This window comes from Phacochoerus africanus, chromosome 9 (genome assembly GCF_016906955.1).
Source record: "Phacochoerus africanus isolate WHEZ1 chromosome 9, ROS_Pafr_v1, whole genome shotgun sequence".
Classification (NCBI taxonomy): Eukaryota; Metazoa; Chordata; class Mammalia; order Artiodactyla; family Suidae; genus Phacochoerus; species Phacochoerus africanus.
The window spans coordinates 59,412,601-59,521,815 of NC_062552.1; the positions used below are offsets into that span (position 1 = coordinate 59,412,601).

Consider the following 109,215-nt stretch of genomic DNA (forward strand, 5'->3'; position numbering starts at 1 on the left):
CTCCTCACTGCACATCTAAGGATTGGTGAGGTTATCACCTGTGAGGGCTCCATAAAAATGCAGTTTCCCGGGTGCCACTCAGAGGTGGTTGAGTGAGTGGCAGGAGGAGGTAGGTTTTGGAACCACTGTTTCAGTCCATGCCCCTGACTTTAAGAAAGGTTGGCAAATTGATGTCTCCTAAATCTGAGAGAGATCAATAGCTTTCCCCCAAGTGCTATAGTTTACTTGTAGTTTTTACCCTTGAGAAGATAATCAGTACTCAGTGTGAGCCTACCTGTGATAGGTGATAAAGGAGATTAAAAAAAGAAGAGAAGAAGCCATGAGTCTGTTTAGGAAGTCAATGATCTCACATAGGAGACTTGGTGAGCAAAGCAAGAGAACCCACAATCAAATGCTGGATTGCACAATTGAGAATATAAGATGAAGAGAATGTTTGGGTGTGTGGGGGGGAGAGCATTGTGGGTAATGCAGGCTTCTGTTCTGATTTGATTGCTATTTTTTTCCCTTAGTTTATTTCCTCTAGCCTTAATCCCTTCATCCTGCCTGCCCTTCTTAGCTAGGATGGGACTCCTAAGGTGACGGATGCCCCAGCACCCTCAGCCTGAGTTCGCTATTATCAATCTCCATGTCACCATGTGCAAGTAAATGACAGAATGGGACTGGTTCTTGAGAGATTGGACTATTTAGCATCATACCTTGAGGAAGATGGGGCTCCTGCCGTTAAGGTTGTCCCATCTCTAGAGACAACTAGATATACATATGGAAACTCACAAAGCAGACATCTGCAGGGAGATAGTTCAGGAGGTATGGCCAGGTAGAAAAGCCTTCCTAGAGTGACGAGCTCTTTGGTAGTTTTGAGTCTTACCATTCAACCCAAGACAGGTCTTAGATTTTGTAAAAGAGGGAGCTGTATGAGATAATCGTACTACAGCTCCTCCAGCTCCAAGAGTCTAGCTCTTTGCTGGACAAAGGCAGGTAGAGGAACCATCAGACCCTTTTCCAATTGGGTCATCTCCCCAGTTTTAGCTTGTTTTTAGTCTCCTCTTTCAAGGTGCTGCCACTCCCTATTTTCCCTCAGTTCCCTTTCCACTTGGCCCCCAACTTGGAAAGTAGGCCCAGTCTCCCCTGTAATCCCCAGGCCAACCTGTAGACCTTTAAGGCTTCTGTGCTGTTACATGTGGGGCAGGGGGGGTGACTCAGAGCCAAGAAATGAACTAATCAAGCTACTAGAGCCCCCAACCAAGGTCTTAGATATGTCTTGGGCCTTGGTTACTACCAAGACTGCCAGCAGCAGTCCGCCATTGGCATTCTACCATTAGCTTACCAAGGACAGGAGCTAATACCTCCTACCAGTTTGGGAACCAGATTTCCTCTTGGGAGAGAAACTCACATAACAGTTGTGAATATCAAATGTTTTGGACTGCACTGCTCTTAACTGACCACAGAGAAGATTGAGAAATCTGTTGCAGTATTTAATCTTCACTCACCCCTCACCATAGCTTTCATAAAACCCTTCCTTCTATTTAAACTAAATCTGGCATTCTGCAGTCTTAAATACCCTCATTTTTTTTTTTTTTTCTGGCTAAGGCCAACATGGACATAACTAACCATACCAAAATCCTAGAGTGTTGATTGGAGATTGGGAGCAGTGCTCCTTTTTCAACAACTTAGGGTACTATGTTCCTAATGTGGTAATACGTTCTTGACATGGTTCTTAGGAAAAAGATGAAGATGAAAGCAGGAAACCAAGATGGTGAGTTGAATAGAGAAAGTAGTCAAGGCATAGTGCCTCCTTCTGCACCCCAGGCTCACTTCCTTCTATCCCTCTCTCCCTGGCTACTTCTCTAAGCTAATGTAGTTGTCATAGCCTTAAGACTGGCCATGCTGCACAGCTGAGTCTAGTTTTGGCCATTTCATCCCATGAGATCTCTGTTTTACTTCCTTGACCTTTAACGAATACATATTCTGTGGCCAGTGGCCAGTAGGTGAATGAAGTATGATGCTCAGGGCAGATGCTAGGCTGGAGATAATCAGTTGGGGATTGTTTAGATAGAAGCTAGGAAACTTGAAAGTGGGTGAGAATAACAAAGAATCAGGAGAGCAAGAAGATAAGAGGGGCCCTTGAGAGCCACTAATATTTAGGGGAGAATGGAGGAAGAAAAGTTTGTGAAAGATTTTAGTTAATAGGCAGAGATAGCAAAGAACAGTCTGGGCTATTTTATCACAGACTGGTGAGAGGTGAGGAGTGGCTGCGTTGAACAGGATTCAGAAAAGTAGGTTCACTAGTGGTCTTTGGGCAGGAGCTGACAGGGAGGAGGCATGAGTGGGAGGTGAAGTGCTTCAGGCTTTACTTCAGCCAAAGGAAGGCCCACTTTATCTCTTACTTGGTAGGCCTCTAAATAAGATTTCATTTGAACAAAGGAACCTGCTGCTTTCAAAATAAATCATCAAGGAGTTCCCGTCGTGGCTCAGTGGTTAACAAATCCGACTAGGAACCATGAGATTTCGGGTTTGATCCCTGGCCTTGCTCAGTGGCTGCGTTCCTGTGGCTGTGGCGTAGGCCGGTGGCTACAGCTCCAATTCGACCCCTAGCCTGGGAATCTCCATATGCCCCGGGAGTGGCCCAAGAAATAGCAAAGAGACCCCCCCCCCCAAAAAAAAAAATCATCAAACAAATGATAAGTAAAAGGAAACACTTTGAAAACAAAGTGGAGTAAACTAGGAACAGATTGTAATGTCTATTTTCTAGATTTGGGCTGACGTGACCTAGAGGGGTAAATTAATGCTAAGTGAAGGCAAGACATTTCAAGGCAGTGAATAGTAGTCTCTTTTTTTTTTTTTAGTTTAAGATTTTTATTTTTTCTATTATAGATGATTTACAATGTTCTGTCAATTTTGAATAGCAGTCTTAAAACTTACTACAACATTCCAGGCCTCGAGAGTCACCCAGAAATCAGAAATATGGCATAGGTACAACATATAAGGCAGCTGTTTGCCAGAGAAATGGAGTTTCTTCACACAGTGGGATTTTGAGGTCCTTTAAGCCTGTCTGATCTCTTCTCCAACTGGAGCCCCAAGCGACTTTGCATTTGAATGGCCAGGAGAAGAGGGAGTATTGACAAGATAAAGAGAAAAAAAAAGGTCTAACAACTTTTGACTGAGTGCTATGCATACTTTATTATTTTGGCCAAGCCAGTGGCATGCATAAATTCCTGGGCCAGGGATCGAACCAGCGCCACAGCAGTACAATGCCAGATCCTTAACCTGCTGAGCCACCAGGTATATGTTATTTTTAAACCTAGGTATACTTTAACTCCTAGGTGTACTTTATTTTTAATCTCATAACAACCCACTGCAGTAGGTATTATTCTTAGCTTACAGATAAGGAAATTGAAAAAATAAATGACTTGCCAGAGACACTCAGCTGGGAAGTGGCTAGACTGGGATTTTGACCATTAGCTTGAGCTTTTCCCCTTGAACCTATAAGGTGCTTCAGGCTGAAGGTGGAAAGCAGGCCTCAGATGCCCATCATTTGGATATCCCCAAACTGGCAGTGGTTTTCTCTAGCTAGCAGAGGTTCTATCATCAGGGCACTGGCATTGATATCTTTTTGGCAGAGCCACTAAAGTACAGGCCCTAAATATCTCTCAATCACCATCTACCATAAGCACCCTAAAGAACTGTTGATTGAGGGTGTGTATGTGTGATGCCTGTAAGGCAGGGGTTAGAAGGTGTGATAATTTCAAGTATATGTGTTTTGAGTTGAGGACAAATATATATGATTGGGAGATAAATTGCTTCTTTGAGAATAATTTTTTGGGAAAGGACCAGAAATCATTTAGAACTATCTAGGGATAAACTGTTCTTAGTGTTAGGTAGAGAGGAAGAGTGGAGCAAGAGGGGAAGTTGTTTTTCTCCAGAAGCCCCACCTTGGATCATGGGTCCTAGTGTGTATAGAGGCAGGATGTGGTGGAATGGACAAAGCTCAGACAGATTCACCTTAGCAACTTGGCTTGAGCAAATCACTCTACTACCTCGAGCCTCAGTTTGCTCAACTACAGATGCAGTAATCCCTAGCTCACCCAAAGAGAGGACTCCTGGGAATCAGAATCTGGCTTCCCCATGTGACTTCTCCAAAGAAGCCCCTCACCCAGATCTGTTCACTCTTTGGTCCTCACTGATAAGGTAGGGTGGGGGTGGGCCAATGTCTCCAATCAAATACTTAATTTCCCAGAGTCTGGGAGAGGCTGTGCTATGCAGGCATCAATGTACTAAGTCAGAAACCATCACTGGACCCCTTCCAAGGTCCAGTGACTCTGATTCCTGGGGGCTCAGAGGTGAATTAGAGTTGCTGCCCTTGAGGTGCTCAGTCCAGGGGACATTCGGTAGGGGATTTCCATCAGGGTGGTGCACTTACCCTCCCAAGAGGGTAAGGAGTGTCAGCAAAGTCTGGTTCTCTGAGTCTAGTATCCTAGTTGTACATGCTCCATAGGCAACTTCATTCACAATATACTCCCTGCAGTCCAGGCTTACAGTCAAGTGCTTGAGCCTTTGGCCTTCACAGAAGTTCAGCCTTACTAGGTGTATTAAAGTGCCTATTTATCATCACATGTGATCTTCATAATAGGGTAAGGATTCCATGTTATCCTCTTATACAGGACATGAAGCTGATGCACAGATAAGAAGAAGACTAAATGGAAACCATGGGACTCAACTTCCAGACTAATGTTCTTTCTGCTTTCTACCACTCTGCCTTGCCTTATCTCACAATCACACAGTATCTGTTTAGCCTTCATTTAAGACATAGCCTCTTGGGAAATAGAGGACAAATATGAGACGGAGCTCCAGACATTGGATCTCTATTCTGATAAAGAAAAACTTGGTCTTTGGAGTTTCTGCTGTGGCACAACAGGATTGACGGCACCTCTGCCGCGCCAGAATGCAGATTCGCCCTCCAGCCTGGCACAGTGGGTTAAAGAATCTGGCCTTGCCACAGCTGCAGTGTAGGTCATAACTGAGGCTTGGATCTGATTTCTGGCCCAGGAATTCCATATGCTGCAGGCGGCCAGAAAAAAAGCACCCCCCCCCAACAAACAAAAGACTTGGCCTCTACTCTACAGAGCCCCAATCTGATAATGAACCTCAACCTCCATGGCCCTGCCAGGTGTTGGGCCTTCCACTGAATACATAATTTTCGCCTCCTGGTCTTTCTCCCTCTACACTCTCCCTTAGTGATTCCATCAACCAAGCTACCACCCAAATTCTAGTCCTCTGAGATGACCCACTTCCCTCCCCAAGTCAGTATTTCTACCCGCCTGCCCTTTCTCCTTAGTGGCAAGCCTCCCTCCCCATTAGACCCCCACCCTATGGACTCTGAGTGAGGTAAGTGTCCTTAGAGCCTGTCTTTCTACAGGCATCTGAGGCTCTATTTCACAGGAGAGAAAAGGCCCTCAGGGAGGAAGAGACTTGTCTAAAGGTATTCTACCAAGTCACTAGCCGTGATCAATCTAGAACCCAGATTACTGAACCATTAGCCTCAAGGTCTTCTACCTTTTCACGCACCAGGCCACTGCCACTGACTCTTCCTTTCCCTCCATTACCCACACTGAATCGGTCACCCAGTAGTCTTCAGTCTTTCTCAACCACATCTCTCTGGTTTTATTTTTACTAAAAACATTTTTTTTCGGCTACATCCATGCATGTGGAAGTTCCTGGGCCAGGGACTGACTCCTATACTGCGGCCGCAGCAATGCTGGATCCTTTAAACCACTGTACTTACAGGGGATTGAACCAGTGTCTCCACAGCACCCAAGCCACTGCAGTTCTCCATTTGTATTCTTGCTTACCCATAGCCACAGCCCTGGTCAAATCTTCGTTACATCTCACCTGAATTGTTGGGATAGCCTAACTGGCAGCAGACTCCCATTCTGCTCACAGGACTTTAAGGCCCTTCACTTTCTTCGCATTCTACATCATTCACATGAATTACCTGGATCCATCAATCAATGTCTTTCTTCCTCACCCACTGTGTACCCTGGCCCCAGGCTTGGTGACATGTGGGGTAGCCTCTGTCCCTGCTACCCCTGCCAAAACTCTTTTTGGTGTAAAGTTATGATGAAAACACTACAAATGATTCACAGAGGCATCTGAGGCAGAGTTTTGATGTGAGGACTGCTGATAGGGAAGGGTTTCTGGATTGGGGGCTTGGAGAGAGATGAAACCTCTTGGCTCTCTCCACCCACCCCTCCCACCAGAATATGTAACTCTGTAATCTCCAAACACATTATTACAACAGCGTTTCTGCTTCACTTTCCTGCCTGCAGGCACACTTCATTCAACCTACCCTCAGAATCCATCCAGCTGCTGGGATGTTGAGCATCTTAAACCATAGTTTTGGGCCTGTGATTTTGTGATCAGTCATGTTGCTTGCACATTCTGCTGTGCAAGCCTGAGAATTTTAACAAGGTAGTAAAGTGTTCTGTTCTCTGACTCCATCTTTCCAAACCTGATTTTCATGACTACAGCCACACTTGAAGTGTTTCTTAATATTTTGCATTTACCTCTGTGTGTCCTTTGCTGAAAATGACTTGCCCCTCCACTTCTGCCTGATGAAATCTTTAAGACCCAACTTGCGTGCCACCTCCTCCAGGAAGACTTTACCACTTTTCCTCAGAAAGAAGCTCCTTGCTCCGAGATTCTGTGGATGTCTATTTATATATACATTTCTGCATTGCCTTAGTTCTTTCTGTAGCATCTCCTCAGGTAGATAGATCTGGAGTCCTTGGATAGTGCAGAGTGAGCATCTCATTCAGTCTCTATAATCGCACCCAAGCAGCAGGTGCGGTATGACTCTATCTGCCTCACCCCAGAAAGTGCTCAGGCAAGTGCCTGTTGCCCGGAACATAGTACTTTCCAATTACACCGTTCATTTTTAGGCAGTCGCCTAACAGAAAATGGGCCGTCCACGGTTAGGTTACACAGCCAGGGGAGTCGGGACATTGCAGCCAGTCGCTAGGGTATCCCTACCCGCCTCCCTCTGCTCAGTTCCAAATGGGGTGTGTGTGTGAAGGAAGTAGGGGTTGGGTAGCCCGGCTAGCTCCTCCTCCGTGTCCACCCAGAGGATCTCCGAGTCACAGTAGGTCTCCTTCCAGTCCAAAGGCCTTAAGAAACTCGAAGCGGCGGTACCTTCGATATAGGGTCCTCTGCCACAGATGCGCCTCCCACTCACGGATACTTTAATCTATTTATTTAGATTTTTTTTTGGAGGGAGGGGGAGTTCAATGAAGGGGAAGAGGTGGAGCAAGGCAGGGAGGCGGGCCCAGGATGACTGACGAGAGCAGCGGGGAGCCAATGGCCCGTGGGGGGCGTTCCCCCCCATTCAGGACTCCTCGCCTGGCTCGGAAGGTATGTTAAACAGCTGCTTTTAATTTGGTCTCCCCAATCTTGGGCGTTTTGGGGGGCTAGTTCACCAGCCGGTCGCTTCGGCCAGTGCGCCCTGGTGCCGGCGCAACGGGTCCTGGGACGGAGCTAGGGAAGCTTGGAGTCCGGCGGCCGAGGGAGGCGAGGGGCAGGCCAGGAAGGAGAGCTCTTGGCGCCGCCCGCTCGCCAGTGTGTGTTTCCAAGCCCGGCCGGATCCGTGGGGAGGGGGTCGGCCCGGCCTGGGGTCGCCAGTGTGCCGGCCGTGCTGCCTAGTTTATTTCACCGAGCGGCCGGTTTCGGTAGGTTTCGGCCGCGAACTGGGTAAGGTGCCAGCAGGAGGAGGTCTCCCTCGCTCCTAGAATGCCTTAAAAAATTATTGTAAAGAAGAAAAAAGGGGAGATTCCGTACACCGACTGGAACCAGGCCTGGGCTGCGGCGCGCGGGCTCGGCAGGGGGCGGCGGCCTGAGCCCGGCTGGCCGGGCCCACTGAGTCCGCGGCGCCCGGAGTTGGTCGAGAGCTGGAGTTAGCAAGGGAGCCGGGGCCCGTGGCTTTCCCCGCTAACGATGCTGGGCGAAGGCGGCAGCCGCCCGAGGGTTTTGTTTCTGTCTGCAAACTTGTCCGAGGGGGCGGTGGGCGCGCTCAGGAGAGGCGCGGGTGCCTAGGGCCCGCGGTTGTTATGGACTCTGGGGGCGGGGGCAACGCCGGACTTGCGGGAGGGGCAGCCGGGGGAAGCCACCGGAAAGAGCCCCCGCACCTCGGCACTACCCCCATGCGCCGGTCTGGGTTCTCCGAACTCCCGGGCCGTGGCAGTAGAGCCAGCATTCGGCGCCGGAACACGGCCCGGGGGTGTGGAAAACCTCCAGGAACTCGGCGGCTTCGACTCACGGCCCCAGCTGATCCCCTTGCAAACATGGAGCTGCCTCCTTCCCCGCCCACCCCAAGGCGGCGGCAGCTCCCTTCCCATCCCCCGGTCGTGCTCCTCGCTTGCGGATGGGGTGGAGGCGGGGACGCAGGCGTGTGAGCGCGCCCACGAGGGGGTGGCCTGAAAGGGGCAGTGAAGGTCGGAAACTGGGAAAACAGTCTCCACGCTCAGAATCGGGAAAAGGAAATGCATCAGCGTGCGGGGAGGGGCGCGGGGGGCGCGCCTGTCAGCCGGGATGGCGGCCGCGGGTTGGGAGGCGGGGCGCCGGCGCGAAACGCCGAAGTCGGGCGGGGCGACGCCGCGAGATGGGGCGCAGGGGCCCGGGCCCACGGAACGCTAGGCTACCCCTGCCTCCACTCCTTGGCCTACCCTGTTTACTATCTACTCCCGCGACGGCTTGTGCAACCGGCTGGGAGCGGAGCTGAGGGGCGGGGCCTTTCTCTCTTCCACCCATCTCGGGCTCCTCAAGAGGGCCCGCCTTCTCTTGTCTTCCACTGGCTGGGAGAGACTCCCTTTTTTCCTTCTCGGTTGTTGATTGGATGACATTCTCCCGAGCTCCGCCTATCGGAGGCCGGGCTGGAGTTTAAGTTGCTAGGATTTTTTTCCTTGAAGGGCGGAGGGAGGATTCCTGCGGCTTACGTGAGGCGCAAGGTCCCGCCCCTACTCCTGATTGGTGCCATATATAGCCCCTCCTCCTCCGGCGGATTGAGCTAGGAGGGGGAAGTCCACCCTGTTCCCCGCCTCCTCCCTAGCGTGTGTGCGCGCTCAGCACATGTGTGAGGCCCGCCTTGCTCCTTCGAACTGTCCTCCCGCCCGGAAGTCCCGGGCTTGAAGCCCTAGGCAAGGGGGGCGGGGAGAGCCAAGAAGGCACACAATGATTCCTCCAAGCCTCGAGATCTGGTAGACTTTACGATGAAGTTAGTGTTTTACGGCGTAGAGTGAATTTGGGGGGCTTAGCTTCCGGGATTCTGCAGGATTTGGGAGGAGGGAGGGGGTCTGCCCTTCTCGGCCAAGTATTAAATTTCTGACACTGTGGCCTGGTTATTCCCGCGACTCTCTACTTCTAGGAGATCGTCCTAAGCTTAAGCTTCAGAATGCTGCGGACGCTGGCAGTGTTTTCTTCTCAGCGCAAAGCAGCTGCTGACCTTACTTGGCTTTATTAAAACTCTGAGCAACCTAGGATTGGTCTGGACACCTTAGGCAAGACCCCGCGCAGCTCACCCCCTCTTGACAGAGGAGTCGAGGGCGGCCCAATTCGGCTTGGGTTCCAAGTGGTTTTTGATGTCCATGTAGGAGCACCGTGTGCCACCCAGTCTAGGGAGCAGGGGACGGCGCAGAGTTAAACTAGCCCACGGCCAGTTCTGCATAAATGCTGCTTCCTCGTAATCTCCTAGAGGTTTGGCATGGGGGTCTCCTCTGTTTCGTCGGTGTGACTTATTTTTTGAGTTCTCTCCTGGAGCAAGGCTTGGCTCTCGGCGAGACTGCCCCCAACTGTCGGCTATTCATGGAGTTCACAGTTCGCTGCTTGTCCTTGCGGCTTGGAGTCAGGCCCACCTGTTGCCCGCACTCATTTCTTGACGTCTCCGCTTGATTGCCGAGGGAAGACAAGCTAGGACTTAGGAGTGAATTACCTGGGGCCTGGCCCTTGCTTACCCACTGGGCTCTCTAGGGGGAGTAGCCCTTTTGCGGAAGAGAGCGGGAAAACTAGTCCCGCCCCCTCCTCTCCTAGCGCTCCAAGAGCGCCCCCCAAGCAAGGCCAGTGTCAGTTCGTCCTATTTAGTGAATAAATAAAAGCAACCGAGATATCTCAGGCACTTTGTCTCTCTGTGTCAAGGCTGTATTACCTACACAGAGAGGGACTAGGGACTGTCATTAACACTCGTTCGCCAAGGAGGAGGAAATATAGCTGTTCTTATTACTTTTGTCCCCAACTTTGGAATTTTTTATCTTTTCTCTGAAGTGTGGAGCGAAGTTTCATTTATGCCATGGTCTGTTTAGTCTCCTTTCTCAGTTCCTCCAGTTAGAGGATGCCTCCAGATCTGCTTTGGAGATCGCGAGTGTCTTACACTTCAAGCTCCGCCTTCCGGAGGCTTGCCAGGGCGTTGGTTCTTAGGGCCCTGCCCTTATTTTGGTTATCTCCGCCCCTTTAGGACTGCATATTCAGGTTTAGGGAGTGTCGGCTTTAGAAGTATGCAGTCACCCCTAGCTGCGGGCTGAGCAACCCCTGGGGCTATTCCTTGGCATTGGTCTCTAACCTATAATTTTGTATTTTACTTACTGGAAGTAGCTGTCGGCTGCTTGGGATATTTGTGTTTGCAAGGAGGCAGCGTGCGGAAATGTAAACTAATGAGAAAGCTGGATAGGAAATATGAGGTTCTCTCTTTTTTTTCTTTTTTTGTAAGCGGGTCCTCCACGGTGGCGATGCTGCCGTCCCTCCCTTTCAAGTCCCAGGGCATCGGATTCCCGCTGCTGAGCTCCGCACCACCTCCTGTTTCGGGCCCTGGAACTCTCTGCTCTTCAGTCTCTAGTGTAAACATTCCACAAAAGGACTGCTAAGGTTCAGCCTCCTCGCGCAGGGCGGAGTCAGCTTCTTCCTAGACGGGCATCCTGGCCAATAAAGGATCCTACCGGCGCCAAGCTACCCAATCCGATGGTTGGGGGCGGGGCCTGGCCAGGCAGTGCAGTAGGAGGAGCCTAGTGTCACGGACATTTTATCCCACATAGGTTACTTACCTTCCTGGGGCAGTCAGAGAGCGAGGGGTAGCCTTCCATTGCGATGACCGGCGAGGGCGGGAGCGGAGTTTTTGGGCCTGTAGCTGAGACGGCACGGGGCGGGACGCGTGGAGTCCTCCAATGAGAGGTGAAGAGCTTCCCTGCTTCCTCCAATAGTGTTGCGGCTTGGGGGTGGGATTCGGCAATTCGTCTCCAATAGGCGGGGTTGAGTTAGGGAAGCTCCCCGCCAATAGGGGCGTGGAGAAGGTGAGCGGCTCCCCCTCCCCTCCCGGCCGAGGGGGAAGGGGCGGGCAATCGGCAGGCAGGGCGCAACGATTGGCTAAACTTTTAACTGACGGATAGTGCGACCAGTGGCGAAGCGAAGTTGATTCTTCCCTCTGCGGGGCGGGCCTGGGGAGTGGGCGGGATTTCCCGGGTAACAGAGAAGCGGCCGCGGCGGTAGAGGCGGCGGAGACGGTTTCTCCATCTTCCCCCCCTCCCCTTCCCCCCTCGGAGTTTCCCTCCCTCCCTCCCTCCCTCCTTCCCAGTCTGGGCACCGGGGCCTGTGACCGCTTCATTAGCGAAGAGGAGGCTGCCAGTTCTCTTTGGCGGGCCTGTGCCCCGCGCGGTTCTCGGGGCCTCCCTGCTGAGCCTGAGGCTCACGCCGAGAGGGACACGCAGTGAGGAGCGGCCCGAGTAGCTTTGCGGTAAGAGCATGCCGGACCGGGGTTGGGGCGGAGAGCCTGTTGGCGGGTAACGCTGGACTCGAGGGTGTGTATTTGTGGGGGGGCTGACCTCCTCGGCTTCCCGTAGAGCGGACGGGCGGGAGGTGTGTGGATGTGTGAGGGGGGTGGGGGGCGGAGCGGGGTAGCTCTTGGTGCGGGAGGGGGAGGAGAGCGTAGACCCGGTGCGCGCGGAGGGGGCGGGCTCTCGCGCCGCCGCTCAGGGGCGGGGCCGACGCGCGCGTGCGATTGTGGAGAAAGGGGCGGGGCGGGGCCCTGCGCTCTGTGCTATTTGCGACCGACCACCCCCCCTTGTCCTCCCGGGGTGGGCGGGGCCTTGGCTGGGCTGCCTCGTACTGGGCTGATAAGTCAAGGGTCTCCCGCGTGCGGCTTCGGGGCGCGGCAGGGAGGGGGCGTGAGGTCTGCCTTCCTCCGCCTTCCCGGGCTCGGGTTGGCCGGAGGGGCAGTACGGAGCGGCAATGCCACTCCCCCTGGCGATCCTCCCCCTTCCCCCTGGTTTCCGCCTCCTTGGCAAGTGAGGCGGGGCTCGGGAAAGCCCGCTGTCCGGTCTGGCTGGGAGTCGCGGCGCCTAGATTTGCCCCGCCCTATGTCTCGGTGGGTGGGAGGGGCCTCCCGACTGCGAACTATGGAGGTGTCAGGACTTTCTCTGGTGGCTCGCCCGTGCCTTTTGCCTTGGGCACGAGGGCCAGGTGCCAGAGCGGTTGTCTCTGATTTGCTCCATGCTATATGGATGACACCGTGCAGCCTGAAGAGTGGGAACGCAGTCACCGCCACTCCTCTCTCGGTTGTAATTATTGGGGTGGGTTGCTCAAGGAGCTTTCGTTGGAGTCTGTGGTCCAGCGCTGCTCGTGCTGTGACCGGGCTTCCGCAGCGCTGATGGTGGGGGATGGGCAGAGTGTCTTCAGAGACTAGAAATGTGGCCGGGGACAACCTTTCCTGGAGTTCCCTTGATGTGCAGTTGCCTTCGCTGTACGGGGCGGGGCTTCCTTTGAGCCAATGGGGCGGTGGGTAGTTAGTTAGACTTGGCCACTGTTTAGGTGCTTTGGAACTTCAAACTCAGCCAAAAAAAGGCTGTGGCAGCTCCTGTTCACAAGGCTGAGATTTAGAAAAGAAAGGGTTGGATTTACATTTTACTGTTAAAGATGATTATTTATAAAAGATGGTCATTTAAAAAAAACTCAGACTTTGAATTGAAAATTCCAATTTTTTCAGCTCCTGCATTTTCAAATGCTTTAATTGTACAGATGGTCCTGCTGTGTAAGCTTAATTTCACTAAGAAATAAGTTGCAAGTTAGATAACTTTATATGGTCTTGAAAAGTCTTCTGGTTTTATGTAATTCTGTTAGAACATCTAGACCACTTTCTACTTATATTCTGTAAAATTTAGTGTTCTTGCCTTATTTTATTAGAGTAGGGTGAATAGAGGACTAGTGTAGCCTTGTGTATGTGACTTATGTAGTGTTGCCCTACAGCCTGTATTGGGAATTGCCTTATGACGTTTCAAGTTTAATGAACCGTTTTAATTGAGGTTATTGCTCTGAGTTGAGACATTCTCTTTAAGATAAATTACTTATGTTCATTCAGTGTTTTTCTTGAGAAAATAAACAAACAAGTATGTTTACTTATGTACTAATATCTGAGCAAGCCCACTGGCTAATTAACTAAACCGAAGTTAAATTCTAGATTTGTGCTTTGCTCATTTGGGACTGAGAGCTTGGTGCCCTGTGCTGTACTCATGTGAAGAGATTGTCTCACCTTCTTAACTAAGGAAGTAGCAATGGTGACAGCAGCTTTTCAGTTTGGTTATGGTGACTGTAATAGAATTGTTGTAGAGACAGAAAACTTGGATGTTTTTCCTGTTGCTGTATACTGACAAAGATAGTGAAGGCAGTGGAGAATTTATCATTGAGGAAAGTTTGGTTAACACATAGTTGTTCCCAACTTGCAGTGTTGTGTGCTGGGAAACATAGAAGACCTAATTCATGCCCTTAAAGAATATGTTGTCTGTTGGTGAGTCAGGGTCAGAAGTCCCACATAAGCTTTACGAATTTGAGTAAAAGCCTGGATATGCTGCATTAGGAAAGTTTTCATAAATGCTTCTTACCTCTTCAAATATCAATATCATATACTATAGTTTCATCAAAGATGCTAGATAGATTGGCATTTTGTAATTATGAAGGTTTCACCTAAAGAGTAAAACTTGTTTTGTTTTTTTAGGGAAGGAGATGTGTAGTAATTTGATAAGATTACTGGCAGAGCATAGTCCTGTTTATATCTTCAGTGTAAACAGACAAGATACTGGAGAGCTATGCAAGGCAGATGTTAGTGACTGTGAATTTTAGTTGGAATTAAGATAATATCCATGACGTTCAGTAATCTATGAAGTGCATTAAAAGGCTTTCTTCCTATTCTTACTCTTTTTTTTTTTTTTTAATGTCTTCACCCATGACATATAGAAGATCCCTGGCTAGAGAACAAGTCTGAGCCACAGCTTCAATCTACGCCATAGCTGAGGCAACACTAGATACTTAACCCCACTGCGCTGGGCCGGGGATCCCACCCAAGTTGCCTCAGAGACAGTGCTTCATCCTTAACTTGCTGTACCACAACAGGAACTCTTAAAAGACTTTCCTACTCTTCTGGATAACTCCAGCAACCAAGAGTTTGTTAAGCTTTATTTTCTGTAGATTCTTATAAAGATGATAGTTCAATGCTTTTTCAAATTACACCCTCTGTCTCCTTGAATAATAAGAATAACGAGTTCCTGTAGTGGCTCAGTGGTAACAAACCTGACTGGTATCCATGAGGATGTGAACTGAATCCCTGGCCTTGCTCAGTGGGTTAAGGATCCTGCGTCGACATGAGCTGTGGTGCAAGTTGCATATGCAACTTGGATTTGACATTGCTGTAGCTGTGGCATAGGCCGGCAGCTACAGCTCTGATTCGACCCCTAGCCTGGGAACTTCATATGCTGCATTGTGGCACTAAAAAGACCAAAAAAAAAAAAAAAGAAGAAGAAGAAGAAGAATTTACATTTATTGAGCCCTTTACTATTCCCAGGCACTGAGTTAGGTACTATACATTTGTCAACCAATTTAATCTTCACTAAAACCTTCATAGTGGGTTCTTAGAAATCTGTTTTCTAAAGCTAAGGAGGAGTTCCCCTTGTGGCTCAGTGGTGAACGAATCCCACCAGGGACCATGAGGTTCGGGTTCGATCCCTGGCCTTGCTCAGTGGGTTAAGTATCCAGTGCTGCCATGAGCGGTGGTGTAGGTTGAAGACACAGCTCAGATCTCCCATTGCTGTGGCTGCGGCATAGGTCGGCAGCTGCAGCTCTGATTTGATCCCTAGCCTGGGAACCTCCATATGCTGCAGGAGCGGCCCAAGAAAATGGCAAAAAGCCAAAAAAAAAAGAAAAAAAAAAACCTAAGAAAACAGTGGGACAGTGAAGTTAGACACAAATGTCAGCCGGAATCTGAACCCAGACCTTCCGGTTCCAGAGTCCATGCTCCTTCACCTGGTTCTTGTCTAAGGATAATAAACAGAGAAGGAGCAGGGTGGGGGTTTTGCGTGCGTGCGTGTTGTGGTAAAATACATATAAACATAAAAAATTTATGATTTTACTTGTTTTAAATGTACAATTCAATGACAGTCAGTACATACACATTGTTGTGCAGCTGTCATCACCATCCATTTCCAGAATTTTTCATCATCCCAGACTGAAACTCTGTACCCATTAAACAGTAACAACTCCGTTAAACCTCCCCTCTAACCCCTCCCCCACAACCACCACTCTCCTGTGTCTATGAATTTGACTTCTGTAAGTATGTCATGTCAGTGGAATTATACAGTATTCGTCCTTATTTCACTTGGAATATTAATATTGTCTTCAAGATTCATCCATGTTGTAGCATGTGTCAGAATTACCTTTTTACAGTTAACAATATTCCGTTATATGTATATACCACTTTTTGTTTATTCATGTGTTGGTGGACATTTGGGTTGTTTTTAACCTCTTGGTTATTGTGAGTAATATTGCTAGGAAAGGTGTATAAATATCTTTTCAAGTACTTGCTTTGAATTCTTTTAAGTCTATCCCCAGAAGTGTAATTGCTAGGTCATATGGTAATTCTATGTTTAATTTTTAGAAGAATCAGTAATGTGTTTTTGAATTCAGGTTTGAGGGGGAAAGATTGGGGTTCAGATTCTAAAGGCGAATTGAGTCAACGTGCTTTTGTTTTTGCTTTTTTTTGGGGGGGGGGCTGTACCCACACCATATGGAAGTTCCCTGGCCAGGGATCAAACAGCCACAGCAGCAACCCCAGCTGCTGCAGTGACAATGCCAAATCCTTAACCAGCTGGGCCGCAGGGGAACTCCTCAACATACATTCTTGACCACTTTTTTTTTACTGAAGTATAGTTAATGTACAGTATTATATGTTTCAGATATACAAGATGGTGATTCATAGTTTTTTTTGTCTTTTTTTTTTTTTTTTTTATCTTTTTATTAGGGCTGCACCCGTGACATGTGGAGGTTCCCAGGCTAGGGGTCGAATTGCAGCTACAGCTGCCGGCCTATGCCACAGCCACAGCAACACAGGATCCGAGCCGTGTCTGCCACCTACACCACAGCTCAGGGCAACGCTGGATCCTTAATCCACTGAGCGAGGCCAGGGATCCAACCCACAACCTCATGGTTCCTAGTCGGGTTTGTTAATCACTGAGCCATGAGGGGAGCTCCTTGAGCATCTTCTTAAATAGCTCTGGAAGAGTCTTTGTCCCTGAGAAGTTTATATTCTTAGAAGAAAAGGTAAATATTCGCATAATATGAATTTACTACCCATCAATCCCTTAGTGTATAAGAGTCATGTACAAAGAGCTATAAGGAATTCAGAGGAGAGCCCACCTTAGGGATGGATGAAGGGGGGTTACTAAATGAGAAATGGAAGAGAGAAGTTTAAAATCATAGATCCTGTTGAGGGGAGTTGTTAGATCTCTCAAAATGCTCTCAGAGTGTTTTGGAATAATCAAAGAGATGGCATTGTATTAAAATGAATTGTCTGTCTTCCAGAGTTGGTGATCCTGTTCTCCTCAGTGTGCAGATGTGACTGCTTCCACTGCTTTGGAAGGTAGTTAAAGAGTCCCAGTGAAGAAATTATGGACTTGGCATAACTTGTTGCTGTTACTATGTCTAGCTCAAGATATATTAATATGGTTAATTATTGCTTCCTAATACTTCTTTTCATTCACATGCCTTAATGTTTCTGCTACTTTAATAAGTGAACAGTAGAAGTAATATCTTAGGATTTTTATTTTTTCTTATTACAGTTTAAGTAATTAATTTTGGGTATTTGTTTTTTGTAGAGGTTAAGGTCAAAGAAAGAAACCCATCCGGCAGCATACTTGTAGTCTGAATCAGGGTTCTGCCATTGTTATTATTATTATTATTATTACTGTTTGTCTTTTTAGGTCCATACCTGTGGCATATGGAAGTTCCCAAGCTAGGGGTCAAATCAGAGCTGTAGTTGCCAGCCGACAAGGCAAGATATGTGTAGTGTCTGCAACTTACACCACAGCTCATGGCAATGCCGGATCCTTAACCATCTGAGTGAGACCAGAGGTCGAACCCACATCCTTATGGATACTAGTCGGGTTCGTTACAGCTAAGCCGCAATGGAAACTCTGGGGTTCTGCCATTATTATGTTACATTTTTTTCCAAATATTTCAAGTTTTGTTTTTCTGACATTTTTCTTTTAAAATGTGAATTCTGATTGTCTTTAGACAATCATTTGATTGTCTTTTAACAACATATTAACAAAAAAAACTCCTTGGCTTCCTTTAATTATGTAACTTTCTTTTGGGGTCTGTTTCCTCTGAAGACCGCCCAGTGGGATCTGTTGTCAGTTATAACCACATGCAGATTTTTTTTTTTGCTTTTTAGGGCCGCAGTTGTGACATAAGGACTTTCTCGGACTAAGGGTCGAATTGAAGCTACAGCTGCCAGCCTGCCTACCCCACAGCAATACAGGATCTGAGCCAAGTCTGTGACCTACACCACAGGTCATGGCAACCCCAGATCCTTAGCCCACCAATCGAGGCTAAGGATTGAACCTGCAACTAGTAAGATTCATTTCTGCTGCGCCACAATAGGAACTTTATATGCACATTTTTTTTGTCTCTGTACATTTGTAGGGCAACAACCTTATACTGGCTTCCCTTAGGGAGAGCTGCACCAGTGGCTCACAGTTCATATAGATTTAGACTTTATTTTGATAGCCTTAGTGCCAAAGGCAGTGCTGGCACACAGTAGGTGATAGATAATTTACAAACAAAATGAACTCTAATGGCCTTCGTTTGCTAACTAGAGGATACCTCTGTTTTAGTTGGCATTTATTTTTATTTATTTATTTATTTTTGTCTTTTTGCCATTTCTTGGGCTGCTCCTGTGGCATATGGAGGTTCCCAGGCTAGGGGTCGAATCAGAGCTGTAGCCCCCAGCCTACGCCAGAAACACAGCAACGCGGGGTCCGAGCCCCGTCTGCAACCTACACCACAGCTCACGGCAACGCCGGATCCTTAACCCACTGAGCAAGGGCAGGGACCGAACCCGCAACCTCATGGTTCCTAGTTGGATTCGTTAACCACTGCGCCACAACGGGAACTCCTTAGTTGGCATTTAACTTCAAAATTAGTTAGGCATTTATTAGTACCAATTTCTAACTGATACATCTCTTTTTTGCCCCTCATTTCTTTTGATTTTGTCCTCACTCCCTTTTTTTATGTGTTATTTTTATTTACCACCATTATGTCAATGGATGCTTCCTCAGTCCTGCTGGTATCCTCTGGGGCTAGGTGTGTTGATTTGCAAGCTGTTGAAGGATATACAGAGCCACAGTTCATTATCCACAACTTTGAAATGCAAGAGTTTTGTTTGTTTGTTTTGTAAGTTTGGTTCTACGACTAATTTAGGGGCTCAGCCTGATCTACGTTGTCTCTCTTGGTACAGAAATGTGAATGTGCTTGATTATGGAGCGCTATATTTTGCTCTATATTACCTTTCGAAAATCCAAGCAGTGCTGGTGACTAACAAATTTCTGCCTCTCGGAGTTCCCATCGTGGCGCAGTGGTTAATGAATCCGACTAGGAACCATGAGGTTGCGGGTTCGGTCCCTGCCCTTGGTCAGTGGGTTAACGATCCGGCGTTGCCGTGAGCTGTGGTGTAGGTTGCAGACGGGGCTCGGATCCCGCGTTGCTGTGGCTCTGGCATAGGCCGGCGGCTACAGCTCCGATTGGACCCCTAGCCTGGGAACCTCCATATGCCGCAGAATCGGCCCAAAGAAATAGCAAAAAAAAAAAAAAATTCTGCCTCTCACTGGGGACCTCTCACCTGTACTGTAGATAAACAAATCCAGTGACCCACTTCATATTTCCTTTTGGATGTCTAATAGGTATATCTCTTTCTGTTTTTTTCTTAAGTGGTCTATCAGCAAATACTATTTGCTCTATATTCAAAATATCCAGAATTTGACCACTTAACCCCCAACTTCAGCAGTGAGTGCCACTAATATCTCTAGCTTGGATTATTTCAGTAGCACCTTTGTTATTGCCCCTCCTCAGTTTGTTCTTTTTTCTTTTCTTTTTTAATTGGCTGCACCCATGGTATGTGGAAGTTCCCAGGCCAGTGGTTGAACCCACACCACAGCAGCAACTTTAGCCACTGCAGTGACAGCACTGGATCCTTAACCTGCTGTGCCACAGGGAAATCCTCCTTCAGTCTGTTTTCTACACAGCAACCCAGGTGGTTCTCTGTGTAAAACCCTCCAGTGGCTTCCCATTTCATCCTGCGTATTAAATCTGAGACCCTATGAGAGCAAACATAATATGCTCCCTACCTACTACCCCCAACTCTATTACCTCTCTGACTTCATTTCCTATTAGTCTCTCCTCCATTTCACTCCAGTTACGTGGCCTTTTTGCTGTTCTTGGAAAATACAAAGCATGTATGTACATCATTCTTTGCATTTGCTGTGCACTCTGCCTATAATGTTTCTCCTGATTTCCACATGGCTAGCTCTTTACTTAGTTCCCTTACAAGTTACCTTATTAGTGAGGTATTGTTTGGTTACTTTGACCTAAAATTTCAAAAACTCTTCCATGCTCTTTCTTCTTGGGACTTGTCATTGTCTAATATTCTGAACATTTTGTTGATTACTGTCTATTTCTCTCACTAAAATGTAAACTTCCCAAGGGAGGAGAGTTTACCCTAGCTCCCAAAACAATGCCTGGTGCATAATATGCACTCAATAAGTACTAAATAGTAGAGGATGCGTGCAAGAATCAATGAATGATTTGGTTTCTACCACAGCAAAGCAGTAAGCTAAGCAATTGGAGGATACAAAGATGGTTAAAGATTTGTGTGTCCATGTCTGCATGGGGATAGAAATATAGGTAATAAGATAGAGGCAGTATGAGATGAGTGACAGATCTACATATCTATCCTCTTTAGAACTGCTTTGAGTTGTATTTCTTTCTCTTTTTTTCCCCCGCTTTTTAGGGCTGTGCCCGTGGCATATGGAGGTTCCCAGGCTAGGGGTCAAATCAGAGCTACAGCTGCCAGCCGCAGCCATAGCGATGTGGGATCTGAGCCATGTCTGCAACCTATAACACAGCTCATAGTAACACCAGATCCTTAACCCACTGAGCAAGGCCAGGGATTGAACCTGAGTCCTCATGGATACTAGTCAGAGTCGTTTCCGCTGTACCATGGTGGGAACTACGAGTTCTGTTCTTTATAATGCTTTCTTTATAGTTTTAGTGAGCGTATCTTCTGTTACACTTAGTCCATAGTTTTGTACCATTCCCAGTTAATTTATAGAAACCTTGTCACACAGACTAAATGTTAATGTCCTTGAGAATAGGGAGACACAATGATTTCCTTCTTTTATGTTCCCCTACTATTAATGTTTAATTTTTTAAAACTGTTCACCTTGAAATAATTTTTGTCTTAAAAAAAAGTTGCAAAAATAATGCAGAGAATTGCTTACAGAGGAATAAACTTGCCATAATGGAATAAACTCTTTAGTTATTACTACTTATACATCTGACCTGTATTGTGGGATCTTAATGATCTTAGTTATTCTATATCTTGAAAGACATTTTGGTCCTTCATCATGTTAGGAATTACTTTATCATTACTCATCAGTTATTCCCAACTATGCTAAAAAAGACTAAAATAATAAGAAAACTGAAGAGTGATGGAATTGCCTAGAAGGATGATGTAGTAGTAAAATTAAGTCATCACTGCTTCACTTTAGTTTTCTTACTGCTTTGTCCAAAGCATTTATGAAGCATCTATGAAGAAAGTGTAAGTTAGGAGTTCTCATCATGGCGTAGTGGAAATGAATCAACTAGTATCCATGAGGACGCAAGTTCGATCCCTGGCCTCGTTCAGCGGGTTAAGGATCTGGTGTTGCTGTGAGCTGTGGTGTAGGTTGCAGACACATCTCTGATACCCCGTTGCTGTGGCTGTGGTGTAGGCTGGCAGCCGTAGCTCTGATTGGACATTTGGCCTGGCAACTTCCATATGCCACAGGTGCAGGCCTAAAAAAAAAAGAAAATGTAAATTCCTACTATGGTGCGAGGGGATCACCGGCAGGATCAGCGGTGTCTCAAGCGCTGGGGCAGGTTTGACCCCTGGCACAGTGGGTTAAAAGGATCCAGTGTTGCTGCGATGTGGGTCATAACTGCGGCTCAGATCTCATCCCTGACCAAGAAGTCCATATGCCACAGGGAATCCACAAAAGAAAAGGAAACAAAACAAAACACGAATCAACATATCTGTGAAACAAAAACAGATTTACTATAATATATAGAGAACAGACTTGTGGTTGCCAAGGGGGTGGGGGAGTGGGAAGGGGAGTTAGGAATTAGCAGAGCAAACTATTATATATAGCATGGATAAATAAGGTCCTACTGTATAACACAGAGAACTATATTCAATATCCTATGATAAACCATAATTAGAAGAATACGCAAAAGAATACGTATGTGTAACTGAATCACTTTGCTATACAGCAGAGATTAACACACTATTGTAAATCAACTATACTTCAATAAAATAAAAAAGTTGGGGGGGTGCCATCTTAAACATGTAAGTTATTAACATTTGGGGTTTCTGGGTGAAGAGTATATGACAGTTCTTTATACTACTATTTTTATAATTTTTTAAAGCTTTTATTCAACATGTCATACCTGTAACCTTTCATTTTCGTCCTATAATGGCAAAGAGAAGAAAACTAACAAAGGAAGACATTGCGGATTTATTAGAGGAATTAGTAGGTGAATTGCAACGGATAGCAGCACTCTAGGCTGTAATGATGATGGTAGAATTGAGTGTGTAAGTCAAGCTGCAGGCTTGAGTCTTCAGGTGACAATACCCTAGATGAATTTTCTCAGACTGAAAAATTTGAGTGGATAATATATTTCTGAGGGGGGTGGGGGAAGAAATATGGTGTTCTCATCCAGGAATCATTCAGCAGGAAGAACTCTAGAATGCAATATTTTCTCTTTTTTAAGGGCTGCACCTGTGGCATATGGAAGTTCCCAGGCTAGGTAGGAGTCAAATCAGAGCTGTAGCTGCCTGCTTATGTCATAGCCACAGCAATGCCAGATCCCAGCTGTCTGTGAACTACGCCACAGTTCATGGCAATGCCAGATCCTTAACCCACTGATCCGAGACCAGGGATCAAACCTTCATCCTCATGGATATAGTCAGATTTGTTACCACTTAGCTACAGTGGGAACTCCAAGAATGCAGTATTTTCTACAAGAATCACAACCATTCCAATTTGCTAAAAGAATGTAAAAGATGGTATTCTTTCATCTTTTAGGGCTGTTTTTATACCAAAACTTAGTACGGTTTATAAGTGGATAGTTGGCAAAGACAGGTGTGTATACAAAGGTGATAAGAAGGAAACATGAAAAAATGAAAAAAATTATTGGATTGATAGTTCTAGGTAGTACTTATTAGTCTAAAATGGAGAATGCTTGCAATTATGGAGCAAAGAACATGATTGTCCTCTCCAACAAAATTAAGAACTAAGTTTTTCAAAGTTGTGTTTGATGATACGAGGGCAAAAAGGGCTCAAAAGTAACAATGTGCAGAGTTTCTGTCATGCCTCAGCGGTTAATGAATCTCACTAGCATCCATGAGGACGCAGGTTTGATCCCTGGCCTTGCTCAGTGGGTTAAGGATCTGGGGTTGCTGTGAGCTGTGGTGTAGGTTGCAGATGCGGCTCAGATCCTGCGTTGCCATGGCTGTGGCATAGGCCAGCAGCTACAGCTCCAATTAGACCCCTAGCCTGGGAACTTCCATATGCCACAAATGCAGCCCTAAAAAGCCAAAAAAAAAAAAGTGACAATAAGCTACAACTTTACTTGAGATTTATCTGAGATCTAAAATAAAAACTTAAAGGAATTCTCTTTTGGCTCAGCCAGTTAAGGATCTGGCATTGTCACTGCAGCAGCTTGGGTCACTGCCATGGTTCCTGTTCAATCCCTGGCCCAGGAACTTTCACAGGCTGTAGGTTCAGCCAAAAGAGAAAATTTTATAGAATGGCTATGTTCCAAGTTCAGGTTCATTCATGACAGTTGATTAGTCAGTTGCATTTTAACTGCATTTATTGCCTGTTTTGGGTATTTATATCTTTAAAACCAAGGAAATATGTAATAAAAATTTGGATTTGCTATTTAAATTCTTACTAAAAAGATTTTTTTTTCTGCACCTGTGGCATGTGGAAATTCTTAGACCAGGGATCAAGCCTGCGCCACAGTTGTAGCCTGTGCCACGGCTGTGGCAGTGTTGGATCCTTAACCCACTGTGCCATAAGGGAATTTCTTTTACTAAAATTTCTAGTAAAGATGCTTTAAACCCAAATGGTAAATGATAATGATGTTTTTCTGGTACACTGAGTGTGAAAGGTGAATCCATGTCATGAAGAAAAGAGTGATGTCTTCTTGCACATACAAGATGATTGTCCTGAGCCACCTTGGTAAAAATTGCTGACACCATAGTATGACATAACCCCACCAAAGCTCACAAATGGTATATGTCAGGGAGTTCCTGCTGTGGGTCAGTGAGTTAAGAATCTGACTATAGGGGCTAGGGTCTCTGCGGAGGCTTGAGGAGGCTCAGGCTCCATCCCTGACCCAGCAGGTGGGTTAAAGGGTCTGGCTTTGCCACAACTGCAGTGTAGGTTACAGCTGAGGCTTAAATTCATTGTCCTGCCTGGGAACTTCCATATGCCTGAGGGTAGGGACATTTAAAAGGAGGGGGTATGTCATGGGGAATTGTCATTATATTACACCGATGTTTCTCAACCTTGGCACCGTTAGCATTTTGGGCTGAATAATTCTTCGTTGTGAGGGGCTGTCCTGTACATTGTAGGATGTTTACAACATTCCTGGCCTCTATTCATGAGATGACAGTAGCATCCTTCTGGAATTGTGACAACCAAAAATGTCTTCCAGAATTGCCAAATGTGCCCTGGGGGTAGAATCTCCCCAGGTTGGGGACCATCTCATCGAAAGAATGTGAAACTGTGTTCAGGGGAGGCTTGGGTGTCAGATGTTATAGCGTTTTAAGAAGAATGGGTTATATGTTATAGCGTTTTAAGAAGAATGGGTTATTAATTTTCTTGAGTAATATGGGAAATATAAACAGATTGGCTTTTTCATTTATTCTGGAACACTTTTCATATTCTAGCAGATTTAAATCCAGAAGTGATAAAGTGGTCAGATTTTGAAGTAGACTATGTCAGGCAGTTTTACTGAGTTGAAGTAATTACATTCATTCACTTAATGCTTTGATAAAAATTTCTTTGCTTTTGAGGAGAAACTTTCCATTTTTCAGGAGTATTCATTGAGGAGTTCCCGTCGTGGTGCAGCGGAAACGAATCTGACTAGGAACTGTGAGGTTGTGGGTTCGATCCCTGGCCTTGCTCTTTGGGTTAAGATCCAGCGTTGCCATGAGCTGTGGTGTAGGTCACAGACTTGGCTTGGATGCTGTGTTGCTGTGGCTGTGGCATAGGCTGGCAGCTACAGCTCTGATTAAACCCCTAGCCAAGGAACCTCCCTAATGCTGCGAGTGTGGCCCTAAAGAAGGCAAAATAAATAAATAATTTTTTTCAGAAGATTTTATTATATAAATAAATAAAAGAGCTTTAAAGTGTTCCTAATTCAAGATAGTAACACAAAATCAAGAGGTATTAAAGGATCAACCATAAATTAAGTGCATTTCAAAAAGAAAGTAGTATTGTATACTTAAAAGCCTCCAGAATAGGGTGGTTTGTTCTATACACACTATTACTTTGAGCTTATCTTTTCTAGGGGGGCCACACCCCCATTAGTTGGAAATTCCTGGGCTAGAGATCCAGTTGCGCCATAGCAGCGACCTAAGTTACGGCGGTAATAACGCCAGATCCTTAACCTACTTACTGCACCATAGGAGAACTCTGTTTTGAGTTTATCTTTTTTTTTCCCCCGCCTTTTTTAAGGGCATCGCCTGTGGTATATGGAAGTTCCCAGGCTGGCGGTCAAATTGGAGCTGCAGCTGCTGGCCTACACACACAGCCACCTCAACACCAGATCCAAGCCACATCTGCGACCCTGCAGTGAAGCTTTTGGCAACACCAGATTCTTTAACCCACTAAGCAAGGCCAGGGAGCAGACCTGCATCCTCATGGATACTAGTAGGATTATTGACCCGCTGAGCCACAATGGGAAGTGCACTTTGAATTTATCTTTACTAAAATAATTTTATTGTTTCCACCTAAACTAATTTGTGAAACTTGACCTAAATGAAAAAGATACTCAAAGTTGAGGTTTCCATTTGGATTTTAATAATTATGGAGAAATGCCTGGATTTCTAGGTAGGCCAACTCTTTATTGTGATTAAAGATATTTAGATTGTAAAACTAGAAAGCGTGTTTTTATTTTTCTTGTTCTGAGAGAGTTAGCTTTTACCTCTGCCCTTCTAACCTTTGTCTGAAACCTATCCCATTCGCTAGCAAGTTGTTTTGCCCTACTCTGGAAAACTCCCCTGCAATATCAAAATTACCTTGCTCTGTTTGCTTTATTTGGGAATTATGATTCCTTTACAAGGTGATTTGAAGCTATTCCCACTCATTATTATAATACATGGCTAGATGACTTTTTAGTGTTCTGCTGCCATTGTTTGTTCACATTAGTCTTTAACTAGTATCTGTCCCTCAGACTGCTTTTTTTTTTTTTCCTTTTTAAATTTCTGTCTTCCTTACAGGGTAAGCTTCAAATCTGAAATAGTTGGAGACCATAGTGGCAGATAAAAATGTCACCCAAAGCAGGGCTTGAAAGTAGCTTTGTGCCTGACTCTTGTAGCTCCATCATTTGGCATTCAAATACTTTATAGTTTGGAATTACAGTGTACCTGTCTGCAAGGAGGATACTCTAGTCTGTCCAGTATTTCTGCTCCAGGTTGTTCATGTACTCCAAGGAGAAGGAGTGTGTCTAGCCTCTTGATCCTTTAACCAGCTATGTGACCTTGAACATGTCTCTTAATTTGAGTATAATTTCCCTCTCAGTTGGCTTCTCGGTGTGTTCATCTGACGGGACTGTTGTGAGGAGCACTTCAACTGATAGCAGAGTTGATATAATTTGATACCATGTATGGAAGACTTAGCCACGGCAACAGCAGCGTGGGATCTGAGCTGAGTTTGCGACCTATACCACAGCTCACGGCAACGTCAGATCCTTTAACCCACTGAGCGATGCCAGGGATTGAATTTGTGTCCTCATGGATACTAGTTGGGGTCCTTACCGTTGAGCCACAACAGGAAGTCCTCTCTTTTATATATAGTAATGTGTATATGTTAATCCCGAACTCCTGGTATAGCCCTCCTTTCCATGTTTCCCCTTTGGTAACCATAAGCTTGTTTCCAAAAATCTGTGTTTCTGTTTTGTAAATAAGTTCATTTATATTATTTTAAAATTAGATTCTACAAAAAATATGGAATGCTTCACAAATTTGTGTATTCAGGGGCCCTGCTAATCTCCTCCATATTGTTCCAATTTTAGTGTATGTGCTGCTGAAACAAGCAAGAATGAAGTTAAATGCTTTACAGAATCACAATCAGTTTGTAAAAGTGATGATATTTTAATAGCTAAAAGGTAGGACATGATCTCAGAATAAAGCATAGTTTTTATTTTTTGTTTTTTTGCTTTTTAGGGCCTCATCCATGGTGTATGGAAGTTCCCAGGCTTGGGGTCGAATCGCAGCCACAGCTGCCGGCCTACACCACAGCCACAGCAATTTCAGGATCTGAGCCGCATCTGTAGCCTACGCCATAGCTCATAGCAACGCCAGATCCCCAACCCACTGAGTGAGACCAGGGATCGAACCCACATCTTCATGGATGCTAGTTGGATTCATTTCCTCTGTGCCACAGCAGGAGCTCCCTAAAGCATAGTTTTTATTTTTATTTTTTTTTTTTGTCTTTTTTTGTTGTTGTTGTTGTTGCTATTTCTTGGGCCGCTCCTGCGGCATATGGAGGTTCCCAGGCTAGGGGTTGAATCGGAGCTGTAGCCACCGGCCTACGCCAGAGCCACAGCAACTCGGGATCCGAGCCGTGTCTGCAACCTACACCACAGCTCACGGCAACGCCGGATCGTTAACCCACTGAGCAAGGGCAGGGACCGAACCCGCAACCTCATGGTTCCTAGTCGGATTCGTTAACCACTGCGCCACGATGGGAACTCCTAAAGCATAGTTTTTAATACTTAATCTATTCTCACAGCAATTCCTTCTCCCCCCTTCTCTTTCCTTTTCCTATAGACTGGCCCATAGACCAGCATTTAAGAATCACTACTATATTCTAATTATATCCTTTTGCAAATAAGGAAATAGGACCAAAGTTATACAGCATCCAGTCAGAGTTAGGACTAGAATCCAGGTCTTTATAGGAACTCCAGTCTTTTTTCCATAGTTCTATGTTCTGATCCGTAGTTCTGATCTAAATTTGGTTTTCCATTTATGAGATAATGGCTGGCTTCTGGTTACAGAGATTAATTTCAGGTAAGTTTAAGCATTTAGGTTACAAACTTGTAGAACCCAAAAACCAAACCATGATCTAGATCATGGGTGTACGTAGACTTAGCAGACAGAAAGTTTCTTTGTTGTTTTGTTTGTTTTTGCTTTTTAGAGCCGAATCTTTTAGCATATGGAAGGTCCCAGACTAGGGGTGGAATTGGAGCTATAACTGCTGGCCTACGCCACAGTCACAGCAACGTGGGATCTGAGCCATGTCTGTGACCGACACTACAGCTCACGGCAATGCCAGATCCTTAACTCAATGAGCAAGGCCAGGAATCAAATCCACATCCTCATGGTTACCAGTCGGGTTCGTAACCTGCTGAGCCACAACAGGAACTCTCCCAAAAGTCTTTAAGACTTTACACTCTGTGCATTTATTAGACCTATTTCCTTATCCCCAAAAGGTGAAATTGAATGTTCATAGTCAATTGACTGATAGTTCTTAAGTATCAAATGGCATATATAAATCTATATTTCCAATCTCTTAATATGTCTGAAAAGGTTCAAAATACTGAGCTAAATATGCTACTTTATACTGGAAACGCCTAGGAAAATGTAACCAGTTTAGACATTTTAAATTATTTCCCCTCAGCAGCTGTCAGCAGTATGTTTTCAGTTCCAGTTAGCTGGGTTCAACATATTATTATACATAAATTTGGGAGACTTAGTCCTTTGATCTAAAGTTATAGTCAACAGAGAGGGTATTTATGGCTTGAGATTTACAAAAAGATAATAGTAAAAATGGCCAGCTTGCAAATGAAACAGAAATTGCTCTGCTGTGCCAGGGTCTAACTTAGGTTTGTGAGGTGTGAGAAAAATCAAAGACATTTTCAGAGCTCAGCATTGGAGTGACAGGTTGGTTGAGGTTGATGGTAAGGACCTGCAGAGTCCTTGTGAGGACTGCTTCCCCTCAGGGCATGCATCCTCCCAGGGAATGAAAAAAAGGGACTGGTGGATTTAGAAATTGGGTAAAAAGCCCTCCCCCCACCCCCGTTTACAAAAAGAGGCTTGCTTCAGATGGAGGGGGAGTGGCTTTTGAGATCTATGACTATTTTTAATCTTCCCCCCATGGGAGTGGTGTTTTTTGTTTGTTTGTTTTCCTGCTGTACAGCATGGGGACCAAGTTACACATATATGTACACATACTTTTTCCTCCCATTGTTGTGTTGTGATGTAAGTATCTAGACATAGTTCTTAATGCTACATAGAAGGATCTCATTGTAAATCCATTCCAAGAGCAATAGTTTGCATCTGTTAACCTCAAGCTCCTGATAGTGGTGTCTTTTTTAAAGGTATATATATATATATATATTTTTTTTTTTTCCCCCCCTGTCTTTTTGCTTTTTCCAGGGCTGCTCCCGAGGCATATGGAGGTTCCCAGGCTAGGGGTCTAATCGGAGCTGTAGCCACCAGCCTACACCAGAGCCACAGCAATGCGGGATCCGAGCCGAGTCTGCGACCTACACCACAGCTCACGGCAACGCCAGATCCTTAACCCACTGAGCAAGGCCAGGGATCGAACCTGAAATCTCATGGCTCTTAGTCAAATTTGTTAACCACTGTGCCACAATGGGAACTCCTAAAGATATTTTTTGTGACCAAAAAAGTAGTAGGGTTTAGCTCAATTTTTGTCTTTGGATGACTAGAACATTCTTTTTCATTGACATGCTGTGTTAATGATACTGATTTTGAAAAAGCTCTGAAAAGACTCATCCGGATTCCTGGCCAGAGTGTTATTAGACTTTTTGTGTCCTACAGGAAAGGAAATGTTCCCCTATAGGGGGATTATTAAACTAAAGGATTCTGGAATATCTTTAGGACTAAAGAATGTTAGGGGAGTTTCCCTCGTGGCACAGAGGGAACAAATCCAACTAGGCACCATGAGGTTGCGGGTTCAATCCCTGGCCTTGCTCAGTGGGTTAAGGATCTGGCGTTGCTACACCCTGTGGTGTAGGTCTCAGACACGGCTCAAATCTCGTGTTGCTGTGGCTGTGGTATAGGCAGGTGGCTACAGCTCCGATTAGACCCCTAGCCTGGGAACCTCCATATGCTGTGGGTGCAGCCCTGAAAAGAAAAAAAGAAAAGGAAAAAAAAGAATGTTAAAGTCCGGAGTAACCTTAGAAGTGGTCTGTTTTAACCTTCTTCTTTTGTATTTGGAGAAACACACAGGAGGAACTTGTTGATGTGTACATGGCTTCTTAAATTGGCAAGTCTAGAATCATTCTCCTCTTACTACTGGCCTAGAGTTCTTTCTGTGATACCATTTAATTGTTGAAGCAGTTCATTCACTGCTATTTTTATTTTTTTTAGGGCTGAACCCGCAGCATATGGAAGTTCCCAGGCTAGTGGTCAAATTGCAGCTGCAGCTGCCGGCCTACACCACACCTGCAGCAACACAGGATCTGAGGCATGTCTGTGACCTAAGCCACAGATCACAGCAATGCTAGATCCCTGACATGCTGAGCGAGGCCAGGGATTGAACCTGCATCCTCATGGATTCTAGTCGGATTCATTTCCGCTGTGCCATGAAGGAAACTCCATTCACTCCTATTTTTAGACCACAGTTAAAGTACTAGCTTTTGAGAGGCATTAGGAAGAAACACTTGAATCTTATTTATTTATTTATTTTTGGCTGCACCTGCGACATGTGGAAATTCCTAGCCAGGAATCAAGCCTGAGCCACAGCAGTGACAAATGTTAGATCCTTAACCTCTAGGGCACCAGGAAACTCCTTGAATGTTTTTATAACATGTAAATAATGTAATGACTATTAGGAATAATGGCATTTGAGAAAACTAAAGAATTAAAAAAGGTGTATTTGTGTGTTTTTAAATTAGAGGTTATTTTTCAATTCTGTAGGACCAAAGTAATACAAGCTATGTTGTTTTTAAATTTTTGTCTTTTAGTTTTGATAATCTGTCCACTGTTGAGGGTGTCTGTGCCAGCATGTACTCAGACTACACATTGATCATCTCTAGGATAAAGTAGATAATCATGAATTTGGGGAGTTGAGCTTATACTAAGTTTGGGTGACTGGTTGTACACATCATGTTGAGAATGCTGTTTGGTTTTCATGTCATTGCTTTGTGGTTTCTGCAGGTTTTGTAGTGCATCCCTGAGCATGAACGCAGAATGAAGCGACGTTTGGATGACCAGGAGTCACCGGTGTATGCGGCCCAGCAGCGTCGGATCCCTGGTAGCACAGAGGCTTTTCCTCATCAGCACCGGGTGCTTGCCCCTGCCCCTCCCGTGTATGAAGCGGTGTCTGAGACCATGCAGTCAGCCACAGGAATTCAGTACTCTGTGACACCCAGTTATCAGGTAAACTGGAGCCCACCCAAGGGACTAGAGGGTGAGGGAGGAACATTGATGATTTAACCTAATTAAAAATTGTATTAAACATTCTGATATAAGAAACCATGGGATATACATATGGCATAAAAAAATAATGTAAACGGTGTACACTTGTATATTCACCACACGCTTTTTATAAAAGATGTTGTTGTGACCTTTAAAGTTAACTGTATCTCTCCCTGAACCCCTTTCCTTTCACTCCTTTCAGAGGTAGCCACTAATCTGAACATAATCATTCTTTGATTTCTTTAGTTTTTTTGTTTGTTTTTGTCTTTTTGTCCTTTTAGAGCAACACCCATGGCATATGGAGGTTCCCAGGCTAGGGGTCGAATCGGAGCTGTAGCCACCGGCCTACACCACAGCCATGTCAATGCTAGATCCGAGTTGCGTCTGTGAACTACACCACAGCTCACAGCAATGCTGGATCCTCAACCCGTAATTGAGGCCAGGGATCGAACCCACAACCTCATGGTTCCTAGTCGGATTCGTTTCCCCTGTGCCACGACGGGAACTCCTGATTTCTTTAGTTTTTAAAAATAATTTTGTTTATGCCTCTTGGCAATAAAGTTGTGTAGTTGGATATTTTTGAACTTTTATATAACTGAAAACTTGTATATTTTCATCTTTGACTTTTTTTTTCAGTATTTCCAAGACTCAATTTTTTTTTTTTTTTTTGGCCATTTCTTGGGCCGCTCCTGCAGCATATGGAGGTTCCCAGGCTAGGGGTCTAATCGGAGCTGTAGCTGCCAGCCTACGCCAGAGCCACAGCAATGCGAGATCCGAGCAGCGTCTGTCACCCACACCACAGCTCATGGCAACGCCGGATCGTTAACCCACTGAGCAAGGGCAGGGATCGAACCCGCAACCTCATGGTTCCCAGTTGGATTCGTTAACCACTGCACCACGACGGGAACACCCAAGACTCAATTTTTAAAAAAATTTTTATTAGGGGTTAGTTCATTTACAGTGTTGTGCCAATTTCTGCCCCAAGAGTTATCCATATTTTTGTGTGTGACAAATTGAATCATTTTCACCATATGAATTATGAAATATATCCAGTTTATCCATTCTTCTGTCGCTGGGCTATCAGGCTGTTTCCAGACTTTCGCTGTTAGAGAGGAATCATGGTGAACGTGCTCAGGTTCTACCAGTGCAGTGGTACTCACATTGGCCATCCATGACTAGCTAAGCTTGCACCAGAATGCTAGTCAACACATAACCTTTTTTTTGCTATGGAGGGGAAAAGGCAGCAGAATTAAACAATGCGTCTATTAGTGAAGTAGTTTATATCCTGGTGTGAGCTTCTTATTTTTGCAGACCATTCAGTAGGTCTGAGGGCACAGTAGGAAGTTTCTTGAGTGTCTAGGAGAGGGATTGCTGGGTCATAGGGTATGCATATCTTCACTCTTAGCCGGTAATGGCAAGCAGTTTTTCAGAGCTATACCAATTTATGTATATTTACACTGATACTGTATATTCCTATCATTGCACATCCTGGTAATTACCGATCATTCATCTCTTGTCTATTCACTCTGTTTTGTAAAAATAGAAGAGATTTGTTTTTTGTCCTTTTCAATTATGAAAGTAAATGTTATCATTTGAAAAGAAATCATAGAAGATGACTTCTTCCTCTGACCCCTCAGACTTTATCCCCCTGGTGCATTTCGTGGTTATCCAAAAATTTACATGCTTACGCAAGTGTATTTACCTGCTTAGTTATCTAGATACACTTCTCTCTTTATACATTTGGACCATGTATTATATATTCTGTCTTTTGTTGTTTTCACTTTATGTAGTGGACAACTTTCCACTTGAATATATATGTATAAATCCAAGTAATTAAAAAAAAAAGTCATTGCATGGGTAGTATTCTCTTCCAGGTCAGTGTGAACATAATTTATTTCACTGGTCTGGAGAGGCCTTCTACCTAACTTATCAGTGACTTTTTAAAAGATGTGGCTGGTACTGGGAACATAAATTGGTATAATCTTCCTTGAGAGCAGTTTGACAATTTGTGTTAGATTCTTTAGTTATTTTTTTTACCTGGCATTTCTATTTCTGGGAATTTATTATAAGAAAATAGTCAAGGAAGAGGGAAACCCAGGCGAAGTAGGAAATGGTAATTCCTTAGGTATCAGTCCTCTCCTGGAGTCCCTCTTGAAACAGTGTAGTGCTTTTCTTTCTTTCTTTTTTTTTAGGGCCACACCTCGACATATGGACGTTCCCAGACTAGGGGCTGCGTTGGAGCTGCAGCTGCCGGCCTATGCCACAGTCTCAGCAACATGGGATTCAAGCCATGTCTGTGACCTACACCACAGTTCACGACAACATTGGGTCCTTAACCCACTGAGCGAGGCCAGAGATCGAACCCACATCTTCATGGATACTAGTTGGGTTTGTTACCAGTGAGCCACAATGGGAACTTCAGTATAGTGCTTTCATGTGGGGCTGGATGCTACAGTCAGAACTGCTACAGATCAAATTATTAGGCTAGGATTTGTAGAAAAGAAAGATTACTTTTTATTATTATTATTTGAACTGGTTCACCATGCTTTCCTACACTTGGGATAGTTTCATTTATTCCTATACTAGAAACTATAATGTGCTCTTATAAAACCAACCATCTCAAATATTTATATAAACTCCAGTTAAATTTTGTAAAAAACTTCAGCACATTCATGTTAGAATATAGAAGTTCAGACTAATAACTTTTGTAAGAGATATTTTAGTGCTTTTAGAATTATCTAGTTTCTTTTTACTCCTAATGTTTATTGTTTCTGTGAATTTGTAAATAGTTGCTTTGTTTTCCATCCTCTGCTCTGCCCAGGGTAATCTTTGTAAATTTGTGGGGACTGGGGGGAAAAAATATTGTCTTTTAAATTGTAGTACACAGTTTATATTGTTTTAAAATTTCATGCCATTTGGTCTCTTTATTTTGGAGATGTGTCAAACCAGGTTGTCCTTAGCTGTCTTCTACAGTAATTCTACAGTGATTAACAGTTCCAAAATAGGACATTTTTAAAAGCTTTGGAAATTTTATATAGCATTTCTTGTAATAGAAATAGAAGGGAACGGGCTTGGGCTTTTATTTTTCTCCTAAACTTATAAGAATATGAGAGAGAATAGAAAAGAAATATGTTTGAGGTGAAACCACCAATAATTTGGAACAATTTTTTCTTTATTTTAGAAGTAACAAATAAGACTAAGCAAAATAAAATAAAGATCTTGTCTACTCCCACCACCACAGGATAAGATTTTACTATATATTTTAACCGTATTATAGTTGTATAACTATAGCTGTATATAGTTAGCTATATAACTAGAGCTAACATTTTACTATGTATTTTGTTTAGGATATAAAATCTTATTGTATTATGTATACTGCTTTGTAATTTGCTTTTTAAAGAAATTAAAAAATTTAAATCCATATGCAACACATGAACACATTCAACTTACGGATTGCGAACATTTTTTAACATAAAATATATGCATCTATATCAGTGCTATTCAAACTGGTCCACAGATGGCTGATGTGAGTACTTTTTTACTAGTCTATAATGAGATAAGTACGGAAATAGAGTGTTTAGAAACTTTTATAGCAATTGGACATTGTAATTTTATATGTGTAAAATAAGTAATGAAAATTATGAGCTTATGTATTTTTTAATCTCACTTTTCTATTAATTTATTTTTATTGTATTTTATAAACTTGTGGCCCATGATGGATTGGAATTCAAGAAAAAAGAAAAACTGGTTCTTCACTACACATAGTTTGAGAAGTACTGAGCTATGTAATTTTTAATAGCTGCAGAGGATTGTAATATGGGTGGGCTATAATTTATTTCACTAATTCCTTTCCGTGGGAAATTTTTGTTTATAATTAAGTATCTTTGTGTATGCAAAGATATGGGTGTATGTTCTTTAGATGCATTTGAGGAGGAATGCAGAAGCCTTAAAGCTTCTTGTCTGTATGTTATCCGCTCCAGGTTTCAGCTGTGCCACAGAGCTCTGGCAGTCATGGGCCCACCATAGCAGCGGTTCATAGCAGCCATCATCACCCAACAGCTGTGCAGCCCCATGGAGGCCAGGTGGTCCAGAGTCATGCTCACCCAGCTCCACCAGTTGCACCAGTGCAGGGACAGCAGCAGTTTCAGAGGCTCAAGGTGGTATTCAGTTCCTTTTCTTGCATTTCTCCCTTAGCAGGCAGCATTGGCTTCAGCCTATTGGTGGTGTTACAGCTTTTAACAAGACTAGGAGGAGTTGAATCCCAACAAGTTTTAACTTTGTTTTTGTTTTGAAACCTACTTAGATTTCCTGTCTTAGCACCAGTGCTTTATTCAGATAACACATTCAAAATGTATGAATGCATGGTATTCAAACATTCCAGGGTGGAGAAGCTATTTTCACAAGAAAAAAAGTCCATTTTTTTAGAAGCCTCCGTTTGAACTCCTAGTTCTTAGCAGGAATGAGGTTTTATTAGTATACACATGGTTGGCTACAGTCCTGTACAGTAAATGGACCTAGTATTATCTTAAGGTTTAATCTTTTTTATTCCTGTTTATGAATAGCTGAACTGGCTGGCATCATCAAGTCTATCCTTATTAAAACACATACTCCTTTGGATGAACCTTTATGAAGTTTGGGGAAGGCTATAATTGTGAATGAAGTGTCAGTGTTTTCATCTGATCTTGTTGAATATATACTGTAGCTTTTCAGTGCTTTGAAATTCATGAGGCATCTGTGGAGAAGTGAAGTGTATATTTCCAGCTAACCTCTCTTTTTTGAGTGTTACTTTTCACAATGTATGATTATGGTAGCAAACGTTCTAGGTTTCACTTTTTCTAGTTTTACATTTATATAAAATATAAAATTAAATGTAAGAAATTCAGAATTAAAGACTATAAAGAGGTAAGACATTGGATCTTTATTTGATCATACCAGCCTAATTGTATCAAGTAGCTTACAAGTAGGAATGAATGACATATCCATGTGTAGCAAATATTTTGGCCCTCTATTTTTCTTGATACTTAACCTAGTTCTCCTTGAGTCCTGCCTTCATTAGTTTTGGTTCTCAGGAACTTTAATATTGGACTAAGGAAATTAAATATTACGTAAATAAAAAGTACACCAAAGCAAACCTATATGGAGGGTTTTTGTAAAATTTACTGTCTGTATTAGCTTAAATAATTAAGAGTTGACTATACATATGCATAGTCTTTTTTTTTTTTTTCTTTTGCCATGCCTGCGGCATGTGGAAGCTCCCAGGCTAGGGATTGAACCCTTGCTACAGCAGTGACAGTGCCAGATCCTTAACCCACTGTCCCACAAGAGAACTCCATAAGCATAGTCTTTAAAGGGAATACAGATTATTTGCGCCTAAAACTACTCTAGGTTCTATCTTTGGGAAAATATTTGTAAGTTATAGTGATGTTTTCCTCAAAACATTTTTACTCTCTGCTTGTAGAGTGATGGCTCGGTACCAAAATGTATTGTTGCTACGGACTTAACACTTCACAAAGTTCTGAAAATATTTTTTTAGGTTGGTTTGGTGCAACAATTCCGCATTAATATTATATTCTGCAGTTAATACCTTAATGCTGCAAAAGAGCTAATACATTTGCTATTAAATTAACAAAAGTAAATTTATTTCTACATCCCTTTTCCAGCCAGCCCTATCAAAGCATAGCACCTATTTTATTCTCCTTCCTCACTTGAGTATAAGTGTATAGATTTGTGCTTTGTATGTTTTGCAGAAGCTGTCAAGGAAGCGAGAAAGGGCTTTGAAGTTGGGGTTATAGAGTGAGTCACAGGTAGAGTTAGGACTTCTTGCTTTGTTCTTTTAGTTACAAGCTCTGATTTTAGTTACAAGCTGTGATTCCTGGACATAATAACTTGCTGAATTTCCTTTCTAATGAGGAGGGGGTGAAATGTTTTCTTGTGTCTCCATGTAATTTCATTCAGTATTCCCACATTGCTTGCCACTTTGGGATCAGTTTTAAAATGCTTTTCACATGTTTGAATCAACTTCAATAAATCATTTATATTCTATACTAAGAAAGTGTTCAGTGAAAGAACACTAGGTTATTCCAGTCATTGGCATTGTCTATACTTTCTTTTTGTCTTTGGCAGATTGATGACAAGGAAGATTTGAATAATTTGAGGCATGTTTGGTGTGATTTAGTTATTTGCTAAATGCCGGCAGCATAGATATTTGGCACATATTTAGCAAGTTCTCTTTACAGTTGTTTGTGTTTGTCTCCCCAACAAGATTATGAGCTTTGAGAGGTTGGGGATCTTAATAATAAATGCCTGTTGAGGTGAGCCAGGAAGACGCATCAGCAAAGCCTAAGGGTCTCCCCAAATGCTTCCTTAAACCTATAGCTTTTCAATGACTGGTTTTTAGTTGTTGTTTTCTTCTAAGTTGTGATTCCTAGAACTGTGTATGTGCCTTTATAAAGATTTGTACTATACTTTAGGTAACAAGAGAAATGTCCTCATTATTCTTACATACAAGGATTTCATTTATAATATAGGTGTCATGCTGGATTTTTTAAGCATAGTGTTATTTTATAGCTTATTTTTATTATTAATTTTTTTTTGTCTTTTGTCTTTTTAGGGCCGCTCCTATGGTATATGGAAATTCCCAGGCTAGGGGTCGAATCAGAGCTACAGCTGCCAGCCTACGCCAGAGCCACAGCAATGCCAGATCCAAGCCGTGTCTGTGACCTACAGCACAGGTCATGGCAATGCCGGATCCTTAACCCACTGAACAAGGCCAAGGATCATACCCCACAACCTCATGGATACTAGTCGGATTCGTTTCCACTGCTCCATGATATGGGAACTCCATAACTTATTTTTATTTTTAAAAATTTGTGTCTTTTTAGGGCTGCACCAGTGGCATATGGAGGGTCACAGGCTAGGGGTTGAATTGGAGCTGTAGCTGCTGGCCTATACCACAGCCACACAAGATGTGAGCCTCATCTTCGACCTACACTACAACTCACAGTAACTCTGGATCCTTAATTCACTGAGAGAGGCCAGGGATCGAACTCACATCTTCATGGATACTAGTTGGGTTTGTTAACTGCTGAGCCATGACGGGAACTCCATTTTTTAAAAAATTTTAAATTGAAATTTTTTTTTTTATGGCTGCACCACAGTACATGGAAGTTCTCTGGCCAGGGATTGAATCCAAGCCACAGCTGTGACCTGTATCACAGCCCAGCAATGCTAGATCCTTTAACCTGCAATGTGGGCTGGAGATCAAACCTGAACCACTGCAGTGACCAGAGTTGCTACAGTCGATTCTTAACCCACTGCACCAGAGTGGGAACCCCTTATAACTAATTTTTAAATAGTAGTTCTTTATGACTTGCACTTTTCATGCACACACACACATATCATATTTAATTTCCTTCACATTTCTCCTTTTCTCTGTGTGTGTACTTACTATAATACCAAGGAGTGCTTGTTTTTAATTTTTTGGTGTGTTTATTTATTTTCGATAACTCCTCTGTTAATGTGATTTTGAGTGCTATCCTTAAATACCTTCTGAAGTCTTTGTTCCTTTAGCTTGGTCATTATTGAAACATTTCAGTGTGGAAAATTTGGAATATGAATTAAGTAGTTCATTGAACTTGAACAAAATTGTCATGTTATTTATAAAGTACCAAAAGAACAACCATCAAATGATTGGGGTTTTCGTCTTTTGAGTTTTTTGGCCATGCCCACGGCATGTGGAAGCTCCCAGGCCAGGGGTATAACCGGTGTCACAGCAGGGACCTGAGCCACTGCAGTGACAATACTGAATCCTTAACTCGCTGTGCCATAGGAAAACACCTGAATGACCACAAGTAGGGCTTATCAAACCAAATGTTTATTTATAAAACTTTTCTAAACTTGATATTTTGTATAATTTAAAATGATCCCAGAGTTCCCGTCATGGCTCAGCGGAAATGAATCTGACTAGTATCCATGAGGACACAGGTTCGATCCCTACCTCGCTTAGTGGGTTAAAGATCTGACATTGCTGTGAGCTGTGGTATAGGTTGCAGACAAGGCTTGGATCTGGTGTTGTGATGGCTGTGGCATATGGTGGTAGCTATAGCTCTCATTTGATCCCTAGCCTGGGAACCTCCATGTGCCACAGGTGGGGCCCTAAAAAGGCAATAAATAAGTAAATAAATAAATAAATAAATAAATAAATATGATCCCATGGAGTTCCCACTGTGGCACAGTGGGTTAAGGATCCCGTGTTGTCTATGGTGAACAGGTTTGATTGCCAGCTGGCACAGTGGATCCAGTATTGCCACAGCTGTGGCGTAGATTGCAGCTGCAGCTTAGATTCAGTACTTGGTCTGGGAACTTCTATATTCTGTGGGTATAGTCCCAAAAATTAATAAAATTAATTTTGTTAATTAATTAATGTAAGAAACACCTAGTAAGGATTCCCTTGGATGTTCTCCTGAATAACTTAAAAATAAGTTGTTCTAAATCAGACTTTAAACTTTGTAGCCTTTCTAACTTGTTTCTCTTTGTGACTGCCCAAATAATAATTTAGTGAAGGCTCCTGCTCCCTTATCTCCCAGGTCTAGTCAGTCTCCAAACCTGTCACTTCTATCTGTTAAAAAGCTTTTGAATCTATCCACTTCTCCCTTTTCCTTTGGTCAGTACTATAATTCAAGCCTCTGTTGTTCACGCATGAGTTAGCCTTAAAGGATGAATAGTTTTCCTGCCTCCTTTTAATCTGTTCTGCCTTGTAGTAACTTGTTCTCAACACTGTAGCTAAGTAGAGTACACTAAAGTGCAGATGAGAAAAATCTTTTTTTTTTTTTTGCTTTTTTTAGGGACACACTTGCGGCATGTGGAAGTTCCTAGCTAGGGGTCAAATTGGAGCTGTAGCTGCCAGCTACACCACAGCAGCCGCAGCAACAGCAGTTCCTTAACCCACTGAGTGAAGTCAGGGATCAAACCCACATCCTCATGGATGCTAGTCAGATTCATTACTGCTGAGCCACGACTGGAACTCCTAAATAACAAAAATCTAAATTGCTTTTTTAACAAGATTTACAGGCCTTTTAGCATCTAGGTCCTGTATCTTCTCCTGTATTATATCTTGTCACTCTTCCTACCACCAGTCTTCCTTTTCACCACAAATCCTCAAGCTAAACTAAAATGTTTTCCGTTTTCCAAATGTACCAGATGGGATTGAATTTTGTCCGTGCTGCCGCCTCTGACTTCTTTAGGGATCTTCACTTTTGCTAACTTTTTGTACTCGTCCTGAGGACTCGGTTTAGACACCACTTGGGTGGGAAGCCTTCCCCAGGGTTTTTTTTGTTTGTTTGTTTGTTTGTTTGTTTAATGTGTGTGTGGGGGGAGGTGCCCTCCTATTTGCTCCCTGGGCATTTGGTGATTGCCCACTTGCCCCACCGTGTGATGATTACCAGCTAGATGTGAATGAACTTCTGTGGGACTGTGGCTTATTTGTGATTGACTCCTAAGCATCTCACATTAGGTCCGGCCTGCCGTGGCATATTGTAGCTTAGTAGGTATTTCTGAAATGAATAAATGAACAAATAAGTGAATGATGTATTAATGTGATTATTCACTAATCTGTGCAAAAATCTCCAAAGCAAGGCTATAGATTTTTACAAGTTGATTATTTTAAGCGTGAGTTTTATTACTGGCAATCATATTACTTTTCAATATTTAAATTTGCAAAATAGGAAGAACTAATTAATCTATGGTTTTAGAAATCAGTAAAATTATCCTTGTGGGCGAGGCAGCAACTGGGAAAGGGTGCCACAGTGCCTTCTAGGATGTTCCATTTTATGATCTGGGTTCTGGTTTCATGAGTATGTTTACTTTGTGAAAATTCATGGGGTTGTACACTAACGATGTGTTTACTTTCTTATATGCATGTTAAACTTCAATAGGAAACATTAAAATAACTAAATGAACTTCTTTTTCTTTTTTTGTAAATAATTTTTTAAAGTCCCTCTAAATTTTGTTATGTGTATTTACTCTATATTTCAATTTTACTTACTATGCTACTTTTTTTAGGCATAAATCATTTTTTAGAAACTAATTCCTGGCTGGCTTTCTTTTTATAACCTTGAGATTTATCCCTGCCTCAGGTGGAGGATGCACTGTCCTATCTTGACCAAGTGAAGCTACAGTTTGGTAGTCAGCCTCAGGTCTACAATGATTTCCTTGACATCATGAAGGAATTTAAATCTCAGAGGTAAAAAGATGGATATATGGTTGTACTCAAGCTTTGTGTTTGTTATGCTAATTTTGGAAGGAGGATATAGCTTATTCTCATCTGCTGAAAGATAAAGGATGCTGTTTTGCGGGGGGCTTCATTTCCAGGGTCATGCTTTTATTTTGTGTATTGCTTTATTTATGAAAATTGTATACTCTGAACCTTTGTTTTCTGCATAAAATTTTTCCTAGTACTTCATCTCAGGGAAGTAAACTAGTAATGACTTGGCTACTTGCTTTTTGGACTGATTTAACTTAAACTAATAGTCTGGCATGGTTCACTGTTATAAAAGAGTAATTCATCTGAACAGTGTGGATACATGATTTATTCTGGTGTGTGGGGGTTACAGTTTTAGATTTATTTTCTGAGTATCTGCTTGATAGGACTGTTACCATGCGTGAATGTATATTCTGTTTAGAATCGTGACCAAGCCTCTTTGAATATGAAGCTAAATGACTTTGGAATTTCAGAGTTTTTGTGTGTCATTAATTTTGTAATATTCATGTTGATTTTTTATTTTCCTGCATGGTAGAGAACCTAGTGGAATGTGAATTTTTTTCTTGGTAGAGTGTTTGTCAAGCTTGCCACTTTAATGTGTGTGTGTGTTTATATATATATATATATATATATATATATATATACACACACACATATATATATATTTATATTTATATATATGTTTTCTTTTTTTAATCAGCATTGACACTCCAGGAGTGATTAGTCGTGTGTCCCAGCTGTTCAAAGGCCACCCTGACCTGATCATGGGCTTCAATACCTTCTTGCCCCCTGGCTACAAGATTGAGGTGCAAACCAATGACATGGTGAATGTGACAACTCCTGGCCAGGTTCATCAGATCCCCACCCATGGCATCCAGCCCCAGCCTCAACCACCACCCCAGCATCCTTCCCAGCCTTCAGCCCAGTCTGCTCCAGCTCCTGCCCAGCCAGCTCCTCAGCCCCCACCTGCCAAAGTCAGCAAGGTGAGCACTTGGAAAACTTTGCACCATGTAACATACATCCCTAGAAAGCACCCTCCTTTGGCATTTTCCACTTGTATAAGACTTAGATATTCAAGTTAAAATTTTATCGGTGAAGATGCGGTAGTCACATCCCTATAATGTGGCACATGTTCACATAACACATAATTATTTATATATCTGTTTAAATCAACACCTCAACAACCTGCAAGGACTCTTTTTGCCCCCAACTTCGGCTTTTTGAATCCATGAGCATGCCAACAGATGGCAACTTTGTGTGGTAGTATTTGCACAGGCAGAAACGGTCATCTTATGATCAGTTGTCTCTGTGGTCATGATTTTACAAGATTTACGTCATTTACCAGGTTAGGTTATATCAAGCTAAACGGAAGATCTTGATAATAGTGGTGGTGATGGTGATGATGGAGTGTTTTACTGAAAAGAAATGCAGCTTTTCAATTTCACTAGCTAAATTTAAAGTGCTCAGTAGCCTCATTTGGCTGTCATGCAATATAGAGAACTCTGTTGGGCAGAGCTGGTTGAGAAGACTTTTTTTTAAAATATGAATTTATTGCAATAGTTGAATTGTCTTCTTGACATTAAAGATCTATGTAGAATGAGGCTTCTTTCCCTATTCTATGTGTACCTATTGAGCAAGTGAGCTAAAAATTGCGTATGAAAAATTCTTCCCTATAATTGGAGATATAGCCTACTTTTAAGGTTGTATTTAGAACATTTGAGACTGAATTTTTGTATTAGAATGTATGAATCCTCTACACTTCCAACCTTGCCCTTTGTGATTTGAATTGGGCTAAAATGGCCTGACCAGAGTGAATAAAGTATGTAAGTCGATCAGACACCTTATTTCTCTTTAGTTTGAACTTTCTTTCCTGTGGTAAACCATCCGTGTTCCTGAGGAGAATAAAGACTTTTTTCTTTTTAGCCTTCCCAACTACAAGCACATACTCCAGCCAGTCAGCAGACTCCCCCTCTCCCACCATACGCATCCCCACGTTCTCCACCTGTCCAGCCTCATACACCAGTGACAATCTCGTTGGGAACAGCCCCGCCCTTGCAGAACAATCAGCCTGTGGAGTTTAACCATGCCATCAACTATGTCAATAAGATCAAGAACAGGTTCCAGGGCCAACCAGACATCTACAAAGCGTTCCTGGAGATTTTGCACACATATCAGGTAAGACTGTTGCCTTTTCACCCTGTCTTAACCAGGTTGCCCTCTGTGGACATCTATTCAGAGAAGAATGTGAATAACCGTTATTGTGGCCACGAATTCTTACTGGAAATTAACCTGTTAGAAATTGCATTCATAAAGCTAGTTTGATTTGCCTGACTTCAATTTTAATTGAATTTTAGCAGCCAGTCACAGTTTCCAAAGTCACTGCTCTGTGAGGTGGATGCTTATTTATCTGGAAAGTTTAAGTGATGATTTGGGTAGTATAGTTAATCTACAGTAGAATAAAAAGAAATTTCTCTAGTATTTTGTGTTTTATCATTCGGGAGTGGTCTGTCTTGAACATTCACATATACTGCTCTGGTTTTATTTATTTATTTATTGCTTTTTATGGCTGTACCCACAGCATATGGAAGTTTCCAAGCTAGGGGTCGAATCGGAGCTGCAGCTGCCAGCCACAGCCATAGCAATGTAGGATCCAAGCTGTATCTTCAACCTGCACCATAGCTCACAGCAACCAGTGCGGGATCCTTAACCCACTGAATGAGACCAGGTATCAAAGCTTCATCCTCATGGATACTAGTTGGGTTTGCAACCTTCTGAGCCACAACAGGAACCCCCACTGCCCTAGTTTTAAAAGGAATTAATTCTCAGCCGCCATCTTCCACTTATTTCTCAACTTAAAAACTAGAGGCTAGAACAGGTGCTAAAACATAGTCTTTCTTTCCTCTTAAGTACAGCCCAAAAGTCGGTAAAATACAGAACTCCTGTCAGACATCTCAGAAAGTGTGCAAAAGTGAGTCATTCAAAACAGTGGCCCTTGGGGTTCCCGTCATGGCTCAGCCATTAACAAACCTGACTAGTATCCATGAGGATGAGGGTTCGATCCCTGGGTTAAGGATCCGGCATTACCGTGAGTTGTGGTATAGGTCGCAGACGAAGCTCTGATCTGGCATTGCTGTGGCTGTGGTGTAGGCCAGCAGCTGTAGCTCTAATTCAGTCCCTAGCCTGGGAACTTCCATATCCCTTGGGTGCAGCCCTAGAAAGACAAAAAAAAAAAACAAAAAAACAAAACAAAAACAAAAAACAAAGAAACAGTGGCTCTCTAATTTGATCTGTTCCCATTTACAATTTCCTATTAGAAAGAGCAGCGAAATGCCAAGGAAGCTGGAGGAAACTACACTCCAGCATTGACTGAGCAGGAGGTGTATGCCCAGGTGGCTCGTCTTTTTAAAAATCAGGAAGATCTGTTGTCAGAGTTTGGACAGTTCCTACCAGATGCCAACAGCTCCGTGGTAAGTTTTATTTAGAACTGCGCTATTGAGAATGGTTAGCTCAGATAAGTTAGGGAGCTGGAATCAGAAGGAGACTGACTTTTTCTGAAAGGTACTTTTTTGCTTTGATAAAAACATTAATCTTTTTCATGTGTCTTAATTAGCTTTTAAGCAAAACAACTGCTGAGAAGGTGGATTCCGTGAGAAATGACCATGGAGGCACTGTAAAGAAGCCTCAACTAAACAACAAGCCACAGAGGCCCAGCCAGAATGGCTGCCAGATCCGCAGACACTCTGGAACAGGAGCCACCCCTCCAGTGAAGGTGAGAGTGGGTGCAGCTGCTTATTTCAACTTCCTGGAACGATTCTAGTGGGCACGTGCTCAAGGTTTGACAGTTAGATCCTGATATTCAGAGTTGGTTTATGTCTCAGAACTCAATGCAAAACTTTTTACTTGGCCTTGCGAAAGAATGTTAGAATACCGCTTTGCTTTTGTTTTGTTTTTTTTAGGTCCATACCCACGGCATATGAAAGTTCCCAGTTCCCAGGCTAGGGGTCGAGAATCAGAGTTACAGCTGCTGGCCTACACTAGCAGTGCGGGATCCAAGCTGCAGTCTGCCACGTACACCACAGCTCACGGCAATGCTGGATCCCCATCCCACTGAGCAAGGCCAAGGATGGAACCCGCATCCTCATGGGGTGACTAGTCAGATTTGATATCATTGTACCACAATGGGAACTCCCAGAATACTGCTAATTGTTCAGATTACTGTGCTTTTTTGAGTTCTTAATGGTTTTCCGTATGTTTTCTCTCTTCTTTGTGGTTAACTCTCATCTATTTTTTGTTTGTTTCTGCCAAGGGTTTCTGAGACTTAATTTTTCCCTTCTTGATTTGATGCCTTAAGCCTGCCTTGTGCTAAGAAAGATTATTAAGTTCAATAATTGTTCCCAAAATAAGTCAGTGGTCTCTGAGGTTCTTTTGTGAGTAAAGTGCATATGCTTTGTGGGATCTCTTCTTCGGTTTAGAGACCTATCCTGCTCAAGGTTCTTTTGGGTTGCCACATCTTACCTGTATCATCTTAATCTCCAAGGAGGAACTTTGGGCTGTAACAGAGGGTGGTCTTAAACTCCTCTTAGTGACCTATCTCATGATGCTTCTTGTTAGAGCCAATACTGATGGTCTGCCTGCAAAAAGCTGAGCCCACTCCCTTTCTCTTTAATATGGGGCACCTGTGCTACGGAGCGGACTAGGTGTATGTATTGAATGTTGAATTCTAACATATAGCATTGAAGAGATAGCTGTGTCCGCAGAATTTAATTAAAGAATAAAAGCTAGTGTAACTTCTTACAGTAAGAAATGACCGAGGGAGTTCTTGCTGCAGTTCAGCAGGTTATGAACCTGACTGGTATCATTGAGGATGTGGGTTCAGTCCCTGGTCTTGCTCAGTGGGTTAAGGATCCGACATTGCTGTGAGCTGTGGTGTAGGTCACAGACGCAGCTCAGATTGTGAATTGCTGAGGCGCAAGCCAGCAGCTGTAGCTCTGATTCTACCCCTAGCCTGGGAATTTCCATGTACCTCAGGTGTGGCCCTAAGAAGCAAAAAAAAAAAAAGGACTGATAAACCAGCAAATGACTGCAAAGACTGACCTGTTATGGGTTGCTGACACTTTGAAGAACTATTTTTCAATGTTTTTAATAGTTTCTCCTTTTGGAAGCAAGTTGAACATAGCAATAGTTTATATTTCCTCACTTTAGTAAGGAGTGTTTTATGAGTAGTAAGAGCAGGTCAGGAGACATGCTTCAATCTTGGTCTCCTCCCACACTTGATGACCCACAGGTGGAAACACTATATTGGGAGGTTAGAATTCCCTATCTGCCTTCTCCTTAGGCAATATAAGTAGAGGCTGTGGCTCCTGCGAGAGAGTGTTCTCCAAGGTGGCGGAGGTTAATGTGCAGCTTCTCCCAAAGTTTGTGCATTTCTTGACATGTAGTTTAGAGGTGGCTTTTTTAAAGTAAATTTTTTGCTTGGTAGTTATATCATGGCCTATTCATTTGATTTGAAAGAGCAGTCTTAACTCTGGTTTGAGTGGCTTCTGCCAGCAAGGTAATTATTCCTTCTAATAGGAAAATATACTGCTTTTTTCATGAATTTTCAAACTGATTAAAAGGTGAAGGTTAAAGATTGATTTCTATGTACTCCAGCTCTTTTTAAAGCCTTTTCTGCCTCCACAGCTAAGAAGACAAGGCATTGGCACTAGGTTCTAAATAAAGTTACGTTTTGCCTATGGAAAAAGTAAGGATATTAATTCTAACATCATAGTAGTGCTGTGACCATTTATAGAGAGTATTTGGGGAGTAGAATGATCTGTGAACCTCTAGGAAAAAACTGATGGCAATCTGAAATAGAAAAGAGTGGAAATCTTTCAGGATGTAAGGCAAGTTAGTGACTTGGATTCTCTTGTTTGTTGCAAATTACTAATCAGTGGCGGATTAGTGATGGAACTATCAAACAGAGATGAAAACAAAACTCAGAAAACTTCTTTGAATCTTATGTGTCTGTCCTGTATTCTTCCTTTTTTTTGCAGAAGAAACCCAAACTGCTCAGTCTCAAGGATTCTTCTATGGCAGATGCCAGCAAGCATGGTGTAGGAACAGAATCGTTATTTTTTGATAAGGTGAGTGATGAATGAATTGGATTTAATATCAGCTCTTAATGCCCAAAGAAAATAACCTCGTCCCCCAAAAGATTTTGTTTTAGAGACATCAAGCTAATTAGGTAGGACTTTTTTTTTTTTTTTTAAGGATTTTCTACTTTTTAACAGTTTCCAAACTGTAGGTCCTTTCAGTCTATGAGAACTATTAGCACAGCTAGAGAAATGGTAGCATTGACTGCTTGGGTTTTGTGAAGTAGTTTGAAGCAAAATACAGCATTTGCCATCATGGAAGAAAGCTTTTAAAAAAGGCATATTGCTCTCAAAAGATGTTTGGAGCTCCTCATTGTAGATGCCCAGAACTATATAGTGAGGAGTGTCATTATACTAATTATTGAGGACTTAAGATGACTTGTAACCTTCTAATTGTTATACTTGTTCGAGGTATGGCATATAGGGTTAATGGGAATTCTGATTTCCTTGTATTCAAAGCTCCCCAGGTGATTCTAATGAGCAGACAGGGTTGCGATTACTGGTGTTGTCAGTGTTGTGTGGTGTGTGAGTCTGACTTCCTCCTTGGAGTCAGTTTAATTAGCAGGCTACTTTTGTCATAGTGGCTAGCAAACTTCAGACTTCTCTGGAGCCAGCCTGGATTGATCTGGTGGTGACTTACCCTGTCTTGCATCCCTGGGTTTTTGCCGAAGGGCAAATGATTATCTCCAGAATTGGTGCCTCTCGATTTGTCTCTAGCCCTCCTGTGCCTATGCGAGCTGTGCTGCAAAATAGTCCCTGGCTCTAGCTTTGACCTGAACCATTTCTGAGGGCTCTCTGGGCCTTTGGGGCTTTTGAGGCAGGTGTGAAGTCCAGGTCACAACTGACAAATGGCAAAGAAAGGGTGAGAGAGGGGGACTGAATAAGTTAATTTTTTAAAGAGTAGTATTTTTTATTGCTGTTTTTGAAGTACTTGTTTCTTAGAGATGACTGAAGTGTGTATAGCTGAAAAGTCTGGAGTTTGCTTTAGAATTCAGTGGTGGGGGAAATGGGTATAGATGAAACAAAATTTACTGTGTATTGATTGTTGAGGCTGGCTCAGTATATAGGGTTTATTAGACTATTCTGTCTACTTTTGTATAAGTTTAAAAACTAACAGGAATTTCCGCCGTGGCTCAACAGAAACTAATCTGACTAGTATCCATGAGGACGCAGGTTTGATCCCTGGCCTTGCTCGATGGGTTAAGGATCCAGTGTTGCCCTGAGCTATGGTGTAGGTTGCAGACATGGCTCAGATCTGGTGTTGTTGTGGCTGTGGTGTAGGCCAGCAGCTACAGCTCCCATTTGACCCCTAGCCTGGGAACCTCCATATGCCGTGGATGCGGCCCTAAAAAGACAAAAAATAAATAAAATAAATTTCGTTATGTTTTCTCCCAGTGATTTATCTGGACATTGGTTTGCAGAAATTGAAAATGGAAGAAATCAAAACAGCTAATTAAAAAATTTAAAAATATATATTAAAATAAGTAAAATTAGTAATAAAAGCTAGCAAATTAAAGTAAGGGTATATATTCATCTTTTGCCTTGAAAATCCATATTCCATATAGTGTCTACCGATTGATAGTTATGAAAAGTATATGAGAGCCTGGGGAAGGGGTTTTTTGATAAACTACCGGGTTTGGTGAGTGAGGGTCTGCAATCCCCACAGTGCTAGATATACACTTTTGACATTGAAACTCTAGATTGCTTATCTAGCCAGGCAAGTTTTACTGTGTCTATGCCACTGAACTTTTTTTTTTTTTTTGCCACACTTGGTGTGTGGAAGTCTTCAGGCTAGGGATCAAACCCATACTGCTGTTGCAACCTGTACCATAGCTGTGGCCAGTACTGGATCCTTAACCCACTGTGCCACATGGAAACTTCCTGAACACCTAGGTTTTTGGATATTAAAATGCTTAGTGTTCTGAATGGAGGAAGGGAAAAGATCAAGTCAGAGGACAAAAGTACCTTATTTTAAAAGGTCATTATTCAAGATTACCAGAGTTTGAAAAGAGTGTTTATAAAGATTCTTGTATAAAATCAGTTAGAGGCAACAGAATCTTGGGTGTGGAAAATCAAGCATGTGAAAATGTAAATGTCTTGTTTACTTCAAGGTCTCATTTTCCAAATTTTTATGGAAAATTTAAAACAAATGTGAAATTAAAGAGAATAGTAAAATGACTCTTCATATACCCATCATCCAGCCTCAGCAGTTCTCAGCTCTTAGTCGGTGTACTGTTTGATGTGCACACAGCTATCCCAGATTATTTGGAGACAAATCCCACATGATATATTATTTCAGCTGTAGGTATTTTACTAGGTTTCTTTTAAAATGACACCTTTTTCCCAAACATTATCGCATCTAAAAAACCTAGCATTGATTCCTTAATATCATCAAATAGCAGTTCAAATTTCCTCAATTTTAAACACAATCCAGGATCTCTTGATTCCCCACTTAACTATTTTTCCTTTCGATTGTCTCCATAAGGTCCGAAAGGCTCTGCGGAGTACAGAGGCCTATGAAAATTTCCTGCGCTGTCTTGTTATTTTTAACCAGGAGGTGATCTCTCGGGCTGAGCTTGTGCAGTTAGTCTCTCCTTTCCTGGGGTAAGTGGAGTCAAGGGCTTAGCCTTGATGCCTGATATGGAGGTGAAATAAAACCTAGTTTGTGGGAGTACATGGTAGGTGAAATTAATTTGATTTTGGCAAGTCAGTTGACTCCTAAAATGTCCATGACAAGAGTCCTCTGGGAAGTCTTCTAGTTCCTCTCTGGAGACAAAAAAGTAGGCAAAGAAGGCATTGGCCAAGACTATGGTCTCCTGATCTCCTGACCGGTATTGGCTGTTTATAAAGCCAGTCTTTTCCAGGGTTATAGAATCCTGGCTTTGCCAAATTAAGAATTATCTGAACATTGAAGCAATAATCTTGATTAGAAGAATGGCTCGTTATTGTCTAGTTTCAGTGCAGTTCTTCCATCACTACCTTAACTGATCTTTAGAGAAAGAGAAGAAAAGGAGAAACCACATATTCAGAAGAGTAGTGCTTCTTAGGCAGGAAATAATATTTATTATTGGAATTTGTCCAGTGGTAGCAGAGTTCTGACCCAACACCAAATAGTGGTAATCATACCTCAGTATAACTGCATCATGTTTATAGTTACCAATTTTTGATTTGATTCTTCAGGAAATTCCCAGAATTGTTTAACTGGTTTAAAAACTTTCTGGGCTATAAGGAATCTGTACATCTGGAAACCTTTCCAAAGGAACGAGCCACAGAGGGCATTGCCATGGAGATAGACTATGCCTCTTGTAAGCGGTTGGGCTCCAGCTATCGAGCCCTACCAAAGAGTTATCAGCAGCCCAAGTGCACAGGACGGACTCCTCTTTGTAAAGAGGTAAGGCCTTCCCAAGAAAAGATTAGTCCTGATTCCTTAGCTTCCTCCAGAAAGGATTGTGGTACCAGGGATGGAGAATTGATATGAATGAGGAAGTCAAAACTCCTTTCTCTCTCCTTTTTTTTTTTTTTTAAAGAAAATGTTTCACACTTACATTGAGAACCTTTTTCTGTTAATAGCTTTTGCAAACTTGCCATAGGTGAAACTTGTAATGTTAACTGTTTCTTCCTTCTAAAATTTTCTTTTTACTGAGAATGCTTAATCATCCACCAGAAAGCTTTGTTACACTTTTGTTTCAATTTCTCTTCTTTTACCCAAAGGTTTTAAATGATACCTGGGTCTCCTTCCCCTCCTGGTCTGAGGACTCCACCTTTGTTAGTTCCAAGAAAACTCAGTATGAAGAACATATCTATCGTTGTGAAGATGAACGCTTTGAGGTACAAGCTTCTTCATCATTTGAAGTTTGGGGAAATGGGAGATGTGAAATGAGAGGGTATCTTAAATACCTACCTGGGAGGGTTGGCTCTTAAGACCAAAGAACCAGAGAGGCTCACATTCTTCTGTTGTGATTGTATTTAACCATGTTTTATGACTTTGTCAATTATCTTAGTGATATCTTTATGACAAATGTGATTTATCTAGGCCACTTTAACCTTTCTAGCTGAATTTAACCATTGATGGCTGAATAATACTTCTTTGAATTTTTAATGGCGTGAAGGTTATTGTGTTTTACATGGTATATAAAATGAGTATTTTAAGACCTTGTGGGCTTTCTTTGCAGCTGTTTTAAATTATTTATCTTAGAGGAGTTCCCTTCGTGGTTCAGTGGTTCGTGAACCTGACTAGGATCCATGAGGACGTGGGTTCGACCCCTGGCTTGCTCAGTGGATTAAGGATCCCGCGTTGCCATGAGCTGTGGTATAGGTTGTAGATGTGGCTTGGATCCTGCATTGCTGTGGCTGTGATGTAGGCTGGTGGCTACAGCTCTGATTCGACCCCTAACCTGGGAACCTCCTCATGCCACAAGTGCGGCCCTAAAATAACAACAACAACAAAAAATGATTTATCTTAGAGTGTTATTCTTAGGAGGTATCATGACATGGTTAGCAAACCAACTCTCCAGTGAGAGCTAGAGCTCTTCTCTCATATTTCTGATACTGATGTGGCTCCTTCTGAAAGAAAGTTGAGTTAGGTACTGTATTTCAAAGTAGTTGGGAAGGAAAGAGCTGGAGTGAAGAAATGAGCTGGTAGAGAGCCCCCTATACCAGGAGTGGGGGTACTGAAAGTGGACTCACTCCCTAGTGTGTTTAAATGTCTAGTTCACTGACAACAACAAAAAGAGAATGATAAATGTGTTTAAAGAGGTGAAATTACAGGCATCCTATTTAATGTATGTATTATATAAAACTGACTGGCCCTGCTCATTCCTGTAGATGGGAGATGTTTTGCTACTTTTTTAATCCATACTGATTTAGCTCTCTGCCAGTTAATCTCGCTTCACGCTTGCTTCATCTGTTTCTGGCATGTTTTGAACGAAGAGCCACATGTTGCTTCACCACGGCAGGCACTTGGCCAATCTCTGCCCCAGCGTTTATGAGGAGCGTCACCCATTTGCAGAATACTCAATCGTGACAGATATTAGCTTCTATAGAAAGTTTTTATCAAGCTAAAGTATTTCTTTTTTACCTATGTTTTGCAAGGTCAGGTGATGAGTTAGGAAGCAGAGATTGGCATTGTTCTTGACAGAATATTCCTCTTCTCAGTTGGTATGCCTGCAAATGAGAGGCAACAGCCTCATTTCCCATTTGTGGTTATAGGAGTGAAGATGAAAGAAACATGTATGTATGCATGCATGTGCTTAGGATTGGATGGGATGGACTAGTAAGGGAGCATTCCTTTATACATCAGCATAGGTTAATATTCCTGCAGTGCAGACAACCTCCAAATCTCAGTGGCTTGAAAAAACAGATTTATTTCTTCATCATACTACATGTGCATTGATGTTTAGCAGGAGATTCTGCTCATCAGAATTACTTGGGGACCTAGGCTGACAGAATGCGACCATCTTGAACAACACCAGTGATTAGAGGGGAAAAAAGCTCAGATGGATCTTGCCCCCTTAAATCCTCAGGCCTAGAACAGATATTACTTCCACTAACCTGTTCACAACTCATTTTCCCGAAGTAGTTACATTGCCCTCTCTAATCACAAAGGAGCCAAGAAGTTCAATCCATCATTTATCCATAACTGGAAAAGGAGGACCAGAAATATTTGACGAAATGACTACTGTAGTCCTGAAACTAGAGAACTTAGCAACACTCAGACATTTGGTTATATGCTCTTTAGAATGCTCACTTACTTCATTTTCTGTGTCTCATCTAGAGAATTTTGTGTTAAAAAGTTGTGGCGATCCCATTGTGGGTTAGCAATAATGGACGTGACTGGTATCCATGCGGATGCAGTTTCAATCCCTGGCCTCACTTATTGGTTAAGGATCTGGTGTTGCTGTGAGCTGCATTGTAGATGGTAGGCGCAGCTCAGATCTGGCCTTGCCGTGGCTGTGGTGTAGGTCAGCAGCTGCAGCTCCAATTCAGTTTGTAGCCTGGGAACTTCCATATGCCACAAGTGCAGCCCTAAAAAGCAAAAAAAAAAAAAGTTTGCTAGTCGTGTATATCCTTAACCAGGCTGGGCTAGGTCCTTGCCAGAAAGTAAAGTGCGAGAAATTCAATAAGAGTTCAAATGGTTACCCGCAGCTCCAACACTTAAGGAATAATAGTCACAGTTCTTATTACTACTGGATGTGGAATGAGACTATTAAATATTTAATCATGTATTTCAAGTTACCCTGAAAAATCTGAAGCACTTAAGGAATGATAGTCACAGTTCTTATTACTACTGGATGTGGAATGAGACTATTAAATATTTAATCATGTATTTCAAGTTACCCTGAAAAATCTTACTCGTAAGACTGGTTTATCATCTTGAGTGATCTTTTTGGAATTTTGTTGTTGTGGTTGTTATTGTTGGTAACAGAACTTAGTAATTCATGAAAGTTCAGGGAAAGTGTCAGTCAGGTTGCCTCCTCCATTAGGTAGGTCTGGTGTGAGGGCCAGAAAAAAAGCATACTGGTGGTGGTAGAAATATTAACTATCACTTAGTGATCATTTATTGGATGTTTCTTGTGTGTCTAGCATTGTGCTAACCCCTCTATTCAGTAAACAACCTTGTGAGAGTAGGTGGTGTTACCCCGGTTGTACCGATAAGGAAACAGTGTTTTATATGGCTATAGCGTGGCTGAGCGAGGATTCAGATCCATAGAGTTTGACTTCCACCCATACTCCTGACAGCTCTTTTCTGGTTTGGGTCTTAAGTACACGCTGTATTTTTTCTTTAGCTTGATGTAGTATTAGAGACCAATCTGGCAACCATCCGGGTTCTGGAAGCAATACAGAAGAAGCTTTCCCGCTTGTCTGCTGAGGAACAAGCCAAATTTCGCTTGGACAACACCCTCGGGGGCACATCGGAAGTTATCCATCGAAAAGCACTCCAGAGGATATATGCTGATAAAGCAGCTGACATCATTGATGGTCTGAGAAAGAACCCCTCCATTGCCGTCCCAATTGTCCTTAAAAGGTACCTGAGCAAATACGCCCTTCATGCTTTAGTGTCCTTCTTGACGGATTTAGCATCCCATTAATTAAGATTCTCCTTTTCAACTTGGTTATCCCATGAGATCTCCATTTGTCCTCAAGGCTGTTGTTGGAAATCAGGTGGAGTGTGGAATAGTGGAGCTTCTTGTTGGGGTTCTGTGTAACCAACAGTAGAGAACAAACGTTTAAAATCCATAGTGGAATGCTGTCTGTTTGAGGGGATATTTTAAAATAGAGGAAAGAACAAGGGAGAAAACACCTACCCACGTTCCTGCCACTTAGTACTAACTGACTTTCACATCTTTGTTTTTTAATAAGAAAAATCACTCTTGTCTTGGTAAAATTGATACCTGTTATTTAATAAGACTTAACTTGCCATTTTCACCAAGAATGTCAAACCTTGGGTCTGAGTTATAGTGGGGCTGTTGTACCCACCTAAGGCCAGGCACCACAGGGGAGGCCTGGGCTGAGCCCCAGGCTCCTCCACGTCCATGGCACTCTGTACCATACTGTGAATCCCTGCTAAGAACTGGGTCCTCCCTTGGTATCACCTGGTGAAAACTTATCTGCTGCATAATTCACAAGTGCCCAGATGTTGTTATTCCTCCCTAGTCTTCCCTCAAGAGCTGGCAGGAGGTGTTCCTCTCCTTGCCAATAGCATTTAACTTTTGGCTTGGAGATAAAGGATATTCTTTAGTTCTTAGTGCTGGTTTTGGTTTTACTCTCCTCTCCTCTTCTGGAGTATCAGGATCAGTTGTTCTCATTAGAACTTCCAAACTGTGTCCCAAAGAACATTTCTGTGCAAGTTTTCTGCCCTTGGACTTTTGCATTTACATTAGCATAGTAAACGTCCTCAGAGATCCTGTAGCAAAGAAAGTTGTATCACTTTGAGCTGCCCCAGGGAGAGAACCCCTTTTTCTGAGGTATTCTATGAAATGATGTTTGAGTAATTTTCTCATGTGGTAGAGTTGAAGGCTGATTTGAATAAAATTTACCCCAAAGTTGCCAACAGTTTGGATCTTCTGTATCTTTTGACCTTTGAAATAGAGAAATAGAATAAACCTGACTTCTCACTTCTAAAACCTTATGAATTAGGTGCTGTTATCCCTATTTTACTTATAAGTCTTATGGTTACTATGGCAGATCCAGGATTCCTACCTTAAAATTCCCTCATCTGGACTCCCATGTTTTGTTGTTTCCAACCCCACCCACCTTAGGTTGAAGATGAAAGAGGAAGAATGGCGAGAAGCTCAGAGAGGCTTTAATAAGGTGTGGAGAGAACAAAATGAGAAATACTACTTGAAATCTCTGGACCACCAAGGCATCAACTTTAAACAAAACGACACCAAGGTCCTGAGATCTAAGAGCTTACTCAATGAGATTGAGAGTATCTATGATGAGGTAAGCCGGAGGTCTCTACATCCTTGAGAAGTCTCCAGTATATATTGCAGCATAGCTTTGACTCCGGCAGATTACCTTTGTTATATGAATGGGAGACCTGTTGATTCTTGCTTTGTAGTTGTCATAGACTCTATTCCTGAATCTACCATTTTATTTTATTTTATTTTTTTGTCTTTTTGCCTTTTCTAGGGCCTCTCCTGTGGCATATGGAGATTCCCAGGCTAGGGGTCTAATCGGAGGTGTAGCCACCGGCCTATGCCAGAGCCACAGCAACGCAGGATCCGAGCCGCGTCTGCAACCTACACCACAGCTCACGGCAACACCGGATCCTTAACCCACTGAGCAAGGCCAGGGATCGAACCCACAACCTCATGGTTCCTAGTCAGATTCATTAACCACTCTGCCACAACAGGAACTCCATATTATTTTTTTTACTTATGTATTTTTTCTGCTGTACAGCATGGGGACCAAGTTACACATACATGTATACATTTTTTTTCCTCCCTTTGTTCTGTTGCAATGTAAGTATCTAGGCAGGTTCTCAATGTGATTCTACCATTCTAAATCTAAGCCTCACTAAGCTGTTGTATTGGCTTCCCAGTTTATGATCCTGGTTTCAGTTCATGCCCACCACCTCCCTCTCCCACTTCTCTCCCCATCTATTTCACTAAAATTCCTTAGAGCTCACCTCAACTCCCCACAACTTAAAATACCTATCATTGATCCCCAGACTTTCTTCTTCTTTTTCTTTTTTTGGCCATGCCCATGGCATGTGAAAATTGGAAGTTCCCAGGCCAGTGATCAAACCCCTGTCACAGAAACTACTCAAGCCACTGCACTGACAACGCCGGATCTCTAATGTGCTGTGCCACAAGAGAACTCCCCCCCCCATACTCTTCCTAATCCTTGTTTGTCATCCTTACCAGGATTATATATAGTACTAGGAGCTAGGATACAGAGATGAATAAGAAATTAATCCTACTTTCTTCGAGCTTACAGTCTTAGGGGATAGATAGAAACAAACACAGTGTGATTGAGATTCCTAGAAATGGTGTGATCTGGGATTTTAAAAAACTTCTTATGATAATTTCAAACATACGCAAAAGGGGAGAGAATAGTAAAATGAGCTTACGTAAACTTGAATAATCATCTCTCTTTTGCCCGTTTCATTGTATCTGTTACCTTCCAAACTCCCACCACAGAAATATTTTAAAGTAAATCCTAGATCTCATATCGTATCCTCCATAAATACTAACTTAGAATTTTAAAAAATGGTCCCAGTTCTGTCCCATTTTCCGTATAAGTCTAAAATGTCTGAAAGGTACCAATCATTGTGGTATCAAACACATTATCTTTTTGTTTTTGAATGTTTGGGATTGGAAAATAACGGCTGCTATGGTGTAGTCTCATACGTCTATTTGTTGTCTCTGTAGGTATGTCACATAATGCTTTCTTTCTCTTTCCTGTTAGAGGCAAGAGCAGGCTACGGAAGAAAATGCTGGTGTGCCTGTTGGCCCACACCTCTCACTTGCCTATGAAGATAAGCAGATTCTGGAAGATGCTGCTGCTCTGATTATCCACCATGTGAAGAGGCAGACAGGCATTCAGAAGGAGGACAAATATAAAATCAAGCAAATCATGCATCACTTCATTCCAGATCTGCTCTTTGCTCAGAGAGGTGATCTCTCGGATGTGGAGGAAGAGGAAGAAGAAGAGATGGATGTAGATGAAGCCACAGGGGCAGCTAAGAAGCACAATGGTGTTGGGGGCAGTCCCCCTAAGTCCAAGCTACTGTTTAGTAACACAGCAGCTCAGAAGTTAAGAGGGATGGATGAAGTATACAACCTCTTCTATGTTAATAATAACTGGTATATCTTTATGCGACTGCACCAGATACTCTGCCTGAGGCTGCTGCGGATTTGTTCCCAAGCTGAACGGCAAATTGAGGAAGAAAACCGAGAGAGAGAGTGGGAACGGGAAGTGCTAGGCATAAAGAGAGACAAGAGTGACAGCCCTGCCATCCAGTTACGCCTCAAAGAACCTAGTAAGTGTTTAGTTGATTGGTCTACAAGAGAGTGTGTTGGCCTACAGAAGATGTGAAGGGTTGGGGACCTCAGAACCTAGTTAGACTCCGAACTGCTTTCTTGCTTTCTTTTCTTTCTTTTCACGGCTGCACCTATAGCATGTGGAAGTTCCCAGGCTAGGGGTTGAATTGGAGCTGCAGCTGCAGGCCTGTGCCACAGCAGCACCGGATCAAGCTGCATCTTTAACCTATGCTTGCAGCTTGTGGCAACACCGGATCCCTGACCCGCAGAGGGAGGCCAGGGATTGAACTCTCATCTTCACAGAAACATTGAGTCCTTAACCTGCTGAGCCACACTGGGGACCCAAGGGCTGCTTTCTGTTATACGTAGAATACAGGCAGGCCTTATAACACTGCAGTTTACTGGTTGTGTGGCCTTACTTAAACTCTCTGAATCTGTTTAGCTATAAAGTGGAGGTGCTACTTGTTGTCTTGTGGGGTTGTTAGGAGAATTGGAGAAAATATTCGAAGCACCCTGCATGTTGCTTGGATCATGGACACTAGCTGCTATAATGGACACCAGGGATGTGGGTGTTGGTTACCATCAATTTCCCAAATGGCAGATCTCTGGGTTCCTGCAAAGTGTTTAAAGGACAGAGTGACTAAATCAAATCCATTACATAAATTCCTAGTTATTCATGCCTGAGACAGATGCAGGTAAGGAGATGGGGACTCAAGAGATGGCTCGAGATAGCAGAATAGGCAGAACAGAAATGAAGATAGAAAACTCAGGAAAAGAAACTAAATGAAGGGCAAGGAAGCCACCTTGTGCTCTAAGTAATTCTGTGCCACTTGCTTCTAGATAAGTCTTCAGGTCATAAGTTAAATACTTGAGCTGTGAGCCAGAAGCCTTTTTGTAAAGCCTTCTATGCTCTTTAGGAAATAGCCAGTCTTTTTTTTTTTAACTGTTGCTGATGTAAGAAGCCCTTGTGAAGGACTGGCTTTCTATCTATTGAAAAGCTCCCCCTAGGAATTAATTCTAATAGCCTTTATCTGGATTAATCCTAGCTTGACAGAGACAATTTTAAGAACTCAGTGTGGTGATTCCATCTGCTTGGGTAAAAATGAGAGAGAAAATGGCCTAATCCTAGCTTGACCATTGACTTAACCTGGTTTGAGGCTTACAAAGTTTGTTCTTGAGTAATAATGCCAAGCCTTACACTGATTGTGGCCCATGTGTACGGGTCTGTGATTTGTACTCATGGCTTTATTCTGACATGAAAGTGGTTTTCACAGGAGTAGCACTGCCCATGCCTATGCTGCGGATCTGAACACAGTGATATTCGGTAATGAAATTGAAGCCAGTTGCTTCTTTTAAATAGTAATTGTCCTGTTTTGCCTATCTTTAATCCATCACACTTCAAGTAAGTGGAAATGGACTCAGCTTTTGCTTTCAGACTTCTTTCCCCTCTACAGACTTTAAAAAGAGGTAACTAAATGTCAGAGACACAGAATTCTTTTTGTAATTTTTTCTTTTTTCGTTTTAGTGAACTTTTTATTGAAGTGAAACACATATACAGAAAAGTATACAAATCTGAATTGTGTAGCTCAGTGAATTTTTTTTCCAACTGCTGTTTTATTTTTTTATTTAGCTCAATGAATTTTTACAAAGCAAACACACCCGTGTAACCGGCAGCCCAGATCAAGAAAGAGAACACAACCAGTACCCTCAGTAGTCCCTTCTTGCCACTGTCTTTCTGCCAGTGCTGGAGATCAAATTTGCCTGTATTTGAGCTTTACGTAAATGGGTCTTATTTTAGTAAGCTAAAGGCGGAGGCCTTTCACCTTTCCTTGTGCCCTCTGCTAGTTGCCAGACTGACAAGATGCCAGCTAGTGGTTGAAGTGATTCACATGCAGCGAGTACAGATCATTTAATGTAATTTGTGAAGTACAATGTTGGGAATCCATTTTTAAACAAAAGGACTTTGACAAATGCAGATTACTTCATTATTCATAGATGATTTAATTTGCGCTCCTATTTTTCTATTCCCGAGAGGTTTCCCAGTGATAGGTATGGCTCTGTCTTTTCTCTTCAGCACTTTATGCTTTGCCGAAATAGCTGTATGAGCAAGTGACCCATGTGAGGCATGCTCTTTGCAGGCTGTGAGAACAGGTTCCTCTCACAGCAGGGAGCCCACAACGTTATGAAGAAACGTCTTCCCTGGGATATTTTGCTCTCCTCTCACCCAGATCCCAGCCATACTTAAGTGTCTTTCTGGCTGGAGTTTTAAGAAGCCTCTGTTAAAGTTGCAGAGTCACTCTCCTTTGATAGACAACACTGGGGGTTGTAGCCACCTGTCAAGATTTCATCTTTCTGCAGCAGACTGAATGGGTATGTTTTGAATACATAGGGTTTGTTCTTTCAAATGCTCTTTAGGCCAGCTGTGGGGTTTGCCCTGCCCTCTCTGATCTTTTCTTAGTAGGGTGAGGCCTCACCTATCCTCTCTCTCCCACAGTGGATGTTGATGTAGAAGATTATTACCCAGCTTTCCTGGACATGGTGCGGAGCCTGCTGGATGGCAACATAGACTCGTCCCAGTACGAAGATTCTCTGAGAGAGATGTTCACCATTCATGCCTACATTGCCTTTACCATGGACAAACTCATCCAGAGCATTGTGAGACAGGTGAGGGCGTGGTGGAGGCTAGGTTGCTGAGGGAGAAAGTCTTTACCTAAAGATGGATCGGGAAAGAGAAAAGGCAAGATTTCTGTTGGGAAAGGAAAGGCAGTTTTCTTATAAAATGATGTTTGTGAATACATGGTTCTATAGAGAAGAGGGGGAGGTTAACGTGACATCACATTTCTCCTGTTAACAGTAGGAGTACTTTAGCTGTGTGGTTGACTCCTTTGCTTGGCTCAGGATGCCCTGTGAGCCTACCTCAGACCTGATCTTTTGCCTCAAGCATCAGTCCTGACCCCAGCTCCCTGCCCTGACTTCCCAGCTCATACCTCGTGTACCAGGTGTGAGCTCGGTTTTCTCTTCTGTAGGTGTTGGTAATTCTATGGATTTTCCTCATTTAACATTTGGAGTTTTTTCTCACAAGAGTTTCATATTACATCTTTTAAAATATTCTGTCCACCTTACTATCTGAGGTTCCCTCTGAATTAAATTTGTGGTTGATTTTGTGGTTTATTCCTATGGCACCTTGGGAGTTTGTAATAGTCAGGTTTCCACTCCTTTGTCTTGAGTTCTGAATGCTCGAAGGATCAGATTCTGGTCAGTGCACTGCTTTCTTTAAAGTGAAAACTTGTAAAAAGAAAATACTAATTCTAGAGTCCTTACCATCACTATGGGGGGTGGGGGGGAGCTTGTTGCTCAGTATTTTTTGGGGTAAAATAAGGAATCGTTGGCAAAGCACTCATGCTTTTGCCTTGAATTTAGAAGGATGCATGATGGAGTTCCCGTCGTGGCTCAGTAGTAACAAACCAGACTAGTATCCATGAGGAGTTGAGTTCAATCCCCGGCCTTGCTCAGTGGGTTAAGGATCTGGTGTTGCTGTGATCTGTGGTGCAGGTTGCAGACAGGGCTCAGATCCTGAGTGGCTGTGGCCGTGGTATAGGCCGGCAGCTGCAGCTTCTATTCAACCCCTAGCCAGGGAACCTCCATGTGCTGCAGGTGCGGCCCAAAAAAGACCAAAAAAAAAAAGGGGGGGGGGGGGTTGTGTGACTCTGCACCCCTCTCACAGGATCTACTCAGAGTCAAAGAGTGCTTCACATAATTGAATCTTGGCATCTTCATGAAAGTGGTCAGGCAGAGAGCTGAAAGTTGAAGAGGTTATTAGGCCTTCCCTTCTGTATGGTGATGCACAGAAATCATTATGTAGATACAATGCACTATTGTCAGAATTTTTGAAAGACTGATGCCTGTTAATTTCTCCTAAATTTATGTGAAATAGACTCCAGTTATTATGTGCTTGTGTTTCTGCTTACAAGTTTGCTGCTGCTACAGCTAGCAGTAAAGTCTTTCATACTTCTAGCATAATTTTAAAAATCCAGTACAACCAGCTTTTTGTAAGCCTAAGTTGTTTGGCTTTTTTAGACAATAGCTATAATTTGTCCATTTACTATGGGCACCTGGTTATGATTTTGAGTTAATATTATGTAAAAATATCCAGTCTTTTTTCAAAGTGGAGGTAGGTTTTATCCAGAAATCCAAATTCAGTGTTTTTAAAGCATATGTTTATGCTTTTCATCTTAACTCCTCAATTAAAGGTGACGTCTCTTATTCTCTCTTTTGCCATTCTCCTAGAGTTTGTTGCTGACTGGAGATGGAACATATATTTCCAAGTTCAAATCATATATTTATCTTAACTCTTCCAGACTAGTTGAAGAGGAATTTGTCGTAAGGATACACTAGGCAGTCTCACAAACATGTAGTATGGGACTCAGATATGACCAGACCATATAGAGATTAGACGGGGAAGGTTTTTTTCCCCTCTCCTGTGTACTTCCTTTCTGGACATCTGCTCCATCCTCATGCTTCTCTGCTTAGATGAACACTCAGCTTTTCCAGTCCCCTGAGACTTTAACTTGCTGTGGCAGTGCTCCTGGCCTGGCATTACCTGACCTTTCCATCCAGGTGCTTTTCTTTAAAGGGTCTACCAGATGGATACACTGTGTCACTTCAAATGAGCAGGAGAGAGAATCTGACCAGCCTGGTGTGGGAGTTGCCCAGTTGTCTCTGGATTTAAAATGCTGCCCTTTGCAAAGACTGGAAGGGGCCAGATATCCAAGAAGAGGGTGTGGATAGGGAGTTGGTGATGTGGTCTACTGTAACAGTAGGGTATAAAGAAGAAGTATCTACATGGCAGAGACCATGCTTTGGGCACACTTATTTTTTACTCTGCTTTTCTTCCCTCCTAGACACTGTATCTTAAGCTTTCTTCTGTATCGTCAGGTTATCATAAGCATTGTTTTTTAAAAATATGTATTCATTTTTTTACGGCCACCCCTGGAGCATATGGAAGTTCCCGGGCAAGGGGTCAAATTGGAGCTGCAGCTGTAGGCCTACATCACAGTCACAGCATCACCAGATCCTTAACACACTGAGTGAGGCCAGGGATTGAGCGAGCCCACATCCTCATGGATACTAGGTCAGGTTCCTTACCACTGAGCCACAAGGGGAACTCCTCAAAAGCATTATTTTAATGGTCACAGTAAAATTCGTTGTCTGGACTAAATGTAATTTAATCATCTCCAGTTGCTGGCCTTTCTACCACCATCAAATCACCCATCCTGACCTTGCACTTTGTCCATTTATCTATAAATATATATACTTGTCATTTAAAAAACATTTTTTTTTTTTTGGTCTTTTTGCTATTTCTTGGGCTGCTCCCGCGGCATATGGAGATTCCCAGGCTAGGGGTCCAATCGGAGCTGTAGCCACCGGCGGGATCTGAGCCGCGTCTGCAAACTACACCACAGCTCACGGCAACGCCGGATCGTCAACCCACTGAGCAAGGGCAGGGACCGAACCCGCAACCTCATGGTTCCTAGTCGGATTCGTTAACCACTGCGCCACGACGGGAACTCCTAAAAAACATTTAATTGTTAAAATAAGTAGTCATAGTTACTAGCACTTGAAAAAGAGTGTATCTTCCTAAAAATAGAATGGCTTAGTGGTTATGAGAATTTTGAAGTAAAACAGACACATCGATATTACAATTAACATTTTGCTTTCTTCTGGTATCTTTTTCACATTCTTTGGCATTATTTTACTGGGTAAAGTTTCATTGGAGGGAATTTTTATTTCATAATAGATATATCATCATAACCTAAGAGAACAGAAGCTCTGAAAGGTTCAACTTTCTAGCATCAGACATTTTAATAAGATAGTCACGAAAGTTACCAATAGTCGATCGTAATTGATCTGTGTTGAAAATGAGTTAATTAACATTATACAATTTCAGTACTATACTTTCATTATCAGATATGGAAAAATGGGTATGTTAGAAAGAATATTGGCCAAGAGGTCTAGGAACTTGAATATGAGTCCTGACTCAGTTCCTTCAGCTGAGCGCCCCTGACCAATTAATTCAGCAACAAATTCTTCAATATCTAATGAGTTTCAGACTTCATATTAGGTCTGGGGATATAGACCTGGATCTTGCTTTCATGGTTCTTCAAGGTCCCTTCTCTTCACCTTGGCACACAATGAATTTTCTTATCTAACAGGTAAATTTGTCTCATATGGAACAGGGCACCCCTCTCCAGCCTGCTTCCCAGGGTAGTTGTGTGGATCAAATGAGAATATGTATAAAAGCAAATGATAATGGTAAAGAAGTACCATTAAAAATAGAAAACTATGGAGATTTTCCTTGATGCAAAAAAAAAGATGTTTTAAGTTCCCTAGAACTTTATTTTGGCATCACATGCAGCATGTAGAAGTTACCAGGCCAGGGATCAAACCCGCACGATAGCGGCCGCCTGAGCCATAGCCCATGGCAGTGCCGGATCCTTAACCTGCTGAGCCGCCTGGGAATTCCAAGTCCCTTAGAACTTTAAATAAGCAGCACATTAACCTGAGTTGCTTATGGTTTTGCTTTTTTTTAAATGACTACACCTGTGACATATGGAAGTTCCTGGGCCAGAGAGTGAATCTGAGCCACAGCTGTGACCTATGCCACAGCTACAGCAGTGCTTGATCCTTTACCCACTATGCTGAGCCAGGGATCTAACTCATGCCTCTGCATTAACCCAAGCTGCTGCAATTGGATACTTAACCCACCGTGCCACAGCAGTAACTCCCCTTTAGTTTTGCTTTTTTTTTTTCTTTTTTTCTTTTTTTGTCTCTTTAGGGCTGCACCCGCAGCATACAGAGGTTCCCAGGCTAGGGGGCCAATCGGAGCTGTAGCCACTGGCCTACACCATAGCCACAGCAATGCGAGATCCAAGCCGTGTCTGCGACCTACACCACAACTCACAGCAATGCCAGATCCCTGACCCACTGAGTGAGGCCAGTGAATGAACCTGCGTCCTCATGGATACTAGTCAGATTCATTTCCCTTGAGCCATGATGGAAACTCCAGGTTTTTTTGGGGTTTTTTTAAGTACGAAAGTTTTAGCCATGGGCCAGTGATATGGTTGAAGATTTTGGCTTGGTTATTCTCTAAGAAAACAATATAGTGGTTTTGTATGATAAACTTTCTCACATTATCAACCAAAATAAAGCTCTTTTTGAGCTGAGTGAGTGGAACCACCAAAAGAAGGTTGAGTGTACAAGGAGAACTATTTTTTTTTTTTTGGTTTTCTGATGACTTGCCTTTGCTTGATTCCAGCTGCAGCACATCGTGAGTGATGAGATCTGTGTACAAGTGACTGACTTGTACCTGGCAGAAAATAATAACGGGGCCACTGGAGGCCAGCTGAACACACAGACTTCAAGGAGTCTCTTGGAGTCAACGTATCAGCGGAAGGCTGAACAACTCATGTCAGATGAGAATTGCTTTAAGGTGAGAACTCATATAGTCAAGGATCATGCCTGATGACTGTGTAAGTTGCTGGGACTCCACCAGAAGTCCAAGCCTTTCTGAGATATTTGACCCTGGAACTCTGTGAACTCACTGGAGGAAATACAAAAGACATGGAAAAGCGGAAGTAAAGTCTCCTGTGAGCAGTCTGTTAGTTTCTTGTCTTTTCAAAAAATTCTGGTATTCTCTTATGGTGCTGCGGGTTTAGGATCCAGTGTTGTCACTGCAGTAGCTAGGGTCTCTACTGTGGCATGGGTTCTGTCCCTGGCCTGGGAACTTCCACATGCTGAAGGCACAGCCCCCCCCCAAAAAAAAGTTATCGTTTTTATAATTTTGTATTTTTTGAATTTTTTTAAAATTAAATGCTTTGTAAATATTAAAATGTGATCCATGGAGTTCCCATTGTGGCTCAGCGGAAGTGAATCTGACTAGGAACCATGAGGTTGTGGGTTCGATGCCTGGCCTTGCTCAGTGGGCTAAGGATCTGATGTTGCCATGAGCTGCGGTGTAGGTCGCAGACTCGGCTCGGATCTGGCGTTGCTGTGGCCATGGCGTAGGCCAGCACTTGTAGCTCCAATTTGACCCCTAGCCTGGGAACTTCCATATGCCATGGGTGTGGCCCTAAAAAGCAAAAAAAAAAAAAGTGTAATCCATGATCTTTGTTTTAGGAAATGCAGAGAAGAGAAAAACTAGTCACCTGCAGTTCTTCCCAGAAATAGTTAATGATGGCATTTCTAAACTTTTCTATCCTTGCATATATTTTGAAAGAGATTATACTAGGCAAATAATTCTGTAACTTATTTCACTCAATTAGCAGCGCCTCTGGGTCTTCAGCATCTTTTTATGACTATTCAGTATTTCATTTTATAGACAACTATGCCTGTCTAGTTAGACATTTAGGTTGTTTCCAGTTTTCCACCATTGTAATAGCTAATTAGAAAAGCAAATAGCTGGAAACAACCTAGGTGTCCAGCCCTTTATGGGAAATGGTTAGTGGCAGCCTGTTGTGTGAATGCTAGATGGCATATATTGCAGCTCCTATAAGTTAATTATAAACTATAAAAATACTGAAGCAAATAAAAGGACACAAAGGTATGTGTGTAAAGATTGTAGCTATGTAATAAATGTGTATAGTTGAACAAAGCCTGTATGTATTAACCTAAGAAGGTCAGGTTTAGGTGGCCCAGAATAAGGTTTGTAGTTGGCCAGGCAGAGAGCACAAAGTGAAATAGAAGTTTGACCTGGGCGGGCATGTTCCACAGACTAATCATCTGACCCTCAAATTGATCACTTAGTTGTCCGTTTCTACTTGCAACTGTTTCTTTAGTTTCTAATCTATTGCCTATACTGCTGGCTTAATTTAGAATCAAAGACCTGGAAACGAGTTTTCTAGCTCAGTCTCAGGTCTGATTTCTGCTACCGGAGGACTTTGCGACTACAGAAGAGATTTCCTAAGCTTTTCAGGGTTTTATATCTATAAATGTCTATTATGAGTTTAATACGTGTTTCCTTTCATGGTGAACAGAATTACCACCCCCACCCGTACGAGTTCACAGCATATTGTGTGATGAGGGCCTATGAAGGAATGGGTAGACCTGTAGATGATGATAGTTGTCAGAGTGACAAAGGGAATAGCAGAAACAGAGGGCATGGTAACCAGGAAAATAGTGTCATCACAGTGCTCTTTTTCTTTAAATATATATATATAGAGAGAGAGAGAGAGAAAATAAAAGGCAATAGTATTAGCATTAAGCTAAGCATAAGTAACCCTTCAAATCCCCTGCCCCATCTCCAGCCCTCCTCTCCCTCCATTTTGTATATGCAGTATTCTACAGTGCTTTTTAAAAATCAGGTATGTTTAGCTCTCTGTATATCCATTTAGACCCTTTTCTGTGCATTTATGTACATATGTGTATCTAGAAATAAACGTTCAGGTTATATGGTGCCTATTTTACATCCTGCTTCCCCCCCACCAATATATCTTAGAATTTGCTCTATTTTAGTTTGGGGGGCTGTCTTTTGGCTACATCCATGCAAGTGGAAGTTCCCAGGCCAGGGATCAAACCTGTGCCACAGCAGCTCGCTTTGCTGCTGCAGTGACAACACCAGGTCCTTAACTCACTGTGCCACAAGGGAATTACAGAATTTGCCCTGTTTTGATTTATATAGATCCAACTCATTTTTTCAACTGCTGTGTTGTACTTAATAGTATGAATGTATCATAGGTTTTAAAAAATCATTCCTTTATGGGTGAACGTTTAAACTATTTCCATTTTTTACTATCTCAAATAGTGCTGTATTGAACAGCATTTTGTCATACTTCTGTCCGTGTGTGCATGTAGTAGTGTTTGTCCAGGGTAGAGACAACAACCTGAAATTACTAGGTTAAAGGATATGCATACTTTCAAATTAAAAATTTTTTTTTTTCTGTCTGTCTTTTCTAGGGCCAAGACCGCGGCATGTGGAGGTTTCCAGGCTAGGGGTCCACTCGGAGCTGTAGCCACAAGCCTGCACTTGAGCCACAGCAACGCCAGATCCAAGCCAAGTCTGATACCTACACCACAGCTCACTGCAAGACTGGATCCTTAACCCACTGAGTGAGGCCAGGGATCAAACCCTCAACCTCGTGGTTCCTAGTCAGATTCGTTAACCACTGAGCCTGACAGGAACTTCTCAAATTTAAATTTTAATGGCCCTTCCTATTTCACTCTCCAAAGTGACAGGCTGTAGCAGTGTGCACTTAGATGAGAGCATTTATTTCTTCATTCTCATTCAACACTTAATATTAACAAATTTTATTTTTGCCAATTAGATGATTAGTAGAATTTGTTTTTGCTTTTTTGGCTGCACCTGCGGCTTATGCACCTTCCTGGGCCAGGGATTGAATCCAGGCCAAAACTGACCTGTGCCTGATCTTTAATCACTATGCCAGCCCGAGAATGAAATTGGCACTGCCACAGTGACAAGCTGGATCATTAATCCACTGTTCCACAGTGGAGACTCCCTAGAAAAATATTTTAATTCCAATTTCCCTGTTTCCTGCTGTTACCCATTTTTTCCTTTTCTCTATTGCTTACCCATATCCTTCACCTTTTGGCTGGGAGAGAGGTTGTTCTTTTTAGGTACTTTTTTTCCATGGCATGTGGAAGTTCCCTGGCCAGGGATAAAACCTGTGTCACAGTAGTGACAACACTGGGTCCTTAACCAGCTGAGCCACCAGGGAACTCCTATGTACTTTTTTTGGTGGGGGCTGCTTTTTAGGGCCACACCTGCGGCATATGGAGGTTCCCAGGCTAGGGGTTGAATCAGAGCCAGAGCTGCCGGCCACAGCCACGGCAACGCCAGATCCAAGCCACATCTGCAACCTACGTCACAGCTCAGGGCAACGCTGGATCTTTAACCCACTGTGTGAGGCCAGGGATTGAACCGTGTCCTCATGGATGCTAGTCAGGTTTGTTTCCACTGAGCCATGACAAACTCTACTCCTTTGTACTTTTTCAAATATTTTCTTTGTCACGATTTCTCTGAAAGCAATTGGTCTTCCCCTCTGTCCTTCAGTGCCCAGCTGAGTGTCACTTCAGTAAAGTGAAATCTTTCTCACCTCAATGAGGGGGAATTACTTACTCCCACAGCATATTGCCCATGTCTTTGCCCTTTGTAGCTACTTCATGGTAAGGTAAACAGAGCTATTTATATTCCTGTTTCTCTTACTAAATTGAGCTCCTACAAGCAAGAAACGGTGTTCTCTTCTGAGTGCACCCCTGCCTGATAAATAGCAGCCATTCAGCGATGAACTCTGTGTAGGTTGAATGAACCATAGGATACTGGTGAATGAGGTATATAGAAAGGGAAGTCCAGATGGTGGAAGATATACATAGCCATACGAAATGAAAAGTGTGAATTTTGTTATGGTTGGTGAGCAGGGGGAAGCACTTTTTAGGACTAAATGCCCCACTGGATTTGAGCTTTCAGGAAGATTGGTTTGGTAGCACTGAGTAAGGAGGAAGGGAGGAACCAGAGGCATGTTTACTGTTGGAGGCAGTTATCAAATTTGGGTGATAGGTGCAAGTAGTCTAATAGTAAAGCTAGTCAAGACTTGAAGAGTGGCTGCAGTAGTCAGAGAGTTGGGGTGAACACATGGTAAAGGACCTATAAGATAGGTGTCAGAAAGGTTGAGGAGTCTGTTGGGATGAAATTGAGTTCAGTTGTAGAGAGGAAATGATCTTTTTGATATTACTCTGAAGTGTGGTTTCCTTATAGCAATAGGACAAATCCAGGGTTATTTAGCAAACTAAAAGCAGTTATTTATTTCGTATCTGTTTTGGAAGTAACTGTGTGTGTTAAAATTTTACTAGTAAATAGGAATTTTTAAAACTGCGAAAGAACTGTGAACCAGAACTGGCTTCTGGTCCTGTTTGCTTACTGACTAACTGTATAGCCTTAAATCAGAACTCTCTGAATTGCAGGTTTTTCTCTATATAAAATGAAGATTGTTGAAGTAAATGATTCTTAAGCTTTTGTTTAATCCCTGATCTTTACCATGTGATTCTGATAGTGATCTTGTCTGCAGATAAGGGCATTGAATCCTAGGATTCTGAAAGGGGAGAATATGTGCCATACCCATTTGATACTTCTTTTGTGCAAAACACGCCCCTTTTTTTTTTTTTGCTCCTGGCCCTGGCCACAGCATGCAGAATTTCTCAAGCCAGGGACTGAACCAGAGCCACGGTAGTGGCTATGCCAGATTCTTAACCTGCTGAGCCACCAGGGAACTCGAGTATATTGCTTTTAAATATGGGTGTCTTAAAATCACACAAATGATATCAGCAGAACCAGAATTTCAAGTATAATTGATACTATTGCAACAGACCACTTATGTTGGTATTTTATGTTCCTGACCTCATGGTATGTGTGATTTCTTGGATAGTCTTTCTTGTGGTGGAAATGCGACTGCTGCTCTTTGTTTGATGTTTTCCACTTCACATTGGTATGAGAAGCTTCCCTTTTTTAAAAAAACACTGTAGACTTGTTTACATCTTTGTAAACATAAATGGGGGAGTTCCCGTTGTGGCACAGTGGTTAATGAATCCAACTGGGAACCATGAGGTTTTGGATTTGATCCCTGCCCTTGCTCAGTGGGTTAGGGATCCGGCATTGCCATGAGCTGTGGTGTGGGTCGCAGACACGGCTCGGATCCTGCGTTGTTGTGGCTCTGGCGTAGGCTGGTGGCTACAGCTCCAATTTGACCCCTAGCCTGGGAACCTCCATATGCTGCGGGAGCGGCCCAAGAAAAGGCAAAAAGACAAAAAAAAATTCCATAAATGGGATCATCAAGTGAAATGGTGTTGACATTTTATGGTTCTGATTTTTAAGCACTCTTCTGATATGGTCTGTCTTTCTTTCTCTTTCTTTCTCTCTCTTTCTTTTTAGGGCTGCACCTGCAGCATATGGGGACGTTCCCAAGCTCAGGGTCGAATCAGCTATGTGTGCTGGTGTGCACCACAGCCACAGCAATGGGGGATCCGAGTTGCATCTGTGACCTTCATCAAAGCTAACGGCAATGCCAGATCCTTAACCCACTAATCGAGGCCAGGGATCCAACCCTCAATCTCGTGGATATTAGTCAGGTTCTTTACCCCTGAGCCACAAGGGGAACTCCTGATAAAGATTATTTTAGCTAATTAAAGAAGTATGAAACATGAAATGATGCTTCTTGCTCTAACATTTCATTTTGTTGGTAGCAGGATTGGACTTTTGCCTTTTTTATCACTGCCTGAGCTTTTTAGTATCTTCCTCATCTCATCAATTGGAGCAGAATTTTTTACAACTTTATTGCCTCTCAACCTTTCAGCCCTTCAGAAGCTAGTTACAGCTTTGGAGATGGTCTTTTGTTTACACTCAGGTTTCTTATTTGCAGCTTATGTTCATTCAGAGCCAAGGGCAGGTTCAGCTGACCATTGAGCTTCTGGATACGGAAGAGGAGAACTCAGATGACCCTGTAGAAGCAGAGGTACAGATGAGTATATTGCAGGAAGTGTGCTGAGAGTGTGTCATGTTTGAGTCTGCCGAGTGATTGTCTTCTAGAAGCCCAGCCAGTATTTGCCTGTTTGAGTCAGGACCTGATGCTTAAAATACAGCTCGTTCTAGCCATGTCTTCAGCTGAAGAGAAAGACTTGCTAGCTCTCAGTAAAGCCCTCTCCTCTGTGGGAATCTCATGGTTGGCAGCTTTTTTGTTTTTCTCCTTAAGCATAAGAAATAGTAAATGAGATACTATCTGCCCATTATCATCTTACCTCTTTGTGTCATGTTTACTTTTTATTGGGATAAATGGAGCCAGGAGTTCTCAGCCCCACAGAGTAGGCAGATTGTGAGTTGGTTAACGTAGCTGGCTCTACCAGGCCATATTAATGTGGGGCCTATGGAGGGGGAGGAGACTGTTGTTTAAGGGATTATTGGCTCACGGTTGTCAAATCCTTAATTTTTTTTTTAAAGAGATTCCAGAAATCCAGATTTTAATGTGAAAAATACTGATTTTCGGTTACCACTATACATTTTGTTCTTTAACAAAGCCCTCTGTGGGGAAATAAAACTGGTCAGTAATCCAGCTTCTAGCCATTTATGACTTCTGGTAGCCTTGAAGGATCTCAGAGAAACTTCAGGTTTTGCATAATTTCTCATGGAATTTTTAAGCTGTATTTCAAGACCAAGTAACAAGCATGTCATTATGGGAAAAGATTTTTTTTTTTTGCTCTTGAAATATAAGTATTTTAGGCATTTTAGTCAAGAATTTGCTAGACTACCTGATGAGGTTGAAGTTAAGTTTTTGTGCTCTCTCTCCACCTCCGTTTTGTGTTTACCATTCTAGCGCTGGTCAGACTATGTGGAGCGATACATGAATTCTGATACTACCTCTCCTGAGCTTCGTGAGCATCTAGCACGGAAACCAGTATTTCTCCCAAGGTGAGTGAACCAAGTCAGGTATCAGCAGCATGATGCTTGTGCATGGTCGAGGAATGGGGATTTGAATAACTGTTTTCTAGAAGCCCAGCCAGTGTTAGCCTCAGGACCTGATGCTTAAAAGTACCGGTTATTCTAGCCATGTCTTAGCTGAGGAGAAAGACTGCCCTGGTGGTGGGTATTTAGGATTAATGGTGGTCTTATCTAGCTCTCAATAAAGCCCTCTTCTCTGTGGAAATCTCATGGGTGGCAGCTTTTTTTGTATGTCTGTTAAACCATGAGCTTACCTGAAGCATGTCCCTAACACCAGGGAGATGTGAGTTTTAGAAATCAGTAGTAATTTTGTTGTGTCAGATAGGAATGTATGTTTGATGATTCACTTGGGGGACTCACAGGATTCAGCAAAGGGAGTGGGTACTTGTGATAAAATCAGAGGAAGCCAAGTGTAAACTTCTAAGAGTCTGGGACTTCCGGTGGAGTCCCAAGGACACTCTTAATTACTCCAGCAACAACTTCTTACAACATTGTGTTCGAAATGCTGCCTGCTGGAAAAGCTCTTTGGACACTTGGTGCTGTGGGTTTTTATTGGGTGCTAGTCCTATAGAAACCTTCTGCCTAGCCTGTACCAAAATTCCCAGACTCCCAGAAGGAAAGCAGATTTTCAGCATGAACCATTTATCCTAGAAATTCTCCCCAAATCCAAGACCCCAGAACCTAGCTAAGGGACAACCTTGTAAGCAGGGTTTTCAGAAGATAGCAGTCTTAGGCCTGCTATGTTAATTCTCTCTACAGAATTTAAAAAACTTCCTCCTATGTAAGGGTATGCTGGTCCTCTCTCTCTGACGATGAAAAACAGAGTTTTAGGAGTAGAAAATAGATTTTGCTGTAATAGAGCAGCTTTCTTCCTTCCCCAAAGTTTGGGAATTGAAATCTCAGGTCTTACATTCCTGGAATGGTATTATGCCAGTATTATTAGATTTAGTCCTAATTGAAACATGGAAAAGGGTGTGAACAGAAGGGCCCTGCCAGGTTCTTCCATTCATTGATTGATTTAGCAGACTTCAAGCAGCTGCTGAGCAGCTGCTCTGTGCCAGGCCCTTCTCTCAACAGACCTAATGTCCATGCTTATGAAATAGTACATTGTATATTTCTCACCAGGTTGGCAGAATTTGTAAAAGATTTGTAATCTATAAGGGCGCGGGAAAGGGGGAAGGCACTTGCATATGCTTGGCGAGGGGGCTGGAATAGTGATATACCCCTCGTTGAGGTATGGGACCTTTACTTTGGAACTTTGGTTTTTAATAATTTGCCTTACAGCTATTACAGCTGATGTTCTTAGTTGTTTTGGCCATGAGACCCCTTACCCACTTGGAGAGTGAGTACCCCGGAAAGCTTTTGTTTATGTGGATTATATCTAGTAGTATTTACTACATGAGAAATTAAAACTGAAAATGTTTAATATGTTTATGAATTCATTTTAAAAGTAACAAACTAAATGTATTCTATGCTATAAATAATACTTTAATGAAAAGCTAAAACAAGAAATTTGTGAGAAAAGTGGCATTACTTTACATTTTTGTAAATCTGTTTCATGTCTGGCTTAATAGAAGAACGGCTGGATTCTCATATCTGCCTCTATATTCAATCTGTTGCACTATTTTGTTTGGTTGAACTATGTGACGAAAATCTGTCCTTACTGAAAAATATAGTTGGAAAGAAATCTTTCTGTATTCTTTCAGATAATTGAAGGTATTCTTTGATATGACAAAACCCTCCAGGTGGAGTTAGTTGGAGTATCAGTGAAAATATCAGGGAGCTTTTTTTTTTTTTTTTTTTTAAGCTTTTTAGGGCCACACCCACAGCATATGGAGGTTCCCAGGCTAGGGGTCGAATCACAACTGTAGCCACCAGCCTACGTGCCAGAGTCACAGCAACGCCAGATCTGAGCCGCGTCTGTGACCTACACCACAGCTCACAGCAATGCCGGATCCTTAACCCACTGAGCGAAGCCAGGGATTGAACCCGCGATCTCATGGCTCCTGGTCATGTTTGTTTCTGCTGAGCCACAAATGAGAACTCCATTAGCGAGCTTTCCATGCAGCTATGTCAAAATCCTTGGTTTATCTTGCACTTTGAATTTTTTCCCGCATGGTTTTGTAACTCCATGTAGTTGGTTATTTGGAAAATATTAATTCACTAAGTTATGCAGACCTGCCAAATGTTGGCATGTTTTTGTGGGGACCAAAAAACCTCCCACACTTATTCATGTTGCCATTGACCTTATCAGTCACATCTTTTAGAAGTGGGAAGTTACCACAGCTCATGGTAGCGAAAACCAGTTTACTAAAATTCAGAGTTGAAAGCTTACATTTTATCATTGGCAACAAATACGCTGAGTTATTTTCCTTGAAGTACCAGGCTCCCTTTTTCATTTTTGAGAACGTAACTGCCTTATATCTCAGGCCGGCTAGTCTTTTCAGGTAAAAATGGTGATCGATTTTGCAGCTGTGTTCAAGCAGTGTTCAGGTGTTTTGTTTTTTTTTTCATGAATTCCATTGCGCTCTGGCACACAAATGTACTTTATGTGTGGTGACCATTTTATCACACAGCATATTAAAAAGATATGAACTGGAGTTCGCTGTGGCTCCATGGTAACGAACCCAAACAGTATCCATGAGGACTCGGGTTCAATCCCTGGCCTCACTCAGTGGGTTAAGGAGCTGGTGTTGCTGTGAGCTGTGCTGTAGGTTGCAGACTCGGCTCAGGTCCTGTGTTGCTGTGGCATAGGCCAGCAATTGCAGCTGCTGTTTGACCCCTAGCGTGGGAACTTCCATTGCCACAGGTGCAGCCCTAAAAAGACAAACAAACACAAATAAAAAGATGTGAACTAAGGGCCTAGGGTTTAATTTTTTTTTTTTTTAAGTTACTGCTTAATCAAAGACATTCTTAAGTCAGACCATCTTTCCTTTTTTGTCAGTGCATAGCCAGAGAAGAGTACCAAGACATCTTAAGAATGGGTTGGTGCCACCACCAGCTTTTTTTCCTTTTTCTTTTTATAATCATCGTTATTTTTGCACTGTCCTTACTAATGTTAACATGGTTAAAAAAAAAAAAACAATGTTTTTGTACTATTATGAAAATAGTTTTGATCTCACAAACCTCCTGGAAAAGGATCTTGGGGGCCTCTAAGAATCTTTGGACCAAAGAACTGCTGACCTATGGAAATGTGTGTATCCAAAAATATTCACTGAAGCAGTGTTTTTAATAGCAAGGTGTAGGAAACAATGTAATTGTCTAGATGATAACCTTTCTCTGCTTGTTGGAGGGAATTAAGCTCTAAATAACTGCCAAGGCATCCACTGATGTGAATTATCTTCTTTCCTACACATGTAGAACAGCGCTAGTTATGTGCCATCTTTGGGAGAATTGAAAAAAAATAGACATTTAAATAGTTTTCTGTGCCCTGTGGTTCGGATGAAGAACCCTGATTGATTCCTATTAAGGAATGGTAATTATATATGCTGCAGGTACGGCCCAAAAAAGACCAAAGTAAAAAAAAGGAATGATAATTGAGACACATTCCTCTGTAGCAGTTAAAGAGAATGACACCAGGAGTTCCCACTGTGTCGCAGTAGGTTATGACTCCAACTGCAGTGAGTTAGGTTGCTGCCGAGGCGCTGTGCAGGCACAGGTTTGATCTCTGGGCTAGCCTAGTCTAGCACAGTGGGTTAAAGGATCCTGTGTTGTCACAGCCATGGCTCAGACTCAGTCCCTGGCCTGAGAACTCCCATATACTGTGGTACACCCATTAAAAAAAAAAAAGAGGGATAGTGACACAAATCTATATGTAGTGAAATGAAAAAATCTTCATGACATTAAGTGAAAGATAGATTGCGACCTAGAAAATTTTAAATCAAAACTGCTAACAGTGGTTTCTTCTGCCAAGGCAAGTGGAATTTTGAGAACTGCATTTGGCAGGTCCCAGGCAGGGCATCCAGGCCAGGGATGAAACTTGCATCTTCATGGATACTAGTCGGGTTTGTTACCACTTAGCCATGACAGGAACTCTGGCAATTTCTACTTTTTATTCTTTGTAACCCTGCAGTTGAAATATATATATATATATATATATATATATATATTTTTTGGCAATGAAGCCATTGAATGTTTTAAAAATGTATGTAGGGAGTTCCTTTTGTGGTTCAGCAGGTTAAAAACCCGACTAGAATCCATGAGGATTTGGGTTCGATCCCTGGCCTCACTCGGTAGGTTAAGGATCCAGTGTTACCATGAGCTGTGGTGTAAGTCGCAGATGTGGCTGGGATCCGGTGTTGCTATGGCTCTGATTTGACCCCTCGCCTGGGAACTTCCATATGCTGAAGTTGTGGCCCTAAAAATTAAAAAAAAAAAATGTGATTAATATTATGATATGTACTGTGAAGGTATATGATAAGGAAAGCTCCCTTTGGGGGAGGGAGGGGCTGGCAGCCATGGGAATCTACATCTGGACAAGCTATCATCCTGCCAGTCTCTTCTGCATTATAGGAATCTGCGGCGGATCCGGAAGTGTCAGCGTGGTCGAGAGCAGCAGGAAAAGGAAGGGAAGGAAGGAAACAGCAAGAAAACCATGGAGAATGCGGATAGCTTGGATAAGCTGGAGTGTAGATTCAAGCTGAATTCGTATAAGATGGTGTATGTGATCAAGTCAGAGGACTACATGTATCGGAGGACCGCCTTGCTCCGGGCTCATCAGGTGAGAACCGTAACTGGAATTTTGACCACACTTCTCCCTCCCCAGCCAGGACCACACCCACCCCAGATAACATCTGGTGGCATCTTCCAGTGAAGCTACTCATTTGTTCAAGTAGTAATTACTTTTATGAATCCTGTCTGTTTTCACATGCTGCCTCAATTGTGAAGGTTATGTGCAATTATGTAGTAGGTACTGTGCCGGGTCTTTGGGCTACAGCCACAAGGTAGAGCATATAAGTGATGATGCACATTACCAAGGAAAGAAAGTAGGTGACATGATCACGGGTAACTGCCAGGCAGGGCCCTGCTTTTTTGGGGGGAAGATCTCTCTTAATTAAGGAGGTGATACTTGAAGCCTGAACAGTGACCAGGGTCCAGCCTGGTGCAGGGTTGGGGATTGGTACTTTTTGGGCAAAGGAAACAAGCAAGTGCTAGGTTGGGAGAGAGGAAAGGACTTGGCTTGTCTAAGAAACTAAAAGCATCAGTGTGCCTTGAGCTATAGGAAAGTGGGATGCATAAAGTTGGAAGGGTAGGCAGAGGCCACAGGACTTGGTCTCATAGGCCATGGTTTGGATTTTGTTGGAAGTACATGAAGTTGGAAGGGCAAAGACCACTTGAAAGACTACTCTCGTCCAGATGAGATGTGATGGTTACTTATGCTCTGGGGGTGGCAGTGAAATTATAAAAATTAGATTGGAGCTGTAATTGTCAGGATATAGTAACCATTGGATGTAGGCAAGTTAAGAGAAAGGAGAACATTAAGGATGATACCAGATGATTTGGGTTTTGTTTCTTTGCTTATTTTGCTTGAGCAAATGGGGAGTTTTGTTAATAGGAAGGGGTTTCCAGGTTTGGGAAGCAGATCAAGCATGCTGTTTTGAACTAGTTAAGTTAGAAAGGACTATAAAACATTCAGGGGAGATTGTCGAGTGGGAGATTTAATGTACTTCTCTCATTGTGCTGTGTGTTGTATGTCTGCATGTCTCTGATTCAAATGATTTGTAGAGTTGGGCAACACCTTATTTATCTTTGTATCCCCTACACTGATGGGGATGCATTCATGGGCACCGATAAATATTTACCAGATGAATGAATAGGAAGGAAAACCTCCCCTGAAGACCTGTTATGCCCAGCACGTTGCTGGGCAGGGTGGGGTAATAGTGGGAAGAGGGAGTGGGTTTGAAGCCCTTTGCCTTGCAGCTGTTTTACATAGAAGTGGATTGCCATGCTGACAGAAATAACCTCAACTCATTGTCTCACTCTCGGTACAGAGCTGGCTTGCTGGTTTAGAAATGTAAATTGATGGAAACAAGAAACTCTACCTATTTTTATCAAGTCTGTCTTGACCCCACCGTCCCTGTTCCACAGGTGATACTGATGGATGCTAAAATCGAGAAGCATTGAGCTAGTTCTGCCCAGACCCTGTGTTGGCATTTCTGAGGGCTTTATGAGTTCCAACTCGCTACATGTTTTAGGTTCTTAGTCTCTTTCAGTTATCTTCAAGTAGACTCCTGTTGCCCCCCACACACTCCTCTTTTTTTTAAAACCTAACAGTGATATCAGTGACCTGAGCCCACATCTTTCCCTTGCTGCTTTAGGAGAAAATAGGGCTTTGTACTTCAGAGATTTCTGATGCTACTTCATGATATTTTTTTCCCTTCTATTTTGCAGTCCCATGAGCGTGTAAGCAAGCGGCTACATCAGAGGTTCCAGGCCTGGGTAGATAAATGGACCAAGGAGCATGTGCCCCGTGAAATGGCAGCGGAGACCAGCAAGTGGCTTATGGGCGAGGGGCTGGAGGGCCTGGTGCCCTGCACTACCACCTGTGACACAGAGACCCTGCACTTTGTGAGCATTAACAAGTACCGTGTCAAGTATGGCACAGTGTTCAAAGCCCCATAACTGCAAAGCCAGAGCAGATAACTTGAGGGGAGGGTTGTGGGGGGGCATATGCCCTCCCACACACTGAAGAAACAAGGAAGATGCCTTTCAAGCCTCACTGGGCCTCTCTGGGACATGGCCACCTCATCTGTGTGTGGCTGGTGCAACCTGGCACCAAGTGGGCTACATATAAGGAACGTGGATACCTTACAAAGCCAGAGCTGGAACATTTCCCAGGGGTTTTGGGTATTAGCTTGCCCTGGAGAGGAAGGAAATCCACGCAAGCACAGAGACATGCAGTTTGCTTGCACACACCAGCAGAGCTAAGACTGGAGTCTCCTGGGGCCTGACCTTCGAAGAGGGAACCAGATGCTATTTACACCTTGACTGGATTGGCGAGCACTGACAGACTGGGGAAGGACTCATTGCTCAGATGGATTGTAACTCTGATGATCACTGCTCCTTTCCTCTCCCTGCAAAAGGAAAAAAACTGGATTGGATTTTTTTTTTTTCCTGGTCACTTGAGCACATCTAATCACCCATTAGATTTTTCTCTGGGACCTACAGTTTGGCTTTGAGATTGATCATTTTGTGAATTTGATTCCTGACGAATTCTTTGCTGCCTGCCCTTTACTCTCTCCTCTGGTTCTCAACCTCAAGTTCAAATCAGTCCTTTTTAGGTCCCGTGGAACTGTTTTGTACCTGCTTCTTTACTAGTCTACCCTAGTGCCATCCACCAGCTTTATTCTCTCTCTCTCTCTCTCACAAACACACAGACACACAATTTTAACTTTTTTTTTCTTTTTTGTAAATAATGTACATACTGTCAATTTTTTATTAAAAAGAAATATGCTTTGATGTGCTAGCATATCTGCTCTAGCTTCTTGTGTACCATAGTTCTATGTGGCTTCAGATTTAGTACCTATGAACAGATGTACAAGACATTTATTACACTTTTTACCAAAGGGAGTTACCGTTGTAGTACTTTTGTGTAAAACTTGTCTTCTTCCTTGCCCCCAATTTTTTTTTTTTTTTTTGTAAATAAATAAAGCTTGGTTCGTACTTAAGGAATAAACTCCCTTGTCCTCACCAGAAAACTATTGTGAAGCAGGGATCTGGGCTTCAGTTCCTTATCTACGATACAAATAGGATTTTGCTTTAAATAATTATCAGTCAGTTGGCATTTGTCCCAAATCAAAATATCTCGGATTTTTAAAATGAATTATTCAGGAGTTCCCTTTGATGGTGCAGCGGGTAAAGAACCTCACACTGTCCATGAGGATGCAGGTTCAATCCTGGGCCTGGCTTAGTGGGTTAAGGATCCCACATTGCCGTAGCTGTGGTATAGGTCAGCAACTGCAGCTCCAATTCGACCCCTGATCCAGGAACTTCCATGTGCCACAGCGTGACCATAAAAAGAAAATAGAATTATTCATTTATTTTAGTACAGAATTATTCTTTTAGTACATACTGTTCCCCCTATTTCAACTGTTTGGAAATATTTTATACCTAGGCAAGTCGTTCAGCTATGTAGTTTGCACTTCTATTTTTTTTATTCCTATTGGAAATGGGGGTGAACAACTTAAATACCAAACCAGTATTTGAAAGAAGTGTGTGATTATAAATGGAGTTGAGGGAGATTTGATACATTTCATTAGCAGCTGCAAATGGAATATACATACATTTTTTTAATTACATAAATTTTCACTGGCAGATATTTAAATATGAGTGATTAGGATTTTTATATGTGGTCAGCCTGGACTTTGTGAACAAAGACCAGCTGAGCCTCTCCCAGTACTCTGATGGATTTTTCTCCAGCAACCATTATCACCCTAGTCATGTCAGTAAAGTAACTGACAGTGTTTTATGTGGTTTTGTTTAATTGAAAATCCCCAACATCACCATCATAAAACCACATATTTTGGCTCTGGACTTTTATAACACAGAGTAGACTTCCGATTTTAGATTTTTTTGTTGTGGAGCGTGTGGGCAGTGGAGGGGCAGGACAATTACAGGAGTCTCTGAGCCCAAAAGTATAGGGTGGCAAGAGAGCTTTGGGGGAGGAGATTCTCTGGTGAAGCTGGGGCAGTGATTGTGGGGAAGGATCTTCAGGTTTCCTCAGCAATAACTTATCTGTCCCCCTTTGGTCGCTTAAGAAAGATCATGATGACTTAGAACTGGAATTGATGGGACCTGACCAGGGCAGCCCCAGCTGTTGCTGTCTCTGCATAGGGTTATGCCCAGAGCAGCTGCTTGCAGGTTAGGATAGGGTTTCAGGGCCAGTTGAGAAAACCCCAACTTATCAGTGCACAAAGAAAGCAGTACTTTTTTGTTCTTTTTTTTTGCTTTGCTTTTTAGGGCCTCATGTACGGCCTGTGGAAGTTACTGGGCTAGGGGTAAAATTGGAGTTAAAGCTGCCGGCCTACAACACAGCCACAGCAACACAGGATCCAAGCTGCACCTGCCACCTACACCACAGCTCACTGCAACGCCGGGTCCTTAACCCACTGAGCAAGGCTAGGGATCAAACCCGCATCCTCATGGATACTAGTTGGATTTGCTTCCACTGTGCTGCAGTGGGTACTCCCACAAGCAGTTTTTTAAAACCTACTGCCTTCTGACATCTGAGCCCCAAGCTCAACTCAGCCTACCTTACAGCAGCAAGTTGATATTTTTATTTATTTATTTTGCTTTTTAGGGACGTACCCACAGCACATGGAAGTTCCCAGTCTAGGGGTACAGTTGGAGCTACAGCTGCCTGCCTACACCACAACTACAGCAACACTGGATTGGAGCCATGTCTGCAACCTACACCACAGCCCACAGCAATGCCAGATCCTTAACCCACTGAGTGAGGCCAGGGATCGAACCTGCAACTCCATGGTTCCTAGTTGGGTTCGTTTCCCCTGTGAGCCACATCAGGAACTCCAGGTTATATCCATATTTTAAATCACGTTTGGTATTCTGTACTTACTTACCTTTCCCTACTATTTGCATTTGAAATACTGTAAACCTGACTTGGTCAGTATTTCCATTAAAACATTAGGGCTCATGTTGTGTATATTCTTTTCTTCCTAATGGTTTTACAGACAAGGACTCTTAGTCCTAGGAGGGAGAAAAACGCTGCCATTAGATAACCAGAGTTAACACGAGGATGAAATTGGTGTTTCTGGAATTATGGCTTCTCTAAACAAGTCAGTCCCATGAAGGGAAATGTATTACTCTCTTAGAATCATGATTGTTATGTCTGTGATCTGCCATCTCAAAATTTCAGTTTCTGGTGATGGGCAGCAGTTACCCTTACACATGAAATAAAACATGCAGTAGAGGAAGCTGAGGTTACTGGGGTGCAGAGCCCTCCCTCATTTAACACCTGCCCGCTGGTTGGCTTGAATGCACCAGGCTCTTTCCACGTTAAGCGGACGCAGGTTTTCCTGGGTAGCCAGAGGTCTGGACTGGGACCAGAGGGCAAGGGTGGTGCCCGCTTGTAGCTTCTGAGACTGGGTAACCTCCTGGCCATCGTGCCTGTCTCTGTCCCTGGCCTTTCGCAGAATCAGCGTCAAACTTCTCACTTTATTTAGGGAGGGATTTGCCCGGCAGCCACCAGCTAGGAGGAGAAGGGAGAGCCTTCGGTGTTCCAAGAAAAGCTGCCCGGGGCCTGGAAGGCGCCCTTCGGAAGTCGGAACCTTTGGTTCCGGGCCAGGGACGGCGCGGACAGCACCTGGGGCTTTCCGGGAAGAGGGGTAAGCGCGCGACCATGGCGGCGGCACCGGCCGTGAAGCACTGGCGCACTACGCTGGAACGGGTGGAGAAATTCGTGTCGCCGGTCTACTTTACCGACTGTAATCTCCGGGGCAGGTATGGCCCCCTTGCCCATGGCGCCAGCCTCCCGCATCCGCGCTCCACGGATCTTAGCCTTCGCGGGGCGTGGGGGGCGGGGGAGGCCCTCAAGTTTCAGCCGCCACCCGGGCGGAGGGGCAAAGTGGACAATTACCCGCTGGTGTCAGGGCTGGGTCAGGGGAGGACGGTGTGATGTGGGGCAGCCCTCTTGGCAGTAAATGGAAGCGCGTCCCTACCCGCTAGCTGGCCTGTGGGCGCGCGCTCACCGGCCCCTCCCGCCCAGGCTCTTCGGAGACAGCTGTCCAGTAGCTGAGCTCTCCAGCTTCTCGACGCCGGAAAGGCTTCCCTACCAGGAGGCAGTGCAGCAGGACTTCCGCCCCGCGCAGGTCGGAGACAGCTTCGGACCCACGTAGGTAACGCCCAGAGGGAGGGCTGTAAGGGCCACACCTCCATTGTCTGCCCGCTGCCCTAGAAAGCAACTTAGGGCAGAGCAGCGCCCTCTGCTGGGACACAGCCCTCTGGTCCCACAGCCTTTATGGGAAAGTTTCCTTCCCTTCCCTTCCCTTCCCTTCCCTTCCCTTCCCTCCCCTCCCCTCCCCTCCCCTCCCCTCCCCTCCCCTCCCCTCCCCTCCCCTCCCCTCCCCTCCCCTCCCCTCCCCTCCCCTCCCCTCCCCTTCTGCGACCTACACCACAGTTCACAGCAATGCCAGATACTTAAACCATGAAGCAAGGTCAGCTATTGAACCTACATCCTCATGGATACTAGTGGGATTCGTTACTGCTGAGCCGCAATGGGAACTCAGGGATGTTTTCATTTTACCCCTTCTCCCATTCCCTGGACACCCCTTAGGAAGGGCACCCTAGGACAGATCACAGACCCCTGATTCTCTCCCTCTTTCTTTCACCTTGCTGCACACCCCCTTACTTCTTTCTCATGGGTCAAAGTTGAATACCTTGTGATGCTGCAGATGCTTGGAAAAAGTCTCAAGCCTTTGCTGACCCTTAATCCAAGGAAGTATGTCAGAAGGACAGGGCTTCAACCCCCAGGCCCATCTCAGTTGTTCTCTTGCAGATGGTGGACCTGTTGGTTCCGGGTGGAGCTGACCATCCCAGAGGAATGGGTGGGTCAGGAAGTTCACCTTCGTTGGGAAAGTGATGGAGAAGGCTTGGTGTGGCGTGATGGGGAACCTGTCCAGGTAAGGAGCACTGCACCGGGTCAGGAATGGCCACATTTCAGCCCTGGTCTCTGGAGAAGCCACAGCTGAGTGGCTCTGCCTGCCGGATGCTATCAGGATTTCAGGATTGGGCAAGGTCCCCTGTCCTGCTTGGTCCCTGTGTAATTGGTCCTTCTCATACTTGAATGGGTGGCTTATGGATCTCAACATAGTGCTAAACCAATCCTGTCACTGACTGGTCACACTCCCATTCTGGGATGAAAGTAATTACTAATAAAATTCAGTAGTATGTATGGCAGATCCATTTATGAACCCTCTATTAAGTACCAGGTGCCAGACTAGTGGCTTCGCAGACTATATCACTTTATATTTTTGGTTTTTCTCTTTTTTTTTGGCCACCCCACAGCATATAGAGTTCCTGGGCCAGGGATCGGATCGGAGCCACAGTTGCAACCTAAGCTGCAGCTGTGGCAACGCTGGATCCTTAAACAACTGTGCTGTGCCAGGGATTGAACCTGTGTCCCAGTGCTCCCAAGATGTTGCCGATCCCATTGTACCACAGCTGGAACCCCATATTTTTGGTTTTTAATAAACTAATTTTTATCATATATAATATATGCTACAACAGTTGGGAATGGGGACTTTCAAACAGTTCTGGATAGGGATAGTATAAAGTTTAAAAAGTCCTCTTCACCTGAAAAAATAGTTCTCTCCCTACTCTACCATCCCATCCCAGTTCCCATATAGAGCATCTATTAAGTACTTTGTTTATGCATCCATCCGTATCAGGTTTAATCGTCACAATCCTATGAGGTAAGTCTTTAGGGCCATTGACAGACTAAGAAACCGAGATGTAGAGAGGTTAGCACACTTGCTCAGGTTCACACAGCTTCCATTCCAGTTGAACTAACCCTCAATCTCAGGTTTAGGATTGTTGTTCTTCTTGTACAGAAAGGTGGCAGACTCCTCCCTTCACTGGCTCAGTGGATGTCTCCTGAGTGCCCTCTCTGGGCTGGTCCCTGTACTAAATACTGAGGATATCGTGGGGAATGAGGCAAACCTGCCCCTGACTTCGTAGAGTTTCCTTTCCGATGTTTATTCAGGGGTACAGAAGCCACAGAGGACCTGACACCTACCCATGACCCCCCAAGACCCCTTTTCTGCTGGTAGATAGGTTGGGGCACCTGCTACCAGAGATCCTTGATTTGTCAGTCTTGGCTTTGTCTGGGAGAGAGGAGCCAGTGCTAGGGACTTGGTGGAGGGGCCTGGCCTCCCTCAGCTTTTACTTCACCTAAACTGTCTGAAAGCCTGTTTTTGTTTTTGTTTTTGTTTTTTTTCCACTCCACTACCCACCAGGGTTTGACCAAAGAGGGAGAGAAGACCAGCTATGTCCTGACTGACAGGCTGGGGGAAGAAGACCCCCGGAGGTGAGTGAGTCCCTGTGCTGTGGTTGACCAGCACTGTAGAGGAGGGGTTACCAGTTGGCAAGGAGGAGCTGAGGCCCAGAATGATCCCAGAAACACATCCACTTTAGGAGCTCCCCTGGTGGCTTAGCAGTAACAAACCCAACTAGTATCCATGAGGACTTGTTTGATCCCTGGACTCCCTCAGTGGGTTAAGGATCTGGCATTGCTGTGAGCTATGCTATAGGTTTCGGACAGGTCTTGGATCTCGTGTTGCTGTGGCTGTGGTGTAGGCCGGCAGCTGCAGCTCCAAGTCAACCCCTACCTAGCCTGGGAACCTCCAAATGCTGCAGGTGCAGCCCTAAAAATACAAAAAGAAAAAAAAGAAACACATCCACTTTCAAGACAACTATCTTCATATCTCAGTTTGTTTTTAAAAAGCAGGATTTTCCTCTTTGATTATAAAGATAATGTTTTGGTTCTTCTGTTAAATATCAAAAAGCACAAAGAAGTAAATAACTCCCATTATCCTACCACCTAGAGATGCTCATTATTAACATCTCAGCCTTCTTCTCAGGAATCCTTTCAGACATAGTTGTTGCTAATTGAGGTTGTATTTCTTCGATATTTTGCGTCCTGATTTCTTTCATTTCATGTTATAACGTGCATTTTATCACACCATCCAAAAACTCTTCTTAGATAATTATTATTATATTTTATAATATTTATTGAATATTGTGTGTCAGACACTGGAACTATGATGGTCATTGACAGCAGGGGGACTCGTATATACTTACGTAATTCCAAAACTGACGAGGGCTCTGAAAGAAAGTACTGGGAGCTTAACATGAGAAATCTGTTCCAGACTAAGGAGAGGGATAGGAGGAAGGTCATGGAAGGAAATCATGTTTGCTGTCTGAAGACTGAGTAGAACGGCACTGCAGCCCACCATGCTGCTCCAAACCACGGCCTGTCCATGTTGGGTGATGGATTTTTGCTCTGAAAGATTGGGCCTGAGAGATCCAAACACATTTTTAATAAGCAAAGAGGGTTCTAAGACCAAGGCAGTGCTTTATAAAGACAGCTTTGGAAATAAAAGACTAGCAGCATAAGTCCCACAGTTCCAAACCTGGCTACTTAGTCTCCCCGCCCAAGGCTCAGAACACTCAATAGCAGAACATGGGTTTAGTCTGTTGTTTCATCGGTGACCCTCTCACACAGGTGCTTAACATACTGTGGGATCCTCTGGGTGGTGGATCCTGGGGACAAATGAGGAGTCCGCTGGGTGCCTCCTTGGTCCTCCCACCCAAGGCCCCTGGGTCCCCAGGCCCTTGGCCTGAGGCTGCCTCCCCCATTTGTAGCCTGACCCTCTACGTGGAAGTAGCCTGCAATGGGCTCCTGGGGGCCGGCAAGGGATCCATGATTGCATCCCCTGACCCAGAGAAGATGTTCCGGGTGAGCCGGGCTGAGCTGGCTGTGTTCCACCAGGATGTCCACAAGCTCCTGGTGGATCTAGAGCTGCTGCTGGGCATAGCCAAGGTACTTGACAGCCCCACTCCACCTGCCACTCTCTAGGGCCCTATTCCAGGCAGCCTGTTTCTTGAGTTGGGTAGTTGGGACTCTGGGAATCCAGAGTAGGGAGAGTGGTTCTGCCTGCCTGGGTGTTGGGAAGATTTCCCTGGGTAAAGGGGAGGAGGGAAACGGTGCTGAGCAGGGGATCAAAGCGTTGGAGGTAGGGGGAACTCTACTGGGAACTCTCGGGAGATCAGCTGGGGCCTAGTTTTGGAGACTGCTTGCTTGAGATGGGGATTAAGGGGCGGAATCTGCTCCAGGGCCTTGGGGAGGACAACCAGCGCAGCTTCCAAGCCCTGTACACAGCCAACCAGATGGTGAACGTGTGTGACCCTGCCCAGCCTGAGACCTTCTCAGTGGCCCAGGCCCTGGCTTCCAAGTTCTTTGGCCAACGTGGGGGTGAAAGCCAGCATACCATCCATGCCATGGGGCACTGCCACATTGATACAGGTAGGACAGCAACCAGCCTGGTTGGATGGGGGATGCAGGAATGACCTTAAAGCTCTTATAGAACTGCATGATCCACATCAAGTTCTTGTCCCTCTTGGGCCTCAGTTTTTTCCATCTGTAAAATGGGGGAAGGGGAATGGACTGTGGGCTTTGCTAGGTGTGGCTTCATTTATTCTTTCAACAAAATCTGATGCCCCATGTGACTCCATGCTAGATATTGAGGGGTAGGACTATAGAGATTGATGACCACAAAATAGGCAGACACAGTTGCTACCATGATGGAGGGAAGTATGGGGTGGGGAGGGGGCCCAGAAGAGGCACTTAACCCAGCTGGGTATGGGGGATTCAAGAAAGGAGGAGGTGACCTTTGAACGGAGTGACGATGAGTAAGAGTTTGACAAGGGTGCCCCAGTCCTCAGATAGGAGTGGTGTGGAAGGAGTTGAGATGGGGACTTGAACGCTGGGGGAGGTTTCCTGGAGGGGATCAGGAGTTCAGTTTTGAACCTGTTAAGTTTGCAGTGTCTGTGGGGCTTATGGGAAATTGATGTTTTTAACAAACTCCTCAGGGTATTTATTCTGATGCAGCGAAAGTTTATGAACCACAGAATAAGGGCTTTATCTGCTGAACCAAAGCATGGGATATCGGGTGCTGAGCTGGTAAAGAAGGGACTGAGGCCTAGGGTTAGGAGAGGCTGTAGTGTCTCACGCTGGATGGCTGGCCCAGGCAGGTCCATCCCAGGAAGGCTTGCCCTCTGTTCCAGGATATCCTTCAGTGTATGTGCAGGGACAAACCCCTGCTGCCTCTTAAAGGATCCTCTCTAGAGGTGTCTAGACCTCAGAGTAAGGCTATTCCATCGACTGGGGCCCCCATTTCCTGATGTGTAAAATTGATCCAATAGTCCCAGCCAGCCTCCTTTCCCTAGCCCCTGCTCCCCCCTTGCAAGAGTGATATAAAGTGAGTGCTCAGGACAGTTGCCACAGGGCTTTGCAGGGAAAAGGCCTGGGGTGGGAGGAGGGCTAGGGTGACCCTCTGGAGGCCCAGACTGGGCCTGGTTGGGCTTGGGGCCAGGGGTGAGGCTGGAGATCTGTGAGGAGCTGGGAACCTTATTGTTCGCCCTCTATCCTCTGCCCCCTCCCTGTCTAGCCTGGCTTTGGCCCTTCAAGGAGACGGTGCGGAAATGTGCCCGGAGCTGGGTGACAGTTGTTCAGCTCATGGAGCGGAATCCCGAGTTCATATTTGCCTGCTCCCAGGTCAGAGAGACAGCCATGTGGGGGCACCTGGAGTCCAACAGGTCCTAGTGTGAGGTTCCAAGGGCTTCTTGGGCCTGAGGGTCAGGGCTCCTTTTCACCCCCAGCCGCCCTCTGGGCCCCAGGTACTCAGCCCCAGGTGGTGCTCTTGTTGCTTCTGCCTCAGCTCCTGCCCCATCTGCCCCCACAGGCGCAACAGCTTCAGTGGGTGAAGAGCCACTACCCTGGCCTGCATGCCCGGCTCCAGGAGTTTGCCTGCCGTGGGCAGTTTGTGCCTGTGGGGGGTACCTGGGTGGAGATGGTAAGTGCAGTCGCAGTCCCTCAGCCTGAGGCCATAGCATCATGGCCTTCCTCAGCTGAGCCAGCGACTTTCTGCAGGCCCTTCATGCCCCGTCTGTAGCAGCACTTATTAATCCTTGGAATCCCAAGGCCTGGGACTTCAAGTGGGAGGAGAATCTCAAGCCTGTGACCCGGGCCTGGACACCCTGCCCCCACCCACGGCAGGCAGACAGTTTGGCCTGAAGGGAGGAGATGGGCGCTACCTGGGCACTAGCTGTAACCCGGGCTCAGAGCCTGGCTTCTGATGGGGTGGGCTGCCCTGAGCTCCTGCCTATCCCACCTGGTGCTGACCCTGGCCGCCTCGCCTTCCCTCACTGCCAGGATGGGAACCTTCCCAGTGGAGAGGCCATGGTGAGGCAGTTCCTGCAGGGCCAGAACTTCTTCCTGCAGGAGTTTGGGAAGATGTGCTCTGAGGTAGGCTGGGAGCGGCTGTGCCTGTGGGCACGTGGGGCTCAGCTTGTCCGTGAGTGATAAGGATTTCAGGCTGTGGCTGCTCCACCAAGAGCCCTGGTTCCCAAGCCACAGAGGCCTGTTTCCCTGCAGTTCTGGCTGCCAGACACTTTCGGCTACTCGGCGCAGCTCCCCCAGATCATGCGCAGCTGTGGCATCAGGCGCTTCCTCACCCAGAAACTGAGCTGGAACTTGGTGAACTCCTTCCCGGTGAGCAGGCCGCAGGGGGCTGGGGTCAGAGCGGGCCTGGGTCCCAGCTGGCCCATTCATCTCTCCCCAGGCATATTGAAGGGTCCTGGACAGACCACCCAACCCTCACCCAGAGAAGGCTTGCCTCCCCGGGGGTCACACGGCAGGAGGGGCAGGTCTGGGAGGCCGGGCTCTGCCCCAGCCCTGGCTCTGGCCTCTCTCTCTTTCCCGTCTCCCTGCCTGCAGCACCATACCTTTTTCTGGGAGGGGCTGGATGGCTCCCGTGTGCTGGCCCACTTCCCGCCCGGTGACTCATATGGGATGCAGGGCAGTGTGGAGGAGGTGAGAGAGCACCTTGTGGCCAAGGCGGTGGGGGGCAGGCTGGAGAGGGCTGGGTATCCTGTCCTCAGTTGACCCCCTGCTGACCTGCCCCTGCCTATCCAGGTGCTGAAGACTGTGACCAAAAACCGGGACAAGGGGCGGACCAACCACAGTGCCTTCCTCTTTGGCTTTGGGGATGGGGGTGGCGGCCCCACCCAGACCATGGTGGACCGCTTGAAGCGGCTGCGCGATACAGATGGGCTGCCCAGGTCGGGCCAGGGCTCCCTCAGCCCCACCGTCCCCTTTGCCTTGAGCCTTTCCTTTTGCTCAAACATTGGGCCCTGCACCTCCCCAAGATCCAACCCCCTCCAATCCTAGACCAAGGGCTCCTCCCAACTTCTACCCTGGAGGCAGGGTGGGGGAAAAGCTGAGGATGGGAAGGGGCATAACCCTACCAGAGGGGTCTAGAACTGACTGTGTGGACAGAGCTTTCTGGAGGCAGCTCCTTACTCGGGGGCTGGACCTCTTGTTGCCTCTGCCTTTGAGAAGGGTGAGTCACATGGCCAAGGCCGGGGGTCCAGGCTTGCGGTCTCCCTCAGGGTGCAGTTTTCTTCTCCCGAGCGACTCTTCTCAGCGCTGGAGACCCACTCGGGGCAGCTGTGCACTTGGGTCGGGGAGCTCTTCTTGGAGCTACATAATGGCACCTACACCACCCATGCCCAGGTTAGGAGCTAGTTGCTAAGCCAAGCGGAGTAGGGGGTGTTGCCTGTGAGAGGCCCAAAGGGTCAGAGTGGGAATCAGAGGACAGAGCCCAGCTGAGACCTGGGAGAAGAGGCTTGGGTTCCATGAGCAGCAGAGAGGAAAGACGTGCAAGAGCGGGGGTGGGGGTGCAGGCTCAGGAGCCCAGAGGAGGCAGGACTGAGCCTCCCTGAAGGAGGAGGGGCTTTCCGCTGAGGGAAGAGGAGGGAGGTATTTGGGGCAGATCACTCATAAGAGGCCTTATCCAGGAGTCTCTGGGGAGCCATCAGGGGTTCTGAGCAAGGGAAGGCTTTGGAAGCTGTCCTGTGATGCTTGAACGGATTCTAGACTGATCCCCCCACCCTGGGCTCAGATCAAGAAGGGAAACCGGGAGTGTGAGCGGATCCTGCATGACGTGGAGCTGCTCAGCAGCCTGGCCCTGGCCCGCAGTGCCCAGTTCCTGTACCCAGCAGCCCAGCTGCAGGACCTCTGGAGGTCAGCCTGACGTCTGCCCCCTGCCACCCACTAACTTCACCCGACCGCTCTGTGGCTGCCTCCTCCTCCTCGCCTTCCCCAGCCCTCCCCAGCCCTTCCCTTGACCCCCACAGGCTCCTGCTCCTGAACCAGTTCCATGATGTGGTGACTGGAAGCTGCATCCAGCTGGTGGCAGAGGAAGCCATGTGCCACTACGAAGGTGAGGCTGACAGCATTTCTGCTGCTGGCTCCAACACCCAGGGCAGAGCCCCCAGTGTGTCCCCTGTGGGACACTCAGGGGTCACCCAGGCCCACTGCCCACCCATGACCAACCAGTCTCTCCCCAGACATCCGGTCCCATGGTAACACATTGCTCAGTGCCGCAGCTGCAGCCCTGTGTGCTGGGGAGCCAGGTCCCGAGGGCCTCCTCATTGTCAACACGCTGCCCTGGAAGCGCACTGAAGTGTTGGCCCTGCCCAGGCCTGGCGGGGCCCACAGCCTAGGTATGAGCTTGGGAGAAGGGTGGCTAATGTAGCAGGAAGGATCAAGGCCAGACCGAGTGGGGGACACTCCTCTGGGGATCTCTGCCCCAGGCTAGAGTAGTATTAGTACTCACCCCTCCACCCCCCACCCCAAGTAAGGTTCTTGAAATGTCAGGGAGGCTGCACTGATGCCCAGGCCTCATCCCCAGCCCTGGTGACAGTACCCAGCATGGGCTATGCTCCTGCTCCCACCCCAACCTCATTGCAGCCCCCGCTGCCCCAGCAGCCTGTGTGTGTAATGCAAGAGGTGAGTGCTGGCATGTCGCTGTGGGGCGGGGGCTGTGTTGGGCTGTTCCTAACAACATGGGCATTCCGAGCTCCCCAGCCTGGAGCAAGTGGTGAGGTGGGGCTAGGGCTGGGGTCGGGCAGGCTGTTGGTTGCGACAAGCCCCTTCAGACTTAGCCTCAAGGCCCCCTCTCATCAAGACGGATGGTTCTGTGACTCTGGACAACGGCATAATCCGGGTGAGGCTGGACCCAATCGGCCGTCTGACGTCCCTGGTCCTGGTGGCCTCTGGCAGGTGCTAACCCTTCACTGCCTTCTCCCAGTGCCTGGCAGGTGGATCTCTGAGCTCTTTCTCCCTCTGTCCCCTGGCCACAGCTGACCACAGTAACCCACCAGTGGCTCTGGCCTGGGACCCACATGGAGCCGGGCAGGCTGGGTTGGGGATCTCCTGTCCCCTGGGCCTGTTCACCCTGCCTGCACCCCACCCACCCGAACAGCTGGAGAGACTAGAGTCATACCGTTGTGAAGTACCAATCCTCATGTCCTTCCAGGGAGGCCATTGCTGAGGGCACCGTGGGGAACCAGTTTGTGCTGTTTGATGATGTCCCCCTGTACTGGGATGCATGGGACGTCATGGACTACCACCTAGAAACTCGGTGCGGGCTGGGCAGGACTTGGAGTAGTGGGGGTGGGAATACAAGTGTATGGGTGCCCTCCACCAAGCTGTCCTGGCTCAGTGCCTCCCTCCCCTATTCCACAGGAAGCCAGTGCTGGGCCAAGCAGGGACCTTGGCAGTGGGCACCGAGGGGGGTGTGCAAGGCAGTGCCTGGTTCCTGCTGCAGATCAGTCCCAGCAGTCGGCTCAGCCAGGAGGTTGTGCTGGATGTCGGCTGCCCTTATGTCCGCTTCCACACTGAGGTAGCAGGGGCAGGCATCTGGGTATCTTCCCCAGGTGTGGCTGGTGAGGAGGAGTCAGCCCAGGTCTGTCCCTCCCCTTGCACCCCCACCCCAGGTGCACTGGCATGAGGCGCACAAGTTCCTGAAGGTGGAGTTCCCTGCCCGTGTGCGGAGCCCCCAGGCCACCTATGAGGTCCAATTTGGACATCTCCAGCGGCCCACCCACTACAACACCTCTTGGGACTGGGCTCGATTTGAGGTCTGACTTTGGGGTGGGGCTGGGTGAGGGGTTTGGGATCCTCCCTGGCTGGGGCAAGACTAATTGTGTGCTATGGGAGAGGGGGGGAAGATGATGATAGTACTTTCTGGTTCCTAACATGTATGCCAGGCATTGTACTGAATGCTTTGTCTAGTGTGCTACTCATGCCCATTTGGTGGGATAAGTACTCTTATCCCCTTTCCCAGATGAGGAACTCAGGCTTTAGACAGGTTGGGTGCTGTGCCCAGGGCCACCTATAGTGAGCGCTGGAATTCAGTCCTGTAGCCCTAGGACTCCCCTCGGTCTGGTGACAGGAACTCTGGAGCACAAGGAGAAGGTGGGACCCCGGGGTGCTCTCCCTTCTACCCTCCAGGTGTGGGCCCACCGCTGGATTGATCTGTCAGAGCACGGCTTTGGGTTGGCTCTGCTCAATGATTGCAAGTATGGCGCGTCAGTTCGAGGCAACGTCCTCAGCCTCTCGCTGTGAGCGGGGTACCCCCGGGGGGATGGTGTGGGGGCGCGGACTTCCTGGGACAGAACTAAAACAGCTCCAGCACCGCCCTTACCTACCCTCCCCAACCCAGCTTGAGGGCACCCAAGTCCCCTGACGCCACAGCTGACATGGGGCGCCATGAGTTCACCTATGCACTGATGCCGCACAAAGGTGAGTGCTGGATCCCAGGTCCCTCTTTGCTCTTCTGAGCCTCTGTTGCCCGAGCAGTCAGAGGATAAAACGACAGCGGTCCCTTGCGCCTACCCTCATTTTGCACCCCATTTCCCTTTCTGGTCTGCGCCCAGGCTCCTTCCAGGACGCTGGCGTTATTCCCGCTGCCTACAGCCTAAACTTCCCTCTGTTGGCGCTCCCTGCCCCCGGCCCTGCGCCTGCCGCCGCCTGGAGCGCCTTCTCGTTGTCCTCGCCCGCAGTGGTGTTGGAGACTGTCAAGCAGGCAAGGGGTGGGGCGGCACGGGGGCGGGGTCCTGGGCTGGTCACGCCCACAGCCCCCGCCCACTGCCCGCCTCTCCTTCTCTCCGCAGGCAGAGGCCAGCCCCCAGGGCCGCACATTGGTCCTGAGGCTGTACGAGGCCCATGGCAGCCACGTCGACTGCTGGCTTCACACATCGCTGCCGGTTCAGGAGGCAGTCCTGTGAGTGAGGGAGCACGGTGGGAGTGGGAGTCGTGCCCTCGCGGTGCCTCATGACCCCTCCTGTTCTCCAGCTGTGACCTCTTGGAGCGGCGTGACCCTGCTGGCCCCTTGCCCCTTCGGGATGCCCGCCTGAAGCTCACCTTTTCTCCCTTCCAAGTGCAGTCCCTGTTGCTCGTGCTGCAACCCCCACCGAATTGAGTCCCTGAGGGTGGGGGTTTGTGGAAGGCTTTGATCCTTATTTTTGCAAGGATCAGTCACCTCTTAAACAATAAACCTTTGGCTCAGGAACCCAGCTGGTAGTCCCTGCCTGGTGCCCTCAGGGCCCATCCTCAGGCTTTGATGGGGGAAGGTTTTATCCCAGGCATTTGGAGGCAGGGGCAAGATTTAAGGTTATCTGTGCCCACAGGGTCTGGATTGCAGCCCCCTTGAGAGAGACTGGAGATACTGGTGACCATAAACTTGACAAAGAGAGGATGATATAACCAGCTCTTCCCCTGTGTCCACAGGCAGAGGGCCTGAGGCTGAGGAGTAGGCCTGGTGGATGGGTTCTGGCTGGCCCTCGTTAGGAGGCGAGCATTGACTAGTCTGGACCAGGCTGGGGGAGCAGCTGCAGCCCTGAGGAATCCTGGACTGGAGGCAGCCCTGGGCTGCGGGTCTCCGCACCACCTCTCGAGGGCTATCCCTGCAGAGGCAGACTGTCCTTTGAGAGCCAGGACTTTGAGGGCCATGCAGAGGTAGTGGCCCTCCTGAACCCAGGGCTGGGCAGCAGGCCTCTCCACATTTAGCCTTCCCAGACCTCCTGCAGCCAGCCCAAGAAGTGCCAAGAAGTTCAAGTTTATCAGTTTATTAAAAATTAAAGCATTTTTCATGTGGGCTTAAAAAGTGGGGAAGGTAGGGTATAATTAAAAACATCATAGTTGTATAGGGAATGGCTATAGGGCCAAGGGCATCCAGTTCCCTGCAACTTCTAGGAAGCCACACAGGCCAGATCCAGAGCAGGGCAGCAGGAAGGGGTGGATGCAGGCAAGGAGAACCTCCTGTTAAGAAGCTGATGTCCCCTCAGGCTCCAAGGATGGGGTGTCACCCATGATCTTTCGGGGCCTGCGGCGGCCTAGGAGAACAGGCGAGGGAGGCCACAGCTCAGATTGCAGGCTGAGGACAGCCCCGCCAGCTTCCTCCCACTGCACTAGCTGCCAGCCCCTCCTCTCCTGGAAAGCTCGTTTTGGTGGTGCCCCTTCCCTCTCTAGAGGAGGATGCCACCACAAAAGGCCTGCCTGAGGTTGCCTGTCGCCTCCTCCTCTTCCCTTTCTCAGGGACTAGGGGGGTTTCTGGGTCCTGTTGGAGGCTGACCCCCTTGGGCTGCTGGGCTGTACTCTGCTCAAGGCCTCTCTGTGCCCTTCGTGTCCTTAAAGGGGCCTTGTTTTGAAGTGTAGGATCCTGGATGGAGAGAAAACAGGTCTCTGAGGAGCTCTAGCAGTTCAGAAGAGGTTGGTTAGTACCCACCATTGGCAAGGGAAGGGGCTGCCCAAGAGCCTGGCCTGGGAGGCGTGCAGGGAGGAGGCAGCCGCAGGGAGCCTACCTCCACTCTGTCCTCAGGGCCCTGCTGTGCTCCCTTGGATTTCTTCTTGCGGGACTTGCCCCCTGTAAGACACTGATGCTGACGGGCTGGAGGGTCCAGTGGCCTCAGCCCTCTCTCTCCAGACTCCCACTTTCCCCCTCTGGGGTGACTCCCAGAGTTGGAGGGGGGACCAGGATGGAGAAGGGTGCTCTAGCCCTTGCAGGCAACTAGTCCTTTCTGCTCTCTTATTGCATTAGGAGTAGCTTACCTTTGGGTGCCAGGGGTCCAGGATCCCCCTAAAATGGAATGAGGGGAATTCAGGAGTCAACCTAGCAGGGGGAATTTTCCCTGGAGAGGCATAACTCACTTGTCCTTACAGATTAGTGAAGCCCCCCCCCCCCCCATCTAGGAAGCTTCTCTGACCATCCCCTCCCCACACAGGTCAGAGCCAACAGCAAGGTCACCCTGCCCTGGGCTGCTCCACTAGCTGCAACCCTGACTCAGAGGAGGGAAGGGGCATAGCACAGGGAAAGCTCAGACCCTCAGGCACAGTGTGACCCCAGCTCTTTCCATTCCACCAGCTTCCTTGGGTCTCCATTTTCCTGTGTGAGCATTAGAGCCCAAACCTGGAACCAGATGGTGCGGCCATGCCGGTCCCGCAGGGAGTTCATGCCCGGTGTGCCATAACACCGCAGCCAGGCTCGGAAGGCAGCAAAGTCCTCCTCCCTGCTCTCCAGCCCATAGCCTTTGCCCCCTGTGGGACAGAGGAACCGGGCAGAGGTCAGAGGGCTGACTTAGGCAGGGAGGAGGGGGCGCCTTGTTAGACTTGGCTCAGACCTCAGCTTCACAAGCTGATGGCCTGAGTCAGGAGGCCAAGGCTCTCCCTCCTCCAGCTGTGTGACCTCAGGCTGGTGTCTTCCCCACTCTGAGCCATGGCTTTCCCATCTGGAGTGGAGTGAAGAATCCTCACCCTGCCCGCCTCATGGGTGGCTCAGAGGACATAGACACCTGATAAATGATGATAGGGAAGGAGATCTAGTCCACATATTTAGCAGCAACTAGGTCAACAAACTTCCATTCCCCAGGCAGGAACCCCAGGCCCAGAAAGGAGCAGGAACTGTCCTGGGTTACACGATATGCCGAAGCAGAGCTAGCTGACCCAGGCTCACCAAGCTGGACCACTTCCTTGGGCACTGAGTGGCACAGCTCCAGCAGGTCTGGGTTCTGCAGCTTGGCCTTGATCTTCTGGCTCAGGGTCAGCTCTGGACTCTGGAGAAAGGGCAGGGGTACGACCTAGCTGTTAGCGTGAGGCAGGACCACTCTGAGGGTGGCTGAACCCCTGAGGGGCTAGATCCCTTCTGAACTTGGCAGGACTCAGAGATAGTTCATCTGCCCCCATTACCCCCACATGCACACACGTTGTAGAGAAGAGGAAACAGGCTGGGAGCCAAGAAAGGCACTAAGCTGGAGACACCTGACCCACCCTGTACTGATAAGTGTGTGGGCACCCCTATCCTGCACACTCACCAGCCTGTGCCGCTGCAGTGCCTCCAGAACCGTGCGGGCCTTCTCAAAGGGGGGTATCCTCAGCCTGCGGTGAGGTGGAGAGAGGGAGCCATGCTAAGCAGTGGGAATGTGGATGCACCCAGCCACCCCTGCCCCCGTGCCCAAGGCCTGCCCGCTGACCGGTATAGGATCTCTGCCCGCAGATAGTTGCCAATGCCATTGAAGAACCTCTGGTCCAAGAGGGCCTCACAAATGGGCTGGTCAAAGGCCTTGTCTGCTAGGTTTCGTAACACATTCTCCCTGGAGGGACACAGCCTAGACACGTGACACCCATGCCTCCCACCCCCAACCCCTCCCTGCCTCCCAGTGGGTTAGGATCCTGTTCCTGGGTGCAAGGGGAGGAAACTGAGTCCCAGTTCCCCTTTTCCTGGCTTCGGTGGTATTTTGCAGTGGGCACCTCAGATTTCTGTTAAATAGGAACAACAATGTGGGATTTTAATTCATTACAAAAGATAAAAAATACCAATCAAAAGCAACATGTGGAGTTCCCATCGTGGCTCAGCGGTTAATGAATCCGACTAGGAACCATGAGGTTGTGGGTTCGATCCCTGGCCTCGCTCAGTGGGTTAAGGATGCAGCGTTTCTGTGAGCGGTGGTGTAGGTTGTAGACGTGGCTCAGATCCCGCGTTGCTGTGGCTCTGGCGTAGGCTGGCAGCTACAGCTCTGATTGGACCCCTAGCCTGGGAACCTCCATACGCCACAAGAGTGGCCCAAGAAATGTCAAAAAGACAAAAAAAAAAAAAAAGGAACATGTTCAAGAAAACCAATGAGGCGACATATGTGGTGTGTTTATCACCAAAGTGCCTCCAACTCAAGAAAGCTTTTAGAACAAGGCAATCCCAGGGTCTCAGGTATGCCCACAGTCTGGAACTCTTGTCTAGGAGTACTGGTTGGTTGGATGTGAGAACTTGACGTTGGTGGGGTCACCTACTTCAAGATGCTGAAGATCTCCCAGGCAGCTGTACTAGCTCTGTTTAGGAGTGAGTGGGCAAGTCTTGGCTGGTGAGTGCCTCAGCAGCCCGCATCCCACCTCCAAGGGTCATGGGTCGCCTCATCACCATAAGAATAAATGCATCCTGTTTCTTTGTGAGTCATGGCAAGACTGACTCAGTGATGGGCACAAGGAGGATATGAAATAGGGGGCCAGAAGACAGTTTGGGGGTAAAGGTAAGAGTGGGTGGTCGGCCCCCCGCAGACTTTGCAGCTGGAGGACCAAACAAATGGCCAAAGTGCTAATCATGTGAAAGAAACTTCAGAGCCAGCTGGCAAGAGTTAACCTTGTGGCGTAACTTTCCAGAAAAGGTGAAATGGGAGAAATCCAAGACCCACACAGACGCTTTCCTAGGCGTGCACGCAGGCTCATGCCCGGGAAGGCCTGGCGCCACAGTGTTCTGTGGTGCCAGAGATGCCCAGCCCACCCCAATGGGCAACCGAAGGCGTGCCTTCCCCGAGAAAGGGAGGACTTGCCAAGTCCACTCCAGGCCTTTGAGTTTGTGATACTTGTTGGAACACTTCTAGAGGCATGCATGGCTGGCCTCAGCTCAAATGTCACCTGGGGTGGCCTTTCCTAATGCCACCTCCTCAGCCCAAAGTTATTTTCTACCTCTTGAATTGTTCTTCAAGCATGTGTCTATTTGAATTGGTCTGGTTTCCTTGTTCCCCTTGCCCTATCTGAACGTTAGCTCTGTGGGAGCAGGGACCACATCCACACTGATCACTGCTGAACCCCCAACACCTAGAACTGGCCTGGCACGAAGCAGAGACTCATACACATTTTACCTTGAGAGGAAAGGACGTGGCTGACACTGTGTATCTTACGTGACCTGCATCACATCACAGGTGGGGCTGTTACCCCTCCCTCAGGCAGAAGACAGTCACAAAGAGCACGGGACACAGACCAGTGGGCAGGCAGAAGGTGGGAGACCACAGCCTGACTCAGAAACCATTTCTTTAGGCAGGCCCCTCCCCACCCGCTGGAAGCAATTTCCACTCAGCCTCCCCTCTTAACATCAAGTTGCTAAGCTCCCTCCCCCCTCCCCACACCTTTCTTGTTGGTTTCCAGAGAGCGCCAGAAGCAGTGTGGGATGCTGATCTGAGTCCCAGCTCTAACACTAACTGGCCATGTCCTCAGGGCATGCCTACCCATCCACCTCTTGCCCCTACCTCCTCCCACATCAGTTCTGGGTTTTGACATCCATTAGCTCAGGGGGCTGTCCCCAGGGAAGGACATTGTGTCTATAGATGAAGGGTCGGAGCCCAGGGAGGGCTGGAACTCACTTCTCATTGGCCAACGAGGCACTAACGAGCCAGGCCTGGAGCCCAGGACTATATTCATCACACCTGCTGCTGGCCCTACCTGAACTGCTCATACTCCAGCAGAACACACGGCCCACGGCTTGGATCCCACTCGCCTCCAAGTTCCCAGCGGCCGAAGCGACGGATGTCCACGAAGCAGAGGGCAAGTTGGGGGCTGGGTGGAGCCGTGTAAAAGCGCAGGTGGGCATGGGGCGGCAGTGCATCTCTGGGCACCAGCTGGAAGGAGCCGGTCATGCCAAAGCGGAAGACAAGGGCCAATGGCTCCTGTGGGGGCTGGGCCCCAGGCAGGGGGCTCAGCGTCAGGCGCAGCTCCTTGCCTCGGGCCAGGGCTGAGATGTGGTAGGCACTGCTCTCAAAGGGCACCTCAGGGTTGCGGCTGACAGGTGACTTCTCCACACACCCGCCAAACACCAGCTCCCTGCATGCTTCGTTCACGAAGTGGCTGGCCAGATGCAGCTCAGGGCCCTCAGGCATTCTGTGGGACGAGTGGCAGGCCCTGTGGGGTAGGATGACAACAGGTTGGGCCAGGTGTGCACCAAGTGAAGTAGGAATTAACACTCCCAGTTTTCATAGGAGAACCCAGAGTGTCAGAAGGGGCCATGGTTGGGAGTTCCCTTCAAGGCTCAGCGGTCAACGAACCCGATCACTATTCACAAGGATGCAGTTCTATCCCTGACCCCGCTCAGTGGATCTGGTGTTGTCATGAGCTGTGGTACAGTTCGAAGTTGCGGCTCAAATCCCGAGTTGCTGTGGCTAGGTCAGTGGCTGTAGCTCCGATTTGGCCCCTAACCTGGGAACTTCCATGTGCCCCCATTGTGGCCCTAAAAAGCCAAAAAGAAAAAAGAAAAGGAGGGGCCATGGTCAACTGGGGTTGGCAGGAGAGTCAGCTGGCTTGGCCACAGCCCCTGGCCCTCATCAGAAAATGCTGAGAAAGCTCAGGACACTGGGGAGCTCATTAACATCTTCCTCAAGCTTCCATGAATTCATGCTGATTTTAGAATAAAGTCCAGATCCTTCCTTGGGCCCATACTGTCACCTCATTTTCTCCCAGGCTCCCCCTACTCACTTGCTCCAAGCACACTGGTCTTCCCCCTCCCCCCCTGCCTTTGACCCAGCTGTCCCCTCTGAGAACACTTAAGAGAGGCCCTCCCCCCAACCCCCTAACGTCTTCCTTTCTTCCTGGCACTCCTAGAACCTGAAATAATTCCATTGTCTCTTGTCTGCCTCTACCTCCACTTCCACCCCTGAGTGGAAACTCTGCTTTCTCATCACCCCACAGCTTGGAATTGGGCCTGCATCTGTTGCCACAGTGGCTGAGGGGATGTCTGCGCCTGGAAGATAAGAGCTGGAAAGTCCGATGCTTAGAGGCTCAGCCAGCAGTGAGGACGAGCCTGCCACCACCCACTGATCAGCACCATAGCGAGGACGAGGAAGAGTGAATGCATGGATGTCCAGGCACATCAGCACTGGAGTCAGGTCCACACGACTCCGAGGCAGGTGGCCAGAGGCATCAGAAAGGGCTCCCCAAGCTCCAGGCTGTGGTCCAGAGGGGAATAGGAAACCGCCCAAGTCAGCGCCTCGGCAGAGAGGCAGAGGCGGACTCCCTCACCGTGGCCAGTTCCCACCTGGCTGAGGGAGGAAAGTCTGCCACTTGCCCCTTCTCCAGTGCGTTGCGAGATCGAAGACGAAGGTGTGTTTTGGGCGGAGGGGGGCATTTAGCCAGGGCAGACTCCTTTGCCCTCGCCTACCCCCACCCTCAGCGCCGCCCCGTTTTGCTGGAAAAGGTGAACTTCCAAGTTCCTAATTTCTCCAGGGACCGGCAATCTAAGGCTCGCCTCCCACCCACTCTTCCATCCACCCCCCCCCCGCCCCCACCTGTCCTGGGTTAACCCTGGCTCCGTCCTCCCCAAGGCCCCCAATCCCGTCCTCTCCTCGGCTCTGCTGCACAGACACCCCGACTCCCGCCGGAGGCTACCTGCCCCCCTCCGCGCCAGCTGGCAGTCACTACGGGGTTAAAGCCGAGGGCGGAGCTGCGCCTAGGAGCACGCTGGGAGCTGTGGTCGCTGCTCCAGCGCCCGCTGGGAAGTGTAGTTCCTCAGGTAGGTGGCAGAGACTGTTCGGGATGGGGTCCCCAAACTGGGGAGCCTAGGGGGTGGGAAAAGCTTTGGGGTAGTCACCTGGCCGGGAGGTGGCAAAAGAACCTGGCTTCCCGCTGCCCGGCGACGGCGGGGTCCGGGGTCAGGCGTGAGGGCCCGGGCTGCTGCTGTTTCTGTGGCTGTGGGAAGCCACCCGGCTAGTTCCAGACGAGCTCAGCGCTCCGGGCAGGGAACAGTAGCAACTGTCCCGAAGCAGAGGCGTCTGCAGCTGTGCGCAGGGTGGGAACAGGTGCTCGAAAAAAAAATGCAGTCCTAGGGACCGATGGTGGGCCTAAGTATCAGCTCAGACACAACAAAAACAAAAACATCATCACCACCTGTGGGGTGGGAAATGCAGCGAAGCAACAAAAAGCAGGGGCCCTGAGAAGCAGAACCCACTTCCGATGTGGGGGAGGGGCTCTCTGCGATGACGTTTAGGCTGAAACCTCAGAAGCAAGCCATCTGAGCAAGGCAAAGAAAGGGGACACTCAATACCGCGAGTGGAAGGAACTGCCAGTAAAGAGGCCTAGAGGCCAAAAAGCGATTGGTCTACTACAGCAGGCCCCTGTTGTTGAAGTCAGTGCTGGGAGGTGAGGACAGACACAAGCAAGGTCAGATCAGGTCTGGCCTCTGGAAGTATCTGTAAGGAGTTTGCATTTCATCCTACATGTAGTGGGTGCTGGTGCCTTACCCACAGGCTGGATTTGCTCCCTTCATACTCCTACTTCCTCTCCTTCATCTGTTTTTCCATTTATTTTGACAAGTATATTAAAGTAAATTGACAAATTATGACATTTCACCCCTAAAATTTAGGCATACATCTCTAGAAAGCGATATCCTACAAAGCCACAGTACTGTTATCAAACCTAACAGTTAACAATAACTTCTTAATATCATCTAATATGTAGCCCACCTTTGGATTTTCCTAATTGTCCACAAAATGTCTTTATAGCTAGTTTCAAGTTCAAGGCAGAGTCCAAACAAGGATTATATTTCTCTTTAGTCATTTTTAATCTAGATGGACTCACCCTACCCACTTCACCTCCCTTTTTCTGGTCTTCATGATACTGACCTTTGTGAAGAATCAAAGCCAGTTGTCCTCTGAGATGCCCCATCACATTCTGGATTCATCTGATGTTTCATTGGGTGTCATTAATTTGTTCCTCTATCTGTGGTTTTCCCTGCACACCAGGAAATTAGATCTAAAGGCTCGAAGATAACATATATCTCCTAGGTGCTGCCCTGTTCTCCAAATTGCATCAGATAAGGAGGCACACAACATCTGGTTGTCTCACTTTTAGTGAGGCTGAAGTTGATCACTGATGAGGCTGTGACAGCCAGCCTTCTGCATTGTAAAGGTATGTTTCACACCTTATAACCACTAAGTAATCTATGGGTTGATTTCATTTCTTTGTTGTTGTTGGTCTTTTTTTGTTTAAATTAACGTAAAATTTACCTATAGTAAATTTACCTATAGTAAATTTCATCTTTTTTAGTGTGTGAGTTTTGACAAATTCATACACTCACATATGAATTTCCCCATGCACTCCTTTATTTATTTATTTATTTTTGGGGTCAGACCAGTGGCATTTGGAAGTTCCCAGGCTAGGGGTCCAATCAGAGCTATAGCTGCCGGCCTACACCACAGCTCATGGCAGTGTCAGATTCTTAACCCACTGAGTGAGGCCAGGGATCGAACTCGTGTCCTCATGAATACTAGTCAGATACTTAACATGCTGAGCCATGAAGGGAACTCCCATGCACTTTTTTAGTTAATACTTCCATGGTACCCACTGGGCAACCACTGATCTTTTTTTCTGTCACTGTGGTTTTGCCAGTATCACACACAGGTATGCCTCATTTTACTATGCTTCATAGGTATTCCTTTTTAAAAAAAAAAATTTGAAAGTTTGTGGTAATCCTGCATTATCAGATGATGGTTAGTACTTTTTAGCAAGAAAGGATTTTTTAAAATTTTATTTAAGTATAGTTGATTTTTAGTGTTGTGTTTCTGCTGTATGGCAAAGTGATTTAGTTATACATTTATATATGTGTGTGTATATATATATACATTTCTCACATTTGGACACAATGCTATTGAACACTTAATAGACTACAGTATAGTGTAAACAAAACTTGTCTATGTGCCGGGAAACCAAAAACGTCATGTGACTTGCTTTATTGCCATGTTTGCTTTACTGCAGTGTTCTGGAACCAAACCTGCAGTATTTCTGGGGCGTGCCCATATATGGAAGCTTTAATATGTAGCCTTTTGAGTCTGCTTTCCTTCTCATGCCCTAATGCACTTGAGATCCATCCACCTTATGCTTAATAGTTCATTCCTTTTTATTGCTGAGTAGCAGTCCATGTGTAGACATATCAGAGTGTTTATCCAGATGAGGGACACTGGGTGGTTTACATGAGGCAATTCTTTAGCACCTCGTAAATACCCAGTTTCATCACATCAACCTTGCACCTTTATCACCATTAGTGACCTTGCCTCAATTCTGCATTTAATTGGCAGTTACAAAACGGTGATGTTCTATCATTCTTTCTACATTAGCTGGAATTCTTTTGTGAAGAAGAGCCTTACTTCATTGATTAGGGTTATTTGGTTATTCTGAAATACTAAAAAGACAGGATACATTCTGAAATCTTTCTCTTTAATTATCAAGTTTTATACTAAGAATTTGGCGCAGTAATAGCCAACAGTGACAAATTAATAAGGACTTGGTGGTAGGGAGTAGGTATTTCCCTTTTATGGACTCCTGGATTTTTTCATATTCAGTATCTTTAAATCTGTTGCAATCTTTACCTCTCCCCCTATTTCTTGAAAGAAAATTCTTTAGCACCTCGTAAATACCCAGTTTCATCACATCAACCTTGCACCTTTATCATTGGAGACCTTGCCTCAATTCTGTATTTAATTGGGAGTTACAAAAACCGGTGATTTGGAGTTCCCGTTGTGGCGCAGTGGTTAACGAATCCAACTAGGAACCATGAGGTGGTGGGTTCGATCCCTGCCCTTGCTCAGTGGGTTAATGATCCGGTGTTGCCGTGAGCTGTGGTGTAGGTCGCAGACATGGCTCGGATCCCACATTGCTGTGGCTCTGGTGTAGACTGGTGGCTACAGCTCCGATTCGACCCCTAGCCTGGGAACCTCCATATGCTACGGGAGCGGCCCTAGAAAAGGCAAAAAGACAAACAAACAAAAAAACCAAAAACCGGTGATTTTCTATCATTCTTTCTACATTATATTCGTCTTTGGGGCTATACAAACAAGGAAGTACAACTTCCCATCCTTAAGAGAGAACGTAAGACAGTTCTCTTTTGGCACACAGGGTTAAGGATCCAGTGTTTTTATGGCAATGGCTTGGGCCACAGCCACAGCAACTTGGGATCTGAGCTGTGTCTGCGACCTACACCACAGCTCACGGCAACACCGGATCCTGAACCCACTGAGTGAGGACAGGGATCAAACCCGCAACCTCATGGTTCCTAGTCAGGTTCATTTCCAATGCACCATAATGGGAAATCCTCATATTATACATTTGATGAGACTTAGAACTTTCCTTGTGACTTTTCCCTGCCACTTTGTGTTTTGTTTATTCCCTGCTTTTCATTTTTGTCTTCTTTTCCTTGCCCTCCTGTGGGAAAGAATACCTTTGAGAATTCTGGTTTGACTTACCTATAGTGTTTTTGAGTGTATTACATTGTGTGGCCTTTGGAGTGGCTGCTCTAGATATCACACTATACACATATACACAGGTATTTACTTGTCACAGTTCACTGGTATCCACACTTTATCAATTTGAATAAAGTATAGAAACATTCATCTTTCACTCGTCCTTGTCTGTAATAACCTTAAATATCTCCTCTATGTACACTGAGAGCCACATCCAACAGTGTTCTATAAGTTTGCCTCAACTGTCAAACAGACTTCAAAATACTCAAGGAAAGTCTATTGCATTCGTGCTTTTACTCTTTCCATTGTTCTTCCTTTCTGATGTTTCAAGATTTCTTCTATCATTTCCTTTCTGTTTAGAGATCCTCTTTTAACCTATTTCTAGGTTAGGTCTGCAGGTGACAAATTATGTTAGTTATCCTTCATGTGAAAATGCTTTGACGTCCCCCTTTACTTTTTTTTTTTTTTTGGTGATTGCATTCAGAAGTTCCTGGGCCAGGGATTGAACCCACACCACAGCAGTGAACTGGGCCATTGCAGTGAAAACAGTGATTCTTAACCCACTACACTAAGGAAATTCTTCCCTCTTTACTTTTCTTTGGTCTTTTTGTCAGGGCTGCACCTGCGGCATATGGAGGCTCCCAGGCTAGGGGTCGAATCCAAGCTATAGCTGCCGGCCTACACCACCACGACAGCAACACTGGATCCAAGCCTTGTCTGTGACCTACACCACAGCTCACAGCAATGCCAGATCCTTAACCTACTGAGCAAGTCCAGGGATCGAACCATCATCTTCACGGATACTAGTCCAGTTCTTCAACCACTGAGCCACGAGAGGAACTCCTGAGGTCTTTTTAATGATGGCCATTCTAACAGGTGTGAGGTGAGCTCTCATTGTGGTTTTGATGTGAGTTTCTCTGATGATTAGCAATGTTGAGCATCTTTTCATGTGCCTATTGGCCATCTCTATATCTTCTTTGGAAAAATGTCAATTCCAAATCTTCTGCCTATTTTCTAATTGAGTTGTTTGGTTTTTTGATTTTGAGTTGTATGAGCTGTTTACACATTTTGGATATTAACTCCTTATCAGTCATATCATTTGCAAATATTTTCTCCCATTCTGTAGATTATCTTTTCATTTTGTCAGTGGTTTCCTTTCTTGTGCAAAAGCCTTCAAGTTTAATTAGGTCCCGTTTGTTTATTTTTGCTTTTGTTTCCTTTGTGTTAGGAGACAGATCCAAAAAAAATATTGCTACCATTAATGTCAAAGAGTGTCCTATGTTTTTTCGAGTACTATCATATCCGGTATTACATTTCGGTCTTTAATTCATTTTGAATTTATTTTTGCACATGGTGTGAGAAAAATGTTATAGTTTCATTGTTTCACTCTTCCTTTACTCTTGAGGCGATTGTCACTGAATACAGGATTCTTGGTTAACACGTCTTTTTTTCTGGGGCCTGAAAAATGTGCTTCTAGTTTCGGCCTCTGTGGTTTCCAATGAGATCCAGTCATTCAAATCGTCCTCCTGTATGTAAGGAGGACTATTTGATCTTGCTGATTTCATGATTTGTTTTCTTTCCTTCAGTACTCAGAAGTTTGATATGCTGTATTTTGACATAGCTTTCTTTGGGTTTAACAAGTGTGGGGTTCATTCAGCTTCTTGACTCTATAGGTTTGTGTCCTTTGCTAATTTCACAAAATTTTAGCCATTCTTTCTTTGACTATTTTTTTCTGTCTTGCCCTCTTTCTCCTCACCCTTTGTGACTCTGATGACACAAATACTAGGTCTTCTGTTATAGTCTTATAGGTCCCTGAGGCTCTGTTTTACTGGGGGGTTTTGTTTGCATTTCAAGTTGTCTTCTCTCTGTTGTTCAGATTGGGTAATTTCTATTGATTTATGTGCAAATTCACTGATTCTTTCTTTTGCTATTAAGTCCATCCATTGAGATTTTTACTTGAGTTACTATAGTTTTCAGTTTTAAAATTTCTATCTGAAAAAAAAAAGAAGAAAAAGGAGTTCCATCGTGGTGTAGTGGTTAATGGACCTGACTAGGAACCATGAGGTTTCGGGTTCGATCCCTGGCCTTGCTCAGTGGGTTAAAGATCCAGTGTTGCCGTGAGTGGTGTAGGTCGCAGATGCAGATTAGATTCTCATTGCTGTGGCTGTGGTGTCAGCCAGCAGCTCCAGCTCCGATTCAACTCCTAGCCTGGGGACCTCCATGTGCTGCAGGTGCAGCCCTAAAAGACAAAAATAAAATTTCTATCTGGTTCTTTATATCTTCTATTTCTCTGCTGAGACTTGAGGCATTTTTAGGGTGGCTGATTTAAAATACGTGGCACAGGATCCTGACATTTGAGTCACTTTGGTCTTGGCATTTGTAGTCATTTTTCATTCAAGTTGAGATTTTCTTGGTTCTTAGTACAATCACTTTTTTTCAATGGAATCCTAGATATTTGGAGTATTATGAGGCTGGATCTTATTTAAATCTTCTTTTAGCAGGCCTACTCTGACCTGGTGCCAGTGGGGAAAGGCCTATGCCACCTCCTCCCCGCCAGATGGGATGCGGGGTCTAGGCTCCCACTCAGCCTTTGTGGGCAAGAATGGAAGAGGGGCTGCAGTTCTTCTGCAGGTGTGGCTGGGGTACAGCTGATCCTGTCTGTAACTTGCCTGTCTTGCTGAACTGTCCCTTTTCTGGTCCTCTGCCTAGAGAAAGCAGGCTTTTTGGGGGACTTTTGTGTGTTGGTGTTTCCAGGTGGCCAGCATCTCTAGCACCTGGCTTGGGATACATAAAGCAAAAAACAAAAACAAACAAAAAAAAAACAAACCAAAAAACTAGGAGTTCCCGTTGTGGCTCAGTCGTAACGAACCCCATTAGTATCCATGAGGATGCAGGTTCGATCCCTGGCCTTGCTCAGTGGGTTAAGAATCCAGCATTGCCACGAGCTGAGGCTTAGGTCACAGACATGGCTGGGATCTGGCATGGCTGTGGCGTAGGCCAGCAGCTTCAGCTCCAATTCAACCCACAGCCTGGGAACTTCCGAATGCCCCCAAGTGGCCCTAAAAAGAGGACCAAAAAAAAATCTAAGGAATTCTCTGCTTCAGTTTAGCCAGTCTGCCTTCTTCTCGCCACCTCTCATAGTCTTGTTTGTTTGTCTTTTTTTTAGCTATTTCTTGGGCCGCTCCCGCGGCATATGGAGGTTCCCAGGCTAGGGGTCGAATCGGAGCTGTAGCCACCGGCCTATGCCAGAGCCACAGCAACGCGGGATCCGAGCTGCGTCTGCAGCCTACACCACAGCTCCTGGCAATGCCGGATCGTTAACCCACTGAGCAAGGCCAGGGATGGAACCCTCATGGTTCCTAGTCGGATTTGTTAACCACTGCGCCACGACGGGAACTCCTCTTGTTTGTTTTATATATAATGCCCAAGGT

At 45.3% G+C, this 109,215-nt stretch overlaps 3 protein-coding genes and 1 pseudogene across 15 annotated transcripts; 2 read left to right on the plus strand and 2 right to left on the minus strand.

Annotated features, from left to right (window-relative positions):
• The first annotated feature begins 7,306 nt into the window (after window positions 1–7,306).
• Window positions 7,307–80,329, plus strand: SIN3A (SIN3 transcription regulator family member A). Of its 3 annotated transcripts, XM_047794508.1 has the most exons (22): window positions 11,563–11,761; window positions 16,870–16,927; window positions 31,025–31,246; window positions 35,266–35,442; window positions 41,419–41,525; window positions 42,244–42,526; window positions 43,467–43,718; window positions 44,858–45,010; window positions 45,154–45,312; window positions 47,576–47,665; window positions 50,160–50,278; window positions 50,855–51,065; window positions 51,386–51,502; window positions 54,460–54,698; window positions 55,933–56,116; window positions 57,587–58,160; window positions 60,656–60,825; window positions 65,477–65,650; window positions 71,586–71,678; window positions 72,534–72,628; window positions 77,171–77,378; window positions 79,049–80,329. In XM_047794508.1, the coding sequence occupies exons 3-22, from the start codon at window positions 31,058–31,060 to the stop codon at window positions 79,277–79,279; spliced, it is 3,825 nt and encodes a 1,274-aa protein (XP_047650464.1). In that variant the 5' UTR covers window positions 11,563–11,761; window positions 16,870–16,927; window positions 31,025–31,057; the 3' UTR covers window positions 79,280–80,329. The 3 variants fall into 3 exon arrangements, with proteins under 3 accessions (XP_047650465.1, XP_047650463.1, XP_047650464.1); XM_047794509.1 differs by lacking the exons at window positions 11,563–11,761; window positions 16,870–16,927 and adding an exon at window positions 7,307–7,404; XM_047794507.1 differs by lacking the exon at window positions 16,870–16,927 and having other exon boundaries at window positions 11,491–11,761.
• On the minus strand, window positions 26,837–26,934 carry LOC125136943 (uncharacterized; annotated as a pseudogene).
• A 2,546-nt stretch (window positions 80,330–82,875) lies between the features above and the next one.
• On the plus strand, window positions 82,876–94,816 carry MAN2C1 (mannosidase alpha class 2C member 1). 3 transcript variants are annotated; one of them, XM_047795642.1, is made up of 26 exons: window positions 82,881–83,116; window positions 83,382–83,507; window positions 84,171–84,294; window positions 85,630–85,700; window positions 87,038–87,215; window positions 87,509–87,698; window positions 88,843–88,949; window positions 89,137–89,247; window positions 89,607–89,699; window positions 89,829–89,945; window positions 90,171–90,266; window positions 90,369–90,514; window positions 90,845–90,968; window positions 91,357–91,478; window positions 91,592–91,677; window positions 91,805–91,960; window positions 92,136–92,246; window positions 92,387–92,519; window positions 92,776–92,880; window positions 92,985–93,141; window positions 93,236–93,379; window positions 93,753–93,862; window positions 93,964–94,043; window positions 94,178–94,326; window positions 94,415–94,524; window positions 94,596–94,816. In XM_047795642.1, exons 1-26 carry the CDS (start codon window positions 83,016–83,018, stop codon window positions 94,720–94,722), a joined length of 3,174 nt encoding a protein of 1,057 aa, XP_047651598.1. In that variant the 5' UTR covers window positions 82,881–83,015; the 3' UTR covers window positions 94,723–94,816. The 3 variants fall into 3 exon arrangements, with proteins under 3 accessions (XP_047651596.1, XP_047651598.1, XP_047651597.1); XM_047795641.1 differs by having other exon boundaries at window positions 82,884–83,116; window positions 92,149–92,246; window positions 92,425–92,519; XM_047795640.1 differs by having other exon boundaries at window positions 82,876–83,116; window positions 89,829–90,266; window positions 92,149–92,246; window positions 92,425–92,519.
• Window positions 94,817–95,352: 536 nt separating this feature from the next.
• NEIL1 (nei like DNA glycosylase 1) lies at window positions 95,353–102,243 on the minus strand. 9 transcript variants are annotated; one of them, XM_047795663.1, is made up of 10 exons: window positions 102,142–102,243; window positions 100,005–100,460; window positions 97,769–97,888; window positions 97,610–97,673; window positions 97,252–97,351; window positions 96,709–96,836; window positions 96,351–96,378; window positions 96,104–96,165; window positions 95,816–95,961; window positions 95,353–95,635 (listed from the first exon to the last, which is right to left on the minus strand). In XM_047795663.1, the coding sequence occupies exons 2-10, from the start codon at window positions 100,436–100,438 to the stop codon at window positions 95,605–95,607; spliced, it is 1,113 nt and encodes a 370-aa protein (XP_047651619.1). In that variant the 5' UTR covers window positions 100,439–100,460; window positions 102,142–102,243; the 3' UTR covers window positions 95,353–95,604. The 9 variants fall into 9 exon arrangements, with proteins under 9 accessions (XP_047651619.1, XP_047651621.1, XP_047651618.1 ...); XM_047795665.1 differs by having other exon boundaries at window positions 95,799–95,961; XM_047795662.1 differs by lacking the exon at window positions 102,142–102,243 and adding an exon at window positions 101,590–101,677 and having other exon boundaries at window positions 95,799–95,961.
• Between the last annotated feature and the right edge of the window lie 6,972 nt (window positions 102,244–109,215).

Coding starts and splice junctions, on each gene's coding strand:
- SIN3A (XM_047794509.1), top strand. CDS start 31,058: ATGAAGCGACGTTTGGATGACCAGGAGTCACCGGTGTATGCGGCCCAG. Junction 60,826..65,476: donor TCCAGAGCATTGTGAGACAG/GTGAGGGCGTGG, acceptor GCTTGATTCCAG/CTGCAGCACATCGTGAGTGA. Junction 72,629..77,170: donor AAACCAGTATTTCTCCCAAG/GTGAGTGAACCA, acceptor TCTGCATTATAG/GAATCTGCGGCGGATCCGGA.
- MAN2C1 (XM_047795640.1), top strand. CDS start 83,016: ATGGCGGCGGCACCGGCCGTGAAGCACTGGCGCACTACGCTGGAACGG. Junction 87,216..87,508: donor TGCTGCTGGGCATAGCCAAG/GTACTTGACAGC, acceptor AATCTGCTCCAG/GGCCTTGGGGAGGACAACCA. Junction 93,380..93,752: donor GGGACTGGGCTCGATTTGAG/GTCTGACTTTGG, acceptor TCTACCCTCCAG/GTGTGGGCCCACCGCTGGAT.
- NEIL1 (XM_047795656.1), bottom strand. CDS start 100,438: ATGCCTGAGGGCCCTGAGCTGCATCTGGCCAGCCACTTCGTGAACGAA. Junction 97,352..97,609: donor CACTGCAGCGGCACAGGCTG/GTGAGTGTGCAG, acceptor CCCTTTCTCCAG/AGTCCAGAGCTGACCCTGAG. Junction 96,166..96,350: donor TGGACCCCTGGCACCCAAAG/GTAAGCTACTCC, acceptor AGTGTCTTACAG/GGGGCAAGTCCCGCAAGAAG.